This window comes from Podarcis bocagei (genome assembly GCF_964188305.1).
Source record: "Podarcis bocagei genome assembly, chromosome: 3".
Classification (NCBI taxonomy): domain Eukaryota; kingdom Metazoa; phylum Chordata; class Lepidosauria; order Squamata; family Lacertidae; genus Podarcis; species Podarcis bocagei.
The window spans coordinates 90,877,615-91,021,793 of record NC_138127.1 but is presented as its reverse complement, the minus strand read 5'-3'; the positions used below and the strand labels follow the sequence as shown (position 1 = coordinate 91,021,793).

At 43.8% G+C, this 144,179-nt stretch overlaps 3 protein-coding genes and 1 long non-coding RNA gene across 10 annotated transcripts in view; 2 read left to right on the top strand and 2 right to left on the bottom strand.

Moving 5' to 3' along the window:
* The window catches only part of TTC7A (tetratricopeptide repeat domain 7A), a 192,311-nt gene extending 155,590 nt beyond the window's left edge, over window positions 1–36,721 (bottom strand). For both annotated transcript variants that reach the window (XM_081188507.1, XM_081188508.1), the window contains exons 1-8: window positions 36,089–36,721; window positions 24,720–24,883; window positions 22,157–22,325; window positions 15,927–16,057; window positions 13,919–14,040; window positions 7,245–7,323; window positions 2,991–3,151; window positions 673–736 (exon numbers count right to left, since the gene is read on the bottom strand). In XM_081188507.1, the coding sequence (XP_081044633.1) occupies window positions 673–736; window positions 2,991–3,151; window positions 7,245–7,323; window positions 13,919–14,040; window positions 15,927–16,057; window positions 22,157–22,325; window positions 24,720–24,883; window positions 36,089–36,266 (1,068 nt within the window). In that variant the 5' untranslated portion in view covers window positions 36,267–36,721. The remainder of the gene's footprint in view (window positions 1–672; window positions 737–2,990; window positions 3,152–7,244; window positions 7,324–13,918; window positions 14,041–15,926; window positions 16,058–22,156; window positions 22,326–24,719; window positions 24,884–36,088) is intronic.
* Window positions 36,722–44,216: 7,495 nt separating this feature from the next.
* On the top strand, window positions 44,217–49,733 carry MCFD2 (multiple coagulation factor deficiency 2, ER cargo receptor complex subunit). 3 transcript variants are annotated; one of them, XM_081188873.1, is made up of 4 exons: window positions 44,217–44,372; window positions 46,563–46,718; window positions 47,392–47,551; window positions 48,283–49,733. In XM_081188873.1, the coding sequence occupies exons 1-4, from the start codon at window positions 44,362–44,364 to the stop codon at window positions 48,412–48,414; spliced, it is 459 nt and encodes a 152-aa protein (XP_081044999.1). In that variant the 5' UTR covers window positions 44,217–44,361; the 3' UTR covers window positions 48,415–49,733. The 3 variants fall into 3 exon arrangements, with proteins under 3 accessions (XP_081044999.1, XP_081044998.1, XP_081045000.1); XM_081188872.1 differs by having other exon boundaries at window positions 44,259–44,429; XM_081188874.1 differs by lacking the exon at window positions 44,217–44,372 and adding an exon at window positions 44,401–44,538.
* A 42,106-nt stretch (window positions 49,734–91,839) lies between these two features.
* Window positions 91,840–130,200, top strand: LOC308584221. 3 transcript variants are annotated; one of them, XR_014006661.1, is made up of 5 exons: window positions 91,840–92,579; window positions 100,111–100,287; window positions 104,052–104,109; window positions 126,968–127,089; window positions 129,581–130,200. It is a non-coding gene; the product is annotated as an uncharacterized lncRNA (long non-coding RNA). The 3 variants fall into 3 exon arrangements; XR_014006662.1 differs by lacking the exon at window positions 129,581–130,200 and adding an exon at window positions 128,399–128,504 and having other exon boundaries at window positions 126,968–127,078; XR_014006663.1 differs by lacking the exon at window positions 129,581–130,200 and adding an exon at window positions 128,399–128,504.
* On the bottom strand, window positions 107,684–136,553 carry SOCS5 (suppressor of cytokine signaling 5). Of its 2 annotated transcripts, XM_081188655.1 has the most exons (3): window positions 136,122–136,553; window positions 124,897–125,011; window positions 107,684–117,062 (listed from the first exon to the last, which is right to left on the bottom strand). In XM_081188655.1, the coding sequence occupies exon 3, from the start codon at window positions 117,048–117,050 to the stop codon at window positions 115,452–115,454; it is 1,599 nt and encodes a 532-aa protein (XP_081044781.1). In that variant the 5' UTR covers window positions 117,051–117,062; window positions 124,897–125,011; window positions 136,122–136,553; the 3' UTR covers window positions 107,684–115,451. The 2 variants fall into 2 exon arrangements, with proteins under 2 accessions (XP_081044781.1, XP_081044780.1); XM_081188654.1 differs by lacking the exon at window positions 124,897–125,011.
* Between the last annotated feature and the right edge of the window lie 7,626 nt (window positions 136,554–144,179).

Genomic DNA, 144,179 nt, shown 5'->3' with positions numbered 1-144,179 from the left:
GTGAAAAATCCTGTTAAATTTGCCTTGTAGGGCACTGTGGATTTACTTGATTTTACTGCGTATTCTGCTGTTCAAAACTGCTTGTTTTTTAAGTTGTATTTCCTTCTTATTTTGTATTACATTGGTTTTAGGTAAGCCACCTTGTGTATTTGTTGTTAAAAAAACACCCCAAGCTATAAATCAATAAATCATCAGCACCAAAGCACCAAAGATCTGTTGTTTGTCACCTGGTCCACTCTGGGCGGTTTTAAAATAAGGTTCATATAACACAGTGAAGAAAAGACTTCTTTTTAATTAAATAAAAATTAAGCCTGTTTTGCAAAAGAAAGAAAGGGGGGGTGATGATATTGTTCCTATGCCACGTTAAGGGTGACTCACAGTTTTCTATTAAATTTCTCAGACTGCTCGCTGAACGTTTGCTTAATCTGTCATCATTGAGCGATGCTTCGAAAAACAAAAACAAGTGGCAGCTCTCTCTCTCTCTCTGCTGTATTAAAAGACAACTGCTGCTTTCTTCTCCACTGAACAGGCAAGATTTTGTGAACAGGAAGCCAGTTTGCAGATCGCAAAAGAAACCTGGAAATGCCATCCTGAAAATACCAAGTATTATCCTAATGATTATTGCATGCTTTCATTATTACCCTTCTTTATAAGTATTCCTATCTGGCTTACCATAGATTCACTGATAAGGAGGAGGAGGAGCGCCTCTTCAACGTTGTCATGGGGGCTGTAGATGCTGAAAGACAAACAAACCTGTTGTTTTAATATAAGCAACACCAGCAGCTCACTCATGGGACACTCTTGTTAACACCACCACAGGACTAGTAACTTGAACCGTCTCATGCATGATTCATACGTTATATAACCGCTTCTTCAGGCCAGGATGACTAAAAGCAGCAGGGTGTATCCTAAGAGAAAACTCAGCCCTGACTCAAGCGAGGCAAAGCTGTTTGGTTAGACACAACTTCTACACATGAAGCAATTTCTCTCCTGGGCAAAAAACAACAACTCCAGATGACAAGTTAAGTTTTCACAGATGGGATATTAAGAAAATGGTAATAAAACACAGATTGTACGGGGCCCACAGAGACCCACAACCAAAGACCTGCCTGTAGTTTTGAGCTAATATCTGAAATCCAGCACAAACCTCCTCAGCTCTTTGCCATTCCTCCAAGACCTTCGTTCCCTAATACACATCTCCCAACCCTCCAACTTCAGACCCTGAGAGCTAACACATATCCTTTCCTGTTACTAGATTTTTTCCTCCTCTAGCCAAACTGATCTTCTGCTTCCCTCATGGTGCCAGAACCTCAATAACTCAAGGACTACTCTTTAAACATGAACCTGCCCAGACCCTGACATAATCTTCTGAGGCCCTTCTTCGTGTGCCTCCTCCTCGAGGTCCAGAGAGTGGCAACACGAGAACGGGCCTTCTCTGCAGTGGCTCCCCGTCTATGAAATGCTCTCCCCAGGGAAGTTAGCCTGGCGCCTTCATTATACACCTTTAGGCACCATGCAAAAACATTCCTTTTTAACCAGGCCTTTTAAAATGTGGCTCTTTTCAGGGGTTGCTGTTATTGGGCTGTTGTTTTTATTCTGATTATATATGTTGTGATCTTTTCAGTGAGCCTCCCTGAGACCTCCAGGTATAGGGCAGTATACTCAATCAATAATAACAATAATAATAACACTAGTAAAGGTAAAGGTAAAGGGACCCCTGACCATTAGGTCCAGTCATGGCCAATTCTGGGGTTGTGGCACTCATCTCGCTTTATTTGCTGAGGGAGCCGGCGTACAGCTTCCAGGTCATGTGGCCAGCATGACTAAGCCACTTCTGGTGAGCCAGAGCAGCACACGGAAACGCCGTTTACCTTCCCACCGGAGCGGTACCTATTTATCTACTTGCACTTTGGCGTGCTTTCGAACTGCTAGGTTGGCAGGAGCAGGGACCGAGCAACGGGAGCTCACCCCGTCGCGGGGATTCGAACCGCCGACCTTCTGATCAGCAAGCCCTAGGCTCTGTGGTTTAACCCACAGTGCCACCCGCGTCCCTTATATTTTTTGTTAGTAGTTATCAATTCACTAGCTTACCTGCAAACTATATTCAGCACATTTCATGATACGTGCTGTTCATAGTAGGGGGAAACTATATACCTAGAACGGGGGGGGGGGGTGCAACCTGTTTTCCCTCAAGGGCTACATTCCTTCAGGAGTAATGTGGGGGCTTTCAAACTGCTAGGTTGGCAGAAGCAGGGACTGAGCAACGGAGCTCACCCCGTCGTGGGGATTCGAACCGCCGACCTTCTGATTGGCAAGTCCTAGGCTCTGTGGTTTAACTCACAGCGCCACCCACGTCCCTCTAATAATAACACTAGAGTATCAGAAATCTGTGAGGGATTCTTGCCCACTTCACCTGTTACTCCCATGGAGTGGGTAAGTCTGGGGAAGGAGGCTGTAGGGGCCTTGCATTGAGTCCAATTCCCACCATTGCTCCTCCTGTCTTTGCCATTAACATGTTCACCATAATGTCTGCAGCAGGGAGGGTATTCCTGCATGTATCGGCTTTTGGAACAATACAGAAACTGGGCCAAAAGGTTATCCAAATGGCACAGGGAGTCTCCGTTCATAGAGAAGTTCGTATTGAAACTCCCTCTCACCTCTCGCCACTGCCCAAGTTATGAGAGACATGGTGTTGGGACCGCTGACAGCTGAGGGAGGACACATGTGACTTGGGGGTGGAGCTAAGGGCCCAGTTCCACAGCTCTTGTCATCACATGACTCAGGCGTGAAGAAGGCTTCTTTCTCCTTCGGTAAGTGAACTGAAATCGACAGGGCATTGCAACCAACACAGCCAACGACTGCGAGGGTTTTGCAAGTAGCATACAAATGAACAGTACTAGCCAGCCGTTGCTAAGTGTCTTGACTGCCTGCCCTTTCATGTTATTTTATCTGGCCCTGGATGTAACAGCCCCAAAGAACTCTATACGCACTTATCTCCGGTGTGTAGCTGCAGTCTTCGGCGAAGGGTAGTGCAGATGTACAAATTATCCTCTTTGTTCATGAACTCGGGGAGAGGATCAGATAAGGGGCTCCAGTAACAATCTTCGCTCAGGGAGTGCAGGAGCAGCTCTGCCAACTGCTTGGCAGCCGTCTGGAGAAGAATGGACAGAAAATGAGGGAAACATGTTTTTTTTTAAAGCCCACAGTGACACCTATTTGCCTACCAGGTTGATGATTCAACTTGCTACGAGCCAGTACACATGATACGTCGGATCTGCATCGGATTGCTTTTTTAACTCGGTCAGGATGGCCACACACGACTCACCTTTCCAGCTGTCTCAAGTACGCATAGAAATGCTTTGCTTTTGGGTATGGCTTTCGTTCTTAGGATTCTCAGCTCCAGTAGTATATATGGGTAACATTTGTGAATGAGTTGTTCCGCCTGGCCTTTGGCTTGGAATCAACTTGATCCCCTCCCCCTCTTTCCTTTTTCCTTTCTCTTTCTGTAATGGAACTCCTATTTGGGGACTTCCCTTGGCTTTTTTCTGGCTCACATAGGACCAGAAGAAGAAGAAGAAGAGTTTGGATTTGATATCCCGCCTTTCACTCCCTTTAAGGAGTCTCAAAGCGGCTAACAATCTCCTTTCCCTTCCTCCCCCACAACAAACACTCTGTGAGGTGAGTGGGGCTGAGAGGCTTCAAAGAAGTGTGACTGGCGCAAGGTCACCCAGCAGCTGCATGTGGAGGAGCGGAGACGCGAACCCGGATCCCCAGATTACGAATCTACCGCTCTTAACCACTACCCTACACTGGCTCTCTGGATAGTTGGCGCTGGTGAAGACTTAACGTTCTCATCCCCAAAAAAGTTTTTGATTTGAGTTCCTACTGAAACGAGGCTGCATTTTTAATGTTTTAATGTCATATTTTAATCTTGTTTTTAAGTTGTATTTCAGTCAATTGTTTTTATACCTGGTGTCAGCTGCCCTGAGCCTGGTCTTGGCTGGGGAGGGTGGGATATTATTATTATTATTATTATTATTATTATTATTATTATTATTATTAACAATTTTAAGTGGGACCCATGACACAATTCACAATGTGGAACACCAGCTAGGAAACAGAGAGTTCAACTAGCTCAGGCTATTTTTCCATCCAGCACACAGTTCTCTACTCCAACGGACAGAACCACTCCTGTGTCTCAGCCAGGAGTCTTTCTCAACAACTGATGCCTTCTCCTTCTCCTTTCCTTTTCCTTAAGCTGCAGGTTCTAGGTATTGAAGCTGGGACTTTTGGGATGAAAAGCATGTATTCTACACTGAACTGTGAACCCTTCCCCTATTTAGTCTCACACTGCAAGAGTCATCTAGTCCAACCCCGCCCTGCCCCCGCAATGCAGGAATGTTTTTCCCAACATGGGGCTCGAACCCGCAACCCTGAGATTAAGAATCTACTGCTCCACCAACTGAGCTACCACCCTGTGATGGGTAAACTATGGTTTGTATTGTTCTTTGGGGGAAGCCACAATAAATAAAGCCCTACTTTCTTTGAGAGAGTGTCTGTGTGTGTGTGTGTGTGTGTGTGTGTGTGTTTGCTTTACTGCACATTTCACTAGCAGTTTCAATTACTTTCGCTTTTGTTATGAATAAAACCAGACAAATTGGAATAGCCCAAGTCTTTGATTTATATTATAACAGTCTTTGGCAAAAGAAAAAATAAAAGTGTGGGGGGGGAGCATTATTATTGCTTAGAATACAATGCAAGTAAAAGGCATTCACAGATTGCCATGTAGTATTCCAAATTAATTTAATTGTATGCTTTGTCACGTTAATCCTATCTAAAAAGCGTTTTTTGTCATTGATGCTGTTAAAAATATTTTGAAACCGAATTAGCAATACAATATTAAAACCGAAGTCTTCACCCTTCGAAATAGCCCAATAATTTAGAAGCAATTACATCGTCAATAATTTGAAGAAGTAGCATTTCAAACATCATGATAAACCACGATTTTGAGATGTTGAGAACAAGCCGCACTCAGCACTGGGCTCCCACTTTTCCCTGATCTTCCTTCATCATGGCTGGCAGGGAAGCTTTCATTCCCATTTTTGATTAACCACGGTTTAGCGTTACATCCAAACCCTACACTGTGGTTAATCTTAGAACACTGACTTGGAATCGACCTCCAACGCCCTGCATCAGCTTAAAGCATGGAACGAATTATAGTTTCTTGCTATTCGTAGTTTGAAGTTAGCTTGGTTTTGGGGGTTTTTAAAGCAATAGTTAAGATCAACCACCATTTGTCAGGATTGGATGAAATGATAGGCTGTGGTTTATTTAAAAAGGCTTCTGAACATCTCTCAGAGGCACTGGAGGAAGACGGGGGAGACTAGAGTGTCTAGGTGTGCATCGTAATTTCAGCTAAGATCCGGTAATGGGAAACTTTTGGTGGTCCTGCTATTCCTTAGACTGGGAGCAAGTGGCGGTAGAAGCCCTTTAAACTACAGAATCAGCTTCCTAGTACTTTACTCAGGGTTTTAAAGATTATGTAGTTGGATAATGACAACACTTACATACCTATATACTAGCCAAGCACATATGGATTTATAGTTGCTTGCATATATAGTGACATAATACAGTAGTACCTCCGGTTAAGAACTTAATTCGTTCTGGAGGTCCATTCTTAACCTGAAACTGTTCTTAACCTGAAATACCACTTTAGCTAATGGGGCCTCCTGCTGCTGCGGCGCCATGGTGGTACAATTTCTGTTCTCATCCTGAAGCAAAGTTCTTAACCCGAGGTACTATTTCTGGGTTAGTGGAGTCTGTAACCTGAAGCGTCTGTAACCTGAAGCATCTGTAACCCGAGGTACCACTGTATACCTTTCATTTTTGTTCTATATTTCTTTATATTACTACATTATACTTTATATTTCTACACTATATATTTCTGCATTATTTTGTTCGGTTTAAATACCCTCAATAATTATTATTTTTTTAAGATTAGCTTTCTTTTATTATTACTGTTTATTGTTCTAATGCAGATTCTTGATTTTATCCAGTACCCCATAGTTTTATTGCAGCGTGATTTTACTCGTGTTGTTAATTTTGTTTCTGTGTACCTCGCTTTTCAAGAGTAATAATAAAAAAGCAGGCTGCAGGTTTCATTACTTAAACTACTGTAGGCTGTTGTCAGGCTGATTTATAATGCAGAACAAATACCGCCTATTTGCAGTGCAGTTGGATGCTGCTGAAAGTAGGTGAGGCCATCACCCTGAGAGACTAGGAACCACAGGGAATTAAATTCCCATGTTGCCCAGCTTTCCTGGGCATCGCAGCACATGTCCACAGCAGCATCCCAGCTTCTGCAAACCACAGGAACTACATTTTTCATGGCTCCTGGCATCGCTTAATGCTGACCCAAAGTACACGGAACCCTAGTATGGTAGTTTCTTGGAGCGCTCCTTTCTGTCCCCAACCCACCTCAATAAGTTTGGGGAAATTAGGGGCAGTGGGAAAGGCTGGAGAATCTCCACAGCCAAAATGGATCCGTTTCAGAATCAAACTCCATCCCCCCCACCTTCCTCCCACATGCCCACATACACCTTTCTGCCTATTACAGTGGTACCTCGGGTTACATACGCTTCAGGTTACAGACGCTTCAGGTTACAGACTCCGCCAACCCAAAAACCGTACCTCAGATTAAGAACTTTGCTTCAGGATGAGAACAGAAATTGTGTTCTGGCGGCGCGGCAGCAGCGGGAGGCCCCATTAGCTAAAGTGGTGCTTCAGGTTAAGAACAGTTTCAGGTTAAGAATGGACCTCCAGAACGAATTAAGTTCTTAACTCGAGGCACCACTGTACTGCATTTTCTTTTCACAAAATTGCAACATTCACAGAGCTCTTAGACAAAGCTGAAGAAAACAATTGAGCATTAGGCTGAAAAATGCCAATCATAAGGAACGTATTTTGTCACTGGATTTTGCAATTGCGCTCATGTGGAAAAGAACCTAGTAAGCAAAACAGGCATGCAAAAGTCAGCCTAAAATCAGAACTTCTCTATACGGGTGTTTCCCAATTCCAATTCCATCCAACCTTGTTATCCCATTAAACGATGAAAAATTGCAAGGCTGGACTCACAGTCCATAGGAAGGAATAGTACTAAAGAATCCCAACTGTCTTTTTTCCCCTTCTCCTTTCCTCAAATTGCCATCTGCTAAATGAAGGGCTACCTCATCTCCTGGGCTTACCATTCTGAAGCTCTGGGTAGCCTTCGTTTCCATGGTCCGCAATAAGTCTCGGAGGTTTCGTATTCCTTTTACGATGTTGCTAAGAGGAAGGAAACGGCAAGAAATGTAAATTAGGGCTGATTTGATTGTGAACTAACACGATGAAGAGAGAGAGGGAAAAACAGAACATCTCTGACATTTCAAAAAAAAAATACCCAATCATTGGGCTAATCGTAATAAAAAAACAAATGAATGAGACCTTAGAAGGATAGCTCATCCCAGATGGTGGAATATGAGACGGACTCTGATGAGTACAGGAGACATTTGGAAGCTTTTCCTGCATCCTGTTTTAAAGCTCTTTTGAAGGATAGCATCTTATCGCTTTGTCCTTGGCACATAAGATGAGGTTCAGTGGTTCAAGCAGCAGTCTAGGAGTACAGACTTGGACCCACACCTCCACTCACCCATAAAGGTCACTAGGTGATCTTGGTTGGGCCAAGCTCAACAGCTTAAGTCTCTTCTACCTCACAGTGTTGCCACGATGAAATGATGACAAAATGATGATAACTACTCTATTTAGAGGGGACACGGGTGGCGCTGTGGGTTAAACCACGGAGCCTAGGACTTGCCGATCAGAAGGTCGGCAGTTTGAATCCCCGCGACGGGGTGAGCTCCCGTTGCTCGGTCCCTGCTCCTGCCAACCTAGCAGTTCGAAAGCATGTCAAAGTGCAAGTAGATAAATAGGTACCGCTCCGGTGGGAAGGTAAACTGCATTTCCGTGAGCTGCTCTGGTTAGCCAGAAGTGGCTTAGTCATGCTGGCCACATGACCCAGAAGCTGTACGCCAGCTCCCTCGGCCAATAAAGCGAGATGAGCGCCGCAGCCCCAGAGTTGGTCACGAATGGACCTAATGGTCAGGGGTCCCTTTACCTTACTCTATTTAGAACTTAAAAATGGAAAGCATAATGCTGATGGTCAACAAAAGAGGTTTAAAGACTCTCTCAAGGCAAATCTAGAAAAAAAATGTAGCATGAACACTGACAAATAGGAAACACTGGCCTGCGAGTGCTCCAATTGGAGAATAGCCTCTACCAAAGGTGCCATGGGCTTTGAAGACGCTCGAACTCAGGATGAAAGGGAGAAATGTTCTAAGAGGAAGGCACATTTGGCAAATCCTTACCGTGATCAACTCCCACCTGGAAACCTATGTCCCCACTGTGGAAGGATGTGTGGATTCCGAATTGGCCTCCACAGTCACTTACAGTCTCACTGTTTTAAAACCGTGCTCATGGAAGACAATCTTACTCGGCTATGAGTGATCACCAAAGAAGAAGAAAATGGAATTGGGGTGGGGAGTGGGGAACTATGTATGCCGTAGACCAGGGCTTCCAAAACTTGGGGCTCCAGCTGTTTTTTGGACTACAACTCCCATCATCCCTAGCTAGCAGGACCAGTGATCTGGGATGATGGGAACTGTAGTCCAAAAACAGGTGGAGACCCAAGTTTCGGAAGCCATGCCATAGACATAACAAGAGCTCCACAACCTCCAGTTGCTTAGAACTACAACTTCCATCATCCCTAACCATTGACTATGCTGGCTTAGGTTGATGGGAACTGTAGTCCAAAACATTTAAAGGGCACTGGGCTGGGGCTGGCTTCTATAGGTTGTGTAAAGAAACCTATAGACTTCCTTCTTCTTGAATGAAGAGTATTTTGCAGGCCTATTTTATGAACAGAAGTGCCTGAATGGATCATTGTTTATGCTACAACGTACTAAAGAACATGTCATCTGATGAAGCCCTTTCTTCCCAAATCTGACGGCTACTTAACAATTTATATTGCAGGACCCGTGCGTTCATTGCAGACCACCAGGTCTGAAGCATCTAAATTCACTGAAAACAAACATATGTAGGCACATCAGCTGGTGATAGTTATTCATGCACCAGTGTCTTCAAGATGGAATTACCACAGTGCACTTTGTATGAGGATGCACTTGACCTGGAAAGTGCAGAATACTGCAGGGGGGTTTCTGACAAAAGCGAGACCCTGCCGCCATATAACACCTCTGCTAACATATCTGCATTGCCTGCCGATTTGCTGCCTTGCCAAGTTCAAGGTGTTGCTATTAGTATATAAAGCCCTTATATAGGGACACGGGTAGTGCTGTGGTCTAAACCACTGAGCCTCTTGGGCTTGCTGATCAGAAGGTTGGCGATTTGAATCTCCATGCCGGAGTAAGCTCCCGTTGCTCCATCCCAGCTCCTGCCAACCTAGCAGTTCGAAAGCACACCAGTGCAAGTAGATAAATAGGTACCACTGCAGTAGGAAGGTGAACGGCGTTTCTGTGCGCTCTGACTTCCGTCACTGTATCCCGTTGCACCAGAATCGGTTTAGTCATGCTGGCCACATGATCCGGAAAGCTGTCTGTGGACAAACACCGGCTCCCTCAGCCTGAAAGCGAGATGAGTGCCGCAACCCCATAGTCACCTTGGACTGGACTTAACCATCCAGGGGTTCTTTACCTTTACATAAGGCCCTTAACAGCTGTGGGACAGTTGACTTGTGGGATCTCCTTGCCCAAATATATGTCCCCTGGACCACTTCGATCTGTGGAACCAGCAGCTCCGGTTGTTGCTGAACTAGCTCTCCCATTATCCCAGACCATTGGCTATTCTGGTAGGGCTGATGGGAATTGGAGTCCACCAACACAGGTCCCTCCATCCTCAATATAGTTCCCAATTCATTCGTATGATTAGATAATAGTTTCCCAAACTTGGGTCTCCAGCTGTTGTTGGAGACCCAAGTTTGGGAAACCCCGGATTAGATGTTTAAACTCTGTGTCCATTCAACTTTTTTAAAGAATTGCTGTTGTTGTTTAATTAAATTTATATACTACCCTTCATCATAAGTTCTCAGGGCAGTTCACAGAATAAAATACAAGACAAAAACACAAGCAAATGATCAAAACAAAACAAAGACTGTAGAATATTAATCTGCCAAAGGCCTGGTAGAAGAGGAATGCTTTCGCCTGGTGCCTAAAATATATAATGAAGATGCCAGGTAAATGTCCCTGGAATTCTATGTTCGTCCTTTGCATAGGCGCCGACTCCATGGGGCTTGAGGGGGCTCGAGCCCCCTCAAAAAATTTTTTGGGGGGGCTCAGCCCCCCCAATAATCTCGGGCGGGCGCCCTTCCAGCAGAGCGCCGCCGCCGTCCCCCGCCTCCTCCCCACTTGCTCCTTCGCCAGCCAGCCAGCCGCGCGCCCTAATCGGAGAGCCCCGGCCGATTAGGGAATCCCACTGCCAAGGCACTGCCGGAAATCCCGCGAGAACAGGGGAATCCCGACTGGCCACACCTCCCAGCCAGCCAATCGGCTGGCTGGGGGCGTGGCTTGCCCTATTTAGGGCCGGAGTCACTTTATTTGCATATTCATGAGCTTATTTATTATTCATGAGCTTTCCCGGGCCCCCCCAATATTTTTTCTAAGTCCGCGTCCCTGGTCCTTTGCATTACCTGGAATTTATGCCATGGCCTGGAAAGAAAATGGTGCGAGCAGAGGGGAGAGAGATTGGTTTTCTGCTTCCCCAAATGGGTTAGACTAGACAGTTGATAAAGCTCCCTCTAATTTTTATGATTTTGTGCTTCGTTGTACTATGTTGTTAACCACTCTGGTTCTTATGGGAGGACAGCAGGGGAAATAATGATACATTAGCAGCCCGTCTCCTTGTAAGAACTCTACATTATTTAAAGCATTTTCACAAATAATTCCACTTCTGGTAATAGAAACCACTCCGCTCATATAATATAATGACCACAATCAAGTGTCCCTCCCCTGTTCCAAAACGTCAAGAGTCTTGACTTATAAAGGGGTCTTCTTGTGCCCCCTTGTGGCAGAAAAAGAAATGTGTGCCACTCAAGCTATGTGACTTGTCTTCTCCCACCCTTTGTGTTGAAAACCAAATTTTAAGGGAAATGATTCACATCAGAAACACAGCTCAGCTTTCTTATAGTTCAGGGACGTAGGCTGATGCTTCCACTAATGGTTCACTCAGGCTTGTGATTAAATGACACCTAGTTCTGCAGTCCTATGAGCACTGACTTGGGAGTAAGTTTGCACAGAACACAGGGTTGACGTAGATTTTAGGGGTTCCTAGAGGAACACCCCCAATCAGGCACAAGAGCACTGTGCATGTATGTGCCTGGGGCTCTGTTCTCACTAGGTAAAGGTAAAGGACCCCTGGATAGTCCAGTCCAAGACGGTTGTGGGGTTGCAGCGCTCATCTCGCTTTCAGGCCGAGGGAGCCAGCGTTTGTCCACAGACAGCTTTCCAGGTCACGTGCCAGCAGGTAAAGGTAAAGGGACCCCTGACCATTAGGTCCAGTCGTGATCGACTCTGGGGTTGCGGCGCTCATCTCGCTTTATTGGCCGAGGGAGCCGGCGTACAGCTTCCGGGTCATGTGGCCAGCATGACTAAGCCGCTTCTGGCGAACCAGAGCAGCGCACGGAAACGCTGTTTACCTTCCTGCCGGAGCGGTACCTATTTATCTACTTGCACTTTGATGTGCTTTCAAACTGCTAGGTTGGCAGGAGCAGGGACCGAGCAACAGGAGCTCACCCCGTCACGGGGATTCGAACTGCCGACCTTTTGATCGGCAAGTCCTAGGCTCTGTGGTTTAACCCACAGAACCACTTTTGATGCAACAGGACACCGTGATGAGTGCCAGAGTGCACATAAATGCCTTTTACCTTCCCGCCGCAGCAGCACCTATTTATCTACTTGCACTGGCGTGCTTTCAAACTGCTAGGTTGGCAGGAGCTGGGACAGAGCAACGGGAGCTCACCACGTTGTGAGGATTCGAACTGCTGACCTTCTGATCGGCAAGCCCAAGAGGCTCAGCGGTTAGGGTGTCAGATCAGGACCTAGGAAATGAAGGTTCAAATCCCCACTCAGTCACGTCTGGGTGATTTGGGGTCCGTCAACACCTCTCAGTCTAACCTACCTCACAGGGTTGTTTGTTGTGAGGTGAACTGGGCAGGGGGAGAGTCATGCATGCCAGCTTGAGCTTCTGAGAGCATCTTGGCTGTGAGTCTTTGAAGAGCTTCTCTCTGCTTGCAAGCCTTTTTCTGCCTGGCCTGGGAGGGCGGGGCCCGGACTGACTCCAGCTGCAAAAGCTGAGGCTGCTGAACAGACACTGGGGCTGAAGTATTGTTTAGGGGTTTTTGTTATGGGGGTGTTGTTGCTGCTATTGATTTTTTTTTTGTATCATCCTTACGATTTTTTTTGTATCATCCTTACGTTTTTTTTGTATCATCCTTACGATTTTTTTTGTATCGTTCTTATGATTTATGTGGAAATTATTTCAATTTGGTTGTGTACGTTGTGGTGTTTTTTATGATTACTTTTGTTACATTTGCAAATTACATATTTTTTCCATGTCGTAAGCTGCCTTGAGTGTGGTTTTAACTGAGATAATAGAAATAAATAAATAAATAAATTTTATTATTTATATCCCGCCCATATGACTAGGTTTCCCCAGCCACTCTGGGTGGTTCAAAGGCAGAATAGTAAATACACAATAAAACATCAAACATTTAAAAATTTTCCTATACAACGTACAGAAAAGGCAACGTACAAATGAAATTATGAGTGTACGTATTTTATGGAAGGAAAGCTGTGATATAAATGCAATAAACATTTAATAAATAAACTAACAGCTGCACCGGTTTGACCAGGGGTTTCAGTCCTTGTCCTCTTGCATTTTATTTCTGATTAATTCCATAAAAATGGCTGTTGGGGTGTGCGCTTCTGTCTGTCTGAAAGGGAATTTAACAGAGCCCAGGTTTAATGGATAAGGAGGCTCTTGAGGTCCAGCAAGGGTCAAGGGAATGGGATACCCTCTGCTCTCTGAACAGTCTTGCTTCTGCTTGGGTTCAGAAGGAATATAAGCGAATGGGAGTTGCAGTCTACCTGAGAGTCTCTTGCATGACTGGCCTACTCTGCCTGGCAGTTGTGGCAGCAAGGGAGGCAAAACCCTCCTTCCACTTCAGGGCTGTCCAAGGGGATTTGTTTGAACACCCCTTCCATTTTGCAGCAATGTGTTGCACTGGTTCAGAGGTCCTGGCACCTTTTTCTGTCTGTGCTTTGCCTAGGACGTGTCCAGAGGAGGGCAACCAAAATGGTCAAAGGCCTGGAAACGATGCCTTATGAGGAAGGCTAAGGGAGCTGGGCATGTTTAGCCTGGAGAAGAGGAGGTTAAGGGGTGATATGATAGCCATGTTCAAATATATAAAAGGATGTCACATAGAGGAGGGAGAAAGGTTGTTTTCTGCTGCTCCAGAGAAGCGGACACGGAGAAATGGATCCAAACTACAAGAAAGAACATTCCACCTAAACATTAGGAAGAACTTCCTGACAGTAAGAGCTGTTTGACAGTGGAATTTGCTGCCAAGGAGTGTGGTGGAGTCTCCTACTTTGGAGGTCTTTAAGCAGAGGCTTGACAACCATATGTCAGGAGTGCTCTGATGGTGTTTCCTGCTTGGCAGGGGGTTGGACTCGATGGCCCTTGTGGTCTCTTCCAACTCTATGATTCTATGATTCTATGATTCTATGATTCTAGGATGGCATCAGAAGCCTGTTACGTGAAACCGGGCTCAGCATCAGTCATTCGAAATGGCAGAGAACCTGCATGCACCTACCCTCTTTTCAAATGGGCCACGTAAGCGCTCTGCAGGGCTGCTTCCAGGAAGTAAGGCAGCTCAAAGTCCAACGCCGACGCTTGAGTGCCCTTTATGCCTCTCGGATGCGTGTTGCCGAAGCTCTGAGAGGGGGGGGAAAGAGGCGTCATTGTTTACAGGTGAGCAGGAGCCGCCCTTTGGCTAAAACTGTGTCTTTATTTTTCCTCCCGAAAGGACAGAGAAATTGGCTAACGTTTGGGAACCGAGACGAGTTAGAGACAAACTGAAAATTGCACTAAATCATCTGTGTTGTTTCGCTTGGCTATTTTTTGCACTGTTTTCACAGGCAAGATGCCTGCATTTCTCAGAAAACCTCCGTATACTTCTGCCAATTTGCTGCAGAGCTTGGGACCCATCAAGCTAAACAGCAGACTCACAAAAGATGTTTCTCTAGGGGCTCAAGAACCCCAATTTTTGGTGCCTGCCTAGAACAGGAGGATTGCCAAGAACTTTGCAGGCTCAACTGCACAGCTGGTGGGCTTGTTCAGCTGAGTGCGCCCAGGCCTGGATTAACCATGTAACATCTCTATGACTCATAGGAGGGAAGCATCTAACTAGTATGTACTGTATAATGCCACACATGCACATAGAAATCATTGAAATGCATTAAAATAGATACTTTACAATGAACAAATATATTTAAAACAAGAAGGTATTTAAATGTCAATAATTCATTGCGCACACAGGAAATATCTCACTGAAAAAAATGAAAATACCGATTTACGTAAATTTTCCATATGCAGATCTTCACGTGCAAGTGTAGGTACAAATTTAGAAATACAGTGGTACCTCGGGTTACAGATGCTTCAGGTTACAGACTCCGCTAACCCAGAAATAGTACTTGGGTTAAGAACTTTGCTTCAGGAGAGAACAGAAATCATGCTCTGGCAGCGCGGTGGCAGCGGGAGGCCCCATTAGCTAAAGTGGTATCTCAGGTTAAGAACAATTTCAGGTTAAGAACGGACCTCCGGAATGAATTTAGTTCTTAACCCGAGGTACCACTGTAACTATAATTTCTAAATACAGTGGTGCACCGCAAGACGAATGCCTCGCAAGATGAAAAACTCGCTAGACGAAAGAGTCTTCCGTTTTTTGAGGCGTTCCGCAAGACGAATTTCCCTATGGGCTTGCTTCGCAAGACGAAACGTCTTGCGAGTTCTTGCAAGTTTGTTTCCTTTTACTTAAAGCCGCTAAGCCGTTAATAGCCGCTAAGCCGCTAATAGCCGTGCTTCGCAAGACGAAAAACCGCAAGACGAAGAGAGTCGCAGAACGGATTAATTTCGTTTTGCGAGGCACCACTGTAACTCACAGTTAGAAATAACTATAAGTGGAACTACAGCGCATAGGTATAGATGCAAAATTAGAAATCATTACAGTGGTACCTCGGTTCCCAAACAGCTTGGCTCCCGAACAAATCGGCTCCCGAACGTTGCAAATCCAGAAGTAAGTGTTCTGATTTGCAAACGTTTTTTGGAAGCCAAATGTCTGTTTCGGCTGTTGGCATTGTTTCTGAGGCCAATCAGCCAACCAGAAGCTGCGCCTCAGCTTGCGAACATTTTGGAAGTCGAACGGACTTCCAGAATGGATTGAGTTCGGGAACCAAGGTACCACTTGGTACCACTGTATAGTGCTACCTCGCGTTAAGTACTTAATTCATTCCAGAGGTACCACTGTACTACAATTCAAACAGAAATGCTACACATCTCACGATACAGAAAGGGGACTTCTGTGTCTCCTCAGGCTGCTGTTCAGGTCCTGCTAAATATCAAGGGAAAACTTAAAAGTCCAACTGTTCTTCCATATTATAATTCTTTGATTTTAAAGCAAATGGCCCTTCAAACACTCATTCAAAGGGAGCACCGTCCTCTCTAGGAGACATACCATAGGGATATCAGAGAGCCTTGGAGGCTTCCCGTCTCCTAACATTCAGGAAGTGCTAAAAGGGCCTTTGAAGGAGGCTTTTGTTTACCTTCTCGAGTTCCTGTAGAAACACTTGAGCCATCACACAGGCCCTTTCAAAGCAAACCATGACTTCTTCCTCACGTTCGGAGAGGCGGGTGCGGGAAGCGATGGAATTGGGCGAGCGCTCCAGCGCCAAGCCTGTAAGGAGAGCAAAAGCAAGTTCTTATTAAAGCCAAGATGGAAATTGCCTATGAACAGTTGTCACTTAATGTATCACGTCGTGTCACCTTCACTCCATCCACTCGCATGCACACCTTGCAACTTCCCGTACAACCCACTCCTGCACCTTCACAAGGTCTTGTTTATCCTCATCGCCACCAGTGGCCGCCATTTCTGAAACGACAGTGGTACCTCGGGATGAGAATGGGATCCGTTCCGGAGCCCCGTTCGCATCCTGAACAGAACGTAAGACGTGACTGCGTGTCTGCACATGCGTGGGTCGCGTTTTGCCACTTCCGCGCATGCGGGTGACATCATTTTGACCGTCTGCGCATGCGCGAGCGGTGAAACCCGGAAATAACGTGCTCTGTTACTTCTGGGTCGCTGCAGAGCACAACCCGAAAATACTTATCCTGAAGCGTATTTATCTCGAGGTATGACTATATAGCTCGCGCATTTCCACTCTAACTCCCTAGGCGTTTGTCATTGGGCAAATGACTCTATATTCTAAGAATCGCCTTGCCCAATATATGCCCACTTGGGACACCTTGATCTGCAGAGGTTGGACTATTCCAGATGCCACAGAATACTTATTTCACAGTCGTCCCCCCCCCCCAAAATCAATCTTTTAGTGTGTCAGCAGTTACACTTTGGAACTCCCTGCCAATTGATCTCAAGCAGCTGTCTTTGCTGTAGTCTTTCTCCCCCAACCTTATACTATATATAACATTAATGCCTCACGTCAAACGTAACTGACCTGTAGAAAAGACTCTTTAACCTGAAAATAGAGACAATGCACGTACTTTGGTAACGCAAGAAAATATTTAATAAAACCTACTTTTTTTCTTAAAAATAAAATAAAAATCTTCTAGCAAGCCTACCCAGGCTACATGTGTTTTCATCTGATTTTAGCTTATTGTTTATTTTGATCAATGTTGAATATTTAAATATCTGCTTTAACAGTATTTTACTGATAATTTCATCATCATCATCATTATTTACCACTTTGAGGTGGTGGTGGTTGTTTTTACAGCTTAGTGGTATACAGTCATACCTCGGGTTACAGACGCTCCAGGCTGCGTTTTTTTGGGTTACGGACCACCAAAACCTGGAAGTACCGGAACGGGTTACTTTCAGGTTTTGGTGGTTGCGCATGCGCAGAAGCGCCAAATCGCAACCCACAGATGCGCCGCTGCGGGTTGCAAACGCTGCAGGTTGTGAACGTTCACAATCCGAGCATCCACTGTATAAAGTTTGTTAAATAAAATAAACAAATACATCCCTGAGCATTGACCATGCAGGCAGAGGATGATGGGAACTGGAGCAGACCTTACTGAGGAAAGTGGGCCAATGGTCAGATTCAAAACAAGGCAGCACCTGCTCCTCGTTCTTGCCTCTTTCAACCACTCATACCTCTGCACCACACACAGGATTTCGTCCTCTGCCCTGCCTTCGCGGAAACTGCACAGAATGCACAGAGGAGGTGTTGGGAATGAGAAAAGCCCTTCCCTTTATTTTTCCTGTCCCTGAAAAGGATGCTCTCTCCACCACACAAAGCTGCTGAGGGGCAAAGAACAAAGCATCACATGAGTCAACACACACAAATAAAGAACAGGCAAACGTCCGCATGCATGCAACTCATGACAAATCATATTTAAAACGGAAGATCTGAAGAGATGTTCCCTTGCCTCACTTCTGTGTGGCTTCAGGAGGAAGAAGAAGAAGAAGAAGAAGAGACAGAATGGAGGTGGGCAAAGCTGTGGTCCTCCAAATGTTGCTGGACTACAACTCCCATCATCCATGACCATTGGACATGCTGGTGGACCTGATGGGAGCTGGGAGTCCAACCCCTGCTTTAAACAGATTTAAAATCCATATGGTTTTAATTCTATCCCTGCTTAATTGTATTTTAATGATTTAATTTTTTCTAGGTTTGGGGCCATTCTTGTTTTTATCTGTAAGCCGCCTTTAGGGGAAACGGTAGGGCTACAACTAAATATACAATAAATAATAACACTTGGCAGGCTACAGGATCTTAATCCCAGAGATAAGAGCATTCTGCCTCGCATTGGGCCAAAGGGGAGGTGAAGGTGCCGCATCGCCAATTTAACTGGCTGCAGGACTGCAGAAATATATATATATATATGCACAGCTTTGCTGTCTTCCACATGCAGCTCCATATGCATTTTCTCACATCCTCCCACACAGGCACAAACATGCAAGAGCATAAAGTGGCATGAAAATCAAGCTCCAATCAGAAACACACATTCTTAGGGTGCCGCTGGGAATAAAAGTGAGAAGCTTCCTCTCTCTAAGTAGCTGCACATATTTCCGACCCTCCAAGTGTCTCTATTTTCCAGGGACAGTTCCAGATTTACAGAAGCCATCCCGGTTTCTGATTTGATCCCAGAATGTCCCACTTTTCTTTAGGGTGTCCCTATTTTCATGGGAGAAATGTTGGAGGGTATGGAACAGGATGTCCCTATTTTCATGGGAGAAATGTTGGAGGGTATGGAATAAAGGTAAAGGGACCCCTGACCATTAGGTGAAGTCGTGACCGACTCTGGGGTTGCGGCGCTCATCTCGCTTTATTGGCCGAGGGAGCCGGCGTACAGCTTCCGGGTCATGTGGCCAGCATGACTAAGCTGCTTCTGGCGAACCAGAGCAGCGCACGGAAACGCCGTTTACCTTCCTGTCGGAGCGGTACCTATTTATCTACTTGCACTTTGACATGCTTTCGAACTGCTAGGTTGGCAGGAGCAGGGACCGAGCAACGGGAGTTCACCCCGTCGCGGGGATTCGAACCGCTGATCTTCTGATCAGCAAGTCCTAGGCTCTTTGGTTTAACCCACAGCGCCACCCGCGTCCCAGTGTATGGAATAGGGTGTCCCTATTTTCATGGGAGAACTGTTGGAGGGTATGATATTTAGGCCTTGGATGACACTTGCAGCTAGGGCCATTTTAGTAAACCGAGGCTGTTTTAAGGAACTGATCTTTCCACAACAACAACTAACACCTGTGTCCCTCCCTAGAGATCAGTTATTCTTTCCCCACACTGCTTGCATGTTGTTCTGGTCAGGATGCAACAGCTCCCTCAGGGATGTTACAAGGTCTACTCAGGTCAGGCAACAACAAAAATAGCCCAAGAACTCCAGTGTCTGCGTATACTGCAAACCGCCCTTTGATCCTCAGATGAAGGGCGGTACATAAATTGAATAAATAAATTCGCTACCATGGGTCAACGTCTGTCCATCCTAGATTACACCGACTGACCTGGTCTTAAGAGAAAACATTAGGCCAATGACTTGCAGTCTTAAGCATGTCTGTCTGCTCAGCGGGAAACACGATTGTGCTCTTAGGGGCTTAATCCCCAACAGACTCTGTTTAAACAATTTATAAGCCGCTTATCTCCAAGAGTGGTTCACAAGGATATAACCTCAAAAAAATAATAATAAATCAGTTATAAAATCAAACCTTGATTAAATGCTTGCTGGAATAAGTCTTCAGCAGGGGCCTGAAGTTCAGAAGGTAGGAGACCTGTTTGACCTTGGCTGGGAGGGAGCTTCCATAAAATTAGGCCCACCATACTGAATGCATGGCTCCTGGTGGATGCAAGCTATGACAGTGACTCCTGCAAAAACCTCCTTGATCAGTCACAGATATAAGAGATTAGGTGGTCCTTGAGGTATCCTGGACCCAAATTGTTAAGTGTCTTCTAAATGAATGCAAGAACTTGGAACCTGGTCTGATAGCATATGGGCAGCCAGAGCAGACTTTTGAGCACTGGAGTGATATGTGTTTTGCACAAACCGGAGCTTCTGAACCAGGCACGAGGGAAGCCCCACAGAAAGTGCATTGCAATAACTGAGCCTTCAGGATACTCTGCTCCACAAAAAGTTTATGCCATAATAAATTTGTCAGCCCTTAAGGCAATCCAGCAGAGGTGGGGAACTTCTTTCAACCTGAGGGCCTTCAGCTTCTACCAAATGGCTGTCTCCTTCAAGCCTGAGCTCAATGGAGGACCAATGGTGCAAGAAATATTGTGGTAGTTAAGCCCAGTGCTTTTTTTCCCTAAAAAGAAAAAAAAATGTTTAGGGGTACAGTATTCTCATTTTCCTACTCATATTGAATTGCTGCCCCTCAAAGAGGCCAGACTTCAGTTCACAAAATGTTTAGGAGTATGCATCCCCCCAGAAAAAAAGCACTGGTTAAACTACAGTCATACCTCGGGTTAAATATGCTTCGAGTTGAGCGCATTCAAGTTGCACTCCTCGGCAACCCGGAAGTAACGGAGCACGTTACTTCTGGGTTTCACCATTTGTGCATGCGCAGATGCTCAAAATGACATCACGCGCATGTGCAGAAGCAGCAAAAAGTGGCGCGCGCATGCGCAGACGTGCCATCGCTAGTTACGTTTACCTCTAGATGTGAACGGGGCTCCGGAACGGACCCCGTTCGTATCTAGAGGTACCACTGTACTCTGGGAACTGTAGCTCTGTGAGAGGAATACAATGGTACCTCAGGTTACATACGTTTCAGGTTATATACGCTTCAGGTTACAGACTCTGCTAACCCAGAAATAGTACCTTGGGTTAAGAACTTTGCTTCAGGATGAGAACAGAAATCGTGCGGCAGCAGGAGGCCCCATTAGCTGAAGTGGTACCTCAGGTTAAGAACAGTTTCAGCTTAAGAACAGACCTCCAGAACGAATTAAGTTCTTAACCCGAGGTACCACTGTAGGGGTCTCCTGACAACTCTCAGCACCCTTAACAAACTATGGTCCCCAAAATTATTTGCAGGAAGCGATGGCCGTTTAAACTGGCATCATGGTGCTTGAAACGGCTGCTGTCTCACTCACAAAGCTGTCCTTTCCAGATGTCATTATCCAGCAAGGTTAACCCCTTCTGCTAGATATGCACAGAAGCCAACAAAGCAGCGAAACTATCAAGACACATCAAGCGTGCAGAGAGATCAACATGCGCACACATCAAAGTGACCACCAGTGCACTCACTGCAAGGCTCATTCCAATGGTACATGTGGAGTTCAGTTTCAAGCTTTACATACCAGTCGGAGGTATCTGATCATCCCAGAGCTCCCATCCACCTAACAAGCTGGAAGGCATGCTGAAAAGGAGGAGAATAGGAAAGGTAGATCGACAGAGAGATAGATAGCAACTATTCCAGCAACACTCATATAAAGGAAAGCACGGGTGGCAAACAGAAGATGAAGATTGCAAGAGGGTTTTTACAAAGTTCCTCCAGAAAAATAACGCATTCCTACGACACCCAACTCCCACCAAATGAAATAGGGTTGACAGGCATCAAGAAATATATTTTCCTCCACACACACACACACACACACACACACACACACACACACACACACCCTGAAGCCTGAAAAAGCAGCAAGGACTAATGCAAAGTGTAACGCAGAAGGAAGAAGAGCCATATGATTCAGATAACTAGCTACACACTACCGAGAAAAGTGAGAGGTTAAGGCAAAGAGCAAAAAAAGCTAACCTCATTTTAAGGTAAAGGTAAAGGGACCCCTGACCATTCGGTCCAGTCGTGGCCGACTCTGGGGTTGCGCCGCTCATCTCGCTTTATTGGTCAAGGGAGCCGGCATATAGCTTCCGGGTCATGTGGCCAGCATGACTAAGCCGCTTCTGGCGAACCAGAGCAGCGCATGGAAACGCCATTTACCTTCCCGCCGAAGCGGTACCTATTTATCTACTTGCACTTTGACGTGCTTTCGAACTGCTAGGTTGGCAGGAGCAGGGACCGAGCAACGGGAGCTCACCCCGTCACAGGGATTCGAACCACCGACCTTCTGATCGGCAAGTCTTAGGCTCTGTGGTTTAACCCACAGCGCCACCCGCGTCCCAACGTCATTTTAGGCTGCATGAAAAAGAAGGATCCTGACCCCAAGAGGCAGGAGGTGGTGCCAGTCTGGACTGGTAAGGTATCAGCAGCAGCAGTTGCCTTCGACCTTTTCAGATGTTATGCTTTCTTGTAACCCTGACACACAAAATCATCACCATCACCAAATAGTTCCAGCAGACGTGGGCAACCCATTACCTTTGATTACAAAAGCTTCTGTCAGCAGCCGCAGCATATACAAAGGCTTCTTCTCCACCGCGATGTCATCAAGGCCGGCTCTTGCATACATGCTGAGAGCATCCCTGTAAGAGCCCTCGACATAATGGAGCTTCGCCAGGATCAGCATGGCTTCTGTCAAATCTTTTGGCTGGAGAAATGAAACGATTTCCATCAATAATCCATCAGACCCCCAACCGGAACAATGCAATGTTGACATTCAGCCCCAATCCTGAATTCAAGGAGAATCAAGTGCCTCGATACACAAGCCTTGTGAGCTTTGATGTATACACTGAGCTGTGATAAGCAAAGGCATTTTCATTCCTTTGAAAGAAATATATCCATAGATCTGCCTGTGCACTGTCTCGCCAGAGTGGTACATGCTCCAGTTATCTCCTGCTTGGACTACTGCAATGTGCTCTACATGAGGCTACCTTTGAAGGTGACTTGGAAACTACAACCAATCCAGAATGCGGAAGCTAGACTGGTGACTGGGATCATATAACGCCAGTTCAATGCATTCTACCTTGGCTCCTAGTATGTTTCCGAGCACAATTCAAAGTGTTGGTGCTGACCTTTAAAGCCCTAAACAGCCTCAGTCCTGTATACCTGAAGGAGCGTCTCCACCCCCATCGTTCAGCCTAGACACTGAGGTCCAGCGCCGAGGGCCTTCTGGCAGTTCCCTCACTGCGAGAAGTGAAGTTACAGGGAACCAGGCAGAGGGCCTTCTTGGCAGTGGTAGCTGCTCTTTCCATCAGATGTCAAACAGATAAACAACTATTTGACTTTTAGAAGACATCCGAGGGCAAGTTTTTAATGGCTGGTGTTTTATTGCATTTGTTAATATTTTGTTGGGAGCCGCCCAGAGTGGCTGGGGCGACCCAGCCACCAATTGGAGCGGTGGCAATGAAACTTCCTGTGCCATCTCAGCTTAAATAAATGTATAGCCCCACCCAATGCAAATTAAACAGATTTTGGATATCCTCCCCAAAGCTGCCAAATATCCCTCCCCAATTTGTGGGGCATGAATGGCCCTGTGGAAGAGCGGGATAGTCAGCCACTCAAGGTTAAGCCACAAGCCCGGGTTTAGATATTGCAACAAGACAGACTCTGACTTGTTTCCTAGTGGCACAGCAGCAAAAAGTGGAGAGCAGGGGAGGAGCAGAGCAAGAACACTTCTCAGGATTATGTACCAGCATGTTTTGCATTCACATTAAAGCATAGTGTGTGTTTGTGGATTTGGATTTGATATCCCGCTTTATCACTACCCGAAGGAGTCTCATAGCGGCTAACATTCTCCTTTCCCTTCCTCCCCCACAACAAACACTCTGTGAGGTGAGTGGGGCTGAGAGACTTCAGAGAAGTGGGACTAGCCCAGCAGCTGCATATGGAGAAGCAGGGAAGCGAACCCGGTTCACCAGATTACAAGTCCACTGCTCTTAACCACTACACCACGCTGGCACACAAACACGTGTGTTTGTTTTCAATCTTTATTGAGTTTAGTTGATAACAAAACATTCTTATATATGGTATTTCAAAAGTCTCATGTAGTTAAGCAAGAATGTATGGTGAAATGAACTGTACAGTGGTACCTCGGGTTAAGTACTGTACTTAATTCGTTCTGGAGGTCCGTTCTTAACCTGAAACTGTTTTTAACCTGAAGCACCACTTTAGCTAATGGGGCCTCCTGCTGCCGCCGAGCTGCCGGAACATGATTTCTGTTCTCATCCTGAAGCAAAGTTCTTAACCCAAGGTACTATTTCTGGGTTAGCGGAGTCTGTAACCTGAAGCGTCTGTAACCTGAAGCGCATGTAACCCAAGGTACCACTGTATAACAATGAAATGGCTTTTATTTGTAGCTTTTGAAATAGTGTTTGTTTTTAACTATAGTTTAAATGAAATCTGGGTGGAAAGAAATAGGTTTCTTTCCTGAATACTTTAATTTCCCCCAAAAAGCATAACGAAATTTTGGGAAACACTAAAAAACCCCTCATTTGCACTATTTTGTTCCCTTTTAGAATGTGAAGATGTTCATGTAAGATCTTTCAAACTGTGTGTCTGTGTAGGTTATTGTTATTGTTTGCTATTACGTTATGCTTTTTGCGTTTTTACATTGTAAACTGCCCTGTGATCTTCGGATACAGGGCAATATAGAAATTCAATAAATAACAATAAATAAATAACAATGTGATGTGTGAAGCAGATCACAGAATCCTGCAGCAAGGACAATGGATTAGATCAGGCTTCCTCAACCTCATCCCTCCCATGATCCCTAGCTAGCAGGACCAGTGGTCAGGGATGATGGGAATTGTAGTCTCAAAACATCTGGAGGGCTGAGGTTGAGGAAGCCTGGATTAGATTCTAGTGGAGGATTTTCTTCCCTCCTAAATGGAGCAAAAGGAAATGGAATTATTTACTGGAGTCTTTTATGAAACACAGGACTGAGAGACAGATGGGTTCCAACATTTTGTATCTGAGCCTTGCAATTGTGCATCATTAACAGCACATAAAATGCTCATGTTTTATGTCAGCCATGGACGCTTACCGGCAACTTCCCTCGGTTTAGAATGCCCGTCAAATACTTTTTGGCGTCGCTCATTTTGGGCTCGGATTTTTCCATTAATGGAACGGCGTCCTTGATTTTGGCAAGATTCTCGTTCAAGCACAGCTCCAGCAGTGCCTCTGCAACTAAAAGGATCCCATAGTCATCTGCAGGACAGAGTAGACAGAGTAAAGGAAAGTCACACACTCAATGTCATGTTCTCATCTATAGCAGGCCACAAAGATAAACACAGAAGTTATCCACTATATAAACATTTTGTTACATAAGGAAGTTAAAATACTGAGAGCAAAAGTTATTCGCCTACAAAACAACAAGCTCAGACGATTCTCTGCTCATTTTTGGCACAGGCAATGACCATTTTGCACGTGTTCAAAGGGAATACAGAGATTTTTCAGCCCTGAAAAATCTGTACTGGAAATACATCGTATTTCAGCTACAAGGAATGGGCATAATTTTCTCGCCCTCTAGGAAGCTGGCAGATGCCAAATTGTATAGGTTGGTTTCAGACTTAAGGCAACGATCCTAGGGAGTAAACCTTTGAACACCAAGGAACTTACTTCTAAATAAGCATGCATAGGATCAACATTTTGCAATTAGGAAAACGAAAGGCTAACACACTAAAAAGTATGGGATGAAGGAATGCTTCATAGGGAAAAGGTGTAACCACCAGGCAAGCAAATTGTGATGAATACTCATAACTTTCTTGCAAACAAATCAGAAGGAATGTTCAAAAAAGACTGGGTCTAGTCTAACTTCCAGCAAGAATAGCACCAAAGAATAGAAGCCAAAGAATATATTTCTCTAAAATGAGAGCAGAGATAGGGGAACCGGTGGCCATCCAGGCGTTGTTGGACTTCAACTCCCATCAGCCTCAGCCAGCATGCCCAATGGTCAGGACTGATGGAAGCTGTAGTCCAGCAACATATGGTGGGCCACTGTTTCTCCCATCCGTGCTTTAGAGACACGACAAGTCACTGAGCTTACATGGGCAACCAGCCCTATTTTGCCAGCTGCCCAGCCACAGTCAAAATGAAGAAGGTTTCTGTTTGTATAAACATAAGTTGGAGGGAGGGAGCAGCATACATTTTCTTACAGAAGTGCTTCTGCTCCAGCAGCGTTACCTGAGTAGATTTGAAGTGATTTCTTGCAGAGCACTCCAGCCTGCAAGAGGCACTCGTTTCAGCGGAAAGGAATGCAAAGCATACAAAAGGGAACGTAAGAGACGGCACCTCTGTTCAACCCAGCAGGGAAGTGCGCGCACTCGAACAGCTGCTTCGCGCACAGTGGAGCACCTGCGGGGCTCTGGGTTATGGCAACAAGACACCATCCAGCGAAAGGCAAGTGTGCCAAGCTCCCAAAGCAATTAAACTGAACTTGAGCATGCAATGCACACAGAAAAGTCCTTCACTCTTCACCGTCGTTTGAAGTGCATACCGATGGGTCAACAGCAGTCTCCCTCAACCTGCTGCCCTCCAGACAGAACAACAGAATTGTAGAGTTGAGGGTCAGCTAGTCGAATACACTACAAGGCCGGAATCTCAGTTGAAGCATCCATGACAGGTGGCCATCCAACCTCTGCTTAAAAACCTCCAAGGAAGGACAGTCCACCACCTCTTGTGGGAGTCTATTCCACTGCTGAACAGCTTCCTGTCATAAAGTTTCTTCCTGGAGTTTAGTCAGAATCTCCTTTCTTGTAACTTGAATCCACTGGTACAGGTTCTACCAGGAGAAAACAAGCTTGTTTCCTCTTCCATGCGGCAGTCCTTTAGATATTTAATGGTGGCTATCATATCTCCTTTTAATCTACTCTTTACTAGACTAAACATACCTAACTCCCTTAACTCTTCCTCATAAAACTTGGTTTCCAGACCCTTTTGTTATCCTGGTCACCTTCTCCTGTGTACATTCTAGCTTGTCAATATCCTTCTTAAACTGAGGCACCCAGATGTTTTGGACTCCAATTCCTATTATCCCTGCCTAGCACATGCTGGTGGGAGTTGTAGTCCATCCAAAACATCTGGGAGGCAGCAGGCTGGATAAGGCTGGTCTACCATGATGGTTTCAGCATTGGACCACTTTCACAAAGGGCAGTTCCGGTTCCTAAATTAACCTAAATTAAAATCAATATTCCCAGCCTGTGCCTAACAGATTGCTTTGTTAAACACACGGGTTCATCAGTTAATATTAGCTATCCTGGGTCTACAGTGGTACCTCTGGTTGCAAATGGGATCCGTTCTGGAGGCCCATTCACAACATGAAAAGAACACAACCCACAGCAGCGCCTCTGCGCACGAGCGGGTTGCAATTCGCCGCTTCTGTGCATGTGCGTTATGTCATTTCGTGCGTCTGTGCATGCACGAGCGGCGAAACCCGGAAGTAACCCTTTCCAGTACTTCTGGGTCGCCGTGGGACGCATCCTGAAAGAACGTAACATGAAGCGGACATAACATGAGGTATGACTGTACATAACTCCATGCTCGTCTGCGGGGGTTTGGGGATGTGCCAGGTTGCCCTGGCTTCTACACACACAGCAAGCATGTGTCTAGTCACAACTGTACACACAAAGGCTGTCTCTATAGATGTTTGCACCGTGTTCGGGATGCGGATGGCGCTGTGGTCTAAACCACTGAGCCGCTTGGGTTTGCCAATCAGAAGGTCGGCAGTTTGAATCCCCACAATGGGGTGAGCTCCCGTTGCTCTGTCCCAGCTCCAGCCAACCTAGCAGTTTGAAAGCACGCCAGTGCAAGTAGATCCGCTGTGGCAGGAAGGTAAACAGCATTTCCGTGCTCTCTGGTTTCCATCAGGGTGTTCCGGAAAGCTGTCTGTGGACAAACGCCAGCTCCTTCGGCCTGAAAGCGAGATGAGCGGCACACCCTATAGTCACCTTTGACTGGACTTAACCGTCCAGGGGTCCTTTACCTTTTTACCTTGCACTGTGTGCACAGATACTAGGAGATATGACTTCTCATCACATTCCTGCTCCTATGTAGAGGAACACAGAAGCTATAATTGTTCAGCCCAGACACTGAGATCCAGCGCCGAGGGCCTTCTGGCGGTTCCCTCATTGCGAGAAGTGAGGTTACAGGGAACCAGACAGAGGGCTTTCTCAGTAGTGGCGCCCGTCCTGTGGAATGCCCTCCCCTCAGATGTGAAGGAAATAAGTAGCTATCTTATCTTTAAAAGACATCTGAAGGCAGCCCTGTTTAGGGAAGTTTTTTAATATTTAATGCTGTATTGTTTTTAACACTCGATTGGAAGCCACCCAGAGTTGCTGGAGAAACTCAGCCAGATGAGCTGGGTATAAATTTTATTATTATTATTATTATTATTATTATTATTATTATTATTATTATTATTATTTGCAAACCATCTTCAAAGGCAGCCCCATGTACAGAGCACTGCAGTAGTCTAGGGCATTGCCCGATCATGGATAACAGCTCTCATGCCGTTAAATCTTGCTGGGCTTAATAATCCGAGGTGTGAACCAGCCTTTTGTCCTCACATGCAGTCCCATTACTCCTCTCTTCACGGCTGAAGCAGTCAAACCAGAAAGCCTGTAATTAGCCACAGTCTCCCCATATAAACTACAGAAGTTGGGACTTCCGGGTTGGCGCGATCTGGAAATGGCGGATTCCCTCCGAGCTGCGGAGGGAATCGGCTCAACTGAGGACGGGTCCTGCCGCGCCGGCGACGCGGGGACCCTTAAAAACCGCAGGCGCTGAAGCCTGCGGACTGAAGACTCGGTGGGCACCTTAAGCGCCCCCCCGATTCACGAAGAGCCTTTTTAAAGGCTGCGGAGAGGATACGGAGGGTGGCGTGGTGCTGAGAGTCGATCGCTACCTCGGTTGAGCAAAGCCGCGAGCCATGACTGGAGAGCGCTGATTCCCTTCCTTGAAATTTGGACTGAAAAGAATAACCCGTGAGTAAAATGGAATCGGACTTTATGAATTTTATCCCGTGAATTTGAGACGACCGGGGGGTGTGCTAAAAGGAAGTCCGCACACCCCCCCCTTCTTGCAGACGATCTAAAGCAACGATATAAGAACTAAGCTGGAGTGCCTACCCTTTGTGGGGTGAGTTGAAAAAGACATTAACTTCCAAGATTTGGCAAAAAGAAATTCTGAGCTGGAGAGTGGAGTTTTGGAAGCTTTCTTTCAATTGTAAACAACCCCCCCCCCGGGCCCGGGAGCGTCCTGCTTTTGAGCTTGTGGAAGAGGTGCAGAGTTTGACAGCTGTCAAAGCTGTCAAACGGACAGTTTAAGTGGAAAAATCGTTATTTAAGATCCCTCTGGATTAAAATGAGTTACAATTGAGTTAAAATTGTTGGAAACAAAGTAATAACAATAAGTTGGAGGATTGTTGGAGAAAGATTACTAAGTAACCAGATTCCCTCTAGGGGGAATTCTGTGAAATTACAATGGCTGTGGATGGAAAGTTACTAGTGGAAATCGAAAGAATGTTTCATCTGGTGGGAGTCTTACAAGAGCAGAGTCTGGCTATGAATAAAGAACTTATGACCTTGACTTCTGGAACAAGCAGCTCTGCTGAATGTATTGAGGACCTGGATGAGAAAGAATCCACAGCTGAATCGGAAATGATATCTAAAGAAGTGGAAGAGACTAAACAAGAAAAAGAGAAAGTAAAGTTGGAAAGTACCAACCAGAAGCTGACTTCTGTGGGATATAAACAAGGAGACTTTTGGATTACATCTAACACAAATCTGCGAAAGATGCAAAAGATGAAGGAGGAGGCCCCGGGAGTTTATGGAACACAGGAACTTAAAATAAAGAAATATGATGGGGGCCTCCACTTTGACTTTGACTCTGAAGATGCAGACTTTGTGGAAATTTTCCAGCAGCTGTTTCCAAATGTTCTTCTGGGAAGAGAATATGGTTGGATGGTGACAGAACTTTTTCGAGATCCGACAACCGACATAAAGGATTACCAACAAGACCGGCGGAGAGGGACTGAAAGAGACTTGAAAGCCTCGGACGTGAGGAACCCAGGCTAAGAACTGATATTTTGGATATGTACTGGGAAGGGACGAAAACCGGGGATGGGAGGGAGGGAAGAATAGAACTGTAAAAACACTCAAGACCTTTGGGTTTAGTTAATATGACTTTTATTTAAGACAAATTGGGAAATCAATGGAAGAGAACTTGAGTCCAACTTAGAGAAAATTTACTTTTCTTTATAAAAGAGGTAATTTTAAGATGATTAAGAAGAGAAATACCAATTTGCTGACACAATTTTGGGAATGGGGATGCATGAAGGGGGATGGGGGGAAGTCAGGGAACAAGGTTAGGAAAGTAGGATTTTCTGAAATTATACATGTTTTTGTCTTCTGTCTTTTTTGTGTGTATTTGTCTTTATAAAAGGTGAAAAACCAATAAAAATTTCTATTAAAAAAAATAAAATAAACTACAGAAGTTGTCACCAACCAGGTGCCTTCCAGATGTTCTGGACTACAGTTCCCATCAGCCCCAACTAGCACAAGTGTGTGGTTCAAAATGCCGGAAGGGTGCCAGGTTGCCAAAGGCTGCCACACAATGCCCTTCCCTGTGGCTGAACATCATAGAAAAGGTGGACAGGAACCTGCCTGATCATCTCTGTGGACTCTTCTTCCTTGGAGGCTTTTAAACAGAGGCTGGATGGTCATCTGCCATGGATGCTTTAGCTGAGATTCCTGCATTGCAGGGGGTTGGACTAGATGACCCTTGGGGTCCCTTCCAACTCTGCAATTCTATGATCTAAGTCATCTTCATTTTGTTTCAGCAACTGCATTGAACAGTCATTTCAATGGGCATTAAGGACTCCCTTTATTTTGTACAAGAGGCGACTATGGACTTTTTGTGAAAAAGTGTTTTCAGGAGTTTGTCCTCCACGGCTGTCTTTTCTCACTGTGAGACCTCTGGTAACCTTCCAAGGAATCCCGTAGAACACAGCTTGAAAACGACTGAAACGGTAGCGCTCTAAATTTCAACAGCAGTTTCCTAGCTAAGCAGAAAACCTCATTCGCAATGGAAGGAGACAAGTAGCAATGGAAAAGTGAATAAGTGCATAAAGGCTGCTTACAATCTACTGGCCATTTGCAGAGAGTTGGACAGGGGTGGTCACAGTGGACAATAAGAGGATCTTAAAAACAGGAAGCGCTCTTCCCAAGAAGCTCAGAGTGAACTCATTTACACAACAAAGGGAGTCCTCAGTGGCCTTTGAAATAACTGCTCAACTTCAGTTGTGGGGGGGAAGGAAGACGACTTGGGCGACTGTTTGCCAACCCTCCAAGGGCCACGCGTCAGTGCTGGGTGCAGCCAAAGTAAAATTAATAATAATAATAATAATAATAATAATAATAATAATAATAATAATAATAATTTATTATTTATAATTTATACCCCCACTCATCTGGCTGGGGTTCCCCAGCCACTTTGGGCGGCTCCCAACAGAATATTAAAAACACGATAAAACATCCAACCGTAAAAACTTCCCTAAACAGGGCTGCCTTCAGATGTCTTCTAAAAGTCAGATACAGTCATACCTCGGGTTGAAGTAGCTTCGGGATGAGCATTTTTGGGTTGCACTCCGCAGTGACCCGGAAGTAAGGGAGCACGTTACTTCCGGGTTTCGCTGCTCGCGCATGCGCAGACGCTCAAAATGACATCACACGCATGTGCGGAAGTGGCAAATTGTGACCCGCGCATGCGCAGACGTGGGTTGCGTTCCCTTCAGGATGCGAACGGGGCTCTGGAACGGATCCCGTTCGCATCCAGAGGTACCACTGTAGTTGTTTATTTATTTGACATCTGATGGGAGGGCGTTCCACAGGGCGGGCGCCACTACCGAGAAGACCCTCTGCCTGGTTCTCTTTAACCTCACTTCTTGCAGGGAGGGAACTGCCAGAAGGCCCTCAGAGCTGGACCTCAGTGTCTGGGCTAGATGATGGGGGTGGAGGCACTCCTTCAGGTATAGATGGGGACTATGGCCACCCTCCCCACAAACACACTCGCTTCTGTGCACATGAGCACACCCTGAGGTACATTCGTGCAGCATGTTTCGCCCTCGTTTCTGGGCCATCCCTGGCACTGCCAGGCAACAGGCCCGCTAAGGGTCTCTGAGGCAAGTGTGGCTGAGCGGCAGGACCTCACTCAGTCCAGGATGGGCTCCTTCTCTCACACACACTTCCCAGAGGTCTGCTGCCAACCCTACAGGATGAGAGGAAAATGTGTGCCAGTGTACTTCTGTCTGACGGATAAGCACATATGTTCTTGGGCGGGGCTGCCTGGCCAATTTAAAATTTGGCAGGGCAGCCCCTCCAGAGAAATAAAACAGCTCTTCAGCCCTAATGTGAGGCCGAGATCTGAAAAGGGAATGCAAGAACCTGGCGAATAATTCACTCAACCTCCCCCCCCCCCCACTCCCCAGACCATGTTTTTAAAATGAAAAAGTTTCGCTTTTAAGGTTTGTTATGTCCAAGATGCAAGCGAGACAAGATGCTTACGATGTTTCCTGGAGCTACAGAAGAGACCACAGAATATTTTCTTTTCCCACCTCAACAAGGCTTAAAACAGGATGCAAGAACATGAATCATCGCCCACTGGCTCTAATTTCCACCCCGCTGAGATGAACAGCCTACAGCACACAAGAGGAAGGCCTAAACTTTTAAAGAGGCACTTGCACTTCCTGAAATATTATGATTATTATTTCACGTTAGAACCCGCCCTACCTCCCAAAGGAGCCCAGGGTGGCAAACACGTTAAAATAAAATAAAATCTGGTAGCAGTTAGAAACAGTATCTCAACCGGTGATTTCAGGGTTGCCAAGAATAGTATTTCTCAGAGTGTGTAATCAGAGCTGTTTTCAGATTCTGCCTGGAAGTCAATTATAAGAGAGACAGGTACACTTCAACATGGAAGGCATTCCACAGATGGGGAGCTGCCACTGAAAAAAACCCTGTCATGGGGCAACACCAACCAAGCAGTACCACCAACAAGGTTTCACCTGTGGATGGTAGAGTCCAAGATGGCTGATACTGGCAAAGGAAGGAGATCTTTTAGCTAATTGTGTCCCAAGACATTTAGGGCTTTACATGCTAGTACTAACCCAATGAACCGGGCCTGGTGGCTCAGTGGCAGCCAGTGCAGTGCTTCAAGTACTGTTGTTGTTGTTGTTGTTGTTGTTGTTGTTGTTGTTGTTGTTGTTGTTGTTGTTGTTTTATTATTTACTATTCATTTACTTTATTACTCATTCTCTACCCTGAGTTCTCAGGGTGAGGTACAACAATTTGAAATACAACATTCATCCATTTGTTGTTACTGATGCTACATTGGTCTGCACTAGAAGATTCACAGAGGATTCAGATATAATCAAAACTCATTTTAAAACAGTCATGGTTTATCCCAAACATAGGCAAACTCAGCCTTCCAGATGTTTTGGGACTACAGTCATTCCTCAGGTTACAGACACTTTGGGTTACGTGTTTTCAGGTTACAGATGCACCGAAACCTGGAAGTACCGGAACGGGTTACTTCCAGGTTTCGGCGCTCGTGCATGCACAGAAACACTAAATTGTGCTTTGCGCATGCGCAGAAGTGCCGAATCGTGACCCGCCCGTGTGCAGACGTGGCACTGCGGGTTGCAAACATGCCTCCCACACGGATCACGTTCGCAACCTGAGCATCCACTGTACAACTCCCATCATCCACTAGTCCTGTTAGCTAGGGATGATGGGAGTTGTAGGCCAAAAACATCTGGAGGGCCGAGTTTGCCTATGCCTGGGTTATCCCAAAGAGGGCTGAGAACTGGACTTACTGAGAAAAGGTTTATTATTATTATTATTATTATTATTATTATTATTATTATTATTACTATTACTATATATTTGTACCCCAGCCATCTGACTGGGTTGCCACTCTGGGCAGCTTCCAACATGAAACGTAATAAAACATTCAACATTAAAAAGCTTCCCTATATAAGGCTGCCTTCAGATGTCTTCTAAACTGGTTACTGTATATAGTTACCCATCTCCTTGACATTTGATGAGAGGGTGATCCAGTGTTGGCGCCACTACCGAGAAGGCACATTTCACAGTGCCGAACCTTTACAGGGAACCAGGCAGAGGGCCTTCTCGGTAGTGGCACCCGCCCTGTGGAACGTCCTCACACCAGATGTCAAAGAGAACAACAACTACCAGACTTTTAGAAGACATCTGAAGGCAGCCCTGCTTAGGGAAGCTTTTAATGTTTGAGGCATTACTGTATTTTAGTGTTTTGTTGGAAGCCACCCATAGTGGCCGGGGAAGCCTGGCCAGATGGGCGGGGTATAAATTTTATTTATTTATTTATTTATTTATTTATTTATTTATAAATAAATAATGGTTTGAGAAGTCAACAGCATCATCCGTCCCAGGAATCCTCAGCACAATAGAGTTAAAACCAATAGTGCAATGGAGGAGAATCACGCAAGGGGAGGGTATCCCAGCAGGCTCACTGATGTCATCTGCGGGGTCCTCTTTACTATGGCAGGTAAATGAGGAGCTATGGAAGCTTTCATAGAATCATGGAATGACAGAAACTGCAGATAAAGTGTTCCCAAGAAGATGGCCTTCCAACCTCTGATTAAACCCTCCAGTGAAGGAGAGTCCACCACCCTCCGAGGCTGAACAGCTCTTGCCATCAGAAAGTTATTCCTAATGTTTAGTCGGAATCTCCTTTCTTGTAAATCGAACTCGTTGGTTTGAGTCCTACCCTTTGGAGCAGGAGGGAACAAGCTTGACCATCTTCCAAGCGACAACCACTCTGGAACTTGAAAATGGGTACCATATCACCTGTCGGTCTTCTCTTCTCCAGGCTAAAACCAACTCCCTCAACTGTTCCTCATACAAAGCTAGGTTTCCAGGCCTTTCATCAACTTGGGTCACCCTTCTCCACACCCGTTCCAGTTTGCCAACATCCTTCCCAAACTGTGGTGCTCACTTACGAGTTTTACCAACGTCCGTGACATATTGGCACGGAGGAAGTTGGAGAATTAGCCCAGTTTATTGTTTTAGGATAGCTGACCCTCAGAAATTAGCTGAGCAATGTAAGCTATGCTCATTCAGATGCAAGTCCCATTGTGTTTGATGGGGTTTATTTCTAGGTAACTGTGTCCCGGACAGCAGCTTTACTAGAGAGTAAGCCCCATTCTGCATCACTGGGACTTACTTCTGTGTAAACCTGCACATTGTATAGCTGATTTCCTTTGAGGCTGCCCTCTTGAGCAAGACAGCATCCTCTGATTATTCCCAATGGCGGTAAAGTGTGAGAAAAATCATTGAGAGCAACACACAAGACACAAAAGGAGTGTTGGGGGGAAAGCAGCTGTGGAGTGCAGATCCAATTACACCTCTGGGGAAACACAGGGGTTGTACTGTGCGTTTAAAAAAGCACTTGGCTCTCATGAGGCAAAGCTCATGATGCGCCTGATAAAAACATTTTTTGCTGAGACAAGCCTACCTACACAGGTATTTAGAGCGCTGGTGTGTTTTTACTTTATTTCTGGATTTTTTTTAAAAAAAGTTTGATAGTTGTTACTAATAATCCTATTGCAGGCTTCCTCAACCTCGGCTCGTCAGATGTTTTTGGCCTACGACTCCCATGATCCCTAGCTAGCAGGACCAGTGCTCAGGAATGCTGGGAATTGTAGTCTCAAAACATCTGGAGGGCCGAGGTTGAGGAAGCCTGTCCTAATGTTTTCTTTTGCACACCGCATTGAGGTTTCCTGCAATCAATCAGCTCAGTATAAATTTAATGAAGTGATTAAGAACAAAACGGATGCTTAAACATCAGGAAGAACTTTCTGACAGTTAAGAGCCGTTCGAGGTTGTGGACTCTCCTTCCTTGGAGGTTTTCAAGCTGAGGTTAGACGGCCATCTGTCACTGGATGCTATGGCTGAGATTCCTGCATCGCAGGGGGTTGGACTAGATGACCCTGGGACCCCCTTCCAACTTCACAACTTCACCCTCAAGCATTGTTTGGGGTGCGGATGAATTAGCTGCTCTTGCAAAAGAGACTGTGGGTGGGTGGAGAGGCTTGGATCCGGACTAAGTTAGTTGCGCTTAGACTGAAATCAGTGCGTAAAGTTCACATGACTTGGGAGTTGAACCCTGCGGCTTTCTATGGGAGCTGGCTGCGCGCAACTAACTTGACGAAGCGGGGCACGGATTGTGCAACTCTCCCGTCCGGGCAGGTTTTGCTCCGGGAGACCAAAGGACGATCCTTGCTAAGGGAAGACAGGCGGGCGGGAGCCGCGGCTGCTGCTTCCATTTCCTGGGGAAGAGAAGCTGCTGGCAGCGGGATCCCCGGCGGCGACTTACCGGACGGTTGGGCTCCTGCGCCGGCTGCGCCCCCCTTGGCCCACTTGTGGCGGGGACTGGCCGCCCGCGTCCTCATCTGCTCCACCACGGCCAGCTGCGTGTCCCACTGGCAATCGGCGCGGCACCTCTCCACCGCCTCTTCCATTTTCAGGTGGAAATGCGAGCCTTTCGCAGCCATCTTAGCGTGGGTGGGTGACTCGTGTACAACAGGGAAGTCCCGGGCAGCCGGGCGTGCGCCTGGGGAACAGCCGGGTTCCCCTCCCCTCGCCGAGCAGGGGCAGGATCGCGCGCTCCCGGGCGCCTGGTGGAAAGGGAGGCTCCAGCGGCACTGCGGCGCGGGACAGATGTGGTCCCACTTCCAAAAACCCCCCACAAAAACTACCCCCTAAACGCCCCGATGATCCAGATGTGTGGCAGCTAAGAGGAAGCGCCCCGCGCAAAGCGTGACAGGCTGGCAAAGTTGCGCCGTAGAAGGGAATGGGTTAAAATGGGGGGCAGAAATGGAACAAGAGGGGTCTTTCAGGGCTTAGGTAGCGCGCAATGTTGTCCATCTATTGTTTTGTTTTGTTTTATTTAATTGCGTTTATAACTCACCTTTTTCTCAAAGGAATTCAACACATAGAATTGTAGAATTGGAAGCAGTGGCGTAGCGTGGGGGGTACAGGGGGGGCCGGCCGCACCGGGCGCAACATCTGGGGGTTAGGGTTAGGGGGCGCAAATCCACGGGTTAGGGGGCGCAAATCACTTGCCTTGCCCCGGGTGCTGACAACCCACGCTACGCCACTGATTGGAAGGGACCACCATGATCATCTAGTCTAGTCCAACATGTGGGACTGGAACCCACGACCCTCCGCTTAAGAGGCTAGTGCTCTACCGACTGAGGAACCCCTCCTCATTATCTACCCTGTGAGGTAGGTTAGACTAAGAGGCACTGACTGGCAGTGAGCTTGGTGGCCAAGCATAGATTTGAACCCTGGCCTTCCAGGTCATAGTCCCAACACTCTTAACCATTACACTGCACTGGCCGGTCCCCCCAAAAAGAGGCTGTTAGGGATTTCTGCTTAAATGGGCAATGTGCGTTTTCTTTTCTCCTCCCCGCTTTCACCCAGGTTCTGGGGGTTCCAGGCTAGACCTGAAGTTTCAGGCTTGGATTTTAACCTCCTTCTGTGCAAAGAGAGTAAAGGGCCAGAAGTTAGGGGTGCAGACTGCTTTCTGCTTGGGAAGAGTTTTTGCTGTTTGCTCCACTCCACATCCATCTGGCTGCACCCTTAAAGTACAGAATAGTCTGGCTCTTCCTTTGTCCCCAGGAAAAGCTGCAAGGGACTCTCACTTCCTGTTTCTTGACGGATTACTCCACCTGATGTGGACACACCCCTTCAGGGTTCAGATTGTCCCCTGCCACACAAGCCCCATGACAATATTACTCTCTTCTGTGCTTGCCACTGAGATGCTTTTGCATTTGCTGTTGCCTTTTGGGCAGGGTCTTTTTTGTTGTGTCACCCAGCATGAGAACCTTCCCTGTCCCAGGAAGCTATGTTGTCTCCTTGTTTGCTTTTGCAGCAAGGGTTTGAATTTTCTCTTTAGATTTTTATTTTGTTTTTTGATGTGGACTGGACAGCTCTCTGTTTCTTCTCCTTCGTTTTGTCCCGTTTTGGGACTTCCAGTGTTTGTGTTATACAGATAATGTGAAGACATAATAAAAGGAGCGTCTCCACCATCATTCTGCCCGGACACTGAGGTCCGGCTCCAAGGGCCTTCTGGTGGCTCCCTCCCTACGAGAAGTGAAGTTACAGGGAACCAGGCAGAGGGCCTTCTCAGTAGTGGCACCGGCCCTGTAGAACACCCTCCTATCAGATGTCAAGGAAATAAACATCTGACTTTTAGAAGACATCTGAAGGCAGCCCTGTTTAGGGAAGTTTTTAATATTTGATGTCTTATCATGTTTTTAATATTCTATTGTGAGCCGCCCAGAGTGGCTGAGGAAACCCAGGCAGATGGGTGGGCTATTAATTATTAATTATAATTATTAATTAGTATAAATATAAAAGACTGCTTACTATTGCCATTATCCGTGCATGTTCCAGAAGTCTGCACAGCTCTTCAACTGTTCCTTTTTACTCTGTCAGGAACAGAGACAGCGATGTGGTGGATGTGTGTACCAGGCATAAAGACTGCAAAAGAGGATCAAAGGAATGTTTCTGAGGTCATCTGTGAAAAATCCACACCAAAACCAAAGGGGAATCAAAATAAGGACCATCCAGGATATTCTAAAAGCTGAAAAACTATATTATTCAGCATTTAGACACTTTGAGCATACGAAGACCTTGTTGGCTCACGCCATTGGCCCATTTAGTCCAGCCTCCTGTTCTCGCAGTGACCAACCAGATGCCTGCGGGGAAATCCCACAAGCAGGACTGAAGCACAAAAAAGGAGGGTCCAACTATAGGATGAGTTAGACCACAACTTTGCATTTAATGTACAGATTTTTAAAAAAATACAAATCATATCAGCTTGAGTGGTGATTATAATGATCAGGATGCTGCAGGGGTACAGTAATTTAATCCTTTCCTTTGAGAGAAATCCCTCCTTTACTGCTGTTGTTTGTTTTGTGAGGACATTACATTCCACAATTTTTAAAATATTATTATTATTATTATTATTATTATTATTATTATTATTATTATTATTATATTTGTATACCACCCTTGATCCATAGATACTGTGCTATTAATGTTTACTTATCTGCACGGTTCTTTTGCACCAGTCACTGCTAAGAGAAATCAAATTTCAAATGTTTTTTTTTTAAAAGAATCAAGGTACAAATATCAACTCCAGAATGCAGTTTGCAGTTTGAGTGTGTTCCTACAAAATAAGATGGATTTGCACAATTCAAAATTTATTCAGAATTTCAGTTTTCTAGGCTTCTTAATATGGCATTTGAGTTTCTCCCGGGAAGACCAACCCGTGAAATATAATTCACTGTTGCAGACTGTGAGTAGTGAAACTGATTTGTCCTAATTCTTCCTTCTACAGGTAATGATACAACGCTAGCAACATCTCCAGCCCTCTGTCGATTACTTATATGCTATCTATCAGAATACAAGTCCTACCAAAGCAGTTGATAAGTAACATTAAATTAATGTCCCCAAACCCAACTCTTCTGGACATCAGTCATACAAGAAATATGCAAAATAACTAAGCAAGTATTAGAAGTCACCCCAGAACTGGCCCTACTGAACATCTTCCAAGATAATAATTCCCACTCACATTGTAAAGAGCTCATAACCCACCTACTCTCAGCAGCCAGAAACATCATGGCCAGGCAATGGAGAGACCTGTCATGAGTAAATATGAACCAATGATATCAAACAGTATGGGAAATAACTTTACTGGAAAAGCTAAAAAATAAACTGAAACTGACACAGGGACAAATAGAATATGCCTTCACCCTGGTATGGTTCCCCTTTATCACATGCACTGCCCAACAAGACAACGACAAGAATCTGCCAAAAGTATACGAATCTGTCTGGCTAACATGATTCAGAAATACACACAGCACCGCTCACATACAAAAATAAATCTCATTACAGCCACCCAAAGACAACCAACCAAACCCTAGGTCAGGGTTCAGCAACCTTTTTCAGCCGTGGGCCGGTCCACCGTCCCTCAGACCATGTGGGGAGCCAGACTATATTTTTTATTGGGGGGGGGGGGTTTTGAACAAATTCCTGTGCCCCACAAATAACCCAGAGATGTATTTTAAATAAAAGCACACATTCTACTCATGTAAAAACACCAGGCAGGCCCCACAAATAACTCACAGATGCACTTTAAATAAAAGCACACATTCTACCCATGTAGAAACACACTGATTCCTGGACCGTCCACGGGCCGGATTCATAAGGCGATTGGGCTGGATCCAGCCCCTGGGCCTTAGGTTGGTGACCCCTGCCCTAGGCTATCGCCAACCTCTCTCACCACCATGGAAGTATAACAAGCGAACAGAAAGAGAACCCACACAAGTGAAACTGACACAAATTTCACACATACACTAAGTAGAAAAATAGAAGCTTTGCCACCCCATCCCACTCACCCTGCCAACCCTCCCCTTATTTTCTTCCCAACCTTATACTGCATGCAACACTAATGTCTCACAACAATTGAAACTGATCTGTAGAAAACGCAGAAAAAGACAATGCACATATTTTTGAAAACAAAGAAACCTTTAATAATTTTTTAAGTGACATTAAATTACATATTTTAAATACACAATAAACACCAGCAACATATTTAATAACCATCAAGAGCCTTCCCACAAGGCAGTTGATGGCAGGCTGGCCTGTGGAGTAGTGAGGCGGAAAGTCTAATTAGAACAGGACTTTGGCAGGGTGCAAATGATGATTTTATTATTATTACTTAAGGTGGCCTGCATCCCTCACTACATTTGCCACGTTCAAGGCAAATTGCATTCATCTCAGTTCTGTGTGATATGTGTGGGCTGAAGGCAGAGTAAGAAGAGCTATTATGAAACACATCAGAATTAATGTCAGGTAATTGGAGCCACACCTATATAGCCACTGTTTAGCATCCAGAGTCTGGATTCTAGGACGTAATGTTCAGAAGGAAGTTTCACTGACTTCATGGGGAGCTCACTTTTGATTGAATTCCTTGGGAGGAAACTAATAAAAATTATTATTAAAAAATAAGTAGAATTTACAGGGGGGAGGAAAGGAAGTCTTGTTTATTATTGATGTATTTATTGAATTTATATACCGCCCTTCACCCGAGGATAGCAGGGCGGTTTACGGTATAAAAACACAAAAATAAATACCATAATAAACAAAACAATAACCACACACACACACAGTTTAAAAGACCATAGATTCTTAAATCAGAGCCAAAGGAATATAGAGAAACATTTTCACCTGGCACCTAAAGATATGTAATGAAGTGTCTCCAGGGAGAGCATTCCACAAAAGGAGCCACCACAGAAAAGGCCCATTACTGTATTACTGCCCTCTGGACCTCTCATGGAGGGGGAAAGCTATGGGATCGATTTATTTGTAACATTTATTCTGAGAAGCTCAAGAGGCAGGGCGATAGGTGGTTCTACCAGTACAAGTCAAGGCACATAGTACCCCAGGCCAGCTAAGTTATTTTGCCACTTCATGCAGAAAATCCCACAAGCACCTCCTCACTTTCCTTACAGTAAAAATGCCACCACAATCAGTTATATAACTAACATTTTCCTGCCCTTTCAGGGTACCCAAACACAGCTGCTTCAGGTGACTGTCTCTCGCTGCCTAATGAAATAGCAAGCAGCACCAAGGCACAATAACAATTCTTCATTCCCTATTTTATTCTTATGGTGTAGGAAAGGCCCGTCCTACTGATTCCCCCAAATTCATGTGCCGAGTTTTATTGCTAAGGGTGGATTTGACCCTACACCTCCCAACCATAGCTGTCAACTTACAGATTTGAAAATAAGGGACCAGCAGCCTCAAAAATAAGGGATCAGCAGCCAAAATAAGGGATCAAAAATTACTTTGATAGAATACATATTTTGTTGCATGCAAATGGCTTTAGATACCTATTGGGTCCATAAATTACCATATAGCATATATTCAACACAAAAAACAGCAACAATTTGTTGTTGACAAAGGACAGCTGGACATAGAAAGGGCCCCATTACCTTCAGTAGCTTATTTAAGGGACATCATCAATAAGGGACAGCAGAGGGACATGGCGCTGGGATAAGGGACTGTCCCGCCAAATAAGGGACGCTTGACAGCTATGCTCCCAACTCACTGGCTATTTAACCACTTCATGACATTGTTATCTAGTATTAGTATTATTAATTAGATTTCTCACCCACCCTTCACTACATGGTCCCTGGGACAGGTTACAGAAATGTATAAATACAATACTGTACTGAAAACAGTTAAAACAATTTAATCAAAAGATGAGGATGGGATCTAAGAACATCTACAGTGGTGCCTCGCAAGACGAAATTAATTCGTTCCGCAAGTCTCTTCGTCTTGCGGTTTTTTCGTCTTGCGATGCACGGTTTCCCATAGGAATGCATTGAAAATCAATTAATGCGTTCCTAGGGAAACTGCCTTCAGACCAGGTCCGGGGACAGTCTGTCCCCGGACCTCTTCTGAAGGCTGGGGGGGGGACAAGGGCTTTTCTTCCCACCCCCAGCATTTTAAAAAACCCTGGGACAGCGGAGGACTTCTCCGCTGTCCGGGGCGATCTTAAAATGCTGGCGGGCGGCATTTTAAAATCGCCCCGGACAGCGGAGGAATTCTCCGCTGTCCGGGGCAATTTAAAAGCCCCTGGGAAGGCAGGCAGGGGGGACAAAGACTTTCACCCCCTGCCCGCCTTCAGAAGGTGTCCCCGCCCCCCCTCCCCACTTCGGAACAGCTTTCCGAAGTGGGGCGGCTGGGGCAGGTGTCCCCGCCCCCCCTCCCCACTTCGGAACAGCTTTCCGAAGTGGGGCGGCTGGGGCAGGTGTCCCCGACCCCCCTTCGGAACAGCGTTTTAAAATGCTGGGGGTCGGGAGCGAAGCGCTGCCGACCCCCAGCATTTTAAAACCTCCCCGGGACAGGGGGAGATTTTAAAATGCTGGGGGTCGGCAGCGCTTCGCTCCCGACCCCCAGCATTTTAAAACCTTCCCGGGACAGGGGGAGATTTTAAAATGCTGGGGGTCGGCAGCTAACGCTTCGCTCCCGACCCCCAGCATTTTAAAATCTCCCCGGGACAGAGACTTCTCTGCTGTCCCTTGGAGATTTTAAAATGCTGGGGGTCGGCAGCGAACGCTTCGCTCCCGCCCGCCAGCATTTTAAGATCGCCCGGGGCAGGCGGGGGGGAAGGCAGGCGGGGGGAGCAAAGACTTTTGCCCCCCGCCGGCCTTCAGAAGAGGTCCTCTTCTGAAGGCCGGCTGTGGGCGAAAGTCTTTGCTCCCGACCGCCAGCATTTCCCTATGAGCTTTCGTCTTGCGATGCAAGCCCATAGGGAAATTCGTCTTGCGAAGCGCCTCCAAAACAGAAAACCCTTTCGTCTTGCCGGTTTTCCGTCTTGCGAGGCATTCGTCTTGCGGGGTACCACTGTACTTCTGATTAAACCCACAGAAATTTCAGGCTGCATCATGTTTTCCTCTAGAGTCTAGAAACACTAAGGAGCACTAGCCCCAGGGCTAACCCAAGATGAAGATGTTGTTGCTAAATTTGTATACCACCCTTCATCCAAACATCACAACAGAAAAATGCATAATAAAAAACCCAATAACCCCACTCCCACACATCATCATCATCAACAACAACAACATTGAGGCAAACCACAAAAACAATGCCCATCCTAACCATGACAGGGAAAAAGTAGCGAGCGAAATTACTCAAAAGCCACACAATTCTTTTAAAATTTTATTTATTTATGTATTTCACTAATTTTACAGTCATTTTAACATTTCAAAACTTGACTTCCTTCCCCCTCTTTCTGTGGTTCCTTAAATTTATTTTTAATATCTTCTGCATATCCAAATTAACTTTATTTGCTCATTTATTCATCTGCTTTAAATATATACTGTTATAAAACTGCAGGTTATTACAAGTATCCTGCCACTGTTCTCGTTTTTGGGAACCCCAGCCTCATTCACACAACCAGCCAGATCCTCCGAGGGCTCGCTAGTCGTGTGAAAAGAGCTGGAAGCGACCAAACCCAACAGCCGCACCTCAGCCTAGGAGAGAAACGCGTGCCTATGTTAGTCAAATGAGGCAACATAGGGACAAAGTGGGCGGGTCTTCACGTAGTCTTTGCAGCGATTGGGTATCCGCGTCCACGCCGGCGATGATTGAAAGAGCACCGGTCGTACCAGAGGAAAGTTGGGAGGAGCACCCGCCCACTTTAGCATAGGCAGAGGGAGAGCCGTAAACGAGTTCTTTGCGGCGATTGGGTACCTGAGACCCTCTGCCGGCAATGACTGAAAGAGCACTGGGCGTACCAGAAGAAAGCGGGGGGTGGGGTTTCCTTACTGCCCTTTCTTTTTTTTTTTAAAGAGCGCAGCGTTGGAAAGGAGCGAAGCCACGTCATGAGATCGGAGGGAGGGGGCGTGGCCACGGAGCCGGGAGGGGGAGGGAAAGGGGCGTGGCATCTGGCCGCCGCACCTGGGCGTTTGACGTAAAACTCCGGGGCGGCCGAAGCCAATAGCCGGAGAGTTGGGCGGTGGCAGGACGCAAGCGCGGAGAGTTGAGGGGTGGCCGCGAGAGGAGGCGATGGTGGCCGGGTATGTCCAAACTTCGTCCGGTGTCGCTTTAGGAGGAGCTGGCGGCGCTGGGAGCAGGTGAGGCGGTGGGGTCAGTCCCCATTGTCCTGGGCTTTTGCCACCTGAGGCATTAACAGGGCACTCTTACCTAGAAGAAGCCATAGAGATCAGTGGGGCTTACTCCCGCGTAAGTGGCTGCAGGACCAAGCCCTGTTGAGTTCTATAGGGCAGCATTCCCTGCCTTGAACTGCGTTGGAAAGCGGGCCGGGCAGCTTTTATCCAGAAAGGAAAGCAGACCGACCAACCACCAATATATATACATTTTTAAAAAGGTTGCCTCAGGTGTCGGCCCTGCTCAGAGTAGACCTGTTGAAACCAATGGGCATAGAAGGGGGTGCCATAGAAGGCACCCCCTATTTTTGCCATAGAAGGGGGTGGGTGGGTTTTAAGAAACCTATTCCCATTCCCCACCCCCGCGCGCACAAAAAATAAGAATGCCCCAATTGCTATAAAATTAAAAATCTTTTTAAAACTCTAAAAAGAAAGAGAGAGGGAGAAAATGTACTGTCGCTTTTCTGCAGTTGCAGGCTGTCTTCAATATCTCTTCTCCTCTCCCCTTCCCAGAAAAGCAGAATTGGAAATAATGTTAATCATCTTACAGGTTAATAAATAGGAGTAAACCGCTCACAGAAAGAAAGAAAAAGCTCCAGTGAGAGAGCTGTTTCCAGTTATAAACCTCATCCCTGATCAAATAATGCCCAGACTTTTGGCCAAAATTTAATTGGCAGAGTGCAAGTTTAAAAAAACAACAACGGGGAAGAGGAGAGAGGATATGTGCTTTCCTTTTCATTTCTTCACATTACAGTTGTATTGTTCCAAGCAGAACTGGAGAGTTGGGAGATGGCTTAAGTTGTGTATGTACTGCTTTATGCTTGATGAAGGGAAGGGGGGAATGAGTTAACGGGGTTCATAGTGGAAAGGCCAACGGGTCAACGATTTCTAGAGGTTTGTCTTTGTACTTCAAAGTCTAAAGGTTTGTTGATAGTGCCTTGCAAAATCCCATATCTGGGTGCAAACAAACTACAAGTAGTACTTCTATTTGGTATGTACTGTATTTAGCACCCACCATATGCTAGGAGATACTCGGTTACTATCGCACCGCATTTCCTCCCCTATGGTATTAAAATGGTTAGAAATTCCAGATCCACCAAACAACTGGATTTTTTTTTTTAAGGGTTCAGGCATGACTACATTAAAATGTATGGTTGGGAGATAGACTTACTTAGTGGGCACATGTAGCAAGTAACAGCTGCTGTACCCATAGTGAATAGATAAAGTTGGAGGGGAGGGGGAAACCCCACCTCTGCCATTAGCTTTTAAATCCAGCCTGATTCTAAGTTCTGTGGGTGCAATGCACATTGTTGTTAAACTCTTAATATTCACACTCTTGTCCCAGTAATTGATTGCCATGCATTGTGTGCTGAATTGCATTAAATGCAACTGACAGTTCTTAGCTATTCAAAAGGTCGCTGCACAAAGTGGCTTACAGTAGGAAATACTGTAGTTTAAAATGGGAAAAGAGGAAGTACGTAGAACCTTAAATGTGACACGTTACACATAGTGTCACAATAAATTAGGTAATTAGACTTTGGCATTTGAGTGAATATGCAGAATTTGCAATAAGCTTGATGTTATCTCAAGAAATGTAAAGGTTTCCTGGCAGACAGCTGTGCTCCTTGATTCCTTCATTTATACCCCAGACTGCCTATTCCACCTGTGTGAAAGTCTACTTTGAACTGTGCCAGGTGTTCAGCTAAAGGTTGAATACCAAACAAGTGCCTGGTTAACAGCTGCTGGACTCCCGACTGAAAATGAGGTTTAACAATATGTAAGCATGACACAGCCAGTCTTTTGAAGTAAGAAGCCATAGCTGGGCAGGTGGCCTTATTACTGTGCATCTGTGAACTTTCGTCAATACCTAGAACATATTTTCATTCTGGCTTTTCATGGCAACTCAGATTTGGTTGTGGAAACCCAAAATGCAGGTGGTAGGAGGAATAAGGAAATAGAGACTCAAAAAGGTATAAGTGCCTGATTGCTACCCACAACTGTAGTAGTTGTTGTTTTATTATTCTTATATGTATCTAATTAATCATAACATTTATAAGCTGCCTTTCCAACTAAATGGTCACTCTGTTTTTGTTTTGCTAGGACCATGGCTGTTATGATACAACCAAGGATTTCTACGCTATATTTCCTCTGTTGCCTAGTCCTTGCGTCTTCTATGTCCTCTTTTGCAGAGGCCCACGCAGATGGGAGTCATCAGGCAAACGTGCGTCTTGATAAGAACATGGTACAAGATAAGGAGTATGTATTCTCTGCAGTCACACTCAGTATAAATAAGTGGGGGAAATGAGGGTCTGATAATGGTAAGAGGCATTTGATGTAATAGCAGAATTGAATTCAACAAAATGTTCCAGTGCAGAGTGCCAGCCAGCAGATCATGCCTTTTCCCCACTCCATTTCCCCTCCCACCTGACTTTCTGTCTCATCCCCTGCACACACAAACAAACACACCAATCAGTCAGCATGTTGTGGTTACTGAGCACACTCAGTTCCCATTGGGTTCTGTTTAGGTAAGTTCGGGAAGCCTTTGTCCCTCCAAACGTGGCTGAACTACAACTCCCATCAGCCTCTGCAAGCATGGCCGATGGCTATATTGCCTGTGAAATCTCTCATAAGCTCTGTTTCATGCAGTCCACCTGGCATGACTGCAACTAACGTGTTTTTTGTTGTTGTTGTTATATACAGTAAATAGTCTCAGGGGAAGCTCAAGCAGTCTTGGGACTGTATGGGGGAGAAGATTAGTTCTCTCTTTCCTCTCTGCTGTGGTCCCATCTCTCCGAAGATAGTATCCACATTTCAATCAAAGTCTGGCTTTTAAATGCACATTGCATTACCTACATGCACACATCTGCATGTTCATTGCATTCAGTGGGTGTGTGGTTGCACTAAGATTCGTCGTATTCTTACTCTGCAGCCACATCATGGAACATTTAGAAGGCGTCATTGACAAACCAGAATCTGAGATGTCGCCACAAGAGCTGCAGCTTCATTACTTCAAAATGCACGACTACGATGGCAACAATCTGCTTGATGGGCTTGAACTTGCCACCGCCATCTCACATGTACACAAAGAGGTGAGCACTAATTTCCTGGAACAGAAAATCTGATAGGCCGGTGAACAGTGTCTGTGAGCAAGCTTATCTTTTAATATATATGGGTTGGAAATGTCTATAACATTTTGCATATATATATATATATATATATGCTTTCGTAGATTTTCACGGGTACAGGAATGCAGGTTTTGGTGTCTTCGGGTGTCTTCCCGTGTAAGAGTTGGGGTGTCTAGGCGACGTTTCGACGAGGTCTCACTCACACCAGCCTGAAGATGACGAGTGAGACCTCGTCGAAACGTCGCCTAGACACCCCAACTCTTACACGGGAAGACACCCGAAGACACCAAAACCTGCATATATATATATAGAGAGAGAGAGAGAGAGAGTGGCAGTTTAATCCAAAGACTTATCCCTTGGGGATCAGCTCTCTCAAAGTTTCCACGCTAGACCAAATTTTAAATAACCTGTAGATTACAAAACGATAATGGTTTTTAAGTGTGGCCTGGTTTGGGGGGTGAGCGAAGGAGCTGCAGCACTGCTTTGAGAGACTGTCAAATTGAAAATCTTGTTTTGTACCTTTCTGAGTCTAAGACCTGCCTGACCCACTTAACTTTTTTCTAGCCTTCATTAGCTAATTTCTAGGAAACCCAAGTGCAGCCCTCAAGGGCAGAATATTGAGTGGGACCGTTCTGATTTCCAAATGTGCTCGTCTGCTAAAACCAATCCATCTTTTTTTCCCCCTTTCCCTGTAGGAAGGTGGAGAACACACCCAGACAATGAAAGATGAGGAGTTAATTAGTTTGATAGATGGCGTCTTGCGTGATGATGATAAAAATAATGATGGCTACATTGACTATGCTGAGTTTGCAAAGTCACTGGAATGAGGATTTCTTTAAAAAATCTTTTAGTTCATGTGACCCAGTACAATGTGATTCCTTACTGTATGTTGGTTTGTGTGTTCTCTACCCTTTGGGCTGCAGAATTAATGGTAGAAAAGTGAAATGGCTACACTTTCGTTTCTTATACTTTGGAGAGCGGAAAGGTTACAATGGGAACTATTATTTGATACAGTCTTATTAGTTAACAATCGAGCAATACAACCCATCTGTGTTAGCCAATTATTTGGCAGTTGTCTTAAAAACTTGCTTCAACGAGCTATCATCTAAGTCACTGTACTCCAGAATAACTTCTGGAGGACTCAAAAAGGCATTAATTATAAAGGTCATAGCACTACAGAGTCTTAAATGCCATAATTATATCCTAAAACCAACAGTATGATTTTGTGTTTGTGCTTTGAGTTCACCATTATTATTATTATTTTGCAAAAATTGGGAGTATAGGCACGATGCAAGTTTAAATTCTTTCAAGATCTATCAGCAGGAGAGTTAAGTAGCTAATTAAATCTCCATTAAAATGAATCAGTTTAAAAGTGCTTAGTCTTTGCACTGTACCCTAAATCTCTAAATAGATGTTTGTCATTGTAGACATATGTCTGTCTTTCAGTTGTCTCATCTTTTGTCTTTCAGTTGTCTAATGTTCTGTTACTACTTTACTGGGTTTTGCTGTTCCTTAAATTATAACCATATAAGAAAACTGGTTGTTGAATTTTAAATTAAGTATATATATATATATATATATTATATACTTAATATATTTAGTGTTATGTGTATTATACACCATCAGTACAGTATTTTACTTCGGAGTTCATTTTCAGAAAGTGTAGGTTAAATACTTTCATTCAATGAGGTCTTAATGCCAAGAACTATGTTAGCTCATGAAAGTTTATAATCACACTGAAATGCTGCCATGTTAAGGTTCTTGCCAGTGTACCTTGACACAAATTCATGGTGTGAGCTATGAAAAGACTTTCTCATTTTTTCCCTAAAAGAAACTCTATAACGAGTGTTTAAATACTTGAATGGTCTGCTTATTCTAAAGGGTTCTAAAACTATATACATCTATGTTGTCTTAACAGCCTTGTGCAGATCTACGGTGATAACCTAAACTGCCCTGTTGTTTGTCCTGTTGTATAAAACAGAAGCATACATTTAATCAAGCGTACTATATTCAGAAACAGAAAGCCAAAATGCTCCTCTGTAAATTGCGTAAGAGACCTATTTTCTGTATTAAAAATATTCTTATATGAAGTGCATTTGTAAAAATTGCTTCCTTTGTTAACTGTGTAATAAAAATGTGGATTGTACTATGTTCTTCTAATGTCAAAATTGTTAGGTTTTTAGCATAGTTCATGCGATAAATGCAAAAGCAATAAAATCCGATGTGCTGGAAGCTTTTACCCCCTCGAACATGGGAAATATGCATAAATTCTGCAAATGTACTTACTTCCTATACCTTCCTTCTCACTCATCTTTTTGTGCTAATACCGTTTGAATGAGACCACGCTGGAAAGTTTGCAGAGCTCTAACTTTTGTGTTTCAAACTGTTTTCTTTAAAATGGGGGGGGGGGGGAGCAACCTGTGTCTTCAGACTTTGTTGGGCTCCCGCGTTTGACCATCCCAAGGTTGCTGCGGTTGATGAGAGATTTCAGCAGCATTCAGAAAGCCACAAGTACCCGCTTGGTTCTTCAGGTCCTAGAAGTAAAAAGATGAGTGCTAAATCATTTTCTCCCTACCAAGCCATTCCTCCATTCACTCTCTTGGGCATTTGGTACCCATCTGTCTCGAAAGACAATGGAGTGTTCCTCTGGGAATGAAGCCAGACGGCTGCAGAATCACTGTGGCAGCAGAGACCAGTAACACATACAGGTGAAACTCGAAAAATTAGAATATCATGGCAAAAGTTCATTTATTTCAGTAATTCAACTTAAAAGGTGAAACTAATATATGAGATGACTCATGACATGCAAAGTGAGATACAGTGGTACCTCGGGTTACATACGCTTCAGGTTGCAGACTCCGCTAACCCAGAAATAGTGTTTCAGGTTAAGAACTTTGCTTCAGGATAAGAACAGAAATCGTTCTCTGGCGGTGCGGCGGCAGCAGGAGGCCCCATTAGCTAAAGTGGTGCTTCAGGTTAAGAACGGACCTCCAGAACGAATTAAGTTCTTAACCCGAGGTACCACTGTATGTCAAGCCTTTATTTGTTATAATTGTGATGATCATGGCATACAGCTGATGAAAACCCCACGTTAACAGTCTCAGAAAATTAGAATATTAAATGAAATCAGCAAAACAAGGATTGCAAATAGAGCAATATTGGACCTCTGAGAAGTAGAAGCATGCATATGTACGCAGTACTTGGTTTGGGCCCCTTTTGCATCAATTACTGCCTCAATGCGGCAGTAAAGGCTTGACATATCTCGCTTTGCATGTCCTGTCATGAGTCTATCTCATATATTAGTTTCACCTTTTAAGTTGAATTACTGAAATAAATGAACTTTCCCATGATATTGTAATTTTTCAAGTTTTATCTGTAACTGCGGCCTCCTACATCATTTTTCCCCCTCTGCCTTAGCAGCACCAAAGTGCAGAACCCTGGGCAGTGTGTATGAAGACAACAAGACTCCCCTCTTGACCTCACTGATGTGGGCCAAAGGAAAGCAGAGCAATGATTTGGGCACCAGCTTGGCTGCAGGGGTTGCCAGAATGAGGCCTACAAGGCGTCATCCATCTTGGAGACCCCACTTCGGATTTGTGTAGGGTTTACTCCCTTGCCTTTTCTTCTCCCTAAGATGTCCTGCGAGGCATCAGGTACGGAATTTTCCTTGGGGGTTTACTCCCAAAGCCTTTCTCACGAATGATCATAGCCACAGATTTAGCAGAGATTTAGGATCAGAGTTTTCCTTCCTGTGAGAGGATTCAGTGCTAAGGGAATGCATGCAGTAGCCACTAGATGGCACGGCAGATTACATTTACTGCTTTTAGGGTTTGTAAATTGGAACTGTTGAAAGGAAGAGAACAAAAAACTCTGTTTTTTATTGGCCGTAAGAAGGCCCCAGGTTCATCACCTGTTACTATTGTAAGAAGGCAAGGTTACACTATGCGCTCTCAACACTTACTGTATTATGAAAACGCAGCCGATGCCAACAAAAGGCATTCAGAACTTTGCATCGAAATCACTGCATCACACACCCCTCTCTCAGTAATTCTGTCATTAAACAGGCCAAGGCTCTTCAAAATCACCTGACCTTGCCAAGACCAATAGATGAAGCCAAAAGTTTTGCACGGAGTCCAAAGCGCTTGAGCTATGACAAGCCAAATACGCTTTTTTGAAAAAATGCAGGAGGTGACCTCATTTTTTCCTTCTTCCCTTGCATCTCTTAAACACCTTGTCCAAGTTTCTGCACCTCATCTCTCTCTCTGCCCCCTACTCCATTTTCTGGAATACGATCCTATTAGCAACATTTCCAAGGTGACATTTTACAAGCTTATGAATGAGGCTTGCTTCAACGAAGCCACTCGGATGTGAGTGTGCAGAATCTTTCACTTCTCCATAAAATGCATTGCACTTTGAGGATGTTCAGGACCCCAAACATTAATTACCATAATAATTTTATTTTTAAACAACTTTCAAAAAATGTTTTCATATATATCAATAACATGTAATAAAAAAAATACAGTGCATTAAAGTGATGTTTGGTTTGGTTTGGTTTGGTTTGGTTTGGTTTGGTTTGGTTGGTATACAACACATACCTCATGTTATTACAGTGGTACCTCGGGTTACATACACTTCAGGTTACATACGCTTCAGGTTACATACGCTTCAGGTTACATACACTTCAGGTTACATACGCTGCAGGTTACAGACTCCGCTAACCCAGAAATAGTGCTTCAGGTTAAGAACTTTGCTTCAAGATAAGAACAGAAATCGTGCTCCGGCAGCACGGCAGCAGCAGAAGGCCCCATTAGCTAAAGTGGTGCTTCAGGTTAAGAACAGTTTCAGGTTAAGAACGGACCTCTGGAACGAATTAAGTACTTAACCTGAGGTACCACTGTATTTCATAATATGTAGGGAGAAAGAACAGGGATGAGCAGTGCATTGTTTCATCTCCACCTATCAAGTCCCTCCAGGGAAGTTCTGAGGTCCCAGTTTTACTAGCTGTCCACAGAATGACCCCCCCCCACTGTCATATGACATCATCTCCCATGTTTGTTTGTCTCTGTACTTGCTTTGTCAATCTTTCCATTAAGGCCTGATGCCATATTCACATTTTCCATTCTTGAAATGTTCCTCCTCAAAGGGAAAATAAGAAGGATCCATTTCAACAGAAACAAGTGAATGTACCTTTAAACTTGCATACCAATGGTCTCTCACAGGGACGTGCGGTCAGTGGACTAGGGAGATTAGGCTAGTAGCCCTTAAAATGTTACTGGTAAATTAGAGTATTAAAGTATTAAAGCCTTGCGCCTCCTTCTCAAAGCCCAGGAAGCTTCTGCCGAGCTATGCACACAACAGAGAGGCTCCCAATTGCCCTCGCAAGCTGACACCTCTGTCCCTAACTGTTCCCCTGTACACAAACACACAAACACACACAATTCACCACATTGCTACTGGCCTTTCACTGCAAGTAATGCATGCATCAGTGAGTGGTGTGCTGGGATATTTTCATATTTGATGTGGGTCACAAATTAAAAGGACGGAATGAGGATCTGATGCAATAACCATACGAAACGACAAGCGAGACCTTCTGCAAAATGTTGCATTGTGCAGTTCAGGGTTCCCACAGCACTCAGAAAGTAGACCAGAAGGGAATTTGGCCCCCACACTAGTGGGAGGAAAGCCCCCAACCCCTGGGGAAAATAAGCAAAGATCGCAACCCAGAGTGAAATATAGTGCATCCAAATAATATTGAAATTGACCGGCTTAAATCTTCTTAATGTTGGATCATGACCAAGGTCTTTATCCGAGACTCTTGCTTTGATGTGATTGTGGCAATCCACCTTTGTTTTAAAACAAAACAACAACACCTTGATTATACCAATGGAGATCTTATCCATGCCTCCGTTAGAGTCTGACTTAAAGCTGGACTTTAGAGGAAGACATTCAGCCACCTTTGGACGATTGTCAAGAAGGGCTCAGCCCGGGGTTGACACCTGACTGTTCATATTTATTAGCTTGGCTGCTTTCTCCTACTGGAAGCCAGTGTCTGTTGAGAACTGAAGCCAATTTATTTGGTTTTGTTTTTTTTACTGCCATTGGTTTTGTTTTTTTTACTGCCATTAATAAGAAAACATATTGCACAGAGAAGCAAGTAAAATACACAGGCCAGATGACTGCGTGACTCTCAAGGTGAGTCGTTGCCAGAAATAGACAGGCCCTTTTAATGATAAGTAATAATCAATAAGCAAACCTTTTAAGCTGAGATCTTTCACAGCCTGCATCTCTATTGGAATTGTTTTAAAGTGGTTTTTAAAAATTGTTTAATGATTGGTTTGCTGCCCTGGGCTCCTTCGGGAGGAAGGGAGGGATGTAAAACAAATAAATAAGTCGGCCGAAATTTCCATCGGGGTGGTGGAAAAAAATATGTTCCGTTTCAGAGATGTGTGCAGAAAACTGAATTCATGCTGCTTCCTGAGCCATATTAAAGGTCCTTTCTCATGTCATTCCTGTGTATGTATGTATGTACCGGTATGTATGTATGTATGTATGTATGTATGTATGTATATCTGCTGCCGAAGAAGAAGCGGGTATAGGTGCAGCTGCAGACCTCCCTCTGTCCCTGAAAATCCTTGGCAGTACAGAGTTATTATTTTTGCTTCCTCTCTTCTTCGTTTTGGCAGGACGGCCAGCAGTTGTGCTAAATCTCTCTGCATCTGGAAACTTGAATGGCTGCTCCTCCCTGTCTGTCTTGTAATGAGAGAAAAGACATGATGTTCTCGGCTGCAGGAATGCTTAAAAAGAGACTTGTGCGAAGGGCGGGAGGAGTTCTCACCCCTCGCAACCCAACAACAATAAGAGGAGTTGTGTCCATTAGGCCAAAGCAGGCATTGCCCCACTAACCTCAGCCTTCCCTCGGCTGCCCTGCCTTCTTACTAACCATGAATCCAGGGGTGGTACTGCCTGTTGCCTTCATGAAGGGACTCTGTGGGTCATCTAGTCCAACCCCCTGCAATGCAGGAATCTCAGCTAAAGCACCTGTGGAGCAGGGGGAACAAAACTAGACTTAGCTATCTCAGCCTGCCATTGGCTCTGGTTCCGCCTAGTGTTGGACTCCTAGTCTTCTGCCCTACCAGTCCCAATGTGCCAAAAAGGCAAAAGCAGAGATTTATTTCCTGTGCATTGTAAGGGTTAGATCTGTATAAAGTCAACTAGCCAAGTGGGTGATGGGTGTAGGTGTTGCTTAGCAACCAGGCAGAGTTGCACCATGTTTGCTGAGGTAGCATGTGCTCTGAATGACTGTGTAGTTCTGAGGGAGTTTTCCTCTATGCGTTTGTTTGGATGTTTTCTTGCTGTGTACAAGGCCTGACATAAAAGAAGGACAAAGCCTCTATTACTTTCTCCTCAAATTATACACTGCTTTTGTCCAGTTTTCCTCAGTAAAGTGTTTTCTGGATTTATTTTCTCTGTCCACATTATTTAAGTGACTTTGTTAACACAACGGATGCCAAGCACCACTGACGACAATGCCAGACTATCGAGCTGGTGGCTACTGGTGTAGAGATAGAGTAATGGCATTATCTGTCCTGAGCACCAGGGTTACCGACTGACCCTCGTTGGTCTAGAAAGTGAGTACGGTAATAACGAGGCCTTCAAGTTTAAAAATAGTTTACAACAGATTAGCACAGAGGAAGTCCAAAGAATGAGGAAGGAAAATAGAGGCTGGATAGAGACTTCTTCCATTTTCTTTTTTTAAAAAAAATAATTTTTATTAACCGACCAATCAAATCAAATCAAATCACATCACATAAGTTCCGAATTACAAAGCCGAATTTTAAATTTTGTTGAGGGGACCCATATTTCAAGATCTGAAGGGGGATTCTGATCATCTTCTTTCTACTGCGTTAATGTCCAAATCAGTCCAAACAAAGTTCATAATTCTATCCAGTCTTATCTTGCTGTTTCCGCATCTCATCTTGTTCGTATATTTTCTCTTTTTCCTTTATGATCTCTTCTGATAATCTCCTTAAGCCGATAAACACCAATAATAATGCTGTGTGAATATTTCCGTTCATCCAATCCTCAAATCGAGATGGTTTCCAAATATCATCGCATTCATAGATAACATCGCTCTTTCCATCATTAATCACAGAACTGTCGTTCTTAAGTCCCTCTGAGAAGTTTCACCCACAATATAAAAACAGCTCTATTTCTCTATTTCTCCTCCCAGACTTAAGTCCTCCGACAGAACTTCCCAATATGGCGACGGTATTTTTAACTGTGTCATTCCAAAGCCCTTATACATTCCACGCTCTTCTTAAAGCATGCTTTGGTTAGAAAGTTTATCTCCACACAGATATAAATCCACAGCTTAAGTCCTTCAAACGACATTTCTGACTTGTGAGGGGGGGGGATTCTTGTTTAATCACATAGAGGAAAGAAAGGAAAGTTTTTCCCCCCTCGCCCATCCAGTCCTTTTGCCATACCAAGTCTTGGTGTGTCTTCATCTGGTTAATTCTTGTTCTTCCGACTCGTCTTGTTTATCAGAGATCTCTTCTGTTAGCAGTCTTTACTCCCCCTCCTTCCTTGAAATATGTGCATTCGCTTCATCCTAATCATTTCTTTTGAAGTTCTTGCAGCTAGAGGCGCGGATCAGAGGCAGCGTCCAGGAGCGCCGATATCCACAGAAGGGCATTCTGCCTAGTGCCCCCATCCCCCCAAATTCAGGGGTGGTATAGGGCACAGCAGGCAAGGGCAGCCCCCCCCCCAATCCTCGGGGGGTAGGGAGGCTATTTACTCCCATCACAGCCTCCAAATTACCTCGTGTGGGTCGGAGAGATGTTATTGTCAGCCATCTTCTGATGCGCCCCTAGTGGCCCCTTCCGACTTCTTCCATTTTCTTTAACAGAGATTCTTCTTCAGGCTAGCAGTCTAACTATTCTTTGTGAGATTGCTTGCGTTTTTAATTCTAATAAAAGCAAACTGTTGCATTTCATCTGGCTGAGGTTCTGGCTGAAAGGAGGTCTCAATTTCAGGGACTTAATACAGCTTTCCAGGCGTCTCCATCTGTCCCTTGCGATTTTCTCCATCTGTCCCTTGGGATCTCTCTCCCCAAGCCACAGCCCTCACTGATCCTGTTCTGAAATGTCCTCAAGTTGACTTTGCCTGGCTGGAACGTGTCTTTGAACTCTGATCCTCTTACTTACCTGGCTAGGTCGACAAGGTGTATGTATCCAAAGTCCTGATCTTCCATGACGTCCAATGGGTGAACTTGGGCCAGTGACTCGCCATCTCTTAGCCTAAGATACCATGTGATTCTTGCACAGAATTTGATCGATAATGAACAAAATATGACTGGTTACAACTGCGAGCCCTGGAGTAGTCAAGGTCTTTCCAAAACACAATGCTTCCAGCATTGCTTACCACTCCCATCAGTTATAACCTCAGGCCTCTGCATGCAAAATTCCAACCTGAAGCTTTGTAGGTAGATGCTAGCATAGCCCAAAGGTTAAAGGTAAAGGACCCCTAGACGGTTAAGTCCAGTCCAAGGCGACTACGGGGTTGCGGCGCTCATCTCGCTTTCAGGCCAAGGGAGCTGGTGTTTGTCCACAGACAGCTTTCCGGGTCATGTGGCCAGCATGACTAAACCGCTTCTGGCAGAACGAAACACTGTGACGAAAACCAGAGCACACGGAAAAGCCATTTACCTTCCTGCCGCAGTGGTACCTATTTATCTACTTGCACTGGCGTGCTTTCAAACTGCTAGGTTGGCAGGAGCTGGGATGGAGCAACGGGAGCTCACTGTGTTGTGTGGATTCAAACCGCTGACCTTCCAATCGACAAGCCCAAGAGGCTCGGTGGTTTAGACCACAGTGCCACCCGTGTTACCACCAGGCAGGAACTGGGTGCTCTTTTCCCAATAAGGCGCAACAAGGAGCTGCAAGAGTTCGTCGTTCGTCCACCTTTTCCCTGGGATTTCATGCATAAGGAACACATCATTTTCTAGGCTTAATTCTGGCACGGCCTGTTGCACATCATGAGCCTGGCTTCCAAGCGTTTCCTCCATCCGTCATGTCAGTGGCCTGCCTGGAAATAGCTGTTCAATCCAACACATACCCATCTGCTTGTAAAATGTGAACTCCTGCATTTAAAGGGCTTACAGTGCAAGCTCACTTGATTTAGTGGCTCTGAGTCATTCTTGGTGATCATTTCTTCTTTACTGAATTAACAGGGCTGAGAAATATTTGGCCCTCGGCCTGCTAGAAAACTTCCCAAGTGGAGACCACCAAGGCTAGGATCTGGTGGAACTACCTTGGTGCTATTTATAATACTTGAACTAACGCTGACCTGCCCGTCTATCGGAAGCGTTTGGACCGAAACTGTGAAATCTAATCTTCTGACATTTACCTTCTTCTTCTCCAAAAAAAAAAAAGAAAAGAAAAGAAAAAAGAAAAAAGAGTTGCGGCCTCATCCCATCCATCAGAACTGTACATTCTTGAGATTCTTGAGATTGCCTACGTTTACTTTAAAATTAGATTGTGTAGCACTTTATAGGCTATGTCAGGGAACTGACATCAGAGCGAAAGGAGAAGGAGAGGCTCATCGATTCTGCAGGAGAAGGTACCAGCACCCGGGGGAGACGCAGCTTGGTAGAGGGGGAAGGAAATCGGCGTAACACCAGGGATCAAGGGGGGCAAATGGGGGAAGCGGAGGCAGAGCTCCGGGATTCTTCCCTGGACATCAGTGAGGAGAGCACTGGTCCTCCACTGCCCACGCCCTCCCTGCACAGAAGACTCCCGCGCAGTGAGAGGCGGAGACGACTGGGAGTCAAACAGCTTTTATGCTGGAAAAGGTTTAAGAAACGCCCACAGACAGATTCTGCTAGCGACTGAGGCAGCTACGCTGAGATGGGCTGTGCAGTCAGGACGGTTTAACCCAGGCAATTAAGCTCCCTAACCGGGACAGTTTACGCACGAGTAACTCAAACCCACTACAGGCTGGTAAAGTCTCTTTATATGTTTTTTTTCCCCTTCCAGTAACGCCTTCCAAAAAGGGAGCTGCAAAAAAGACAATCAAATTCTATGCATTGTGCAGAGGTGAACTCAAGCACTGGGGCTGGTTTTGTCCAAAGACAAGACTTCCAGAAGACCCGTTTATCAAGCATGCATCCTGTTCTGTTTGCAGAGAGTTTAGATGATGTTGTGTCAAAGCAAGCGTTGTCCAGAACTTCCCTGTGTATTTTTCCTGACTCTTTCCTTGTTGATTTTCATTGTCTGTGTGAAGTCTGGGTCCTGCTTCAAGGAAGGTGATGGTTAAGTCTCCTGGGAAATACATACATTAAAAGAATCGTAGAATTGGAAGGGACCATGAGGGTCATCTAGTCCAACCCCCTGCAATTGAGGAATCTTTTGCCCAACGTGGAGCTCACAACCCTGAGATTAAGGTCATATGCGTTGGCATACAACCAAGGAAACGGGGGCAATTGGCAGGCCCTCAGCTGGTTCCAGTCCACTGGCCGGTGTGCCGGATGATCTCCAGTCCTTGTTGCAGCATCTGCGACCCACAGCTTCAGAAGCTGGGGCACACAACTCAGCAGATAATGCGCAAACAGAAGAGGCAGGAGAGGTTGTGTAAGCATATTTACAAGCAGTTTATTCAGCATAAGGCAAAGGTAAATGGACCCCTGACCATTAGGTCCAGTCGTGGCCGACTCTGGGGTTGCAGCGCTCATCTCGCTTTATTGGCCGAGAGAGCCAGCATACAGCTTCCAGGTCATGTGGCCAGCATGACTAAGCCACTTCTGGCGAACCAGAGAAGTGCACGGAAACGCCGTTTACCTTCCCGCCGGAGTGGTACCTATTTATCTACTTGCACTTTGATGTGCTTTCGAACTGCTAGGTTGGCAGGAGCAGGGACTGAGCAATGGGAGCTCACCCCATCATGGGGATTCGAACCGCCGACCTTCTGATTGGCAAGTCCTAGGCTCTGTGGTTTAACGCACAGCACCACCTGCGTCAGCATACATCAGGACAAAAGGAAACATGTCTGATCCCTTTCGTGTCCAAGACAGCATAAGCAAAAGCTATACACAAAGGGAAGTTCCCAGCAAGCTGTGCTGGAGTGTAAACAGACATGTGACATACAACAGTCTCATGTCTGTCCCTTAAGGTGGAACGGAATATTCTAACATCACGCTGATCTGCTCTGTAACTTTAAGGGTCAGGGTGCTTACTTATGCTTCCAGGTCATAGAATCTTAGAGGTAGAAGGGACCAAAGGGTCATCTAGTCCAACCCCCTACAATGCAGGAATCTTAGCTAAGGCATCCATGTCAGGTCATAGGACTCAGCAACTTCTCCGTCACATTGTGAATCTTTGCACCTGGAAAACAGCACACCTCCCAGAACACCCTGTTACCACCACCACACGTTTCTTCCTCCTCTGAGGAGTGACAGGAATCTTTTTGTACACTGTGCCTTCCACAGCCAATCTTGGTTTGTTCTTGTGGGGAAGGATGTGCTTTAAAATGTACGGTCTGTTCGTGTGTCAGAGCTTGCTCACTAACTCTTGCTCCGAAATGCAGACCCGGGGCATGGAAAGCAAACCAGCCTCGTCCTCCAAATAGTATTGGTTGTGGAATGGCAGCTGGGAAGGGGCCAGACCATGATCGTCACCACTTCAGCCAAATGAAGTCTGATGCTTGGAACCGGCAATCCACTGAGCTGTTGCACCCACATCCCTCTGGGCCTTGTCTGAGGAGAGTCAAGAATCTCTATGACACAGAAAGGAGATATTTTCTTGGCGGGTTCTTTCCCAATCTCTGGTTTTGATTTGCTTTGAACTCCTTTTAGCACTTATGAAATGGCTTGGGCTAGAGAAAATGTCACGATTGACTGTGTTGTTGTTGTTTTTTAAATGAAAAGACCTTGCTTGGGAGGTAGATAGATAGATAGATAGATAGATAGATGATAGATAGATAGATAGATAGATAGATAGATAGATAGATAGATAGATATGGACAAATTAGGGAAGGAAAGGTAGGCTATTCTGCCTATTGCCAGTGAGTTTCCAGCCCCAGTTCAAAGTGCTGGTTTTGACCTATAAAACATTATGCAGCTTAGATTCACAATACCCTATGGAACACCTCCCCCCACATGAACCAACCTGTGTGTTCTTCATCTGAGGCCCATCTCTGTGCGCCCCTTGGATTTCCCCCCGATTTTTGAAATTGTTTTTCCAAATTTATAACAACGAAAGGCATTGAAAACAAACAAACATACATACAAATATTTATCCTGACTGTAAAAATTCCAATTTTGTAACATTGTTGGGTGACTTCCTCGAATCCCCCTGGCTGAGTTTCCATATAAAACTTTGTAGCAGTTTTCCAAAACTAGTTTCACATAAAATTTACTTAGTCTATTAACGTCTTTCTTTCTTTTCATTTTAACTTTTAACATAGTATTCTAAAATATATATTTAAATCCTAGGCCTATCTGGTACTCGTAGTAATTCTATTTAAGTTATCTTAAGATATTTAGCTAAATATTCTTTGAATTTCTTCCATTCATCTTGGTACTCCTCCTCCTTCTGGTCACGGACTCTTCCGGTCAGGTCGGCTAGCTCCCAAAAGTCTATCATCTTCATCTGCCATTCGTCCACTGTTGGTACTTCTTGTGATTTCCAATTTTTGACCAACAATATTCTAGCTGCAGTTGTGGCATACAAAAACAATCTAGCATCTTTCTTGGGCAATTCCAGACTTGTTATTCCAAGTAGAAAGGCTTCTGGTTTCTTAATAAATGTATATTTCAACATTTTTTTTCAGTTCATTATAAATCTTTTCCCAGAAGTCTTTCACCTTGGGACATGTCCACCACATATGGTAAAAGGTCATAGAATCATAGAGTTGGAAGAGACCACAAGGGCCATCGAGTCCAACCCCCTGCCAAGCAGGAAACAGGTACCTTCTTTTTCTTTACATTTCCAACATACCGTATTTTTCGCCCTATAGGACGCACTTTTCCCCCTCCAAAAATGAAGGGGAAATGTGTGTGCGTCCTATGGGGTGAATGCAGGCTTTCGCTGAAGCCTGGAGAGCGAGAGGAGTTCCCGCGGGCTCGCAACTCCGGAGGGCGCCCCGTGCTTCGCGCAGATGTCCGCAAGCCTTGCGAGCCCGGGGGGAGTTGCCGCCAGGCTCGCAAGGCTTGCGGAGAGCAGCCTGTTCTGGGGGCTGGGGGGGGGGGAATAATTTTTTTATTCATTTCCCCCCCCCAAAAAAAACCCGAGGTGCGTCCTATGGGCCGGTGCGCCCTATAGGGCGAAAAATACGGTAGATTATCACTCTTGTGGTAAATCTTTGCTAGTTTTACAGGGGTTAAGTACCATCTATACATCATTTGGCTCCCGGTAGAGTACAGGGTCAGATTTAAGGTGCTGCTTTTGACCTTTAAAGCCCTTCACGGCCTAGGACCCTCGTACCTACGGGACCGCCTCTTCCGGTATGCCCCACGGAGAGCCTCAAGGTCCATAAATAGCAACACCCTAGTGGTCCCGGGCCCTAAGGAAGTTAGATTGGCTTCAACCAGAGCCAGGACCTTTTCAGCACTGGCCCCAACTTGGTGGAACGCTCTGCCTCATGAGACCAGGGCCCTGCAGGATCTGATTTCTTTCCGCAGGGCCTGTAAGACAGAGTTGTACCGCCTGGCCTTTGGCTTGGAGCCAATTTGATTCCCTCCCACCCTTTCTTTCTTTTTTCCTTTCCTTCTCCTCCTGCGATGAGGCTACATTTTAATGTTTTAATGTTTCCATATTTTAATGTTGTATTTTAATTTTGTTTTTAAGTTGTAATCATTCAATTTGTTTTTATTATTGCTTGTAAGCCGCTCTGAGCCCGGCCTTGGCTGGGGAGGGCGGGGTATAAATAAAAAATTATTATTATCATTATTATTTTCATAACATTTTCCTGAACTTGACCCCTTTCCTCCACAACCTTTCCCAGTCTTCAAACATTATGTTATGCCCAACATCTCTTGCCCAATCTATCATCACAGATTTAACTTGTTCATCCTTTGTATGCCACTCCTTCACTCCGTGTGCCCCTTTGAAGGGATGTGTGGAGGGTGGCAACACAAAAACAGGCCTTCTGAGTGGTGGCTCCTCATTTATGGAATACTGTTCCCCAGGAGGCACCAGGCAGAAACATTATTGTTCCCAGGTTTTTGTATTGTAATTTTCTGCTTATCTTCCATTGAGGTGGGGTTAGGTTGTATCTACTCTTTCGTATGTATTATTGGTGTATTTTTTATTATTTTATTTTAGCTTTTAAAGCTTTGGAACTCGTTGCTTTGAATTTACCTTTCTGGGGGACGACGACTAAATAATACTATTGTTGTTGCTGCTGCTGCTGCTGCTGTTGTTCCAGCCATAAAGCACTGTAAAGGTAATGCTAGGCCAGACTCTCATAAGGTAAAAGGTAAAGGTACCCCTGCCCGTACGGGCCAGTCTTGCCAGACTCATCTTGCCAGACTCATCTCACTCTATAGGCCGGGAGCCAGCGCTGTCCGCAGACACTTCCGGGTCACGTGGCCAGCGTGACAAGCTGCATCTGGCGAGCCAGCGCAGCACACAGAACGCCGTTTACCTTCCTGCTGGTAAGCGGTCCCTATTTATCTACTTGCACCCGGAGGTGCTTTCGAACTGCTAGGTTGGCAGGCGCTGGGACCAAACGACGGGAGCGCACCCCGCCGCGGGGATTCGAACCGCCGACCGTGTGATCGGCAAGTCCTAGGCACTGAGGTTTTACCCACAGCGCCACCCACCCCCCCAGACTCTCATGAACATGGGAAATTCTATTTAAAAATTGCTCCTGAATGGATTTATAGCTTAAATGAATTTACTTGCACACATTCTCTTCAAAATTCTCCTTTGCAGTATTGGGTGCTGAATATCGCCCAGGCTTTCCAGAAATTTCTTCTTTATTTGACATGGTGTGATGTTTCATTTCAATAGCAGATATTTTACAGTATTTGCCAAAGACACTGAATAACATTTAGTCCATGACAGTATCTAATAGCTGACGCTCAATGGCACTGCGGGACAAACACATTCGTTGCGTGCCTAAAGATTGCTTTAGCCTGTGTGACACCATACATTTAAAGCAAATGGCTTCCCCCGCAAAGAATCCTGGGAATTGTAGTTGTTATGTACTGAAGTTCTCACCTTGGGCCAGCAGAGGGGATACTGTAGATAGTTTTCACTCAGGTCTGCATATGCAAATAAGGAATTGAAAGTGACGTTCAGTGATTGGATAGTTTCAGAAAGTTGTTACTGTTGCTTTGTAGTTGAGCTCTATATAAGCAGGCTGGCTGAACCCTTCAGCTCAGTTCACATTCAAAAGAGTGTGGGACTCCTGAACCTTCAGTAGTTGCAGAAAAGAGGTGCTTTCAGCAGGTGTAACTATGTCTTCTGTATTTGACCACTCTATTCCCACCCCAGAACTGCAAAACATGGCTTGGCTACTATCCAGTGCTGGATTTACATATAAACTAAACAAGCTATAGCTTAGGGCCTCACTCTCTTGGGGCCCCCAAAAAAAATTAAAGGGGAAAAAACTGGATGTACATTTCCAAAATATAAGATAAAAAACAAATAAAATAAAACCTACATACAGCAACAGTGTTTGTGTTGTGTAGGCTCCTATGCTGTAAGTAATGGGCCCCGCCTGCTAGCCTGTTCCCTAAAATATCACTGGTTTGCTCATTTCTAACAGTGACAATTTGTTGTTGACAAAGGACAGCTGGACATATAAAGGGCCCCATCAAACCTAAATCTGGCCCTGCTGCTATCCACAGTAAGTCATTTGTCTTTAAGCCTGCAACGATCTTTGAGTTATTCCAAAGCAAGGCACCCGTTAGGTTAGGGCAATCTAGATATGGGTCAATATGAAAGCCATAGCCTCAAAGCAATGAGATGTGCATTCTGCACTGCCTTTTAAAAGATCCTTCTTTGGATCCCAGCCAGCCTCTTCAATTAGAAAGATGTCAGGAGAGCGGATCTCGCATCAAAGGCGCCATTTCTGAGAGAACGGACCAAATAAGAGCAGTCACTGCAGATTGGAATGTTTGACCTGACAAACTGCTCCACCAGGGGATATTGTGTAGTCAACCGGCCCTTCCCTACACTAATCCTGTTAACAAATAACAGGATTTGTGTGCGAAGCTGCCTAGGGGCCCCGTATGTGTGCGTTCATAGCTAAGAGTGGGGTGAGCCTTTGTCTGCTGCAGAAATGAAGCTGAAGGAGGAGATGTTAAGCAGGCAACTCTGCGTGCACCAATGCAAGGAGCCATGTGATATGCAACCTAAATGCCTTGACCCCCCCCAAAAAAAACATCTCTACAACACAGGTCAGGTACTCTGGGGCTCCCTCTAACATACCCTCCAAGTGTCCCTGTTTTCCGGGGCAGTCCCGGAATTATGAAAGCCATCCTGCAATGTCCCTATTTCCTCCTCCAGTGCTGCCACCGCTGAGCTCGAGTTGTAGGGTGGGAGTGGGTGGCAGAAGGAACCGGTGCTTTTCCTGAGTGGCAGCAATGGCAGCTGTGAAGGAGTATCCTGTTGTAATAATAAAATTTAAGGTCTTAGATATACAGTGGTACCTTGGGTTACAGACGCTTCAGGTTACCTGCGCTTCAGGTTACAGACTCCACTAACCCAGAAATAGTACCTCAGGTTAAGAACTTTGCTTCAGGATGAGAACAGAAATTGTGCAGCGGCAGTGGGAGGCCCCATTAGTTAAAGTGGTGCTTCAGGTTAAGAACAGTTTCAGGTTAAGAACAGACCTCCGGAATGAATTAAGTACTTAACCCAAGGTACCACTGTATAATAAATGTTCATAAATGTACCAACCAAGCACTTACATAGATCAGCACAGGAAGACCGTCCTGAAATCATTTTGACTCCAAAACTGACCAAATGTTTTCTCTGCAAGGAGGAAGGGGGTGAGGGAACCTTCCCATTGTCTCAGGAATTGGGAAATCACCATCTCAAAGGGTGACAAACTACCAGGAAAGGCAATCAGATAAGGCATTATCAGATAACCTGGCAGACAGGAAAAAACAACACCACCTTTTCTGTGATGTAGGTATGATGTTTGTGGGGGGTGGTCTTGGGTTACACCCCTTCTGTGATGTATGTATGATGTATGGAGGGGTGGTCTTGAGCTCCAGGGCAGGGAATTTAAAATGTCTATATAAGGCCTTGCGCGCCATTGTTCGAGGTCCTCCTCCTTTCCTGCGTGTGAGGGGAGTACCCTGTTGCAACAGATCAATAAAGATCAGGCTTACTAGCTGCTTTGCTTCTCAATATTCTCTGGTTGACCTCTGCTATTTTCTCCTACCAATAGGGAACCCACGTAAGGACTCTATACAGGCTTTGGGATACCCCATAAGGGGGAAAGGGCAGATTTTGTTTACAACAGATGGCGACGCACAAAGGGACTTTTGGTACTGTTTCCTCTTCATGGCTGCCACAGCGCTGAGTGACTCCTGCCTTGGGCAGCTCATAGTGGTTGCTGGAGAGCAGGCGAAGATGGGGAGAAGTGTAGTGGTCCCTATTACCATATGAGGAATGTTGGAGGGCATGTTCCATTTTTAAATGAAATTTCAGTACCAGATAATACTTCTTCTGCAGAGGCTTCCAAGTCTGCAGTTGGAAGTCTCTGGGTTTCTTTATTTCTTTTTGATTTTAAAATTTATTTTTAGTGAAATAAGATTGTGGGTTGTTGTTTTTTTTAAAAAAACTTCATGCTGTTAAGTCACCTTGAGATTTCTTCCAAATGGGAACCAAGAGGCATAAATGTTTCAATAAGTAAACACCTGAGTAGAACTTGGCATAATGGGATCTACTCTTAGGTGTCGGTGCGCCTAGGACTGCAGCCCTTGTGCTTCCAAGCTGCTCTCCTTTCTCAGCTCAGCTGGAAGGTATAAATACTTCATGCAAGCGTCTGTGCTTGATTTTACTGCCTGAGTCTAATAAACAAAGATAAGCCGAATTGACGGGGTCTTGCTGTGCAATCTGCGATGGCTGCTCTTCGTCAACAAAAATTTACTTCTGTGCTTTCGGACTTAACGGCGACAGGGACAGAACAGAAATCAGGAGAAAGTGGAGCAGGGCTACCCAATGTGGTGCTCTCTAAATATCATGGGACTTTGACTCCCATTATTGCCAAAAGTTGGGGTGACGATGCAGCTGCTCCTGAGCTATGACTCTTCTCTGCCTTGTGCTTTTTTAAAGAGAGAGAGAGAGAGAGAGAGAGAAAGAAAGAAAGAAAGAAAGAAAGAAAGAAAGAAAGAAAGAAAGAAAGAAAGAAAGAAATGGTTTTCAGAGTTTGGGGAAGCCTGTGATTTCAAAATGGCAACATAATTGTTCTGTTCCAATCTTTTGTGAATCTGAAATAATTTCAAAGTTACAAAGCATAGCATTTTAAGATCTCCCCCGATTTCACTGAGGAGTATTCAAGCACATTATTATTATTATTACAGTGGTGCCCCGCAAGACGAATGCCTCGCAAGACGGAAAACTCGCTAGACGAAAGAGTTTTCCGTTTTGGAGGTGCTTCGCAAAACGAATCTCCTATGGGCTTGCTTCGCAAGACGACAATGTCTTGCGAGTTCCTGCTGGTTTTCCCCCCCTTTCCCCCCTTTTTCTAAGCCGCTAAGCTGCTTATCAGCTGATCCGATCAGCAGATAAGCCGCTAAAAGCTGCTAATAGCGCTAATAGCGCTAAGCCGCTTATCAGCTGATCCGATCAGCAGATAAACCACTAAAAGCCTCTAAAAGCCGCTAAGCCGCTAATCCTTCAATGGGCTTGCTTCGCAAGACGAAAAAACCGCTAGACGAAGAGAATCACATAACGGATTCTTTTCGTCTTGCGAGGCACCACTGTATTATTATTATTATTATTAGCCTGCGGGCCTTTTTCACAAGAACATTTCATCATGGAAACACTGAATGGAAAAGTTACCTTTGGGGTGACTCTTCCAGCTCAAAGATGGCTATGCAAATGGATCCCGCTGCCAGCGAAACAGCACAGAGGATTTGGCTGTTAATCTTCAAATCTCCTTCAGTGACTCCCCTCGAAATGGGAAGCATGTTGTAGGCTTGACCATAAGTTTATATGAATTACGAACTTTGGAAAACAGTTCCTTGACACAGGAAAATATAATATGCCATGTTGAGTTTTTCAGCTTTCAAATTCCATAAATAAGGGGGGCTAAAAAGTTGTATCAGGGCTTGGGAATTCAAAAGATAGTTTGGTTAAATTAATATAATTTAGTTTTGCTTGGCAAGTAACATGTGTGTAAAATGGCATCCTTAAAAATGATTGCCAAGGACTTGCAGTTATATATTATATTTTGATATTTTCAGAGGGTAAAATCAAAATTCTTTGGTTTTCAAAAACAGTTTATATGCTTCTTCATCAAACGTCGACTTACTGAGATAAATGTCCGATCACAAAAATAATAGATTTGAATTCCTCACACCCCAAAAAGAAATTTGCAAAAAATTAAGTTTCACCCCCTAAAATGGCATGGCCTAAATTGCTCTGCAGCGCCCATTAATTTTGCTTTTGTGAATATTAAGCAAGAGACCAGTCATGAATTCACTGCTACACATGACTAATTTGTAAAAGACACATTCTCTCTCTCTCTCTCTCTCTCTCTCTCTCTCTCTCTCTCTCTCTCTCGTCTGCTCTCTCAGGCAGCAAAATGTCTTGGTCTGACCGACCGCCCTGCCTTTTCCACATGACGATTGCTGCCATCTGGCTTCCCCCTGCAGCGAGACTGAGGCACCGGGGTCAAGGCTACAAAAGCAGTTCTAAGTGTTGTGTCTCATTCAAGGTCATGGAGCAATTGAGGAGGAGACATTCCTGGCATGGAACAGGAACTGGGACACAGGCCTCAGAACCTCCACCCAAGGGATATCCCTGTGGTCAAAAACCACAAAGTTTTCTTGATGTGTGATAGTTGACTCATAGCAACTACAGGAAACTGGGCTGTAGCTTAGCAGCGCAACATCTACTCAGTTCAGTACACAGCATCTCCCAGTAGGGCTGGGAATGTCCTGTGTCTCAAATCCTGCCAGTTTGTGTAGGCAAGTACTGAGCTTCCTATGACTGTGTATCATAGTCTTTCTCAACCTGTGGGTCCCCAGATGTTGTTGGACTACAACTCCCATCACCCCTAGCTAGCAAGGCCAGAGCTCAGGGATGATGGGAGTTGTAGTCCAACAGCATCTGAGGACCCACAGGTTGAGAACCACTGAAAAGGCATGACGGCATCGATTGCCACAGTTTGGAATTTTGGAACCTAGACTGCAGGGAACCAGAAAGCATATGGTCTGTATCATCATTGCCACTCTTTTCCTGCACCCCAAACTCTAAGTTTGAACTGTCAGCTTCCCAGGCAGGGTGGATAAAAATAAATTATTAAAAAATGAAAAACCGGATTTTTTTATTTAAATCAGATTATTTTTTTAAATTTAAATTGGATTTTTAAAATTAAATGCTTTTGGAGGAAAAATCTTTCTAAAGATAGTTTTCTATTTAAGTTACATTATAGTCCAAAGGCTATTCATCAGGAAATAAGGATTTGATTTAAGTTTTTCATGTGTGCTAAAACTCAGTCTAAGTTGTTGTTTTTTTAAAAAAAACCATTTAACCACATCAGTTAACAAACATAGATACATATGCTATAATGTTATTGCTTTAGTTAAATAATTTTTAAAAATTGTTATTAAGGAAATGATTATTTTTCTCCTTCCAATAAAGTACAGCAAAAAAGTTGTCCAAATATAAACAGTTAACTTATTAAACCTCACAATAATTTCATAATTATCAGTCTATGTATTTTTTAATAGTATAACCAAATCAGTAATTTTTGATATAACTGTAAAAACTACTCTGAAAATTTATTCTTCCAAAAATCAAACCTTCATCTGGTTGTAAATATTAGGATTATACCAGCAAGAATGAGTCTTTCTGTAAAAAAATATGATTTAAATCAAGTGTTACTGACTAGTGATTTAAAACAAGTGTTACTGACTAGTGATTCAAATTGTGATTCAAAGCGATTTGATTTAAATCAAATCTACCCTCTTCCCAGACCTCATCCAATCGCTTTTCAAACAGTGCAGGATGTTCTTATTAGTGTGAGATCACAGAAGTGTGCTTTTCAGAACCCATGACGCTGCTGGGGTTTAAGCTCTCAAGGAAACCATTGTTTTCCCCTTCCTTTTTCAGCACTTTGCATAACACCCATCTGTGTAACTTTCTGACCTACCTGCTTACGCAATACGCTTTCCTGCTTGAATGGCTTGGCCGTTTAAAATATAAGGGCACTCTTATCTCTCGTCTTCGCTCCAAGAGAGGGGCCACATTCACAGCAAAAAGTTAAAGAAGTAGCATATCACTTTAAACCTTGGGTAGGCATACTAAGGCCTGGGGCCGGATCCAGCCCAATCGCCTTCTAAATCTGGCCTGTGGACGGTCCGGGAATCAGCATGTTTTTACATGAGTAGAATGTGTCCTTTTATTTAAAATGCATTTCTGTGTTATTCGTGGGGCCTGCCCAGTGTTTTTACATGAGTAGAATGTGTGCTTTTCTTTAAAATGCATCTCTGGGTTATTTGTGGGGCATAGGAATTTGTTCATTTTTATTTTTTTCCAAAATATAGTCCGGCCCCCCACAAGGTCTGAGGGACCCGCTGCTGAAAAAGTTTGCTGACTGCTGCTTAAACTTTCATGGCTTCCCCCAAAGAATCCTGGGAGCTATGGTTTGTTAAAGGGTGCTGAGAGTTTTTATAGCTCCCAGGACTCTTTGGGGGAAGCCATGACTGTTTAAAGGCCCCTGTTCCCTGCCCAGAGGTACAATTTTCAGACGTACAATTTAACTGTCAATCCCTCTTCACAGGGACCTCTGGGTATTGTACAAGGGTCTCCTGACAAAAGCTCAGAACCCTTAGCAAACTACAGCTCCCATAATTATTTGGAGGAAGCCATGACGGTTTAAAGAGGCATGGTACTGCTTTAAATGGAAGGTGTGGATGTGGCCAAAGAGAGAGAGAACAAGAAGACCCTAAAAAGATGCCACACCTCCCCTAAAATTTCAGTTGCGAAGGGTGGATAGAGATGGGGATTTCCCCACACATCTCCTCATAATGGGGTGAGAAACCCTATTCTTTTAGACTGTAATTTGTCTTTCAAATTGATGTTTTTACTTAATGTTCATAACACAGAATGGCTAAGTATTGGAAAGGGAATCAGTTACCCACTAGGGGAGAATGGTTATGTAAGCTTTCAGAATATTTAGAATTAGCCAAATTGACAGATATAATAAGGCAAAAACCAAAAAGTGAAGTGAAAAAGGAATGGGAGTGCCTAAATGAATACCTTAAAAGCCAAGGTTCGAGGACAGAAATCTGGCTGAGTCTGGAATAACCTTGTGAAGTGAAAGGATAAGAAAGAGGGATTTATATCTAGATGTTAGGATAGAGATGATAAGGAAAACAGGAAGACACAATGAGAGGTAAAGGAGGTGCTGTGGGATTGGTGGAAGTCAGTGTTTGTTTTTCTTTTTAGTGTTTATATTATTAACTTGTGAGATATGGATTTGGGGTTTTTTGTTGTGTGGAAAATACTAATAAAAATTATCAATTAAAAAATAAGAAGACAGAATGGAAAGCTCAACTTTTGGGGGGAGTCATCCGAAAGAAAAGCTCAACAATTTTGGGGTGTCCTGGTTTTTACTTTTTGAAATATGGCAACCCTACAGTGTCTCACTGTGTTGTTGTTGTTGTTGTTGCTTTAGTGTCCATCTCTCAGGCTTCCCACAGGCATCTGTGACAACAGGAAGCAGGAGTAGATGCGCCATTGGCCTAATCCGGCAGGCTTGTCTCATGTTCTTAGGAGTGAGAGAGCAAGGAGAAGGAGGGAGACAACATGTTCTGCGATGCTAAAAAAAGTGTCTTTGAAGATTAATCAGAAGGGCTTTGCTGCCAAAGCAGGTTTTCCATTTGCATTAGAGTGATTGAAAACAAAGGCCGTTTCTGCCTCACACGTGTGACAACACCTAGAAAGTATGAGCGTGCCGGCATGTGTAGGAGTGCATTCCTTTGTGAGTGCTAAAGACAGCCACCCATGTGTGGGGTTTGGTTTTTTTTGATGCCGGACACTGGCTAATTTAAATGTTGGCAACATGGACCCCAAATAGCAACCAAAAAAAGAGAGTTTTACCACATCCGGCTTCAAGGAGTGAATGGGACTGCAGAGTGCTAGAATAGCAAACAACAGAATAAGGGAGACCATGGCCATGGCAGAAGTTTATGTTGTATATTCCACCATTTCCAGAAATGGTGGGATAGTTTAGGCCAGCCTTTACCAACAGCTGCCAGGAGCTGTAGTCCAAAGGATCTGGAGGGCACCAGGTTGGCGAAGGTTGGTTGAGGCCTTTCACACAGAAGACTGCGAGATATATAAATCTGTGCTTCGGGTCACAGGAAATGGTGACACAGCATTCCAATACAAAGCAAAACAAAAAAAGCTTTCTGTTCACTTAGCCTCTCTGTGTGGTTCCCACTGCAGTAGCCAAGATTTCTGAAGGAAAAAGAAGTTCAGCAGACAGAGAGAAAATGAAAACTATGCAGCGTGCCGCCGCCAAGCAAAAGCCGGAGCAATCTCTTCCTGTCAGTCAATCTGAGGTGGCCACTTGGTTGAACTGGCAGTACTCTGCCCTCAACAGCAGCTGGGCTTTCGGAAATGAAGCGGGTGGAAGATTCTTCGCTGTTTTAGCCGCATGTCAAGAAAAGCTTCCCGTGCTCATTTTATGAGGGCCTTAGAGGCTTAAGGCCCAGGAGTAGGACAACCCTGGTGTGGTGGTTAGGCTGTCCGCATAGGACCTGGAAGACCAGGGTTCAAATCCCCACTTGACGATGAAGCTCACTGGGTGACCATGGGCCACTCACTGTCTGTCAGCCGAACCTACGTCACAGGGTTGTTGTGGAGATGTTGAGGGGAGATGCTGTGGAGATGTTGAGGCGGAGAGCCATGCATGCCACTTTCAGCTCCTTTGAGAAAAGTAAGTAAGTTAGAAAGTTACGAGAAATTCATGGAAATTCATGGTTATCAATCGCTTCCACCCCAAATCCATTCCTAATAACATAACCTGCAAGCTGGACCTGAGGAGAAGAACACTGTCCCCTTCTGTGGTTTCCACTGACTGGTATTCAGAAGCATTGCTGCCTGCAGTCCTGGAGGCAGAGCATACCCGTCATGGCTAGTAGCCATTGACAGCCTTCTCCACGGCCCTTCACTTCATCAAATCTGGCCCTCCTTGAAAAAAGTTTGGGAACCACTGAAATAAATGAAACCTGGGATCTTCTGCATGCAGTGCAGGTGCTGGTTCTTAGAACACATTTGGAAAGTTAGGAACCGGATTTTTATCTCCATAGATGCACAAATGGAAAACCTCAAATCCCCATCGCTCTCACTTACAGTTCTCCTGCATCTCTTGGGTGAGGATTTCATTCACGGCATTGCAGCCATTTTGCACCAGCATCCCTTTTCCCTTCCATTTTTTTTGTTTTGTTTTTAAGGATGTCCTGCATTTTACTGCCAAAGTCAAAAGGGCGTATTTAGCTATAAGGATCAGAAGAAAGCGCACATATTTTCTCCCCAGACAAAACTAATCCTTTTGTTTGTATTGGTGACACTGGGTGAAACTTCTCAGCGTTCGACTGAATAGCGGGGGCTGCCAAACGGAAAGGCCAGAATGTCACTCTGACAAATTATGATAAGCGCCAGGTTTGTTAATGCATATGGAAAATTACCAAGGGTGTAGCAAATTCTTCAGTTTGGATAACTTTCTGGTGGGGAGGGAGAAAAAGGAAGGGGAAGGGCGGTGGAAAACAGATCAGTAAAATAATACTGATTGCACCGTGTACGGCTGCTGGCTCCGCGTTTGGAAATGGACCTGGTTCCGGCTTTACTTAGGACTGTTTTGTTTGCACTGCTTTTTCTGTGACATCCTCACTCCAACGCTGACACAGAAAACTGCTGTGTGACGTAGCTGCGCACACACACACACACACACACACACACACACACACACACTTAAATCACGTGACTTTCCACCCAAAGTATCCTGGGAACTGTAGTTTGTCAAGGATCCTAGGCACTGTAGCTCTGTGTTCCTAATACGTACAGTTTCCTTTGGAAATACCAGAAGAGTTAAGGTGCCTTTGCAATAACTTATATTTACAAATATACAAGCAGAGCATAATGGAAGCCAATGAACACCTTCCAGAAGCAGTTAAAACCACAGGTCCTGCATCAGGATCCTGAAGAAAGCAACTGATTCAACCCTTCAGGTTGCTTCCCACCCACATAAACTCACTCACAGTCCTCTAACAATTTAAACTATAATGCGAACACATTGCTTCTCATTTTCTCTCTGTACCTTCCTCACTTCTGATGGATATTACATTCCAAAGGCAGAAGAGAACCAGCTGCACGACAGTAAGGGTATACACGGAAATGACAGAGCCTGAATTTCACAACATTTATTCATTTATATTTGTTAAATGTATATCCTGCCATTTCTCCCAAAGAAGCCCAGGGCAGCAATAGCAAGGGCTGAAACAACAACAAAACTATTTAAAACATCTTAAAACAATTCCAGTGCAGATGCAGATTGGGAAAGATCTCAACTTTAAAAAAAAAAAAAATTGTTGGGAAAGGAAGGTCTTCAGTAGGTGCCAAAAGAATAACAGAGGTGGAGTGTGTTTAATATACAATTCTGCTTCTACTGATGAAGTGCCTCTTGTCTCCTTCGTTCCATCACTTATTGCCTGATGGCTGCCCAACTTCCTGTGATGTGTTCCTCTACAGTGTGCGCCTCTTTCTTATTTACTCGTTTATTACATTTCTTTCTACCTTTTGTCCAAGAAACTCAAGACGGTGTATATAGTTCTTACCCTTTTCAATTATCCTCACAACAGTCCTGCAAAGTAGGCCTGGGTAGGAGACAGTTGCTGGCCTAAGGTTCACCCAGTGAACTTCATGGATGAGAAGGGATATGAACCCTGGTCTCCCAGGTCCTAGTCTGCCCCTCTGGCCACCACACCACACTGGGTCTCTTTTCACTGGTGTAGAGAGCCTGAGATGGCAAGGAACGCCAACCAGCTCACGGCTATATTCAACGTCTTTAGCAAAGGCTGCTGGGAGTCTTTGCTGACAAACGGCTACCTCTGCAGGCCAAGAGCCATGATGAAAGAAGCGTGCTCTTTCCATGGTCTAAAACGTTGCTGTATCATCCTTGTTGAACTTGGAGCAGTGCCACGAAATGAGACAACTTTTCCAGTGGCTAATTGACTTCATGAGGACTCCTGGAATAACACAAGCCGGCTGCAGTTGCCGAGAGTGACTTTACACTTGCAAAGTAATTACTCGGGTCACATGTTTTCCTTATGAATATAGGCATTGTTCTTTCGCATTGCCCCCTGCCTCCTGCATATATGACAGCTAGCTCTATAAAGGAGCTGCAGGTTTGTGCCAGGCAAGGCATAGCCTTGGCTTAATGCCACTCTGTGCAATTTCTGATCATTTGATCTCAAAGAAATAGTGAATGAAAAGAAGGAAACCAGAGCAGCTGCAGATGTGATGGCTTAGTTGGGCTGGGTTGTGACCCAATAACTGGCCATGCGATATCCAGCCAAAGTGAAGCATATTCAGCCGGCCTTGATTCAAGCCTGCATTTTTTAACCCTCCTATTGGAACAAATAATACTTACCGTAAATGTACCTGCCTTGTGCTGGATTATGCCCACTGAACTACGTGTTGTATCAAGGATGGGGAACCTGCGGCCTTCCAGATACTAGACTCCAGCGTCTGTTACCCCTGACTGTTGATCATTGTGACAGAGGGCTGTGTTGTCAGTGTTGTGCCCAGACTGATGTCACACAAGTGGCACCCTTTCTTGAAAACTGGATCTCTCCCCCTTTGCCCAGTTGGATGGGATGTAGTACTAAATGACTGGTGTATGGAAGTGAGAGCTGGACCATAAAGAAGGCTGATTGCCGAAGAATTGATGCTTTTGAATTATGGTGTTGGAGGAGACTCTTGAGAGTCCCATGGACTGCAAGAAGATCAAACCTCTCCATTCTTAAGGAAATCAGCCCTGAGTGCTCACTGGAAGGACAGATCTTGAAGCTGAGGCTAAATACTTTGGCCACCTCATGAGAAGGGAAGACTCCCTGGAAAAGACCCTGATGCTGGGAAAGATGGAGGGCACAAGGAGAAGGGGACGACAGAGGACGAGATGGTTGGATAGTGTTCTCGAAGCTACCAGCATGAGTTTGACCAAACTGCGGGAGGCAGTGGAAGACAGGAGTGCCTGGCGTGCTCTGGTCCATGGGGTCACAAAGAGTCGGACATGACTAAATGACTAAACTATTATTATTATTATTATTATTATTATTATTATTATTATTATTATTATTATTATTACTCTTCCCTGAACCCCTTCATGCAGAGGAAAGTCAGTAGTGTGTGTCTGTGCATATAAGCTACCTGCCTGTTGTCATTGTTTTGAGCATCTGCTAATGTTCTGTTCTATACCAGACTGGAGCCCATGGGAGTTTACCAGCTAAGAATGGCAGCAGTCCAGGATTGACTGGAGACATTCAGGACCATGGACAGATCACTATGACACCTGGTTTCAAGGTCAAGTTGAGGGGAAGGCCAGACACAGAGCTTTGAAGTGGTCCTCCAGCAATAGTCTGGAGTCAGCCATGAGCTTGTGTAGTGGTACAGAGAAACAAGTAATTTATCTCTTTCCTCCTCAAAGGGAAACCGCTGGCGCTTAATTTTTCAGGAGCATGTTTCAGTGGAGTTGGAAAGCTTCCTGCTGCCTCTGGGCACGTTAGTTCAGGTGATAAGTTCTGTGGGTCAGAGTAGCAGGGCAGAGTTACTTCCTCAAGCAGAGAGTATGGAGGTAACACTGGCTGCAGCACATTCCCTTCTGTAAGAGGCACTTGCCAGAGCATTTGCTTCAGGGATGGTCTCCAGGGATGGATCCTGAATGCAGCTGGGTGACCTTGGGCTAGTCACAGTTCTCTGAAATCTCTCAGCCCCACTCACCTCACAGCGTGTTTGTTGTGGGGGAGGAAGGGAAAGGAGATTGTTAGCCACTTTGAGACTCCTTAGGGTAGTGATAAAGTGGGATATCAAATCCAAACTCCTCCTCCTCCTCCTCTTCTTCTTCTTGCTGGAAAACCCTTCCAGTGCACCTCAGAGTCTTTGAGAACAGTCTGAAAACTATAGCAAAAGAATGGAAAATTAACAGCCTTAGAATGTGTGGCAGTTGCCCACAGGAATATGACAAGGAATGCCCACACAATGATCCCAAACAATGCAAAACAAGGTTTTGACCTCCTTGACCAAGGCAACATCACTTGTCCCTCTTAATCTGGATACGGTTATCTCACATCACTTTGCTCAGTGAAAGTTATCTCACATCACTTTGCTCAGTGCAAAGTGAGTTCCATTGGTGGAATGGGTCCTTGGAGCCTGGGCAAATGCCCAAATTTACCTTCCCCTGATTCAAGCTAGACAGCAACATAAAACATACAGTTGTAGCCTTACACTTCAGGGACTTCTCTGTGGTGGTTCCTAGGTTATATAATGTTCTCCTCTCCGTGGTACATCTTGGGCAATTATTGAAAAGCATATGATGATAGCGCAAGACACACTATCTTTAGATGAGTGGCTGTTTTCCGTCCTGCTCTGTGTTACTATTCTGTAAGTTTTATTTTGGCTGGTTCTGCGGTTTTTAATTGTCTGATTCTAACGATGCTTTATCTTGCTTTTAATAGCGATGTTTTTCTAACCTGCCCTGGGACTATTCAGTGCAGGCTACCCATATAAATAAAGGAATGATATCCACGAAACTTGTAAAAAGTGTTGGTCAGGGCGGTTTTCTTCGCATCCTTTGTTTGCACATCAGAGGCTTGAAATGCAGCCCAGATTTCTTGAGATCGTTAACAGTGAGATTCTTAGCAGGCAGAGCACCGTCCGAAGACAAACCAACCTTTGCTCTTACGCCCACGAATTCAGCACATCCTCATTCCATTTGCCTTTCCTGTTTGCAAAAATTCTTAAAATGCATCTTCAAGCTCCATCTCTGTCACCCTTTTACTGAGAAACCACACCAGATATGGAAACAGCTCATCCACTTGCTCTGCTCTAAGCAGAGGTTAGATGGCTGTCTGTCATGGATGCTTTAGCTGAGATTCCTGCATTGCAGGGGGTTGGACTAGATGACACATGGGGTCCCTTCCAACTCTACAATTCTATGATTCTATGAGGCATGGGGCCTGTTTTTTTTCAGAGCAGATGGAGTGCACAAGGGTGAGTGTGATAAAATCCTTCCCCTGCCTGAGGGGTTCTAGCAACAAGGTAAAATGTAAGATGGGATTAATAATAGATAAACTAACAGGACATGAATTTGCTGAACTAATTTTTAAAAGCGTTACAGAAATGGGAGACGTGAGGAAGTCAGGAAAATAAGTTAACTAAAGATGAGAAATTAAGAAAGAGGGAATTTTTGTTTTCTTTTATATGTTTTTTTCTTTTTTTCTTTGTGTTTAATGTCTGTATTTTTGTATTTTGTAATTTTGTATCTTTTTCGTTTTTCTAAACTTTTCTATCGATAAAAACTAATAAAATATTATATAAAAAAATCCTTCCCCTGCCTGTTGCTCACCTCCTTACAGGCCGTCTGTGGTCCCTTCCCCATACACCTTTCTCCTCTGCTAGGCTCCACTGCCAGACGTTGACTCAGCTGAGAGAAAAGGAGTTTGGGGAAGAGGCTACAGGACCCTTCCTCAACCTGGTGCCCTCAGATGCTTCAGACTACAACTCCCATCAGCTGCAGCCAGCCTGGTCAATGGTCAGGGGTGATGGGAGCACAGGGCAGGATGAACCATTAAGCAAAATAAGCACATCAAGGGAAGGAGGGCACCACAGAAAATTTCCATTGCCAGATTTTTAATATTAACGGTCACAAATTGTTCAGCTGAGCATTCATCTTCTCAGCTGAAGCATATTAAAAATCCCAACAGAACAAATGTGCAGCAAGGCAGGGCTGGGTGACTTATTTCTGATAAGTACAGAAGCAGATATGTTACGTAAGATTCATTTTGAGGATCTGATCAAAAGCCTTGCAATTAGAAAAAGTAGGAGAAAATTATTCAAATATAGCGGAAGCATACAAAAATAGATATTATTTTTCCATCTTACTGTAGGTTTTGTTTCATTTTGAAAAATTAAATTTTATTTTACGATTTATTATTGTTTATACAGTGGTCCCTCGGTTTTCAAGCGTCTCAGAAGCCGAATGTTTCGGTTTTTGAATGCTGAAAGCCCGGAAGTATTTGCTTTCATTTTTGAACGCATTTCAGAAGTCAAATGGCTTCCGCTGTGGGGGTTCCCCCCCCCCCATTTTCCCCATTGACTTTGCTCACCACACTTTGCTCCTCAGTTGTCGAACCATTCGGAAGCCAAATGGTCTTCCAGAAAGGATTACATTTGACAACCAAGGTACCACAGTATTTTGAATTACAGTGGTACCTTGGTTTGCAACCATTTTGGATTACAACCACGTCAAACATGCAATTCTGGGCTGCATCAATAGGAGTATAGCATCTAGATCAAGGGAAGTAGTAGTGCCACTGTATTCTGCTCTGGTCAGACCTCACCTGGAGTACTGTGTCCAGTTCTGGGCACCACAATTCAAGAAGGACACTGACAAACTGGAACGTGTCCAGAGGAGGGCAACCAAAATGGTCAAAGGCCTGGAAACGATGCCTTATGAGGAACGGCTAAGGGAGCTGGGCATGTTTAGCCTGGAGAAGAGGAGGTTAAGGGGTGATATGATAGCCATGTTCAAATATATAAAAGGATGTCACATAGAGGGAGAAAGGTTGTTTTCTGCTGCTCCAGAGAAGCGGACACGGAGCAATGGATCCAAACTACAAGAAAGAAGATTCCACCTAAACATTAGGAAGAACTTCCTGACAGTAAGAGCTATTCGACAGTGGAATTTGCTGCCAAGGAGTGTGGTGGAGTCTCCTACTTTGGAGGTCTTTAAGCAGAGGCTTGACAACCATATGTCAGGAGTGCTCTGATGGTGTTTCCTGCTTGGCAGGGGGTTGGACTCGATGGCCCTTGTGGTCTCTTCCAACTCTATGATTCTATGATTCTATGATTCAAACCCTGAAGTGTGTGTCCCTTTTTTGGGATTACAACCCCCCCCCCTTTTTTGAGGCCCCAATGGTGAAAGTGCGCCTTGGGTTACAACCTTCTTTGGTTTACAACTGGACCTCTGGAACGGATTATGGTTGTAAACCAAGGTATCACTATATATCTATGGGGGGCACCAAAATCTTTTAAGTGCTTAGGGCTTCTAAAAGTCTTAATCTGGCCCTGTGGGAGTAGCAATCCAAAAGTCAGGGCACCCACCAATTTGGGAAATGCTGGTTTATGAGGAAGGGGCATGTGGGGAGGTTGCAGCTGCCCTCACCTTTGTGCTTCTGGTCTTTTGCTCCAAAAATCATATTCAGACATCTCTTCTTCTTATTCTCTTGGGGCATACCCAGTTTTAAACCAATGGGTTTGCTGCTGTCATGCCTAGTTTGGAAAAAAGCTTGAAATCTGGCTTGCAGCCAACCACAGTCGGTTGATTGCCATCCTGGCCAGCATACAGCCCTGGTCTGCCTGTCCCATCTGCTTCTCATAAGCTTCCTGAATCCTCTTTGCAGCAAAGACAGCTCTGCACCTGAAGTTCTGGACGGACTTCAGTCGCATGGCTGTTCCAACCGTCCGGTATGTTATTAGCCTTATTAAAGCATGAATGTCAATTAGGTTTGTCTTTTCTTTTCTTTTCACTTTCTCCCATCCACCAGGAAACTATCACGAGAGAAGGAGAGGGATGAAGAAGTTGAAGGACTTCAAATACATGTGTCCTAGTTAAACAAGACTTCCACTGTGATCTAATCAACTGCTCCAAAATGAAAATCATTTTTTTTTTTTAAAGCCAAGTTGCTAAAAGCCAGCTAAGTGTGGTGGCTAAGAAGGAAGGTAGCACTGAAAACAAACAAACAAACAAACAAACAAACAAACAAAAACAAGTTCCATTTCTGAGTTTGACCAAGGCTTTTGAACTTTTAGAATAAGACTTTGAAAACATTTTTTTGTATTTGCTTGTGTTTTCTCTTAACAACATTGAAAAGCAGTCTGCCAGACAGAATGCTAGAAAACTGTAATTAAAGCCATGAATAAATATGAGCTTGTGCTCCCTTCTTCCCCCGCAAATTATTTCCAAGAATGTGAGCACAATTTGACTTAATAATTCAGAAGTACAATCTTCCATGTACATAGAATGTGGCATGTATGTGACCAAAAGGTGAAGACGGATCAACTTCTTAAATGAGATGGAAGTAGCCTGAGCACATTCATTTTCTGCCCTGAACAAAACTCTTTGAAGTTTCGAACTCAGAACCACATCCACAACCCTGTAGAATGTCTGCTTGTCTCATAAGCCTGATATATATTAATAGGGACATATCCAATCAGAGGAAGGCTCTTGTTTTTTCAGTTTTACAAAGAACACAGAGATGGCCCTCAACAGGTGGGCAATTTTTAAAGAAACACATTTCGGTCCAAGCACACCTTAGAACAAAGTAACATGATTGGAAATCACCAATCATTAATCACACATTTGTGAGAATCATGAGCTGTAGGTTCTGCACATATTTGCTGATGTTCTTTTAATGTAAAGGTGACAAGCAGCAAGTTCACATTTGCAGGGAAACCAAACTGCTTGTTTGTACTACCAACCTTACTCTATGCTTGTGAAACATGGACCACTTATAAACACCATTTCCAACTCCTCAAAAGATTCCTTCAACAATGTCTCCACAAATTTTTACACATCACTTGGGAAGGCCAGCAAACTAATGTCAGTGTACTGGAAGAAGCAAAGGTCACCAGTGTCGAAGCAATGATTCTTCAACATCTACTTCGTTGGACTGGTCATGTTGTTTGGATGCCTGATTATCATCTTCCAAAGCATCTACTCTATTCCCAACTTAGGAATAGAAAGCAAAATACTGGTAGACAACAAAAGAAGTTTAAAGATGTTCTCAAGGCAAATCTTTTAAAAATGTAGTTTATGCACTGATAACTGGGAAACACTAGCCTGCGAGCGCTCCAATTGGAGAACAGCCCTTACCAAAGGTGTCATGGATTTTGAAGAAGCAGGAACTCAGGGCGAAAAGAAGAAACAAGCTAAGAGGAAGGTGCATTTGGCTAAACCTCACCGTGATCAACTCCCGCCCAGAAACCTATGTCCCCACTGTAGAAGAACGTGTGGATCCAGAATGGTCTCCACAGTCAGTTACGGACTCACTGTTAAGACCGCATTCATGGAAGACAAACTTACTCGGCTACGAGTGATCGCCAAAGAAGAAGAAGGCAAGCAGAAAGTTCTCCAGATGTTATTAGAGTCCAACTCCTACTAGGCAGAGCCAGCATAAGAAATGGGGTTATGACTCTGGACCAGGACTTGTCAGAGGCAGAGTCTTCCAGCAACTACAGCCCAAGAAAGAGATAGATCTGCTCCCCAGTCTGTCCCTTGTGGGTCTGCAGACTCCTGAGTCTCCCTTACTCCCTTGATCTCTGACTCATGGGAAGCTGTCTTACATCTGTTGAGGAGGCTACATACCCATCTTCCCCAGTGTTGTCATCTTAGACTGGCAGTGGCTGTCCAGGGTCTCAAGCAGAATCTACTCCATCACTTGCTACCTGTTCCTTTAACCGACGGTGCCTACATGGAACATGGAATCTTCTGCATGCAAGGTATGCGCTCTACCATTGAAATGTGGCTGCTCACCGTGGAAGGCCATTACTCAAATGAAGCTCCAGGACTTAGTTCTTGCAGGTAACTTCTGTGAAACCACTCATGTGGCTGAAAACTACATCATGAGATGTTGCACAATGGATGAACATGCTGCCAGCCCAGCCACCCTTCTAAATTATTATTATTATTTACCGCTTTATCTACTTAGGTAGATTTCTTTCCCCTGGGAATGAATCACATCCAATTTCGTTCCCGATTTAAGTAACTCACAGGGATAGGGGGTTGGGTTGTAAGATATCAGTGGTGTCCAGTTAAAAACGGGATATATGAACTCTTTCCCTCATTTTTTAAAAGAAAGTTCCTCTGTAGTTTCAAAGGCATATTCATCTTCTGTAACTAAGACTCAGCTCCCATTGGAAGTGATGCAGTCCTAAAATAGACGTGGAGCAAAAGTTTTGCCATTTGAGATTTTTGCAAGGATAATATGCCTTCTGGAACATCTTCTGGCAGAAAGCCTCTCACAGCAAGGCCTTCACTAGCACAGGAGGGGGGGAGCATGTGCGCATTTCCTGAGGAGAAAATGTCATCTTTTCCCTGGAGGGACTGGTGCCATTTTTCATCGCGAAAAACAACTCTTGCCTTTTTTCATTTTGTAAAAAATGTTAAGTTTTAACTCGCAGGTGTCTTCAAAAATGGAATCTTACATCCGTGTGTGTCAGGCAGGATGTGAAGGGCTCTGTGTTAGTGGAGAGTTTTTAAATACAGTGGTACCTCGAGTTACATACGCTTCAGGTTACATACACTTCAGATTACAGACTCTGCTAACCCAGAAATATTACCTCAGGTTAAGAACTATGCTTCAGGATGAGAACAGAAATCATGCAGCGGCAGCGCAGCGGCAGCAGCAGGAGGCCCCATTAGCTAAAGTGCTGCTTCAGGTTAAGAACGGACCTCCAGAACGAATTAAGTACTTAACCCGAGGTACCACTGTATATAGATGCAATCACAACCAGATTTTTTTAAAAAAATTGTAAACCTTGTTAAAGGTTTGACAGAATAAAGAATGAGGACAGAAGGTGGGGTGGCAGGAATTGGTTGCCGACACAGGCATTGGTTTGGCTATGGGAGCAACCTGAAGAGGTACAAAATTGTGGCATGAAGCCTGCTGTGAAAAGGCACTCGCTGTGGCCCCATCTGCACTAAACATTGAAAACAGTATCACACCACTTTAAACAGGCATGGCTTGCCCCAAAGGAACATGGGAGCTCTGTTTTGTTAAGGGTGTTGAGAATTGTTTGGAGAAACCCCTATTCCCTTTCACACAGCTACAATTCTCGGTGGTTTAACAGTCAATACCTATTCCCAGGGAACACTGAGAACTGTAGTTCTCTGAGCGGAATAAAAACCTCCTAACAACTCTCAGTTTACATAGAATTGTAGCAGTTGGAAGGGACCCCCAGGGTCATCTAGCCTAGTCCCTGCAATGCAGGAATCACAGCTAAAGAATCCCTGACAGATGGCCACCTAACCTCTGCTGAGAAACCTCCAGTGAAGAAGAGTCCATCACTTCCCTAGGGAGTCTGTTCCATTATCAAACAGCTCTTACCGTCAGAAAGATCTTACGGATGTTTAGTCAGAATCTCCTTTCTTGTGATTTAAATGCAGTGGTTCAGGTCCTACCCTCTGGAGCAGCTATAAACAAGATTACTGCATCTTCCCTGTTACAGCCCTTTAGATCTTTGAAGATGGCACCGTATCTTCTCTCAGTCTTCTCTTTCCCAGATTAAACATATCCAGCTCCCTCAACCATTCCTCATAAGGCTTGGTTTCCAGACCCTTTATCATCTCCAGCTTATCAATATCCTTCTTAAACTATGGCCCCCAGAACTGGACACAGTAGTCCAGGTGGGATCTGACCAAGACAGAATAGAACAGTACTATTACTTTCCTTGAACTGGATACTACACTTCTGTTGATGTAGCCTAAAAGTTCATTACCTTCCTGCTCCCCCTGCTGCATCACACTGTTGACTCATGTCAAGATTGTGGTCTACTAAGACACCTAGATCCTTTTCAGATGTACTGCTGTTAAGCCCATGTGTTCCCCATCCTATATTTGTGCATCTCATTATTCCTACCCAAGTGCAGAAGCTTACATTTGTCCCAATTGAAATTCATTTTGTTAGTTTGGGCCCAGTTCTCTAATCTACTGAGGTCATTTTGAATCCTGATTCTATCTTCTGCATTACTAGCTACCCCTTGCAATTTGGTGTCATCTGCAAATTTGATCATTTGCAAATTTCCTTCATCCAAGTCATTTATAAAGATGTTGAATAGCACAAGGCTCAGGACAGGACCCTGTGGCACCTCACATGCCACTTTCCCCCAGAGTGATGAGAAACCACTGGTGGGCACTCATTCAGTTTGGTCAGTTGACCAGTTTCAAACCCACTTAATAACATTATTTAGCCTACAGTTTACCAGCTTCCCCATAAGAATATCATGGAGACTTTGCCAAAAGCCTTACTGAAATCAAGATCCACTATGCCCGAGTTGGTGAAAGAAGACTGGAAGAAATTCAAAGACTACTTACAGAAACATTGTAAAATTAATGAATGTTAGAAGGATGTTGGATAGAAACTAAGCGGTTTCCAGCTGTAATGCTTTAAGAGATATGAAAAAAAAAGGTTTTACAAATGGGTAAAAGTTTAATAGTAAGGATTTGCTGAACTAACAAATCGAACTGGAATACAAAGAAGGGAGGTATGCGGAGGTCCGAGGAAATAAGTGTATGGAAGTTATGTTATTGAAAATTAATGTGTGTTTTTAACTGTTTTTTATTTTGTATGTTTATTTTTCTTTTTTTGTTATATCTTAAAAACTTTCAATAAATATCTTAAAAAAAAACAAAACAAGATCCACTATGCCCACAGCATCCCCCTGATCCACCAAGCTTGTCACTAACCAAAAAAAGAAATGAGGTTCGTCTGACATTTATTGTTTTTGGGAAACCCATCCTGGGTATTCGTAATCTCAGCATCCTTTTCTAAGTGCTCACAGACATTATCGTTATCGTTATCGTTATCTGTTCTAGGACCTTTCCTGGTATCAGTGTCAAGCTGACTGGTCAGTAGGTAGAATATAGCCAGCATTGAGAATAGAATATAGCCAGCTAGTAGTCATTGAGGTGTAACTCCTCCTGCCTTGCACATTGTGTTAACTTTGCCAACATAGACACGGGAACAAATTAGTTCAGAGGCATTAGTGATTGTTGGGGAATAAGTTGGTGGTGGTGTTGTTGTTGCTGTTGTTGTTGTTGTTGGTCGTGGTGGTGGTGGTGTTGTTCCACTTATATCCTACACAGGAGCTCATTGTGGTATGCCTAGTTCTGTTCTTCCCCATTTTATCCTCACAACAACCCTGTGAAGTAGACTGAGAGACAATGGCTGACGCTGGGTCACCCAGTGAGCTTCATGGCTGAGTTCACATTTGAACCCAGGTCTCACAGATTCGAGTCAAGCACTCTAAACACTGCACCACACTGGCTGAAATATACTCGGAGTCGAGAGTGGATTTCATGCTCTTTATTCAGCTCATAGTGGTGAGGAGGAATGGAAGTTCCCTCAGAATGTCTGCTTTATATACATCATTTACACAATGGGCCCCACGCGATTGGCTAATTCTAGGATTCACCTGTAGGCCAGTCAGGTTGCAGATTCACTTCCAACTGAAGCTGGATTGGGTGGCTCCTGTGGACCAATCAGACTGCTGCATTCTGGACCCTATTGTTCTAGGACCAATCAGACTGCTGCATTCTGAATCCTATTGTTCTAGGACCAATCAGACTGCTGCCTTTTGGATCCTATTCAACTCAGTACATAACACCGGCTCTCCATATCCTTGCAAGCATTATCCTGCAAAACTTCTAGAAAATTCTTGAGGCTCCTCCAGAGACTGTACCAGAGCTGGCTTTTATTTTCTCAGAAGATCTGATTGTTGTTTAAAAGCTCTTTTGTTTCGTGCCCATGGCAACGTTGCAAGAAGGCAAGAATCCCCCAGAGTCTTGTGGAGAACCAAGAGTGAAAAGAGGACAAATGGATCTGGGTGTGTGTTCAATTAAACCAAGGGTGGAGAACATTTTTTCAGCCGGAGAGTCGCATTTCCTTCTGGGCAAGCTTCCGACAACCACATGCCATTGGTGGGCGGGGCCAGAGGCAAAGTGGGTGGAGCAACAAATGCACATTTGCACTTTGTACTGTAGGCTAGTTTCTATGCAAAAACCCTTCTGTATTCTCCATTGTCAGAGTACGGGGACATGTTATAGCCAGGCAGAAACACTTGAGGTGTGAATCTAGGTCGGTGAAGCATGTGGCCTCGGGAGAGTTTAAAGCACAATTAAAGCAACAGCCATGGCTTCCCCCAAGGAATTCTGGCAGCGGTAGTTTGTGAAGAGTGCTGAGCATTGTTAGGAAACCCCTATTCCTTTCCCAGAGCTACAGTCCCCAGAGGCCCTGAAGGTGCATCTGCATCCCCATCGTTCAGCCTGGACAGTGAGGTCCAGCTCCAAGGGCCTTCTGGTGGTTCCCTCACTGGTGAGGTCACAGGGAACCAGGCAGAGGGCCTTCTTGGTAGTGGAACCCGCCCTATGGAACACTCTCCCGTCAGATGTCAAGGAAACAATAAACTTTCTGATTTTCAGAAGACATTTGATGCCAGCCTTGGATAGGGAAGTAAATGTGCGATGTTTTACTGCATTTGATGTTTCAGTTTGTTGGAAGCCCCCCCAGAGTGGTTGGGGCAACCCAGTCAGATGGGTGGCATATTGTTGTTGTTGTTGTTGTTGTTGTTGTTGTTACCCACCGCTCTGGGAATTGTAGCACTATGAGGGGCATGGGACCTCCTATCAACTCTCTGCACCCTTAACAAACTACATTCCCCATAATTCTTTGGGGGAAGCTATGACGCGGGTGGTGCTGTGGGTTAAACCACAGAGCCTAGAGGGCTTGCTGATCAGAAGGTCGGCGGTTCGAATCCCCATGCCGGGGTGAGCTCCTGTTGCTTGGTCCCTGCTCCTGCCAACCTAGCAGTTCGAAAGCACGTCAAAGGGCAAGTAGATAAATAGGTACCGCTTCAGCGGGAAGGTAAACTGCATTTCCATGCGCTGCTCTGGCTCGCCAGAAGCGGCTTAGTCATGCTGGCCACATGACCCGGAAGCTGTACGCCGGCTCCCTCGGCCAATAAAGCGAGATGAGCGCCGCAACCCCAGAATCGGTCACGACTGGACCTAATGATCAGGTCCAGTCATTACTTAATGACTGTTCAAAGTGCTATCATAGTCCTTTAAATGCATAGTGTGAATGGAGCCATGGAGGTTCGCATTAGATACTGAGGCCTGAGGTGCCCCACCCTTAAATTGAACGGAGCACTCGCAGTCAGGCTAAGCAAGACAAGAAAAGTGGATTCAACCATAGACTCTCAGAAGAGTCCCTCGCTGTGTCTGCTCTTAAGACATTTAAAGCGAACGAATGTAAAATTGTAGCACGGCTTTTCTGCCTGGCTGGATCTCTTGTCTTAATCAGCAGTGTCACCTCTGCCATCTGTGGGGAATGCGCAGAAAGAAATCCATTCTGTCCTGATCACAGTCACTTGTGCCCAATAAAATTACTTACATTATAAAAATGCCCATAATGATGGCTAACTTTACTCAATTTCACATTCCACTGGGATGCAATGGCAAGTGTGAGAGAGATGACACTGTCTCTCTCTGGAGCTGCAGAACCAGCAGGAAAACCTATCTCTATCTTGCTTTTCCTGAAGCTTGCTTGCATGGGATTCAAAACACAACAGAGAGGATCAGGTACACTCCCTCTCCCCTTCCTAAAGGGTAGGAATAACCCGCCACCCAATGTGCCCTTCCGAAATGATGAAACAGACTTCCAGTTAGGTGGCGGTCAGTTTTGCATTGCCTACAAAGAGGAAACATGTCACCAAAAAGGAGAGGAGACTGATTCTCATACAATGTATGTGCGGTTATTGACAGAACCGATGGTAACACTCTGTGACTTGTTTGCAAAGCGTTTTGAGGATAAAATTACTTGCATCTTCCAGAACCTTGACTCCTTTTGAATAAAGGGCACTTTCTAACAGAAGACAGTCCTCTGTAACATGGCTCACCTCCTTCCCATGCCACCTTTGGCAAATTAAATCATTCTCTTCCTCACGTCTAGTACCCTAATAATTCCTTTGAGACAAAGGAAGATTTGGACAAAAAAGAAAACCCCACTTTCTCTTTTACCCGAGCTCTTGACTGACCAAAATAATCAAGAGGCTGGAGCAACTCTCGCTATGAGGAAACGTGACAGCATTTGAGATATTTTAGTTGTGGGGTGGGACAGTGGAGATAAGTAAGGTGTATAAAATTGTGGTTGATGTTATGTACTGAAGTTCTCACCCTGGGCCAGCAGGGGGATACTGTAGATAGTTTTCACTCAGGTCCGCATATGCAAATAAGGAATTGAAAGTGACGTTCAGTGATTGGATAGTTACAGAAAGTTGTTACTGTTGCTTTGTAGTTGAGCTCTATATAAGCAGTCTGACTGAGCTCTTCAGTTCAGTTCTGTTCTGGCCTGTGAATAAACAAGAGCTGTCTGAAGAAGCGCTGTGTCGTCTGATATGTTCACCCACAACTTAACAGTTGAGGTGTATAAAATTATGCATGATATTTAGAAAGTGACCAGAGAGACATTTTCCTCCCTCTCTCGTAATACTACAGCCTGGGGACATCCAATGAAGTTGGCAGATTCAGGGGAGATGAAAGGAAGCATGTTTCTTTTCACACAGGGCAGTTATACTCTGGAAGAAGCAGCAGTGCCCACCAACTTGGACAACGTTAAATTCGAGCTCTGTGAGGGAATCAACCAACAGCTCTCAGCACACTTAACAAACTACGGTTCCCAGGGTTGCCAGCTTCCGAGGGCCACACAGAGGAGGGTGGGAGAGAGGGGAATGGACAGAGTACACATGTGCATTCAATTGCCTAATGGCATCCACATCACCCAGGAAATCACAGCCACAGAGATAAGAAAAGTCATTCTGGAGTGTCTGAAGAGGTCACTCCCTGGTTCGCATGGAGAAGGCATTTTTTAGCAGAGCTCAGCAACGGAAGTGTGCAGTTGTATTGAGGCAGCACCGGGTGCTGACATTTTGTGCCCCCTAACAAAGTTGTGCCCAGGGCAACCACCCCTGTGACCCCCCAAACACTACGCCACTGGGGGAAGCTATGATGACTGTTAAAAGCAGTGTGAAGAGCACTTCAAATGTACAATGTGGCAGATGTGGCCCACTGTGCTACAGCCCACTCAGATCCACTCTCCCATCTCCACAGCAGCTGTGGAGAATCCTGGGCTGCACATGGGAAAGGCAGTCAACACATGAGGCAGTGCATTGTAAGAATGAGCAATCCCTGCCCCCTGCGGGATTGCATCTTGACTCCCTTTCCGCAGCCGTGCCTCCTACGCTGCCAGTTATGTGTATGAACGAGGCCACAGGAATCTTCTTCTGTTCATGCACCCTTGGAGCTTGGCCTGCTACCATTCATAGGAATTTTCTTGGAAAACACTCTGGTTAAGGTTAAGGCGCCCAACAAAGCAAAATGCAAGCCTTCATTTAGCAGCTGCGTTATCTGAGGCCATCAGAAATCGGCAGCCGGTTCAAGGAGTTATTCAAAACTCATCAGGCTCACCAGCAACCTTCGCATGAGGACTGTTTGTCCTGTGTGGAGCAACATGAAAACGAATCTCATGCATGTCTAAGAACATAAACACATGTAAATGATTTTGACGCATGAAGAGCAGCTTTTATTCCTGCAGTGTCTTTAATTACGGATCTGTGAGAGACCTGCCCAAATGTCGCGTTGAGGCAGATGAAGAGCTACATTCCTCGGCAAATACACCCAATTAAGAAGAGGGAGATGAGTCACTGTTAAGTTTGACTCCCAAATGAGGACACAATGGTTGTATTGTTCATTGGCCGGAGGCTCGCTAATTGCTACAAGAAAGAAGCCCCACAAACTTTTATTCACTCTATGTAGTCAGAGGACCACCCTGAATTACATAGGGTAGGAAAGGAGGAATGAGCATGAGCTCCTTCTGTAAATGGCTTAATATGGCTCCTTCTGCCGTATTAACCAGTTGGTCCCTTACCTTTCTTGCCCTGATCTGGCCACAGTGATCCATGTGACGGTCACCTCCAGGCTTGATTATTGTAACTTGCTTTACGTGGGGCTGCCCTTGAAGCTGACCCAGAAACTCCAGCGGGTGCAGAATGCCGCGGCGAGGCTCCTTACAGGGTCCTTGCTGTGAAATCACATTCATCCAGTGCATTACCAACTGCACTGGCTCCCGGTGGAGTACAGGGTCAGGTCTAAGGTGATGGTTTTGACCTTTAAAGCCCTATGCGGCCTAGGACCCACGTACCTATGGGACCGCCTCTCCTGGTATGCCCCGCGTAGGACCTTAAGGTCCACAAATGACAACATTTTGGAGGTCCCAAGTCTCAAGGTGGTTAGATTAGTCTTAACTAGGGCCAGGGCCTTTTCAGTACTGGCCCCGACTTGGTGGAACGCTCTGTCAGAAGAGACTAGGGCCCTGCGGGACTTGACATCTTTCTGCAGGGCCTGCAAGACAGAGCTGTTTCGCCTGGCCTTTGGTTTGGACTCAGTCTGACCCTTATGTTTCCCTCCCCTTATGGTTTTGATCTATGGGCTACTTTTAAAATGAGGCTGCATTTTAAATTGCATTTTAACTTGTATTTTAAATTGGTTTTCCCCCCTGTTATGTTTTTACTGTAATTTTACTGGTGTTAGCCGCCCTGAGCCCGGCTCTGGCCGGGGATGGAGGGGTATAAATAAAATTTATTATTATTATTATTAAACTGTATTAGGCTATTCACCACCACCACCACCACCAACCTGGGGAACCTGAGGGCATGAGTGAAACACTGAGATCAACCATCGCACCAACCACTGCCCCAATAGGTTATGTACTTTAAGTAAGGTCACTTCCAGATGACCTGTTTATAAAGTATTCATCCTGATTTGTTTGCACAATTTTTGCAGGGATGTTAGACAGCATCAGTCAGGGATTGGGGTAGCGTGCAACATTACGATCATTATTACCGAGGAACAAAACAAATAATTACACATGCTTGAGATGAATCGCAACTTACAAACAGTTTTTGGAGATTGCAACCAAGCACAGATTTGGCTGGTTGAGATATTTTTTTTATTTATCTGATCTCAAAGCATCTGACAAAAGACATAAGGCACGTTCGAGACATACTCAAAACACAACAGCACCAAATTAAAACCACAATTAAAGAGGGGGGAAATCAATGCACCACTTTAAAAATAAAACACCAGCTGGGGTTACAAGAAGCCACATCTTTTCCATGACTGGGAATAGGTTCAACACATACAAAGCAGGAAAATGAGATTTATGCTTTCACGAAACCGATCCTTTCTTTTTGGCAGGCAAATGCAGAAGGTGGGGAGGGAATCAGCATTCTCCTGCCAACTGAACGGGGGTTTTCATCCATACCCAACTTTCTAGGATCTAGCTATATAAAATTAAGATTCCTCTAATTAATCATAACAGCTGGAACACGCCAACAGGCATCCAAAGTCCATTTCCCTCGCATCAATCTCCGAGGAGGCAGCCAGTACCCTAAGATGTTTCCAAGGCCCTGTCTACCAACTAGGGTTTCATAGGCCCTATTGGTTCCCATGGCAACGTATCACTGGCCTTTGCCTAAGAAAGAAATGGAACAGGCCAGACTAGGTTAGTCATGTATCTTACTTTACAGTCTTCTGTTTGAAGGGTTGCCAGTTCTCCATTTGAAGGGCTGGTGGGTCCAAGCCCCGTTTAAAGATGAAGAATAGTGCAAAGGGAGAACAGAGGCCTTTACGCCGCACATCAACTATTACCACAACTGGACACCAGCTGAGCAGCCACACAGCTCACCAGGTAACAGCTTCCTCCACTCTAAAGGCATGTAATATTACAATACAAGGTTGCATGTGGACATATAACTCAGCATGCGCAACTGTTATGTAACCAATGTCCCCTTGTCTTTTTTCAGTGATGCATTTCCACTTTATTGGCAATGTGTCAGTGGCTACCTTAGACCATACTTGTCCAGATTGTCTTCCCTTTGCCCAGCTCAAACTCTTACAAGAATAGATATACAGAGTTGTGTGGGATCTTGAGGTCATAAGAGTCATAAGGGTTGCCACCCGAAACATATATAAAAAATAAAAATTTATTGTCCAGTAGCACCTTAGAGACCAACTAAGTTTGTTCTTGGTATGAGCTTGCACACTCATACCAGATTCCCAGCATCTGCGGACTGGATTTAGAAGGTGATTGGGCCAGATCCAGCCCCCGGGCCTTAGTTTGCCTACCCGTGCTCAAAGGGCTTTTGCAGTGGAGGTGGAAAATTCTGAGCGTGGAATCATCCAGCGCTTTCAGTGATGAAACAAAATACCGCGCCACCAGTGATTGGAAAGGAAATGACTCTTCCTCTTTGTTGAGTCTGCCAGTCAAGTAGAGAGGAAATTAGGTCAGACCAAGAAGGAAAAGAGGCAAGTATTTGGAGATCTCTTGACCTTTAAAAAAACACACCAGCGGCATGAAAAGCTCACTCTGTTGTAGGAACAGGAGTTAGTTTAACTTCTAGCGCAGAAGGGACTTTCAGAATTGCTGCTTGGATTGAAGTAACCTTCTTGGTGGCTGTTTAGAAGATGTGTTCACTGTGTCCTTTTTAGATTTATTTTCTGGATTTCAGGGTGCTGTATGGAAGGAGCAGACGCTTGACAACCATATGTCAGGAGTGCTCTGATGGTGTTTCCTGCTTGGCAGGGGGTTGGACTCGATGGCCCTTGTGGTCTCTTCCAACTCTATGATTCTATGACCCATTTATTGTCTGAACCAAAGCTTGGTTTCAGGAAGATGTCCCTATAAGATCAATACAAGCTTCTTATAGGGTTCTTATGTTCTTATAGGGACATCCAGGGTGCTTTCCAGACAACCTGTTTCTTGATCCGTTTGCAGGGAGATTAGATGGTGTTGGCTATTTAATTGTAATTTATTCTGATTTGCTTTTGGGGAGGTTAGATGACACTGTGTCAAACCCCAAGTGTTATCCCACAGTTTCCACTGCATATTCCTGTCACTTTCCAGGTCACGAAATGTCTGATATTTTGGGGAAACAGGAGTAGTGCAAGACCACCCAACTGACTATAACTGCACAACCTGATACAGATAGGTAGCCGTGTTGGTCTGCCATAGTCAAAATAAAAAAATTCCTTCCAGTAGCACCTTAAAGACCAACTAAGTTAGTTCTTGGTATGAGCTTTCGTGTGCATGCACACTTCTTCAGATACACTGAAACAGAAGTTGCCAGATCCTTCTATATAGTGAGAAGGTGGGGAGGGGTATTACTCAGAAGGGTGGTGGGAATGGGAGATTGGCAGATAGCTGAGATGAGCCTGTTGACAACTCTTAACGACTGTAATAGGTCTTACAGGAAAAGGCAAGTGGTGAGAAGGTGAGAAATGGCTTAGTCATGTATAATGAGATAAGAATCCAATGTCTCTGTTCAGACCAGGTCTCTCCATGGTTTTAAGTTTGGTAATGAGTTGCAATTCAGCAGCTTCTCTTTCCAGTCTATTTCTGAAATTCCTTTGTAGTAAAACAGCTACTTTGAGATCTTCTATAGAATGTCCTGGGAGATTGAAGTGTTCTCCTATTGGTTTCTCTGTTTTGTGATTCTTGATGTCAGATTTATGTCCGTTTATTCTTTGGCGTAAGGTTTGGCCTGTTTGTCCAATATAGAGAGCTGAAGGACACTGTTGGCATTTGATGGCATACACAATGTTAGACGATGAGCAATTAAATAGTCCCGAGATGGTATGTGTGATGTTGTTGGGGCCAGTAATGGTGTTGTCCGGGTGTATGTGGCAGCAAAGTTGGCATCTGGGTTTGTTGCAGGCTCTGGTGCCAGTGTCCGTGTTAAGTCTGGTTGTAGTATTATTGTAGTATTATTGTTCTGTTATTTATCAGTGTATCTGAAGAAGTGTGCATGCACACGAAAGCTCATACCAAGAACTAACTTAGTTGGTCTTTAAGGTGCTACTGGAAGGAATTTTTTTATTTTGCACAACCTGAATTTTTCAGGTATGTGAGTAAATCCCACCTGAAAATAACGTGATTATTGGGCCTTTAGGAGCAGCTTGATCATCAGATGCTAGCAAGTCATAACACTTATCTCTGCAGCTTGGAGAGCTCCATGTGCTTGTTTCAGGTCACCAGGTTGCTATAAAATAAATAGGAGTGGGACAAGTTTTACATTTAGGTTTCATAGCCACAGGAGTATAACCGTTGCACTTCTCTCGCAGAGCAAAAGGCTCAGAACTACTATCGAAACTCTTTCCAGCAGCATCAGTCTGCAGATGTAGCCCAACATGTCTTCTGAAATGCATCATGATTCATTCACTTTGGCGCAGGTGGACAGGTGTGCCGTGGAGCAGATGGGGTTTTGGCAATTAAAGAGACAGGAGCCCTGTTAAAATTATTCACATCATCCTGGAGATATACTTAAAAGCAGACTAGTGATCGAAACCATGATTCCATTTGTCTAAAAGCATAAAATACACACATGTGGCTATTAAATGTAAATTAATTTTGTTGCAAGGCTATGGCATATAAGGTAATCATTAAAAGTTATATTAGTCAATATACTGTATGATCCTATGCATATTTACTCAGAAGCAAGTGTCGTGGAATTTAGTGAGGCTTAGTGGGAATAAGTGTGCAGTCTTAAAGAAGTTTTAACTGATTAAAATAGTACACCAATTTAATTAGGCCAGCAGATTTCACATTAAAAATTGTTTTTAATGCAGCTGCTTATAAAAAACTACAGATGGTAATGACCATATTAAAAAGGAATTACCCCTTCTCTCATATAGCAGAGAATGCCTCTTCTAAGTTGGCTGTTATAACACATACATGTATTATATATATTTTAAAAATTATGTTTCATGCTTTGCTCATTTGCCTGTGTGCATATTTAAAATAGATTAATCAACGAAAAACTTGTGCAGTTAATCAACTCCAATTTCTTTGTCTGGATAATGACATTATATAGTTTAGTCACTAGGTGGCACTGGACTTAGCTGCATTGGGTGGAGTCAGGAATTTCCTGTTGCTGCTTTTTTGCAGCTGGGGCAGATGAAGGCATCTGGTTGTGGCTGCGGCGGATGCACCATGGTGTTTTTGCCTCTGCACTCCTCGCAGCCATCATTCCTCCTTTGACCAAGGCAGCGTAGATGTCGCTGAGACAGGAGTGTGAGGAATGAGGGCTTGGGAAAGCACATCTTTGTTTGAGACTCTACCTTGCCATGTGATGCCCACAACAATACATCTCTCCTTATTGAGGAAGACTGTGAACTGTCACTGACCTGTCCACCTGCTCAGTCTGCTCCCTAGGTGCTACGTGCTGATGGGCAATTTCTAAGCCCTTCTTGTTCTCCTTTCTTAGAGTCCTTTATCTATGGAGAGCTCTTCAAACAAGAGGACACCCTCAAAGTAAAGACAGCCCTTCAAAGTACAGTCATACCTTGGGTTACAGACGCTTCAGGGGAGCCAGCCGTGTGTGTAGTCCATTAAAACAGTCCTGCTTGGCGGGTTTAATTCCAAGAAAATTTGGGCTTCAGGAAGACAACTCACTGTTTTCTCATAAATAAGCCACATCGCTTTTGTGCCAAGGCCTTCGGTCATCCCACCCCCTCCAATCTGTGTCCATTTTTTCACTCCTCTGGGGCTGATTGAAATGAAAAGAGGGAGGAGGCTTAAATTTAGATTCAGGCTTCTGCTGCCCATCACCCAAAAGGAGGCCTTGTTCAGAGACAGTTTAGATGATATGCATTCTTATCAGATGACAATCCCTCTATTGTCTTTCTGTTCAGAAAATAGAAGGCATATCTTTTCCAAGTTTAACTGAAGGGCAGCCAGATGAGACTTTTTGGGTTTGAGCCTCATGTTGGGCCAAAGATTCCAGCATTGCAGTGTGTGTGTGTGTGTGTGTGTGTGTGTGTGTGTGTGTGTATTATATGACCCTTGGGGTCCCTTCCAACTGACAGTTATATGGCTCTAGGCCAAATTCAGCCTTGAAGTATACTGGGTGACCTTAGGCTATCCCTCAGCCCAACCTACCTTACAGGGCTATTGTGAGGATGAAAAGGAGAACAGGGAGAATCAAGGATGCCACTTTGAGCAACCTGGAGAGATAGTTTTAAGGGAGGTGGAGAGACAACTTCAAGGAGAAGACCTAATAAGAGGTTTATAAAACTATTCATAGTGTGGAAGGCAGATTTTGCTTAGGGTATTAAAAAGCCTTTCGAGATCTGAAAATGTTTAAATGTGTGGCATGACTTTATTACTTGCATCAATAAAAGAAAAAGAAAATAATAGAAATCACCTCCCATCAAATTAAGCAAGGATTTGAAATGAATAATAATTCCAGTGATTCTGATTACATATGGTTTAATAGTGACTTTCCTTTTAGGAGGCTACTGGATTTATGTATCACTACTAACACTACTACTAACACACTAACACAAGGGACGCGGGTGGCGCTGTGGATAAAACCTCAGCGCCTAGGACTTGCCGATCGCATGGTCGGCGGTTCGAATCCCCGCGGTGGGGTGAGCTCCCGTCGTTCGGTCCCAGCTCCTGCCCACCTAGCAGTTCGAAAGCATCCTTAAGTGCAAGTAGATAAATAGGTACCGCTTTATAGCGGGAAGGTAAACGGCGTTTCCGTGTGCTGCTCTGGTGCCGGTTCGCCAGAGCAGCTTCGTCACGCTGGCCACGTGACCCGGAAATGTCTCCGGACAGCGCCGGCTCCCAGCCTCTAGAGTGAGATGAGCGCACAACCCTAGAGTCTGTCAAGACTGGCCCGTACGGGCAGGGGTACCTTTACCTTTAGCTTTTACTAACACCACTACTGCTTGTCTCTCTAAGCTGTATGGGATGTGGTTTCCATTTTTTATATCACAAAGCTTTTCTTTCTTTCATAGGGAGGTGTTTGTTTTCTCTGTTTTTAATATGTATCTCCTTGGATATACAAAGCCAAGTGCAAATCAATAAAGATTTTTTTTTTAAAAAGTCTATAAGGACTGTCTTTTTCAAAGAGTGTTATTTCCTATTCTAAAAAAAATAAAATCGGGAAAAAACAGATGGGTCATCAGATATACTGCAAATGAGCCACTGCTAGTCAAGTGTAGACTATCCTTGAAGGGCCAGTGGCCTGACTCAGTGTAAGGCTGTTTCCTGTGCTTTTCTTCTTATACGTGATGAAGCAGACTTACGGAGGGAACCTGAACAGGGAGCATAAAACCAAGATGGTGGGTGGGTAGCTGTGGGAACTTTCACGGTCTGGCTGAGAACAAAGTGCATCGGGCTCACATGTTGTTTGTTGGCTTGTTATGCAGCCTGGTCTCCACACTGCAGAAGCGGGAAAGTTATAGAAGACCCACCTGTGACGTTAACATATGAGAGAGTGCTGGAGGTAAAATAGTTAAACAGGTTGCCCAGTCAGGACCCAGGAGGGTGGAGTCAGTGGGAGTATAAAACCAGCTCGGGGAGGGGCGTTCATTGGGGAGTTCATTGAGGAGTTTGTTGGGAGTTGGGTGGTTGGTTGGAGTGGGAGTGAATTGGGCTAGAGTTGTGGGTAGGTTGAGTTAGTGTAACGAAATAGGCTGAGTCAGGAACAGTTAGGGGCTAGGCAGACAAGTAAATATCTGAGAGGTGGTTTAGTGAGTAAGAGCAGGTAGCGGAAGTTATAGGTCTGGATAGGCACCCCATGATTGTAATGGACCGATACCGTTTATGAAACCACAGCTTGTTAAACTGCAATAAATAAACAAAAGCTTATGTTTCAATTTAACCCTGACTGGACTCAGTATTGTCCCAGGTAGGGCCTGGGTGGTGGCAGCGAGAAATAAAGTGGTGGCACAGGGATCAATAGACGGTGAAACGTCCGGGGACCCTGTGTGATCGCCACACCACCCAATCTGTAAGAAGAGGAAACGGGCACTTAACATAAGGTTACCAGATTTCTTTTTCAATGAATCCGGGGACACTCTTCAACTTCAACTGATTTTGTATATGGACTGATTTGTAAATCCAGGGACTGTCCCCGGGAAACGGGGACGTCTGGTAACCTTAACTTAACAGGAAGAGGGATGAGACCTGCTCATTGGGTAGAAACAAGCTGCCTCTCCAAGTCTAGCTTGTTCAAACAGTAAAGAGTATGTTTAATGAAGTGTGTCTGCAAAATATTTATACCAAAATAGAAAAAGTGAGTTTGCAAAATAAATAGGAAAGCCAAGTCACCTGTCGTCGAAAGCCCATCCTGCAGTTTATCAGAGGATGCAACCACACTACCAAAAGTCTTTTGCAGGGAGATCTGATGTTCCAATGGAGCAGGTTGTGCTTTGGGTCTCCCCTTGTTGCTGAACTACAACTCCCATCAGCCCTAGCAAGCATCTCGTTCCCTCCCTTAGTTCTTTGTGCTCAATCAGTGTGAAACATAGACATAAGGGGAGGTGGACCCTGGATGAGAAACCTGCCAAACTTTGGACAAATAGGCCAGCAGCTATTGTGCCAGGTGATTTTAACCCTGGTTAGTACAAAACTGGTGAAGTCAAATGTGAACCCATGGGAAGAACAACTTGGGTTATGTTCATTTCAACATCCCTGCCCCTAATTGCAGCAACTGGAGTGGTATCGGAAAGTAATTTGCAGCGATTGCTCTAACTATGCAAGATTCCTCCCGCCTCTCTGACCTCTAAGCATTTCCTCAGCCAGTTGTGGTTTTGCTTCTTAAAGGGTCAAGGACAGCCATGCATTTTTGAGTAAATCCAAAGCCACAGAGCCACTCCAAAGTGCAGAAGTCCCTGATCTGCCTTGAGATGCCTTGCTAATGGCAAGATCTGGCTTAGAAAAACAAGAACCTTCTCTGAATCACCCCAATTCGCCTTTGTAATTTGGGGTACGCACAGAGCTGATGGCACAGCCTCAGCTAATCCCAGATGCTCTGAGCTGCCTGTTACCTTTTGCAGCAAAGACAGCACCTCACACTCCTCCCCACCGCAGGAGGTTGGGCTAAGATGATTCTTGGGAAGCCTTCCATCTCTACAATTCTATGAATTAAGATATTTGGGGCTTTTGTTACAGCAGGTTGCTCAGGTGTTCCAAAAGGAGCAAGAGTTCAGATCATCAGTGCCATTGATTTAAATGCTACCAACAAATCAAGAGACACATGCTGGACAAAGATAGCAGCAACTGTCTCCAGTAAACGGCAAGATGAGATATAAACCACACAAAAATCTAGGGGAAATCATCCAAATAAATAAAATTAAAATTAAAATACATGAGGCAATCATGTACTCCATTTTTATTTCCTCTTGAGTACTTCATAATCTTTTTTTTATAGCTTTGTCAAACAACCAAGTTTCCAATGGATTTTTACCACCTCCAAAGTACTGTGGTGGCTCCAAATTGAATTCTTCTTGGAAACCCAGAGATTAAGATGAATCCAAAATACATCCATGGACAAATTTATGGTGGAACTGAACTGTTTTATTTCACATTTGAACCAGGCGAACCACAGGTGGGTTCCTACAGCATATAAAATCTTTTGGCTGCTTTGATTTCTGACACTGTGTTGTTATTTTTATTTTCTTGTGTTGGATCATCTGGATTCTCCCTTTTCTCTGATGTGCTATATAATGGCTGCATTCCGTGGTGTGTCACAGTTACGAAGAGGGAGCGTTTCTTTGGTTTCATATTAGTTGTTCAACTTTTAAGAAGAAAAGCCATAAAAACAGTGCTTTTTCTGGGGGGACGCATACCCCAAAACATTTTGTGAATCTTTGTACTTTTGTCCATTTACTGTCTTTATTTCCCCTGATTTGTACTATAAAATGGTGGTTTTCTTGAGACAAAATGAGAGTACCCAAACATTTCTAAAGAAAAAAAGCACTGCATAAAAATATATTTAGTTTTGAATAAAACAAAGTAATGTGCTATGGTAAATGGTTGTTCATCCCATGTTCACTTCTACACTTGATGGAAATGTGGACTTCTGTGGTGTTATGTCACTCTGAGCATGGACCCTTTATAGCTTGTAGCTGCTGAAAGCCTTATCCCCCAGCAGGCCTACTGGTTCGACCAGTTTTGTAAATCCCACCATCGCAATCAAAGAATCAGATGGTTGTAGGGACTCTGAAGGGACACGGGTGATGCTGTGGGTTAAACCACAGAGCTTAGGGCTTGCCGATCAGGTCGGTGGTTCGAATCCCCGCGACGGGGTGAGCTCCCGTTGCTCAGTCCCTGCTCCTGCCAACCTATCAGTTTGAAAGCACGTCAAAGTGCAAGTAGATAAATAGGTACTGCTCCAGCGGGAAAGTAAACGGCATTTCCGTGCACTGCTCTGGTTCGTCAGAAGCGGCTTAGTCATGCTGGCCACATGACCCAGAAGCTGTACACCGGCTCCCTCGGCCAATAAAGCGAGATGAGCGCCACAACCCCAGAGCCGGCCACGACTGGACCTAATGGTCAGGGGTCCCTTTACTTTTACCTTTTGGGGCTCTGAAAACTCATCCAACCCAATCTCCCCTGTCCACCACAGCTGAACTCACAAACAGACATCAGTGAGCCCCTTTGTTTCTTCTACTGCAACAGACCGACATGCCTAGCCTTCTTGAAATTGATCCAAAGCAAAAACAGGAGAGCTGTCGGGTGTGGAAGAACAGCTCGACCCATTCCTCTGCCTTTCACAGCTCGTCAAGAGGTCTGCAAAACCAGCACAGGAAGTTTCCCAACAGCGCAGAGATAAGCTGTAACTTTTGCAAACGACTGCAAATCCCAGCGCGGCTAAAGGCAAATAAATGGAGAAAGAGTGGGGCGAGGGGGGACAGAGATTAGCAACACACTGCGCCTGCCCAGCTTGCTTTCTTGGTCCAATATTCTACAAAAGGTCTGATGGTGCATTTGCCACCAGTTGCCACTTCTGAATAGTTTCCCAAAGCAGCTCCATATACCCCCACCCCCATTAAAAGTAGCCGGAGCCTTATTTTAAAATGTAAATAGTCTCCAAGAAATGCCGGCACCTCCCTCGTGATCTTACCCTTTACCAAGCCCCTTGAACCTAATACAATCTGACCGGCTCTTTCAGACCCTCCAGACTTCAGTGTGGGCTTTTGTCATTCTTGCAAAAGAACCGCTTCTCCATCCCATGGGCATACTTGCTTCATCTGTGCTGCCTGAACACAGTGACCTGGCAGAGACTTTTATAACTTGCCTCCCAGGGTTCCTGAGCAACGCTTTGCTAAATGAGAGTGCAGAAGCCTTATGGTCTTCAAATAAAAACATCTTGGAGGTCCCGGGCCACAGGGAGGTTAGGCTGGCCTCAACCAGAGCCAGGGCTTTTTCGGCTGTGGCTCCAGTCTGGTGGAACGCAAGGGACTAGGGCCCTGTGGGACTTGACATCTTTCCGCAGAGCCAACAAGACAGAGCTGTTCCACCAGGCCTTTGGCCAAGGCACAGCCTGACCCCCTCCTTTGGTAATCCTCACAGAACTCTAGCTCAATGGTTGCCATTAATTTGATTTGAACTGATTTTAAAATGAATTGATTTTAGAATGCTGTATTATTTTACTGTTGTTAGCCGCTCTGAGCCCGGCTTTGGCTGGGGAGGGCGGGATATAAATATATATTTATTATTATTATTATTATTATTATTATTATTATTATTATTATTATTATTATCATTAAGGTGGGGAGTCTCAGCCATCTAGGGAAAAGCTTGCCAAGTTCCTTGGAAAATGGTGTCAAGTGGAAGGAGAGGCTAAAAGCTGACAACCTGCACATTGTCCACTCACTTATGGGACGTGTCAGGATTTGAACTCGGGTCATCCAGCTGCAAGCCTGCTGGGATGAAACTAGTCTCTTGTAATCAGCACCTTATTTGGTTCAACTCAAATGCCTGTTTCTGCACTGTGCAAATGTTATGCGGTGTCAGTGACCAGGGCAGAAACTGACCACTAAGGCACAAAAAATCACCGTGCATCCTAAAGGCCAAAGTTTACTTTCTGATGATAAACATATCTCTCAGGCCGGCTTAAAACAGCACATTATTTGCTTTCTATAAGGACAAGAATAAAGTTATTGCCAGACATTCAGTTTTAATCAACGGCAGGTTATTAGTCTCCCGAGGAAGTAGCTTGGAGTGGTTTGGCTTTCAAGGCAGACTTTGTACCCACCTCCCTAGAAAGCTCCTGGCTTGCAGCTCTGCTCAAGGAGGCTAACTGGAAATATCAGTTTATTAGTTTGCATTTTAAGCACCAAGCACATTTTCAATGTTGACTCTCTGGAATAAGGCTTTCTTTTTTTTTTTTTTTTAACTGCACTTAAGTGTTTCCAGATGTAGATTCATGTTCAGACTTTGAAGGAACACTGCAATCTTTGTCTAAGGCTGGGTTAGGGTGCGGGGGAGAGACCAAAGATGAAAGCTTCTTCTTTTTGAAATGAAGCATACTGAGAAACCAAACTACGTAGAGGCTACAAAAGCATGTGCAGCTTCGGCAGATGATCTTGTATGAAATGTGTAGATATTCTGGACTTCAGGGATGGGGAAGCCCAAGGCTGCAGACTTCTCTGACTGGCCCTCAGAATTATCTCCATGAAACATCTCCTTCCCAAGGCCACAACATCACTGGTGCCTGCTTCAACCCCCGTGTTTTTGCCTTGCTGGAACGTGCTCTTTGTAGGAATGGATTTAGGCACAAGGAGAGGTTATACTGTTGTTATTTATCCCTTGTGAATGAGATCGGCAGAATACCATACTTTGCAGCTTTAAACTTGGAAACTAAGACAAGGTTGGGTTAACCTTCTAGAAACAATAAACCAGGTTGCTTTAAGGCAGACTGAATTTTCCCTGGCATTACCCCCCCCTTAAAAATAACAATCACAAACACATTGTTTTGTGAAGAAGTAAAAGTAATGCTTACTTACATAATCTAGGACGTGAAGCAGCCATTAGCAAAATGAGTTTATAACTACTATCTGAATTACAAAAGCCCAAAATCAAAGTTCAAATGGTTTTGCACAAGAAAGCTAAAAGATCCAAGCCCACATCTCCTTGCTTCTGCAAAGTGCATAATTCATACCTCTCCCTAAATCGAGTCGACGCTTCAGGCCACAGAAAGCAGACGCGACAGATTTGTGCCAGAGTGAATGTGCTGCAAAGGAATATATTCCAAAATTAAGGCTAACCCACCCACTGATTGCTAGCTAATCTTGACCTTGGGCTAAAATATGTATCCCTTTCCCAAATATGGTGAACAGTGAGGAATTTTTTTTTTTAAAAAAGCAGCAGCTCCTGGGGGAGAAAAATGAAGGTGGAATATACACCATTGCAAGAAAGACAGGAGGTATGTTGCAAACTATGATAGGTGTAAATAAAAAAAATTCCTTCCAGTAGCAGCTTAAAGACCAACTAAGTTAGTTCTTGGTATGAGCTTTCGTGTGCATGCACACTTCTTCAGATACCTTAATTCTCAGATACCTTAATCCACAAGATGTAATGGTTGGTGCCAACTTGAGAATTAAGAGTATCTGAAGAAGTGTGCATGCACACGAAAGCTCATACCAAGAACTAACTTAGTTGGTCTTTAAGGTGCTACTGGAAGGAATTTTTTTTTTTTTACTATGGCAGACCAACACGGCTACCTATCTGTATATGATAGGTGTGTGTGTGTGTGTGTGGTGTTGCTGTTGTTGTTTAGTCGTTTACTTGTGTCCGACTCTTCATGACCCCATGGACCAGAGCACGCCAGGCATTCCTGTCTTCCACTGCCTCCCACAGTTTGGTCAAACTCATGCTGGTAGCTTCGAGAACACTGTCCAACCATCTCGTCCTCTGTCGTCCCCTTCTCCTTGTGCCCTCCATCTTTCCCAACATCAGGGTCTTTTCCAGGGAGTCTTCTCTTCTCATGAGGTGGCCAAAGTATTGGAGCCTCAGCTTCAGGATCTGTCCTTCTAGTGAGCACTCAGGGCTGATTTCCTTCAGAATGGAGAGGTTTGATCTTTTTGCAGTCCATGGGACTCTCAAGAGTCTCCTCCAGCACCATAATTCAAAAGTATCAATTATTCGGCAATCAGCCTTCTTTATGGTCCAGCTCTCACTATATATGATATCAAACTGAAGCACTTGCAGATAAACCAATCAGGAAGTGCACTAGAGAAGCTGATTGACCATCGTTATTGATGATGGCATAGGCTTTTCGCTGCCTCTGCCTCCAACAAATAGAAAACCAGCCAATAATCAGGGAAACACAGTGGTCTCAAGTTCCTACTATCTTGTATACCTGCCCACGTCCACGTGTATTTATGGAAAGGCTGAAGCATGGCATGGGGAAGAGTAGATAGAAAGTTTTTCTACCTCCCTCATTAATATGAGAATTCAGGGCCATGCAGCAAAGCTGACTGTTGGGAGATTGGGGAGAAGTGTTTTTTTTTTTTTTTTACACAGCTCAAGGAAATGGCTTCCACAAGATGTAATGGTTGCTCCCAACTTGAGAATTAAGAGAAATTAATGGCTACACACCACAACACTTTGTGTTCCGTCTCAAGGGTCTGAGGCCACTTGCCCTACTAGTACCAATTGGCAGCTGCTGCCGCTGCCATGAACACAACAGCACTCTCCCAGAAACTGGCATTCATGGCTAGCCAAGATCGATAGACATATTTTCCTCCATAAATATGCTCAGTCCCTTTTAAAGCCATCCCAGTCGGGTTGTTGCAAAGTTCAGTTGGCTTTGAAGCGGGGATTAGAGGAATTCATGGAAGAGGAATGGTGGGAGGATGTTATGTATTTTGTGGGTTTGTTTTCTGTTTTTACTGTAAAGCACCCTGTGATCTTGAAATGTAAATTTAATAAATAAAACCAGTTGCTGGAGGGATGGGGGTGGTGCTGTGGGTTAAACCACAGAGCCTAGGACTTGCCGATCAGAAGGCTGGCGGTTCGAATCCACGTGACGGGGTGAGCTCCCGTTGCTCGGTCCCAGCTCCTGCCAACCTAGCAGTTCGAAAGCATGTCAAAGTGCAAGTAGATCAATAGGTACCGCTCCGGCGGGAAGGTAAACAGCGTTTCCGTGCGCTGCTCTGGTTCGCCAGAAGCGGCTTAGTTATGCTGGCCACATGACCTGGAAGCTGTACGCCGGCTCCCTTGGCCAATAAAGCGAGATGAGCGCCGCAACCCCAGAGTCGGTCACGACTGGACCCAATGGTCAGGGGTCCCTTTACCTTTACCAGTTGCTGGAAACTGCAGGGAGCGCCATTGCCCTTGAATCCTGCTTGTAGGCTTTTCCACAGGGATCTATGGTTGGCCACTGTGAGAACAGAAAAGCCTTTGGCCTGATCTTGCAGCGCTATTCTTATGTTCATTTTCCAGCATCTTTTAAATCTACCAACTTGGCAGCCATGTATACCAGTCACCAGCTCTTCCGTCATCTCGTACTGAGCAAAGCATTTAATGCATCTGCTGCCCCATAGTTTATTTTTATGAGTAGGGCTCATAATCGGTTGTTAATGATAAAGCAGGATATTATTTTTTCCTAGATCACTTTGGCAATCAAAGTAGGCCAGCTACTAAAGTTAATTCTTCCAAACAGAAATAGCGGGCTCAAACAGTGCATCACCTCACACTTCTTTTGCAATGAAATCCTTTGTATGTTCACTGCAAAATAGTTTTATTGGGTTCAGTGGGGCTTTTTCATGATGAGGATTGCAGGCTCAGCTTAATTTAAAAGGAACAGCACTGCACTACCGTTCAGAAAACCTGTTAGTAATAACTTGATTAATTTTCAGGAAATGCGGCATTTTACGATCAGATCCCAAATTTTTAAGGGCTAGAGTTCACTTCGTTTTAAAACTTGTTATGCACCTTAATACATCCAGGCAACAAAAGTTCATTAAACGAACTTGTTAAAAACGACATGAAATATACAGAAAGATGCTGAACGAAAGGACCAGTTCCTTATTGCCAAGAAGTTCCTGCGTCCAGATGGAATCACTAAGTATCATCTACCAATTGTAAACTTCAGCTGCTGTCGATGGTAGCGGTAGCAGAGCAAAATGCCCTCTCTACCCACAACCATGCGATTATCCAACTCTTAATTATGCTATTAAGTAATATCGTGATCTCTCAAGCCACTTTGCTACTGTGTTAAGGTCTTCACACCAATGTAATTTTGGACAATTACTACAACGCGGGAAGAATTCTCTCTCCAAAGGTGTGTTTTGATATTTTTATTGTTTATACCGTACACAATAAAGTGGCTCTCTCTCTACCAATGTCATTTTGGCATAAAACACTGCCAGAAAGGAAGGACTGAGAATGTGAGCCAAAAAGGCCTTAGCTTGAAGCTCACCTCAGTCACCAAATCATTAGGTGGCCTTGCCCACAATTCTACTATTCATGGAATGGAAATCTCCTCCTGCAAAATACTTCCCCATCCTAGAGCCTAGTTTCCATACTGTGCTAGTACTGTATACTGTCTCAGAGAGTGATGAACTAGGAATTCAGTTTGGAATCCATCTAACATCATGAACTCGGTAGTCTTTGGAAATCCCTCCATGCCATCCTTTCCCAAATCTGCGCTATGGAAATAACACAATGCATGTGTGGTTTGAATAGACTTTTAAAAATGTGCTAGATGGAACTATGTATTCAAAAATAAAGAGCAATGCAATCCATGATATTGCTTGGAGGCCAATGCCATGTCTGGCAAAAGTTTAGACTTAATACAAGCGGTAGCTATGAAATGGAGAAAGAGAAAAATGTCACCATTCAAAATTTACCTTTGACCAAAAGAAAAATAAATAAATACAGGAGCAATATAAAAACCACAATTACTGCATCTACCTGCACACTTGAATAAAGCATACTGATAGTAAAATTGTCGTTGTGACAGAGGTTCAAACAACTTTAATTATTTTCATTTATGTTTATTAGGAAATGAGTTTCAATGCATAAGTAGCTTATCAGAGCTGCTGACGATTTCATAACGACGTTATTGCCAGAACTTCACAATAGAACTGCATAGTCTGAGTGGATGAGTGAGTGTATGTTCTGAAGTTTTGCTTTTATAGATAGAAAAAAATATGCACTGTCCTTTAGCAATTATGCTTTCATAAGGCTAGCATTCCAATGCAACAGTGTAAAATCTCCTTTTCTGACATCATGTACAATAGAGATCACAGTTCTTCCACAATAATGCACATCTTACACACCTCTAAACCAGCCTGAGATTGCTATTCCCATGTGGTAAAATTGTACCAATCTAGTTCAAACACCAGGCACGATGCTGTTAAAAACCCATCATGTTATAAACAGAGTTAAACTTGAATAAGCAGACAGGCAGAACTTCCTCCCTCCCTCTGATGGGCAGCACCCCTACCAAGCTCCCCAAAATTATTGATGGGGGGGGGGGGACTACCAACAGGAAGAAGTGGGGCAGGGAAGTCATCTTTTGCCAGCCATATTATGCATGCTTAACTTATCTGAAGGAATAATGATTCCACACCACTAGAGCAACATAACCTTATAGGGGAAGGAATCAGATCTTTGCAGAAATGAAGGAGTTTCTATTAATCTGAGCCCAAATTCTTACCTGCAGCAAGAAGCCAAAGTAGGTCTGCATTTTTTTTTAAAAAAACCACCATTGTGCATATTGTACATATTTATCAAAAAGAATCAACAGAATGTGACATTAGCCTCAAATTGTGTTTTGTTTTTTTAAATACGGTATCTGCAGTTCAGTGAGACATCCTACTTTATGGTATTCTTAAAGACTTCTCAGGAGTTAGGTCACACTTGTTTCTACCTCTTTCTGACATGGAACAGAGAGCAGCAAACCTCCTTCCAAAAATCTGAGAAAAAGTTTTGCTAATGGTTTATTGTTCCAGAAGGAACACATTCACCCTGCCCCCTAATTTACTGGAGACTAAATAGTAATGCCCAATTTGTCCTGATTAACAAGGTGAGGTGTGATCTGCTTCAAGACCGCAGAAGAAAACATTAACCACTTGTAGGAAAAAAGTGTACATAGCAGACCAAAACCAACTTTGAAGCACTGCGTGTACAGAAGAGGCCTCGACTTTAGATTCCTTCTCACAAGATGGGACAGCCTTCCGAGCACTGCCTTAATCGTTTTCTTGTTATTCAAAATTTACAGTGTAGCACCAGAAATAATGTCAATCAAAATGCAACTGGGCTTGTATATAGCTAAGCCAGTGTTTCTCAAACTTTCTGGACACGCCCCCCCCCTTCTAAACCCCGACCTTTGAGTGCACACACACATCCCACAGTTAAGCAAATGCTATCTTTGCATACAGCTGCAACTGCTGAGCTCTCCTCCTTTCCTCTACTAATGTCTGATTTCATGCGTCAGTCAGGCTTCTCTCTCCAGAAAAATCTGTCAAGTACCCACACAACTGATGTTCAGGTGCTTGTTAAAACTCTTTTGATTCACCAGGGCTTTTGGCACCATTTGAGATGTTTGGTGACATTATTTATTAATTTTATTGGCTGTTTGGACTTTTTAGCTTTATATTCACCGTTTTATGTTTATTAAAGGTAAAGGGACCCCTGACCGTTAGGTCCAGTCACAGACGACTCTGGGGTTGCGACACTCATCTCGCTTTATTGGCTGAGGGAGCCAGTGTTTGTCTGCAGACAGCTTCCGGGCCATGTGGCCAGCATGACTAAGCTGCTTCTGGCGAACCAGAGCAGCACACAGAAACACCGTTTACCTTCCCGCCTGAGCAGTACCTATTTATCTACTTGCACTTGGTGTGCTTTCAAACTGCTAGCTTGGCAGGAGCAGGGACCGAGCAGCAGGAGCTCACCCCGTCGTGGGGATTCAAACTGCCGACCTTCTGATCAGCAAGCCCTAGGCTCTGTGGTTTAGACCACAGCGCCACCCACGTCCATTTTGTTTATTATGACAGCTGTTTTTAAGTGTGACTGAAAGCTACCTGGGGGGCTGGGGAGAGTTGGAGATAGCAGAGAGGTGGTGCATGAGTATTTTCAATAAAATAAAAAGGATTTTTGGTCGGGGCATTGGTCCATTATTAGAGAACTAAACAAGGCATCTCAAGACTCACACATAAAAGTTAGCCAGCCAGGAAAGGAGGCAGAGTAGTTGCTATGGTCAGAAGCATCCCTATGTTTCCAATCTCTCTGTAGCTTCCAGTTTGCATGACAGTTTTGGCAGCAGCTGAGATGCTAAAACCTGTTGCCTGGAAGATGACGTCTGTCTATCAATCTGCATTCTGCAAGATCCTCCCCCCTCCATGAATTCTGCCCTCCCACCACCAGGGGGCCCTCTCCCCACAGTTTGTGAGCCACTGAGCTAAGCACAAGAAGGATACTGCAGCAAGTAAAATAGCAACAAATTCCTACAAAAATTAAGTGCAATTATTTCCACTGAATGTGAATGACACTTTTAACATGTTTCTTGTAGTACAAAAAGCAAGTTCCTGATCTGAATCGTTTTGAAGGAATTCACACTAAACACACATTCACCAACAGAGGGGAAAAAACCCAACCATTGTAGAATTTAACATAAATTGACGGAGCGTGAAAAAGCAGGGAAAGTACACTTGGGCACAATTTCATGCTGGTTACTTTTTTCCCATTTTAATGTAAGCAGCTAGTTTTAGCGCAGTTCATAAACCAAAAGTTTGCATATTCAGTAATACAGACCCACACACAAACCCAACAGTTATAACATGCTGACATTTAACATTAGTGAAAAGTACTTACATGTTCAGAGCAAAAAGAAATTCCACATTGGAAATCTGACATTTGAAAGCACATTTGATACAATTAATGCAAAGTTGGATAATCCTAAATGCCCGGAAACTTCAAATTTGATGCTGGCTCCTATACATTTATGTGTTCTCCTCAGCCCTAGCCTAATGAGAGTTTTCCAAACTAGCCCATTTAAAGTGCTCTCTGGGAGTCTAAATAAACTCCTTTCAATAGCTTTCTGGTGTTGAAGTAGACAGACTTTGGACAATTCTGTATATTGAGACTACACTGCATTAAAAAAATTATGAGTAACTGCTGCTAAATTATATACATTTTCATGATCTCTGGCATTGCATATTATACCCAAATAGCTTATGCTGAAGATACTTTGGTTCAATTGTTTTAGTTTGGATTATAAGCAGCAACATGTTCCTTCAACCTCTTTGGTAAAAAGAATCTGGCCAGGTTCAGACACTTACAAGCAGCAATCCTTGTGAGCTACACAACTTTCGCCAATATCTAAAATACAGTGGGCACTCGACATGTGAATCTTATCTATGCAGAGGCCGGATGCACACTTTCTTTCCTCTGTTCTTCTCTGAAAGAAAAATTACACAAAATAGGATACCAGGCAAATGTTTCTAAATGGATTACTTGTCTTGCAGGTGGACAATACTGAAAAATTAACTCAATTTACAGTGCAATCCTATATATGATCCCTCAAAAGTAAAACTCACCAAGTTCTGTTGGACTCCCAGGAAGGACATTAGAGGATTGTAGCCTAGCCATCTACCATAAAAGATGTCTGGAACAGTATTTCAAAACCTTTTTTTAACCACTGATTCTGTAGCATCTATTCAATCCATTCCTTGCAAACTCATTAGTGCAAAAATAAAAATGCAATTGTTTTGCCAGGCGCTGAGGAAGGGTATAAATAATGCCCTTTACCACTGCCACACATGGCAAATAGCTAACCAATTATATCCAGAAACATCACCTGATCTTAGGTCCACTTCAAAAATGACAAGCTATTATGTCAAACTTCAAATATAATGCACAATAACTTATGACTCTTTTATATAATAAAAGAAAGCAAAAATAAAAAAATGAATTGCATTTCATTCCAAGGTGCCAAAAAGCCTTTGAATGAATGCATCTTGTGAATAATCTATATTTAGCTTAAGAAATGTATGGACAAACACAAGTGTAACAGGCAAAACCTGTGTTTGTGTACATGAAATGATGTACACATAGTGTTTATACTTCTTACCTAGAAGGGTTTTCCATATATAATTGCCTTTTTGAAGTGGCCAGATACTGCAGACCCACTATTCTATGGTATTGCAATGAAAACCAAAGGCCACTTCAAGCATTACATTGTTGTTTTTAAGATACGCACCTTCGATAGAAGCACACATCGAAAAATGAAATGTGTGGGTGTAAAAAGCACACCCCATTCAGATCCACACTAGAGAGCTGGGATTTGCACCAGTTGTCAAGCGTATCCCATGGAAAACCCACAGTTGCCTCCATGCAATGTGTGAAATGGCCCCAAATGCTTGGAAACATCTGTATTTGGGTGTTCTAGAAAATTTCATTTATGCTTAAATTTGGTGACATGTCAAGTAATCATTCAATTGTACATTTGTGCAAGCTAAACTAAACGTAAGAGAAAGCTTTTTTTATATAAAAAAAGGTTAACTGCTACAAGAGACGCTCTGCAAATATAAAAGAGCAAATATACAAGTATAACACTGAAAATACTGTACTTTATTAGCACAAAAAAGCTGTAACAAGGCACAGCAAGCGGAGGAAAAACACACATTGATAAACTGGTTAGTGTTGGCATACAAGTATAACTCTTCTTGTATACGCAGCTTTGATGTTTTCCTACCTCACAGTCACTGTCAACTGGTTAAGAACCTAGGGAGCACTAGTCATTGGTACAAGATACACAAGCAAAAAACAAGGGACTCTGTACTCCAACACAAATTTTAGTGCAAACACAACTAGGACAAAACAGGTTATGTTCTGTCCACAAGGGGGGGGGGGGGAGAACCAGAAGCAAAAGAACAAGTTTCAAAAGTTTTTTGCTCAAGGAGAACACAATCTACAACTTACCAAAAGAAGGTGCTACACCATTCACAAATACAATAGTACCTATATGAAGCCTGAAACTTTACGTATGATGCGTTGAGTAGGGTGGAGGGAAAGAAGCAGAACAGAACATTATCTTTTCTGGATCAGCTTTTAAGTCATAACTAAGCTAGATGGCCATTAGTTTTTAGCAGACAGTTAAAAATACTGTTTTGAACCCTTCAAAAATCAGTTAATGCAAAGCTCCAATTACTACTTGTCACGTTTCTTATAGTTGAGTCAAGTTCATCATCACGACTTACCAGCAGCGGTTGACTGAAATTGCAATCCTACGTACGCTTATCTAGGAGTTTAGTCCCACTGAATTTAATGAATCTTACTTCTGTGAAGGCTTGCAGTGTTAGACAGAAGTTACTGAAACGCTGTGTATACTAAACTTTACTTTTTTTAAACTAGGGCTGCAATGCTTAAGACAACTGACTACAATCCATCTGATTAAGGTGACCCCAATTAACTGTATAGCAGATTTTTAGAAAATGTGCAAGTTTTAAGCACTTCCACAAACTGTGCAACATCTTAGAAGAGGAACTCATCCTTCTGAGTCATATTGTAGGATTTTGGGGAGAGGGGTGTTGCCAACTGGGTGCCTGAGACGGCCTTCACTGGTGCCTCCAGGCTGCCCCTACCCACAACTCTTTCTTTCTTTCACAGGACTCTAGCCATCCTAGAAAAGATGATATGAAGCAGAAGGTGCAGGTGCTCTTCTAAGCAACCAACCTGAAATGAACCAGCCCGGCTGCTCCCACTGCCAGTGTTTTTAGTCAATGAGTGTAGTCAGAGTTGTGCCTGATAAATTGTTTGGACAGCAGGCAAAGGGTCCCAAAGAGGTGCCGTTTCCTGCTTCCTGCACTTTTCCTGTTACTGTCTTGTTTCCTACTCCTTGGGTGGTTTGCAGCTACATTTACTTTGCTGCCTGCCAGCCACATAGAGCAGTTGACAGGCTGCTACTTGAGAGGCTTTTAAAAATACGTTTGGAGTAGGGGAAGCAGCCCAGGAATTAATAGTTTTGCTGCCTGCTGGCCACGTGAAACAGTCTGTGGATAGTTGCTTAAGAAACTTTTTGAAAATGTGGGGTGGGGGGAGCAAGATGGCAAGCCTCCCATTGTTGCAATACGTGTTTGCTGCCTGCCGGCATGTGGACCACACAGCTGCTTGAGAGAAGCCTCTGTTGAACTCGGGGAGGGGCTAAGGATATGGCAACCCTTTTTCTCCCTGCTACATGCCCTACAGCAAGGATTGTCCAAAGTTGTTTGAAGTGGGGAGCCCAGTACAGAGACATCATAATGGTGGTGGTAATAATAATGATGCTAAGAATTTTCCTGGTTGTTTCCGAGTTGTTACATTCTTGAGGGGTGGGGTAATGCAGAGGCATCATTATTATCAACATCAACATCACCATCCTCACCACATTATTCCTGATTGTTTCCAAGTTGTTGTTTTTTTTGGGGGGGAGGGAGTCATTTCAGAGGAATCAGTGTTATCACTTTTCCCTCCTGCCTGGCCCACAGGGATTGCTCCCAGGTTGTCTGGAGAGATGAGGGCTTAGTGCAAAGGCAGAAAAATCATTATCCTCGTATCCTCATACATCCCTAGTTTTGAGATGCTTGTAGATGAGTCAGCCTTAAAATCACACTACTCTGCAACAGTATTGTTCAACTACTTCTCTGGTGAGTCCTTTCTGTATTTTCAGTGTTTTTCTATTATATTCTTCTCCATAAAGATAGGGAAAAATACTTGTGAGTCAGCATTATGTCTTTTTATCTCTGATTACGCACATATATATATATATTTTAAAAACCTGAACGGATTTTCCCATATTTGAACTATTTTATGTTCCTGTTTCTTTTCTTTTTCTTCTCTTTTGAAGGTGGCAGCCATTATGTGTTAGGCTACACCCCTGGTGGTAGCCATTTCCTAACTGGTACCCTTGGTATCTTCTCAAAATTCAGAATGTGCCCCCAGATCCAAAAAGGTTGGTGACCACTGCCATAAGAGATGCCCCTTTCAAGGTATCACAGCAGGCACATGTAAGCATCATTATAAAATAAATAAAGTATGTGTTTACTTTTTCTTGCATATGATTACTATTTTAGTGATATGCAAATTAATGCAAACTTAGTTGGCTGATTAATCTATTAGCACTCAAACAATCATACACTAAAGTATACTTAATTAGGATACAGCCCTTTTAAAAACCAGAGTTTGGTGCCGAGTAGATGCATATAAGTGCTCATTAATGTACGTGATCAATTCTTAGAAGTGCTAGGTGACAGCAGTTTCCCTAGTTGCTCATGATTTTTCATTTTAGAATAGCTTTAATGTGAAAATTGTCATGGGGAAAAACTGAACTTTAAAATGTACTAAGAAAGCAACTACACTGGAACACAACTGCTGGTGTTCAAATGTTCAAAAATGAAAAAAAGTCAGCAACTCACTTTGTTCTGACTCCTGAAATTGAATGGAACTTAGAAAATACTCAATGGCTGCTTTGCATAATAACTATAGGAATTGCGGAAAGAAAATAGTGTATTTCAGAACCAGACAATTATAATCTGCAAGCCCGCATTTAAAAATGTGTGAATTTGTGTTCAACATATTGTTTCAAGAGATATTCACAACTAAGCTTGATTAATAGCAGGCAGCATCTGAACACACTCAGAAGCACATTAAGCTTAAAGTACCATATTGCAAAAGAAGATGAAGAAGCAGCTGAACACTGATGTGCTAACCACAGTTATACTGTATTTGCACAAAAAAGCACATATTTCTAGTGAGCTTACTGGGGACTCTGAACTCTGTTCACTTTGCCTTTATTGGTTCCCGCTCCAACCATCGCACTCGGACCTTTTGCTTATAGTGATATTCCTTTAGAAAGTCCTGCAACATTGATGGCAAAGGGAGACAATCAATCCCATCATACGAAGTGTACCTACAGATTACTGCCCGGCAGATATATTGCAAGCTGAAAGGGAAAGTTCTGTTTAGGGAGACTGTAAGCAAAGGTTCAAAAAACATGCAAGAACTAGGATCTTTGTAGTGTTCTAGAAGCCCTGTAACAGTGGAGGAGTGAAACACACAGGGATCATGAGCATCAAAACTAAAGTTGTGGTTCCATTGTTCAATGCGTGCATGCAGAGACCGGTTGTAACGGCGGAAGCTCACAGAGAAGAGGTAGTCTTCTTGAGCAGAATCCCTGAGCAAAAAAGTGCCTTCGGGTTTTCCTTCCAGAAGTGCTTCTGCTTCGTAGCGGTCCATCACTCCCCAGTAACAAGGATTGCCAGTAATTTGCAGTAAGTCTGGGACAAGGCAGTGTATATAATCAATCTGAGTATGTACTTTCCAAGCTCCTTGTCTGCTGGTGTGGCTATGGCTCTCTCCAGATACCTGGCGCTGCTTTTGCCTACGCGACTGCAAGCAAAGAGTAGTCGTGTCTTCCTCCAGGTCGCAACTGCCCTGTGGCGTTGAACTCCCGTCTCCAGTCAGCTCAGACATGCCAGGGGCCAACTTTGGTCCCAGTTTATATAGCGGGTTAACTTGTGCAGTAGCTTCAAAGGTATGTATCTGAGCATTGGGAGGAGGGTCAACCCCTTCTTCGATACTGAGCCTTCGTCTTTCTCTGAGCCTGTCCTCTTCATCTTCTGTAGAAGCCACGGAAGGATCAAATGCATCAAAGAGAGTTGAGTGGGGGCTCACTGGGGCTGTGTGCTGCTTAATTAGATGCCATTTTTGAGCCAGATCTGACCCAGGAGGGAAAGGACATTTCTCTAGCATTAGTTCAGAGAGATGGATCTTTCTTTTGTTAGAAAAGAGAGGTTTGGATGGTTTGCAGTACGTTCTCATAGGAAAACACAAGCCAACAGTATCCTGAAGTCTTTGTCGCAGAGAGCGACTCCCAAAGGTCCTGCTTGAGACACTGTCCGTGTCATGAACAGAGCTCACGCCGTATCTTCTCTCCCTCCTTTGCAAGCGAGAACGGCCAAATCTTTTATCACTATCCAAAGAGCTCTGGGTTTTTGTCGAGCAGGAATGTTTCTTTTTCCCACCCCATGGTGCATGCCTTGAGTAGGAATCTCTTCGTGCAAGTCTAGCTCCTGTGCCAACACCCAAGTCACTCTCTCTCTCAATGCTTATTTCCACAATTTGTGGGATCTCTGCGGCACAGTTTTGATTTTTCCTTGCAGAGCTTTTTGAAGGGTTTAGACTCAGTTGTAAAGAAACATCTCTTAAAGGGCTGCTGGGTCGTTGCGCAGCTGGATCAGGAACAAACACACTTTTATCTCTAATGGAAGAACAATTAGAGTTTACATCTACATTTTCACTTCTGTTTCCACCTTCAGAGTTGAAGAGATTCTGGCACCTGTACTTGAAGTTGTTCCACATCTTCCCAACTTTACCCATGGATTAGGTCACCTAAATTTCAAACACAGGAAGACAATATTTTAGTCAAGTCACCTGTTGAATAGAGACTCAAAATGAGTTTCTGAACACTTGTTAAGACAACTCATTAACAAAATGAGAAGCTAAGGGGGAAGGTTTATATTTTTATCGCTCCCCCTTATATACCCCAATGGAGCCCTCATGGTAGCTTACAATAAAACAAATAGTTTAAATACTCTACACCCAAAATATTTAGGATTTTCTATGTATAATGAACACTTCAGTTTTTATGATATTCTATGCAATGGAGTGCAGAGGTTTCAGTTATAACTTTAGAAATAGGATAGGCTTTGGACAGGTGTATGTATAAGGTTGAAACTGAGGAAGAAACATTAGTGTCACCCTTTCCTTATTAAAATATTCATTTCATAGGCCTTCTTTTCTGCAAACAGAAATACTACAAAATGTAGGATAACATGCATGCTCATATAACCTCCATGGTGATGTTATTCAGCTACTGTTCCCAATTAAACTGAGCGTTCATATTCATTTAGATTTCCCATCTTTAGTAAAGGATAAAGTTATAGAACAAGAGGAAGATTTTGGATCATCTGTGACTAGTACTTTTTAAAATTCAGCTTACTAGCTTTTTAGGTGTTCACTAACAGAAAGTTTCACACTAATGTACCACAAAAAATTATGTTTTTAAAAATGATAGTCTTTCTGCAACACTGGACTTTTGAGTAGAAAATATCAAAGCTAGGAGAATGCGATGGCAGAGCTAAAAACAACAGGATCCATAATATTCTTGAAAGTATTAGCAAACTCTGCGAAAAGATTCCTGTCAATGTGTAAGTACATTGAAGCAACAATTCTGAACGATGACCCACAAAGCAGTTGGTGATCTGAGTTGGCTGATCATTTGAGCTGGCTGCCTGCTTCTCCCCCAGCTGCTGCTCAACATCAAAATACTACTAAATATACATCCCTTTTCTAAGATTAGTTTTCCAGGTAAGCAATTTTTGTAGTTGCCATTAAAATGATATAACATTGTAATACAGCTGATTTTGTTCTCAATCCACTACACCATCAGGTTGTCCCACGCTTAACACTGTTATTTGACAGATGCTCATCTAGTATCTGTTTATAGTCACTTTATGCATTAGAGCAGTAGCAGGGAGCCTGCAGCCTAATTAGGTCCAGCAGGCATCCTAATTTGGGCCACAATCCTATTTTCCCCAAGTCACATCCATCAACCCCACATGACATCATATGTAAAGATAAAGACACGGGTGGTGCAAAGGAACCATGGGGAGCCTGAAAATGTGCTCCCAATTGCTCCTTGGTAAGCAAGTCTTGTATTTGGTACTTTTTAGATCTGCCACCAAATGCAAAACCCTTTTGGGTGGCATTGGTTCCACTCAGAAGCCCCCAATTAGAGCCATGTTGAAAGGGGGACTTGAAGTCAGTACTAATCGCAGGCTGATCACCAGTCACTTCATGTCCCACTGGGATTGGCTACACTCCAGGGTTCCCAATCAGAAACTCTTGAGTGCAGCCAAGCCCCTGCCAAAAATGGAGCTTGAAGGACAGTGCTGATCAGCTGTAACTTCCAAGCACCACTTCTATTGGCCGGGACCTTCCTTTGCAAAGCTGCTTGAATGCAACCTGCACTGCAAAGGTAAAATTGATCACCTGGTGCCTTGCCAGTCCTGGGATTCCTGCTCCCTGCCTTGCTGGACTTCTCCCACCCAGCCTGAGGGGGCGGGGCCCTGACTGACTCCAGTCACAAAAGCTGAGGCTGCTGAACAAACTCTTGGTTTGGGGTATTGCTTGGGGACTTGTGTCACTGTTATGGGTATTAATTCTTTGTATCTTTATTTTCAGATCTTTTATGATTTATGTGAAAATTGCCTGGTTGTGTACTTTTTGATGTGTTTTATTTATAAATGACTTTTGTTGTGTTTGTGATTATGTAAATCTTTTCATGCTGTAAGCAGCCTTGAGCATTGTTATACCTATGGAAAGGCAGCATACACAAAATGATGGTGGCAGTGATGGTGATGTCAGGGAATTCACAGGTAGGCAGCCCTGCCAACATGTCAAAGTTGCTTACAGAAGGTGGAGGAGCAGTGTGTGTCAGCCAGATATCTGCATCAGTGTATCATGTGTGCCATTTGTGTGTGGTTGGGGCCTACGAAGCACAAATTAACTGGAGAACCACATTGGATGGGCAGATGGCAACTTGCTGTTGCTTGGACAGGGTTTTCTATCTACCCCAATACTTGCTCTTAAAATGAAAACTAGAGCTGAATGTTTCTAGTTTCTGCAACTGTAAATTGTGATCAACCTTCCATTAAGGTATTGGCTGAGCAGGCAGCTTCCCCCTAGCAACAGGGCCATTTCAAAGACAAACTCTTTATTGAGTCAGTCTAATCAATACCATTGTGTGATTCACCATTCATCCTCCCTCCCCAGCACTTAGTCAGTTTCTCCTTGTTACTTGTGAGTAGTCCATACGTTGTGATTTATTAGATGCCTGTTCCCTAAAAGGTCTCCAAGCAACTTAAATTTAAAACAATAATTATAAATACATTAAACTATTTAAAAAGTATATAATAGATTAATATAATCATACAAACACCTAGAATACATACACAGACATACAAAAATGGTTCCCCACTACAACCACATTAGACAGCACACTAAGAGTAGTTATTTGATGACTGAGATAATGATGGCTGCAAAGTGAACATAGATTTCCCAATTTCACAGAATTCGGGCCCAATAGGAAGCAATGAATTTGAAATAAATGTGAAACTGTAAAGGCGTAATATACTTTGACAGAGCACAGCTTGAAGAAAGACATTGGTGCCCAATATGCTATGTCAACTGGCAGGGGTCCACAATTCACAGGGGCCACCAACCACAAACGTAAACCCTAGTCTTCCACCTAACCTTGGAGCTAGGGGTTATTCACATAATGTACTGTGCATTGGAAGCACAGCACAGTCATTATGGGGCCAATCTGTCTTACTCCAAAGTTAAAAAGAAAGGTCCTACAGGACCCTGGAATTTCTCTTTCTGTTTCTCTAAGAGCTCTAAGAGTCTATGAAGCAAAGCACAGAAACAAGCCACTACCCATAACCAAGCTTTCTTTCCACTATGAATGAATTTACCCCATAATCTCTGCCAAACTTGTTGTTAAAGCATTATACTTACTAAGGTGAAAGATAAAGGACCCCTGGACGGTTAAGTCCAGTCTAAGGCTGGGATGCGGCATTCATCTCGTTTTTAGGCCGAGGGAGCCGGCGTTTGTCTAAAAACAGCTTTCTGGGTCATGTGGCCAGCATGTCTAAACCGCTTCTGGTGTAATGGGACACCGTGACAAGTGCCAGAGCTCACAGAAACACCATTTACCTTCCCGCCGCAACGGTACCTATTTATCTACTTGCACTGGCGTGCTTTTAAACTGCTAGGTTGGCAAAAGCTGGGACAGAGCAGTAGAAGCTCACCCCATTGTGCGGATCTGAACTGCTGACCTTCCGATCAGCAAGCCCAAAAGGCTCAGTGGTAGACCACAGCGCCACCCACGTTCCTATTATAGTTATTTGCAGGACCTCAAATAGTGAAACGTGGGAGGATTAAAATCTTCACAGCCACAATGTGGCCCAACCAAGAAAGGTTTATACCCTCCCAGGATTTCAGTTCCTTGCCTAACAAGGGCTCAAAATTTGCTTTACTTAAAGAGTACAAGTTACAGATAGGTAGCCGTGTTGGTCTGCCATAGTCAAAATAAAAAAATTCCTTCCTGTAGCACCTTAAAGACCAACTAAGTTAGTTCTTGGTATAAGCTTTCGTGTGCATGCACACTTCTTCAGATACGCATATCTGAAGAAGTGTGCATGCACACGAAAGCTTATACCAAGAACTAACTTAGTTGGTCTTTAAGGTGCTACAGGAAGGAATTTTTTTATTTTAAAGAGTACAAGTTTTCTGTTATGAATATTCCCAGGTATTTCAGCTTTTGAGCTCCCACAATGCTTTGTATGAAAACTTGAGACCGTGTGAGGACCCCAATATACATAATTTCATATCTGGTTTCATTATGTGTAGGCCTGCCACTGTCAAAATTATTCAATTCTGATATAATTTCAGGTAATGCCAATCCTGGTTTTGATAACATGAGAGCTATGTCACTGGCAAAAAAAGGATAATAGTATGCATTTTACTTTTTTTTTTTTTACACTTTCTACATTCACATTGTTTCTAATTACTATTACCAATGGTTCAATAGACAAGGAAAATGAAAGTGGGGACAAAGGGCATCCTTGTTTTACTCTTTTTATAGGGGTTTCTGAGTCGAGAAAAATTACACTGACAGTAGCATAACAACTTCAAAAATTGTACACTTCAAAAATTGAATTAATAAACCACTCTCTCATGTTAAGTCTATGTATCAGTGCTTTTAAAAATGTCGAACTCGGCCTTTCAAAGGCCTTGTAAACAACTAATGAGGTTACTGCAAGCGTGTTACCTTTCTTTTTACTATAATGAATGACATTCAATAGGTGTCATATTGGAACCACTATCTGCCAGCAAGGCATAAAGCTCATCTGGTCTGGGGAGATATAACATGTAATGAACGTATTTAACCAGTTTGTTAAAATGCCTGTACAGTGGTACCTCGGGTTACATACACTTCAGGTTACATACGCTTCAGGTTACAGACTCCGCTAACCCAGAAATAGTACCTCGGGTTAAGAACTTTGCTTCAGGATGAGAAGAGAAATTGTGCTCCAGCGGTGCGGCGGCAGCAGGAGGCCCCATTAGCTAAAGTGGTGCTTCAGGTTAAGAACAGTTTCAGGTTAAGAACGGATCTCCGGAACGAATTAAGTACTTAACCTGAGGTACCACTGTATATAGCTTAGCATCCTGGTTTAACAGGATAATTGGACAATATGATTCCACTAGGTCAAGGTTTTTCTTCAACTTTCAGTAGTACTGTTATTTTAGATTGATGCCTGGAAGTTCCCCTGAAAGTACTTCATTCAACAACTGGCTAGATGGGGATATAATTCATTGTAAAATGTTTAAAGAATGCTCCTGTAAAACCGTCACCTCCCAGTACTTTGTATCCTTTTAGTTTTTTTAAATAGTCATTTGCACTTCCTCCAGTTCAATTGATTTATTCAAAAACTGCATTTCTAACTGTAGTAAACAAAGTTTATTTTAATATTCATTGATAGCAAACAAAGACGTTGACAGTGAACTGTATAAGTCCAAATAAGATGTCTTAAATAATTCACATTTGTCTTTTTCTTTGTATTGAAAAATGCCAAAATATTTGTGTTGCACTCTTCTATGGGCAACCTTTTTAAGAATTCGATCGACTTGCATTTTAAGAGTTTTTGTTTCCAAAGTCACAGTATTTTTGGTTTAGATATAAAATGTTAACCTCTATCCTAAAGGACTCTAGAGCAGACAATTTGGATTTCACCTTTTTCCCACTTAGCTCCCAAGATTGGGAGCTTTACAACAATTCTGTGAGGTACTGTAAGTCAATATCGTGAAACACCCCCTGCCCCCTGTTACGGGGGAAATAAGGCTGAGAACGTGCCTATGGCCACCTAGTAAGTTCATGGCAGAAACAAAATTCAAGTATGAGTCTCGATTCAAGGTCAGTTTCTTTGTCACTACACTAGTAGTTCAGTAGTAGACCAATTCACTCATTATATTTCATAATTTTGAGCACTGTTAGAAACTCATATATATAAGCTAATCACCAAATGGCACCTTAAACCCATATTATGTTTGCACAATGGTATGTCTAGGCACCCTTTTTTACAGTGGCATTTATTATTATTATTTATTTCTTTTCTGTACTGCTTTATATTTTAAAGGAAAAAATCAAAGTGGTTTTCAAAACATTAGAACATCAAATTAAACAATCCAGAATAAAAAAAACCCCGCAAACTGCAAGGAAAATATTTCAGATCCTTCTCTAAGTGGCATTTTGCTTTCCTCATCTTCGTTTAGCTACGGTATACAGCTGCCCCATAGCAGAGGAACCCTAGAAGCCAGGGTGATTTAGTGGTTGGAATAACAACATTTAATATAACAAAAATAAAAGTAACATAATGTCAAGTATTGCTTATGCGAATGTAGTCAATAAGTATTTGAACCAGGAAAATAAAACACAACTTTCATTCCTCTCACAAAAGCATTTGTCCTGACCTCACAGCTGTGACTTTCACTAACATAACTGTGCATGTGGGACCTGCAATTAATGTTGCAGTGCAGAAGGTACCTTTGCAGGATTTTAATCAGTCATGTCATTTTCCAGAATACTCCATTGAATCCCCACCCACACAGATTTTCCATTTTCCCTTCCTCCACAGACACTCAGTATTGTGTTGCAAATGAACAAACTCAGTCTTCACTGGATTCTCCTCCATGGCTTTCCCCCCTATAGTTTTTTTTTTTTTTTACTTCTGAAAAAACACAGGCCCCTCCCAAATCTGCTGATACCTTCCTTGTATGTGGATGCTGCTACACAAGGATTCACACTCAAATAATGAATTCACTATTATATATCTTCTTCTTCGGCGATCACTCGTAGTCGAGTAAGATTGTCTTTCATGAACACAAGACCGTGAACAGTTCCATGAACAGTGAGTCCGGAAGTGACTGTGGAGGCCAATTCTGGATCCACACAGCCTTCCACAGTGAAGACATTGGTTCCAGGGCGGGAGTTAATCATGGTGAGGGTTTGCCAAACGTGCCTTCCTCTTAGCACATTTTTCCTTTTCGTCCTGAGTTTGAGCGTCTTCGAAATCCATGACACCTTTGGTAAAGGCTGTTCTCCAATTGGAGCACTCGCAGGCCAGTGTTTTCCAATTGTCTGTGTTTAGATTACATTTATATATATATACATAGGGCCCCACATTTATTTATAAAAAAATTATATACCGTTGTATCATAATAATACATCACAGTGGTTTGCAACAATATAAAAACACAAAGTCAAATAATAAAATCATTAAAAATTAAAAACAAGTGAAAAGTGAAAAGAAATTGAAAACAAACATAAATGGGCCATTGTGTGTGGGAGGAGGTGTACTCTTAACTGCCTGCACAGGCATAGCAGAATATAAAAGTTTTCAGCAGGCTTTTAAAAGTTGGCACAGAATGTGCCTGCTGAATTTGCAGTAGGCACAGGGGCAGAGAGTGGAAAAAAGTTATTTTCTTTTGCCGCTCTCCTGCAAGTACACCCTCATATGCACACATTTATATAAGCACATACTCACACCCACATAAGGTAAGGGAAGAACTGCTCATCACCTCCCTCCAATAAGTGCCTTATAGCTGTCTCCTACACGGAGACAGGGATCATGGCCAGCACATATAAACCCTACAACATGCTATCCTTACCTGATAAAATTGGCTATGGTAGTGTAAATAAGGATATGCATCTTATCAGCCTGATGCATAGGCATCAATTGTCCCCAGCAATGACAGTTCTGGGAACAGATGCAACCTGGCTTCTGCTGTCCCACAAAGTATTGATGCTGCATGTTCATCAGAAAAGAAATTTAGACCAAATTTTGGGAACTGCTGGCTTAAAAAAAAAAAAGAGGTAAGAATTTGGCTACTGAAAGTTTAGCACTTTGTTTACTGTCAGTCAACAGGTGGCCATTTTTCTAAAATGATCAATGTTCTAGATGTGTGATCACTGAAATTACACCATTGCAGAGACGTAACAACTATTATATGAAGAATATGCAGGGAAGGAAAGGGCAAGCAGCACAGGATGAGGAGAGGAACTCTCTCAGACAATAATATTCTTACTTCAATTTAGCATAACTTTTTTTTTGGAAAACAGTATTTTCCACACAGTCTACTGTGATCAGAGATGTAAGCACCAATATGACAATGTTCTAATTCTTTGCCAGATACCATCTTTCATCAAAGTTCCTCACCTGTGATGTAATTTCAGAAAATAATAAAATGATTCTTTCTAGGGCCTTTTCCAAAAAGTGATGTTTTTATTTCTATAAAGAAAGTTTTCCTTGAATTCCACTACTAAATAAAGTTGATTATCAGCCACAGAAATGAGAAATAGCTACAGCTCTTGTTTCGATCTATAAGAATGAGAACTCAAAGCAATGTTTCAGAATTCTATGCTAGGGGTTGAATTCTATCAACCAAGATAGAATCCTGACAACTGTGAATAGTTTTTAGTGCCTATGTGACCTCTTCCCAAAAGCTATCAGGACAAATGTTGATAACAGAACTAGCAGAATCTATCTATCTATCTATCTATCTATCTATCTATCTATCTATCTATCTATAAGATTTAAAGCCAGACTCTTAATCCAAGAATTCAAAAAGTAGCTGAAAGAAACACAACTATCTTCAGTCTGCCCCCTCCCCCACTTTTCTGCTTCCATGGAAGTGCATACACCTCAAGTTATATTCTGCTCTGGACGAGAAAGCTGTGCATGAGTCACTGAAATAATGTTTTTTGTACTGCTATATTTAAGTTTCCTAGCTTGTAATCTGCTATGGTTAAAATAAAAAACAGGTGGGCAGAGTCAAGAGGGTCATTCAGCCTGCAAGCAAAGCATAGCAGAACTCTTGATGACCTCTTTATTGAGAGCAATAATTTGAGACCAAGTATGCTCTAGTTCACTCATCTACTACTTGACAATAAAGTGCAATCAGGCTGCAATCTAGTTGAACTGCTGAGAAGGATAGGGATTGCATTGCAAAAATGTTCATTTGAGTACTTTGTTTAAAAAAAAAAAAAAAGCCTCCTGAATACCTATAGTGTGTCTGCTAGCTTTAAAACATACAATACACCAACTACTGTAGTTTAATAACAAACAAACAAAATGGTCACATCCACATCAGTAGAAAATGGGAACGCTTATAATCAAGGCAAAACAACATGAAATTTGCTCCAATTGCCTTAGGCAGCAGACTCACATTGTCGCCTAGTGTCAGGCAGGGGAGAAATCAAGGAGCTATCAATTAACTACTGAAAAGGTCAACTACTTAAAACACAGTGGCTTCATGACAAACTATAGCTGGAAAGATACCATCTAAGATAGCTTTCAAACCAATCTGAAAAATGGCCCTGAGACTACAAGTGATGAGCAGCCCCACATCCATCTTCATGACTTATTTATTTTGTAAGCAAAAAGAAGCAAGAGGAGATTGAAATCAGGAGCAGAGTACGGATGGGGAAGAGCTGTGAAGTTCTTTTTTATTTGCTGTTTTAAGAAATCACTACCCTTCTGGTTTCTGCCTCACTTTTAAGGAGGAGGGAGAAGAAAGAATACAGACACCCCTAATATTTTTGCTCACAGAGAGAACAGGGGTTATGGAGCTAATTCTGAAAAGAAAAACACTTGCAATGGAAAGTTATTAAACAGTCTTATCACCCTCAACTTTCAACATTCGGCATCTGCTTCTCTCTCTCTCTCTTTTAAAAAAGGGTTCCACCACCCAATGGCGTTTCCTAAAAAGGGCTGCTCAGTCATGGATACAGCTACCAAGCTGCTCAACTGCCTCGTTCCTTGAGTCAGAACGACTGAATCTGTATCCACCGCCCATGTGCCAGTTCATGACTAGGGGCTTCCAGATTTCACGATCCTGCCCCCGTTACCATTTGCCGATTGCCATGGGACTTCTGGGGTTTGGTTTTGGAAGACACCTGTGCGTTAATTTATTTTATGTGTGTAGATCAGTGCACGCTGACCAACACACAGTCTTAGCAGTAAGGTTCTGTTCTGATGCCATGAGTAGTCACGACAACCTGTAGATTCCTATCTGTTGCAGACTTCATCTGCCTTCACAGCCGTTGTAACATACCACTTGTTATCATCTGCCTGTTCTGCCGTTGAGGACTTTTTGGATCATTCTTTGTCTAGCTCCTTTCCTTTGACATTACTGCCTTGGGTGACCCTGCTGGGAGTACGAGATTCCCGACGGCTTCGCTCACAAGAGTCATAATAACATGCAAGTCCACTCACCATGACAAGGTGATAATCCAGTGAGTGAGTACCCTATCAGTGGTTCCCCTGTAGATCAGAAGCACAACTCGTGTCATCAAGAAGTCATGCCTTAGGTGTAGTGGGCCCAATTCTATAAACTTCCTTCCATTAGGAATCAGGCAGAGATGGTCTGGGTTAAGTTTCAAGTATCAGGCTAAAACCATTTTATTTCAGAAGGCCTTTTTACTATGCAGGTTGTTTTAATGTTTCTATTTAAAGGTAAAGGGACCCCTGACCATGAGGTCCAGTCATGACCGACTCTGGGGTTGCGGCACTCATCTCGCTTTATTGGCCGAGGGAGCCGGTGTACAGCTTCTGGGTCATGTGGCCAGCATGACTAAGCCGCTTCTGGCGAACCAGAGCAGCGCACAGAAATGCTGTTTACCTTCCCGCCGGAGCGGTACCTATTTATCTACTTGCACTTTGATGTGCTTTCGAACTGCTAGGTTGGCAGGAGCAGGGACCAAGCAGCGGGAGCTCACCCCGTCGCGGGGATTCGAACCGCCGATCTTCTGATCAGCAAGTCCTAGGCTCTGTGGTTTAACCCACAGCGCTACCCGTGTCCCAATGTTTCTATTTACTGATGTTTTAATATATGTTTTACATATTGTATATTGTATGCTGTAAGTCATATAAATAACCACCAGTAAACAGAAAATTGCTACCCAATCAGAAAGGTTTTGTAAAGTTGATTTTCTTTCATGATGCTAGATATGCAAAAATGAGTATGGGTATTCAAAGACAGACTTGCTAGTAAAACTTGGTGATCCAGCAACTTGGTGATCCAGCTAGTAAAACTTGGTGATCCAGCAACTTTTGTGATCATATGGAAGGCTTGTGAAAAATTAGCCTACAATTTTTAGTCTAGCAGCTTTTGTGGATTGAAACAAACCGTAGACTTGTGGAAAAAAATATCAGCCCACTATTTTTACTAGCCTGCCTGCCCACGGTTTACCTGTATTAGTCATTTGTGGGCTGAAAGCAAAAATATTATGTTTTTCTTAAGCTTAATTCTTACTTATCACAGCATGATGGCCAGACTACTGCCTATTTAGAAGCCTAATTTATAGTTTAAGCCTTGCACCCCCATCCTATACAAGTTTACAGAGAAATCTGACAGGATCCCACTCCCAGGCTAGTGTTTATAAGTATTTTTCAAACGCATAAATGTGAAAAGCTTTCAAACAGCTACTTCCAAATCAGTCAACCATTTTCATTTTTTTTAAAACCCACTACCCTATCATGAAAAAATTCATAGTTTTGGAGGAGGGGTTCCTCATCAAAAACTGTATTATTTTACTTTGACAGGAGATAAATTTTCTTCTTAAGAATATATTCTGGCACTGTAGTGAATCAACAGCATCTACATGGAGACAAGATTGCTGGAAGAACTCACCTGCTGGGAGAATACCTGTACAGTGGTGCCTCGCAAGACGAAATTAATCCGTTCCGCGAGTCTCTTCGTCTAGCGGTTTTTTTGTCTTGCGAAGCAACCCTATTAGCGGCTTAGCGGATTAGCGCTATTAGCGGTTTAGCAGCTATTAAAGGCTTAGCGGATTAGCGGCTAAAAGGATATTAGCGGCTAAGAAAAAGGGGGGGAAGCGGAAAAAAATCGGAACACTCGCAAGACGTTTTCGTCTTGCAAAGCAAGCCCATAGGGAAAATCGCTTTGTGAAGCAGCTCAAAAACGGAAAACCCTTTTGTCTAGCAGGTTTTCCGTCTTGCGAGGCATTCGTCTTGCAGGGCAGCACTGTATAGTTTACTTGATTAAACCAGCTAAGATTACATTAGAACTTGCTACTGATTCTACCATACTCAGTGTATAGAAAGAGCTGCTGCACTTCTTAATATAATCGAACTAGAGTTATTTACCTAAAGTTTCTTTTTTAAAGCTCAGACATACATATTTTTGTTACTGATTTATTGTTTATATGGCCCCCTATAACAAAACTTTCTGGGCAGCTTGTAACAAAAATAATCACATGAAAATAAAAATCTATGCCCAGAATGCAGATATAAAGCTTTGCTAAGGAGCATTATGGAAATTTAAAACCAAGCAAACCAGAGCAATTTGCCCTGAGAAGTTATAGACGCCCTTTCTCTGGAGGTTTCTAAGAGCATATTGGGTTTTAATCTGTTAAAGTATGGCTTAAACCTCCATTCTCATTGCAAAGAGTTGAACAGATGACCTGGAAAGATGGAGTTTTATATGGTTTCATTCAAATACTGAAGCTGCTGTTCAATTAAGTAGAGTAGTTTTCTTATGTAGCTAGAAATGGTTTAGTTTACTTGAACACTGGGACCAGTAATCGTACACACTATTGTTTGTTAATTTCAATATATTTGAAAGTGCTGAGCAACTCAAATGAAAACCTTATATTAAAGCTGGATATTTAAGTTTCATTTTTCCATTTCCTCAGTTCCCCTTCTATGTTCTCATCCCCTCAGTCCCTTTACTTTTTTTCCCCCACCCCTTTTCTTTCTTTTCAGCTTTTCACATTTGCAGCTTGAGCAGATTTCTCGGTCATGCCGGAGTCAAAAAATTCTAGATTGCCCAAAGGTTATAGAGTGGCACAGCCTCTTTTTGGCATCGGCACATAAGATATATATTAAAAACTGCAGTGGACTTGGCACACCAGAATTCCAGGTTGATCCAAAATACAGCATTTGTCACCCTGAGTTTTAATCTGAGTAAACCTAATGGACCTAACTTAGTAATGTTCATTAATTTCAATGGTCTATTCTGAGCAAAACTTAAGTTGAATACTACCCTCCAGACTACTGCTGTAGTCACTGCATTACTAAAATTAAAATGTATTCAATTAAAAAAAAATCACTTTTTAAAGAACAAACATTTTCTGTAAGTGGCATAATTTAGGCTTAGTGCTCAATGGAGTGAATAACCATTACTACCAAAACAAACCTGTACATAAAATATTAATTGGTGTTACTTGGCAACTATTTATGACCTAACAGTTACCCATAAAGAATGAGAGACTCGGGTAAATAAACTGAAGAACTATCCCATAGATGTCAACAATACTGAACCAGCTCTTCCATTTTTATTGGAAGTGTCATTCCATGCCAAATCACCTGATTTTAATAGTCGACCGTGCTCTCACGACTCAGATTTTCTCCATTTTTAAAAAAATTGTAGATGACTATGATAAGCTCAAAATAATATTTTAAGATTTTTTTGGTCCAAAACTGGGCACAGGAGAATTTTTTGAAAATTTCGATTTTCATGCAATTTAGGCTAATGGAATTTCTGCGTCAGTGTAGAAAAAACCTCCTGTTTCGCTTATTTTTCAACCGATTTTGGCTTATTTTGGTATCAAAATAAAGCTAATTGTGGTCTCTTCCAAAATAAGGTATAAAAATGAGGGCCTCGGACATAAGGTTACCAGGTTAATGAACTAGATGGATGAGATAGAAAGGACTGACAAAACCCGAGACCAGGAGGAAGAGACGTTGGATGAAGATTGGAAGAAAGTTTTAAAAAATTCTATTTAGGAATGTTTTCTAAAATTAATGAGTATTAGAAAAATGTTGGAACGAAATGATTTGAATGTTAAAAAGAACTATGTAAGAATATGCTATAGTTATGAGAAATTGGTATAAATAAGATTTAAGTTTTAACTTTTAGGGTTTTTTATGGTAAGATAAGGTTAAAATAGATTAAGGCAATTTAATGACAGAATATTATGAAAAATGGAAAGGATTTGCTGTGACAATCAACAACTAGAATACAAAAAAGGGAGGTGTGAGGAGGTCGATGAAATAAGGTAATGACAGTTAAGGATTTGGGAATATTGGATCTGTTTTAAAATCTTTGTGGTTTATTTTTGCTTTCTGATTTTGATGTGCTATGTGGTTTGTTTTTGCTTTTTGCTTTTGACTTTTATCGATTTGTATTGTTTAATTTTTTTTTCTTGTTTTCTCCCCTCTTTTTTTTTGTTTTTTTTTGTGATTTTAAAATTCTCAATAAACATCATTTAAAAAACATCATTTAAAAAACAAAACAAAATAAGGTATAAAAATGGTCTTAAGTGCTACAGAAAAGGGTCACCAACCATTCAAAGTGAATTTTTGTCATTTTATTCCCAGTAGGTTCGATAAGCCATAGCATGCAAACCACAATTAAAACATGTTTTATACTTTTATTAGAAGGCCTTACAGTTTGATCCAAATGCAAAGTCAGAATGAGCATGAACAGAAATACTGGCCTTAGGACTTCAAAATTAACATTTTGGTTTGGAAATTTATGCTGCGGCTGAAGAGGATAATGTGTGGTATACGTCCCTGCTCAATGAGTACCAATGTTTTAGAACCTAATATGAAATTGTTTTTGAAACATCTGTCTTTAAGAGGACTTTAACAGAATAGTCCTAGTCGTATCTACTCAGAAGTAAGTCCTACTGAAATCCACGGGACTAACTCCCAGATAAATGGATTTAGCATTGCAGCCTAACTTTCTAGGAAGAAGTACGGTTAGGAGCCACAAACTCACACAGAATTTAAAGTAACAATGCAGAGTAAATAGTTTAGAGAAGCCTTTCTCAACACAGTGCCATTCAGATATTCTGAACTACAGTTTCCATCATCCCTGGCCATTGGCCACACTGGCTGGAATTGAGCCTGGAACATTTGGAAGACACTGCATTGGAGAAGGGTGATTTAGAGAATCAGCATTGATTCTGCTCCTTTTAAAATACACAGTCTACTTCTGACAAACTAAGGATCATGAAATATGACAATTCAGCAGTGAATTCAGCAGGGACTTAGGAATGAGCAAAGTAGAAATGTAGCAAGTGCACCCAAGTCAGCTGTCGGTGCAACTTCTGCAACCCAAACGTCTGCTAATAACAAACTGCTGACTAATATTACCAAGTAAATGTAAATCCCACCCTGGCTTTAAGCACTATTATCAAAGTCTGCAACTACTCTCAGGATCACATTTTGTGTCCAATCAGTGGCTAGTGTGTTGGCTCTGGGTTCAAATCCCTTTTCAGCCGTGAAGAGACATGAACTTAGCTTGCCACATACTGATAAAATGTTGTTACAAGGCTGACTAGACTTAAAATATTATGCGGGCTATAGAAAGGATTTAATAGCAAAGTTTCAATGTTACAGCTGAACTAAGCCTGAAACTTTCAGTCAGAATGTTTTGATGAGAACAGCTAAACACTAACAACCCATGTCCTTTAAGTTTCTTTCCAGCTAGCACAGTTAGGGTCTCTACCAAAAACTAAGTATCGACACAATAGTTTTAGTATTTGGAGTGAAAATCTGTTACATGACCATAAAAGGACAGCAGTGTAGACTTACTTGCCTGACCTCAATAAATTTAAATATAGTATATCAAGTGCCAAGCCACTGAACACATCTCTTCCTCAGAATTACCTGGCCTTCTAGGAAATACTGTTTTTAATTCTGAAAGGAAAATAATCTGAAACACTTTGCATACAACTTGTACAATGTTATATAAAACAACTCAGTAATCTTAGCTCATGGCTGCACTGAATTTTCTACAATATTTCTAGGACTAATTCAGTACTAGTCTCCAACTACATACATGCAGTAAACAGAGAGAACAAAGGGAAACAATGCAATTTCTACTGTGTTAAGTATTCATAAGGCTCCCAGCAACCTAGTTAATTTAGAGAATGCCCTGCTCTGTTCCCCTTTGGCAGCTTTAATGAAAAACTATGTCAATACTATACTCTCACAAACTGAAATATATTCACAGGAAGGTGAACTACAACATATTTCACTATGACAGATCTACAGTGAAAGATTCCTCCTCTTCTTCAGGGGGTCTTCATTCAAGAGTATCTAATGTCCTAAATTTATTGTGACACGCTTGTGTATATAAAAATTTAAGGATATTAGAAGTGTTCCACAAATCTTCAGATATTACTGTCTATGAACAACTTTCGTTTGCCATTTATGAAATTTTGTAAAGCATTCCAGCACTCACATGAAGAATTTCCTGGCTGAAGTCTTAGTGACTAAACAGCCGGATGTGTTTTTGCACAAATGGGTATTTCCTCCGGGCACTTCCACATTGCTCTATTTCACTGTCCTACAGGTGACCCAGAATGAACAATTTATTTTGCATGGTAATCTGCAAGAAAAGCAATCAGCATGCTCCTCATTAAGAGTTCAGGTTGTCTTGGGGTTAAAGCATTTCCTGGATATTTTTATCCTAGAAATATCATGCATCATGTTCCCTCCTGGTTATGCCTGTGAAGCCATCTTGTGTGAAAGAGACTGAAAACCAAAGTCAGTATTGTATGCATATACACTACAAAGATAAAATTGAACTAGGAAAGCTGTTTTGCTTGACTAAGCACTGTGTCTTAAGGCAAAGGTTTTATAATGGAACATATTTCCTGACACAACATTTTTACTTATTTCTTTCTAAGGCCAATGTACACTTAAACCCTAGAAAGTCACTGCTAGTCAGCAGCAGGCAATAGCCAGTGAGGTGGACCAATGCACTGATAGTTTAAGGCAGGTTCATGTGTTCATATGCAAGTGTGTCACAATGAAATCAATGAACCTGCTTCTGAGTAAATATATTGGCTTATAAGACTCTGAGCAATTAGATCTAGACATCAGGCATAATCATATGGTTTCCAAACCCAAGGCTGCAATTCTATTTTTAGTTGTATTGTGTTTTACATCATTATTTTATGTTTCCCATATTTTGTCATTTTAATGCATTCTGAAATACCTTGGAAGAAGGCCTATAAATAAAAAAATTAACTGATTGATTAAATGGGGAGGAGAGAACACACCTACTTCACAAGGTTTGTTTTTATTTAAGAAATAAGACTGCTATCCAATACACATACCAGGCAACATGACCAAGAGAATATAGCAGTACTTCAGATTAAACATTTATTTATGCTACAAGTGCTGTGGCATTTAGAAGTCATAATCAAACAGAAGAATTAGATTCTCCTATCACATAGTTAGTAAACTGGTTATAAATTTGTATTTTATCACACTTTAAGGCTCATGTTAAAGTGAAATTATGTGCTAACTCACTTTAGACGTTCACATAATACTGGGTAGGGTTATTTATTTATTTTATTTATGTTTTAATTTATATACCACCCTATACACAGAGGTTCCAGGCGGTTTACAGAATAAAATCAAAATATAAAACCACGAAATACATAATAAAAATAAAAACAGCAACAACCCAGTAACCCGCATACAAAAAAGACCACATTTTAAAAGGGCACAGTACAAAAAAAGTTGCATTAAGCATTAATATAGCTGTCTTTAATATAGCACCATGTACAGAGAACTTGAACACAACAACTCTGTCATTCTCATGATACTACCCTACTCTGAGGTATGGTGTGATATCAGTCTTACAGATAATGGGACAGACTGAACAAAGTGACTTATCCAAGACTGCTTCTAGCAGGATAAATTTTGTACATGCAGTACTATAATACAAACTCCATGTAGTGGTGTGCAACAATCACAGACCCGTGCCATTGAAAATGGCTGCAACCTCCCCATTCAAGTTCATACACATCCAGTTTGTTATATCTAATCACTGTATTAAAAATATGCATGCTATATGCACATTTTTCCTTACACCACAGGGCTTAGGGGCACAAAATCCATCACATTTGAAGTCACCTTCAGTTTATCTATGGCTGAGAAGAATACAATAGAAGACCAATCCTGTCAAGCACAGAACCACAATAGGGGGCAACTAGATATCAGTGCCAAAGCCCATGCTTTGTGTGTACAGTACTAAAGTGCTGGTTAAATAATCTCAGCAAACCTGGGAAAGGGACAAATTCTCCAAGCTGCTGCTAGGCTGAATAAGAAATCTGGGCTTGACAGGGTAATAGCTTTAACCAGCATAAAGCAGCTTCTTACATTCGGATGGATTTTTCATTCCTTTGTACTATCTACTCATTACAACCATTTCTTACATACCCTACTTGGTAACAATATTACATATTGAGTTATCAGTTGCAATGATTGTGAACTCATCTAATGCAGTATCTGAACAGGTCAATGAGGCTTGGGGTGATTTTAAGGAAAGAGCAGGCTACTATTAAGGACGGAATGGGCACCTATCCACTGCAGGACCCACCCCTGGAATAACCATAACCACCTCTGGGGAAAGCGTGCTACCAGCTCTGAATTTCAAAGCAAGGAAAACCTGGACATTTATAGGAGAGCCCTAAGAAAACCCTACTAACGAGTCCTGCTAAAATCTTGACATGCATCTGACTGCAACTCACTCCCACACCGACCATGCAGATCAATAATAATAATAATAATAATAATAATAATAATAAATTATTATTATTTATATCCCGCCCATCCGGCTGAGTCTCCCCATCAAGTGTAAAAAACAATACAGCATTAAATATTAAAAACTTCCCTAAACAGGGCTGCCTTCGGATGTCAGATCAAGGCTTCAGAGGCCACAAAAATAACGGCCACCCCCACCTACCACCAATAAATATAATACAAAAACGGACTCGCCAGTCTGCAAAACGGAGGAAAGGATATTTGTGCAGTTCCGCCCACCCCGCTGACATTATTTCAGCTTACGTCTTCCTCCAGCACCTTCGTGCTCAAGACCAGAGGCAGCAGGGCGGCAATTTCACATTAAGCCCCCTCCTCACCTTTCCAACTTGCAAAACGAATGAATGAAAGGCGGCGTTCTGCAGTATAAAGTTTATCTTTCATGGCCACGGTACAGTCAGGAGCATTATGTCCTTTAAGCTGCAAAGCCTTTGCGTTTTTTATTTTATTTTTTGGAGGGGGGCGGTGGCAGGGGGGGTGTTTTGCCCGCCTCCCTCCCGTCCCGTTAACATTTCCCTGCGGGGGCGGGAAGTGGCAGCCCAGGCAGGTCGCCCTTCCCACGACGGGGCCTTCCTGAGGGGAAGGGTGGGTTGTTGGGCCGGCCGGCCAGGCCTCCCCGCTCCCGCTTTTCCCCTCATGGCGACCCCCCCCCCGGTCTAGTCCGCCCAGCCGGGCTCACCTACTAAGCGGCGGCTCAGGGCCGTTGGAGGCGGCCGCGGCTGGAAGGCCGGCGCATCTCTCTGCCTCCTCCTCAGCGCCGCGCCGGCTCCCTCCTGGGTCCCAGCATCACCCCGGAGCGCGCTCGGCCTGTCGTAAAGGCGGCGGCGGCGGCGGCGGCGGCAGCAGCGCGGAGCCCCCTCCCCTCACGCGGCCTGCGAAACGGCTCTTGCCTCAGGCCCAGCCAGCGAGCGAGCCGAGAGACACTGTAGAAGAGGAGGAGGAGGATGGGGCGGGGGAGACGGGGGGCGGGCGGAAGGGTGGAGTGACGGCGCCGAAGCCAATCGCAACGAAAGGGCAGCCTCGCGTCCTCCGGCCAACCGTTAAGCTCGGCTGAGGCGGGGAGCAGGCCTGGAGAGAAACGTAGCAACGCGGCCTTCTTCGACGTCCCCCTGATTAGAAGCGAGGCAGCCAATCCCCGATCGTGGGAATAAGTAATATGCAAACCACGCCCACTCCTCTCTCCCTCCCCTTCTCTCTCTTAATCGCGCTCTTCTCCGCCCCCCCAGCGACCATCTTGGCTGAGGGCAGATTGCCAGGGCAGTAGGACGGTGTCGCTTCAGCGCCCATTTTGGAATGGGGCACGGTTTACAGGAAGGACGGCGATTTTAAAAAAAAAATTAAAGAAGAAACGGCCCCCTATCCATGGTTACGAAGGAGTAAGCCTCGTAAATGACTTGTTTAATAAACCTGAATGCGAAATACTGCCCTCTTGGAGGGGCCCGGAAGGTCTTGCACAGTAATCGTTGGCATATCCCATGATGCTCTGCGACTGGGAAAGCGAAATGAAACTATTCCGGCGATAGTTTTTTGCGTTCTCGCCAGCGGGTAGACCGCGTTTTGTGGGAACGGGGTCTTGCTGTATTAAGGGCGCGACTACGTGGTAAACGAGCAGTTACCGTGGGGAAACTGCCATAATGCAGTGTCTCCAGCAGTTTTCGGACTACAACTCCCACCATCCCTCGCTAGCAGGACCAGTGGTTAGGGATGATAGGAATTGTAGTCCCCCCAAAAAATCTGGCGAACCAAGTTCGGGAAACCCTGCGCAAGCGACCCTCATTCTTAGGAGACACCTGCAAAAATCTACTGGGGTAGTTGGCAAATGGGATGGAGGACATTCCTTTGTAGGACTTCCCCAGTTTTTGGAAGCCAGAGAGTGGGCCATGCCTTGTTCTAACATGGAATATAAGCATAGCTGTCAACTTTTCCCTTTTCTTGCGAGGAATCCTATTCGGAATAAGGGAATTTCCCTTTAAAAAAAGGAAACGTTGACAGCTATCACTAAGTTTATTAAGATGTAGTAAGAAAGCGGCGGTATCAATCAGTGCTCCTGGAAACACAAAAATGGTAACAAGGACACAGTGAGGAAGCTAAGCACTTTTAATTGAGGGATCCCTGAAAGAACAAGTGCCCCGCCCCACCTCCAGCTACGGAAGAAGTGCTTGCAATGGCCCGTCCAGCATCCCTCTCTCCTCCATGAATTAGACTAATCCTCTTTTAAAGCCACCCAAATTGGTGGCCATCGCGGGTTCTGCTGGCAAAAGAGGGCCGGTCCTCAAAAGTCCCTTCTGGCAGCGGGCGAAGCGCAGCCTCGGTGGATGAATAAATAAGTACAGTATTGTTGCTATATTAAAATATGCATTAGAAATACACCGATTGTAGGGTACATAGTAATAATGACCTGTAAGGATTAAGGGAGAAGCGATCGGCGTTTTAATTCGCACGTTTGCTCTAAAGCAAGCTCCTCTACATCCGGCAAGTCTAACATCCACCTAACTGCGGATCGGGCCCATTGCAGGGAGGGGCCTTTACTTCCTTACCCCGATCCCACCTGCGCGTCTCCTCGGACCTGCGCAGAGGGTCGCAGAGGCTAATTTGCATTGCCCAGGATTCCTTGCGCGCCCCATGAAGGGGGAAAAAACCAATAGTAATGTTTCTCTGGAGATTTCTTTCACGTTTGCGAACAGCTGGGTGGTAATTCTGCTCCAGTGGCTCCTGGAGTCAGTGTGCAATGAGCAATCCCAAAAATTGAGTCACCGTAGCATGAAGAAGAGTCGCCGGTTTTGTAGTCACTTTCGCAAAGGCGGGGGTTTTGATTTGTGAATTTGGGACGCTGAGGTCTCTGGATTGGGACCTCTCTTTTGAGCTAATCTTTGGCGGTCCAATGGCGGGCCAGCAATAGTTACAGTGCTTCCAGTAGGGCTGGAAGGCGGTGAGTTTAATCTCGGGATCGATAGTAGAAGCGATCTCCAACGTGAGAAGTTTAGAAAGGTCTGAGCTGGAAAGTTAAGTCTCTGGGTGCAAGTCTCGGGAAAGATCGCGCGATCTACTTAAATTTGATTTAAGCGGCTGTTGGGGAAGCAATAAATTATATTTTATAACACTCCCAATTTATTTAGCAGGATGCTTCTTGTCAAAGTGTAAGAATCCCGATTGCCTGCTCTCCAGTTTTCTCGGAGTTCATCCTCGCGCACTCCTTTAATTCTGTAATTTAGAAAGCGCTTTCCCCTCCGCCAACTGTGGCGAGAGGGCGCCTGCATAAAGGCCCGTCCCCGCCTGCAAACTTTGGTGCTCTGCAAATGACCTTCCGCGTATGAGGCTTCCTTCCGCCTGTGTGCATTGGAAACTTTGAACGGAGTTGGGTTCCTGCTGAGTAAATTTGGGTGGTGTTGCAGCCCCGATTGCCTTCTCCCCCGAAGATGCACCAGTTCATTCAGAATTAATTTCTCTCTCTAGATATATAGATATATAGGAACAGCTCCAATAATGAGTGCGGGGAAGCGATCGGCGTTTTAATTCGCACGTTTGCTCTATAGCAAGCTCATCTACATCCGGCAAGTCTAAAATCCACCGATCTGCTACTCGAGCCCATTGCAGGGAGGTGCCTTTACTTCCTTACCCCGATCCCACCCACGCGACTCCTCGGACCTGCGCAGAGGGTCGCTGAGACTGATTTGCGTTGCCCAGGATTCCCTGCGCGCCCCGTGAAGCGTGAAAAAAACCAAATGTTTCTCTGGAGATTTCTTTCACGTTTGCGAACAGCTGGGTCGTATTCTGCTCCAGTGGCTTCTGGATTCAGTGTGCAATGAGCAATCCCGGATAGGAGTCACCATAAAATGAAGAAGAGTCGCGGGTTCTGTAGCAGTGGCGTAGCGTGGGGGGGGGGGGGCTGCCAGGGGTGCCGGCCGCACCGGGTGCAACATTGGGGGGGCGCGGTTGGGGGGGGGGCGCGGAAGAGACTCGAGTGCTAAACTCCACGGGTTAGGGGGCGCAAATTACTTGCCTTGCCCCGGGTGCTGAGAACCCACGCTACGCCACTGTTCTGTAGTCATGTTCGCAAAGAAAAGTCTCTCGATGTATGAATGGGACGATATGTCCAGTTTGGATGGGTTTTTATCCTTAATTTTTGGAGGCCCAATGGCTGTGAAAGGTAGAGCAGAGCTTTCTAAATTTCGTCCTGTTACCAGTACTTAAAAGGAGATCTTTTAAACTTTGGTTAAATTGAATTAGTGTGAAATGATGCACAACCATGCGGATTGGAAACTCTGCTCGAAGGAAGCCAGTCGTGTTCCTGCTTAATAGATTCAGGTGTTGTTGAAGCCTTGATGATTGCTTTCTTAAAAATTCACAGCTCTTGAAAGTCTGCGGAAACTTCTTTCACCAAAAGTGGCATTGGGGACAGAGTGCCTCCTTTTTGCACTGCTTGTCTGCAGCACTAAGGTCCTCCTCCCTCGCCAAGCCTCTTCTCCTCCTCCACTTCTGCTGTAGCTGCGGAGAAAGTCTCGGTGCTTATTTGCATAGCCCCATGATGCTGTGCCCACGGGGAAGCAAGCTTTGAAGGTGTGAAAAATAGGAAAGACACCTATTTCTCTTCAAAAACGCTGCAGCCCCGTTTATCGTGGGGATGGCGTCACACCAGAGAGGCTCCGCGATTCAGCGACAAACGAGTTGCCACAGCGGTGAAACACCATAACCTAATGGTGTCCAAACTTTTTCTAAAGAGGGCCAGATTTGATGAAGTGGAGGGCCGTGAGGGCCGACCAAAGTTGTTGACCTTATTTTAAGATTAAAGTTGTTGAGGTTTTTTTAGGATTTTAGCAACAGAAGCCAGATTAAACCAATCTGCGGGCCAGATGATTAGCTCCCCCCCCCCAACAGATTTTGGACATGTCTGCCATAACCTCTTGAAGCGTTAGTATTTGTTGTTGTTGTTGTTTGGTCGTTTAGTCGTGTCCGACTCTTTGTGACCCCATGGACCAGAGCACACCAGGCCTCCCGCAGTTTGGTCAAACTCATGCTGGTAGCTTCAAGAACACTATCCAACCATCTCATCCTCTGTCGTCCCCTTCTTGTGCCCTCCATCTTTCCCAACATCAGGGTCTTTTCCAGGGAGTCTTCTCATGAGGTGGCCAAAGTATTGGAGCCTCAGCTTCAGAATCTGTCCTTCCAGTGAGCCCTCAGGGCTGATTTCCTTAAGAATGGATAGGTTTGATCTTCTTGCAGTCCACGGGACTCTCAAGAGTCTCCTCCAGCACCATAATTCAGAAGCATCAATTCTTCGGCGATCAGCCTTCTTTATGGTCCAGCTCTCACTTCCATACATCACTACTGGGAAAACCACAGCTTTAACGATACGGACCTTTATCGGCAAGGTGATGTCTCTGCTTTTAAGATGCTGTCTAGGTTTGTCATTACTAAACTGAAAACTATGGAGAGACCTGGTCTGAATAGAGATATTGCATTCTTGTCTCGTTACATTTCTTAAAGCTGTTTTTGGTCTTCTGCATACTATCCTTTGCTTTTTCCAGTAGGACTAATTGCAGTCGTTGACAGTCGTCAACAGCTTTATCATAACCATTGAGTTAATCACCCATCTCCTACTGCCCTTCTGAGAAAAGCCCCACCCTCCCACTATATATAAGGGTCCGGTGACTTCTGTTTCAGTGTATCTGAAGAAGTGTGCATGCACGCGGAAGCTTATACCACTAACTTTTTATATAACTGTAAAAACTACTCTGAAAATTTATTATTCCAAAAATGAAACCTTCAGCTGGTTGTAAATATTAAGATTATACCAGCAAGAATGAGTCTTTCTGTAAAAAAAATGATTTAAATCAAGTCTTGCTGACTAGTGGCACGTAAGTTATGGCTTTGGGCTTTGGCCTCTGCCATTATACATGATGAGATGCCAATAGGGTTGCCATACATCCGGAATTTCCCGGACATATACGGAAGACTGCAGTTGGCAGCAGTGTCTGGTCAAAAATTGGCTGAATGTCTGGGGAAAGCTCACTATTGCAGATGCTCACTATAGCAAAGTTTCTGGGGATTTTGCCACATTTCTCTCCCACCCTGTGAAGGAGCAGCTTTGTGTTCGTTGCGACACAGACGCAAGAAGAGGCAGCCAGGCCGTTCTTTTATTGATTTTTATAGATTTATAGATTTTTATTCCTCCACTCTCATTGTTCTAACCCAACCTGTCCAAAAATTAGGATGGCTACTGTTTGCGCCATCTAATGAAAACTAAATGGGAACTGCATTTCGTTTATGTCACTTGCAGTGATGCCGCAGAAGATTAATCCGTTAATTTGGAGTCTTGAATTGAAAACTGAGGGATGATGAGCAAATACGCCTTCACCCTTTTCACTTCTAGTGCTTTTTTTTAAATAACATGGACATAGGAATGTAGGAAGCTTCCTCATATTGAATCAGACTGTTGGTCCACCTAGTTCAGTACTAACTGCTGTGACTCGCTGTGGCTCTGCATAGTTTTGGGCAAGGAACTTGTCCCAGTTCACCTGGAGATGCTAGGGACCAGTGCTGTCTCTAGCATATTGCACCACCGGGGTGCAAAGATGCTCCCTGCGCCCCCAAATTTAGTTTAGCCCCCCAATTAAATTTTATTATGCTTATGTCAGACACCATGCTTACGCCTTGTCTCTTGTTTACAAAAGAAGGGAGGAAAAATAAAGTTTTTTATTTGCTCATTTATTTACGATACACTTAAGTATACAACACCACCACACTTAAACATATAAGTATTGTTTAGGCACCTACTTAGGAGAAACATCAGTTGTGTCAAAGGTGCCGCTGCCCCCGCTGCTGCATAGCAGCTCAATACAATACGTAACATAATATTTTGATGTAAGAGTTAATTTCGTGTGTACGGTGCCATTGTGAATGACAAGCGCTGCCACTGTGAATGACAAGCGCCGCCGCTGGCACGGTGTGTCTTTGGTAAATGAGCGCACAAAGTTGAAAGTCCTTTAGTGAAACAGTAGGTATACATTTCAGTAATACCTAGGTATATATGTGTTTTGTTTTTTTAGCTTGATCAAAATTATTATTTCACAACAGGTAGATGGTTAAGAGCTTAGGTGGCTTCAGCGGCGGGCGCCTGGCACCCCCCCCCCAGAATTTGGTGCCCAGGTGCCCCACACCCAGGCTATATAGTGATTTTCTCAGCAAACTGTTACAGCACACTTAATAATACCATATGTGGTGTAATCCTCTCCTCTGAAGTAAGTCCAAATGAGTTCAGTAGGACTAAGTGCTTCTAGAATTGCAGCATTAGCTCTGGTGTTCTGTAGTCCTTTTCAGGTTTTGAAACAGTCTTGTTGTTGTTGTTTAGTCGTTTAGTCGTGTCCGACTCTTCGTGACCCCATGGACCAGAGCACGCCAGGCACTCCTGTCTTCCACTGCCTCCCGCAGTTTGGTCAAACTCATGCTGGTAGCTTCGAGAACACTGTCCAACCATCACGTCCTCTGTTCTCATGAGGTGGCCAAAGTATTGGAGTCCCAGCTTCACGATCAGGTCAGGTCAGTCTTATTACCCCCATATTGCAGGCAGATGGGAAAACTGAGGCTGAGACAAAGTGTTAACCCCTTAAAATGTGTTGCAGGGCGGGGGGGGGGGGGAGGCGTTATCTGTTTCTGCTCTTATTTTTATTATGTACAGTGGTACCTCGGGTTACAGACTCCACTAACCCGGTGGTAGTACCTCAGGTTAAGAACTTTGCTTCAGGATGAAAACAGAAATAGTGTGGCGTGGTGCAGCAGCAGCGGGAGGCCCCATTAGCTAAAGTGGTACCTCAGGTTAAGAACAGTTTCAAGTTAAGAACCGACCTCCAGAATGAATTAAGTTCTTAACCCAAGGTAGCACTGTATTTTTTTTTATATATATTGTATTTTTATGTTGTGAACTGCACCTGAGTTCTGCAGATGAAGGGCTGTATATACATTTAATAAATAAAGTGGCTTGGTGAAGGCCGCCTCCCCCAAAAGGAATGCAGAGACAATATTCAAGTTAGGTCCTTCCTAGTTCACATAATGCAGAAGCAAGTCTCACTCAGTTTTAATGGGCTGAATACTCACTTGCAAATGTGTTTGGTTTGCAACCTTGCTCATTTCGAGATACTAGGTCCCCTTGCCGGAGCCCTTTGGTTTTTTTCTTTTTTGCTATGAAATACTAAGCAATAATAGCACAAAGTTTTAAATTACATTGCTGCTTTCAAGTCATGCTGTCTGATAAGACCGGGCATTTTAAGTTAATAAAGGCATTGGTGTTGATGTACCAGACCTTTATCAGCTATTTGGCTCCCAGCCATGCGGAATTCTTATTAAGTAACTGATACACAATGTCAACATAAAACTCTTGAGGGGGCTATCAGTAGGTTTTATTTATTTATCTGTTTCTAAAACTTAATGCCTCGCCCCCAATAATAATATGATCAGGATGGCTTGCAAGTCACAATAGAGTTTAAAATCACAGGAGCAACAGCACTGGCAAGCCATAAAACAATAACATTGCAGTTAAGCAGCACAGCATAAAACACCAGCAGAAAATAGAAATCAAACCAGATTTTAAAAACACACAAAAAGAAAACAAAATAAAACCTGAGAGGATCAGAGATTTGCTCCACCTTGCACTGGAAGGATGTAAAAACTTGGAGCTGGGAGAGCTGTCTGGGGAGAGAAATCCCAAACTTGGGTGCCACCACTGAGAAGGCCCTCTCTCAGG

Bases quoted from the DNA above. Each gene is read 5' to 3' on its own strand.
- SOCS5 (XM_081188655.1), bottom strand. From the start codon at position 117,050: ATGGGTAAAGTTGGGAAGATGTGGAACAACTTCAAGTACAGGTGCCAG.
- MCFD2 (XM_081188872.1), top strand. From the start codon at position 44,362: ATGGTGGCCGGGTATGTCCAAACTTCGTCCGGTGTCGCTTTAGGAGGA. The intron at 46,719-47,391 runs GTATGTATTCTC...CTTACTCTGCAG, and splicing joins AACATGGTACAAGATAAGGA to CCACATCATGGAACATTTAG. The intron at 47,552-48,282 runs GTGAGCACTAAT...CTTTCCCTGTAG, and splicing joins TCTCACATGTACACAAAGAG to GAAGGTGGAGAACACACCCA.